The following is a 144,179-nucleotide window of genomic DNA, read 5'->3' as shown; positions in this document are numbered from 1 at the left end:
TGCTGTGGAAAGTTTGTTTTCTGATTTGAAATATTATGCTGCTTTTGATGCTGAGGATTTATATTTAGAATCTGCTAATTATGGTGAATTGTTCTGTTACCAACATTATGGCAATCACTTCTTACACAAGACATCTTCCCGAAGGGATGCGGTTAATTTTACTCAGTGGGAACATTGCCCAGCACCAACACAAGGGAGTTCAGAAACGTTTCTTAAAAAGTATACTTATTTCACTGACTTTAATCAGTCCAATCCGGAGTCCTTTTATTTTAAATTTCACAAACAGCCACTGTCCAAGGTTCGACTTACAAATACAAAATTGTTATATTCAAAGGCCTTCCTGGATCAATTAGTTACTGGAGGGTATGAGTTATGGAAGGATACCATAGACCTTAAATCAGTTTGGGGCTCAAGGGCCTGGCAGGTACAAGGCACTGAGGCTTTGCACCGTGCATGTCTCATCCCAAATCATATGTGGTTTTTAAATGAAACCATTTCCCAGACCACGTGCTTTGGATTGGCTACATCTAAAAGGTTGAACACCCCGTCTTTCCCGGAGTTGGAGGAATATGAGAATTGGAGTAATTTTACTAAATTGTCCATTAGAGATATACAGGCTCTGCTTCTGAATTCCTCCTTTAACATTTCCAGTATGACTCCCAAGGGTTGGCTGCTTTGGCACCGTAGTGCTGATTCTTGCCAAAAAAGATTTTTAAATATAACTGAAGGGTTTAAGACTGTTAGATCTGATCCCCGTTTTGATTTGAGTCATACTGTCACCTCTTACTCTGTTGGCAAGTTGTGTCAAGCTTGGCTGAAACATTCAACTTTACCTGCGGTTAAGTATCACCTTTCCAAACTGAATGCAGACGTGGATTTGAATGATTTCATTAAGGGCCCAGCTAGTGGCAGGTCGAAAAGGTGGTTATATGGTGTTTACAATGAAATTTGGAAACTCTCACAGATTGAGGCTGCTTCACGCCTTAGGGCTATTGATCAGGCAAATCTTGAGAAAGTGCTTGCAGTGGTTGACAATAGCATTAACGTGCTTTCCTCTAGAATTTACACATTAGATAATATTGTGTCGTCTGTTGTTGATATTGTGCATGATGAAGTGTCTGTATTATACCATGGTCAAAATCAATTACGTTCAATCATGCAGTTTGCATGGACACTACAGACTCTAAAAATGGGTAAAGTTCCCTGGGGATACATGAACGTTTCCTCTTTATTTGCACCATTTAATTTGACAGACAAACAACGCTTGCTTTCAATGCGTGATGCTTCCTTTTCAATGCTCCATATTGAAAGGTTGGAATCTTTACCTTTCTCTGTGGCAGAGACCACTGCTGCTACGTGGCTTATCCACGGTTTGATAACACTGCCTTTTGCTTTATATAAGTTTTCAAATTGTATGAAATATGTGCCAATAGGTCGTTTTGAACCCTTAGGTAGCGGTTTTCTTCATGAGGTCTGGTCACTCCCATACACATACAGATGTTTCAAGGATGATCAAGAGGTTTATCTGACAGGGGATGAGTGTACTGAGACTCCAGATCATTCTTTAATGTGCAGACACATACAGTTGCACGGTTCATGTAACAAGGACCGCCCGAATATGGCTTGCGTTTTACAGGGCACGCCAGTTCCTGCTATCATCCCCACGTTTAAATTGTTAGAGAATGGTAGTTATTTAATGCTCAATAATGAAAACTGTTGTGGTTTAATTAAAGGTATAGCTTTCATAGTAACAGTTAGTGAGCGAGTTATTTGCTGCAGAAATGTTCTTTATCCTCCCACACGTGAACATAGGGAGTCTTCCATTTGGCCACAGATACCGACCTTGGGAGCAGAATTCAGCGGCATGGCTAGAATAAGAGCTCTATTGTCCCAGAAAGAGGTGGCCTTGAGCTCGGCCCGTGAAACTTTCGTGCTTCACATTGCTAACACCCGCACGGAGGTTCAGGCTCTTTTAAACACTGATTTGCCCTTGCATTTCGGAGCCATGGTCCGTTCTATCTTTAACGCGTCCTCCACGACGGGCCTAGCACATTTTTTTAAAGTTATTAGCGGTGGTCTCGTGACTTCCTTTGAGAAGATTTTTGGAGTCATCCCTGCTTTCTTCCATTCTATTTTTTCATCCTTGTTTGGAGGGTTTCCGTTTTTGCTTGCTTTAGCGGCTGGCGCATTGGTGGTTTTCTGCCTTTTTAAATATGGATGCCCTTCCTGTGCAAGACCACGCTCAGCTGCTACTGACGCGGTTTCGCAACCGCATGCTTGATTATTATGGCACACTGCCGTTGGCGACTCTAAGCACGGCGTTTGGATTATCTTTTCGGTTCTCCTATTTCACCTGTGTCCAGCCTGTATTTCACTGCCTGACCTGTGATTTCCTTTGGGCCATTGATTTGTGTCTCTGCGGACCAATATCTTCTGACGTCGATTTTGATCAACTGATGAGTCCTATCATTGCTCACGAGTTGGTTTGTTCTGACGAAAGGATTATGGCCTTGGCGGTGGCACATGGACTAATGGGTCCCTGGGATGTGTTGTCGGCAGCGCAAAATTTCTTGGAACGAAGTTTTCTTGAAAACCCACCGAGCTGTCCTCTGATGGTTATAGAGGATGCGGTGCTGGAAGATCACGTATGTTCCTTTCATCTTTTAAATTGGATGGCTGAACTGTTTTCGGATGAGGACAGTGACTTCCTCCTGGAGGCTGTTGCAGCTTACTTTTCATATACAGTCTTATCATAGACACTGCCTCAAATTGACATGCTGATTGATAGCATTTCCTTGATTTTATTGACTTTTGGTCAAGACATTTTATTTTTTGCTTGCCTATTGGCTTGAGCCACATTATACTTGTGGGCTATTTTTTAGCATTAGTTTTTATAATTGAATTTTTATTCATGCTCTTTTATAAATGGATTCTGCTCTCATGTGATGGCACTTCTGTTATCTTATTTAGTCCGTTCTCGGATCATGGGGGGGTGTTGTATAGCTCCTATATATCCTTATATCGTGTTAAGTTAGCATAGGTACATTTGAGATTTAAACGCCATTTTTCCTTTCTTGCAACTTCTGCACACGACCCTTAATTGTTGACTTAGCTTTCAACCTAGTGGTTTGCCGTGGTGTATGTGAGAATAATATGTTATTGCTCTGATATCAGTTTTGTTTAATAAACCATGTCTGCACGGAGAGTGCTGAAGTTTCAGGAGCAACACGATATGGAATTGTTATGAGGTCTGATCTCCACGCCTTCATAGTCATAACACAAGTGCAGCCTTTGCCAACTTGGGCTTGAGGCGGGATTGATATTGCTTTGCACGAGAATTGTTAACACACTTGATGCGGTGCACATGCAGAGAGAGCTGGTGTATGCTGATGTGATTCCTTCATGCTAGGACACTAAGGTATGGGCCCGCCCTAAAACAACCCAAAGAGACCTTCTTAGCTAATAATATAATATATGTGTCAGGGAGGGTGAGATATAAGTGTTGTTAACTCTTATTCATTACAGCATGTTAACATGCTGTCACCATTCGCTTTTTATGTCTTAGTAACTATGCTGATAATTTTGCTACTGATAATAAGTGTACTTGTATTATCTAAGATACTGCGCCTGAGAAGACGGCATTAGTAAATAAACATTTCAAATGCACATGTGTCTTCTTTACTCCATGTTCTGGTTTGTAATGATAATATAACGAAAGAGTGTTCATGAGTCCCACGTACCCTGAGGTACTGTAAGTTCATGTTCTGGTTTGTCTAAACATTGGGTGTTTGATATGTCCGATGAGACACTGTAGCTAGCTCGGTAAGGGGTGAGTTGGTTGCTAAGGTAAGTTTTGGTACATCCTAATTTGCCGAGGTTCCACTCCTCTGTGCACAGTTCTGTGTGAGTACAGAAACCCTGCAACACTACTGCACAAAGGCAATATCCAGTTAAGCAACAGGTCAGGGAGATATTAGATCAACTTGAATACCAAGGGGTGATTGAAACATGCACCTCATCAATGAACAATCCTTTGTTTGCTGTCTCCAAACCACACAATACATATTTTCTAGTACTGGATTTCTGACATCTAAACTCTTGTTGCAAAATATTTGCAGTGCAAAATGCACTCTGTACAGCATTAATGAATAACATTGTGCGTAAAAAATACAAAACCGCATTAGATATTTCTAACAGTTTCTTTTGTCAAAACATTGCACCTGAAAGCAGGTATTTGACCGCTTTCTCAATTATGGGGATACAGTGTCACTTCTGGTGTCTCCCTCAGGGATTCTAGAATAGTCCTGGGTTATTCTCAGCAAGGGTAACAGAGTTACTACAAACTTATGATGACGAGGCATTGTCATATGTTGATGACATCTATCTGACAGACAATGACTTAGATAGGCACTTGGGTGAACAACATTATACTTGGGTTAATTCTCTTCCTGTAACAGACGTTGAATACGTTTTTTAGATCCTTATTTAAAAACACAAGCATTTCTACAATACGAACAAGAATGTCCTCTGCCTACTGAAATTCTGCCTCTTAACCAGTATGGATGTATAATTTATACTGACGGATCAGCTCAACCCGCTACGGGGATAAACAAGCATATAGTGGGCATGCGCGATCGTTAAAGGTCGGTGGTGCGATGGCAAATTTAGACCAATGGCCACTAACACTCAATCCTTAGGAGATTGTACAGCTCAGCGAGCTGAACTACAAGCATTCAAGATGGTACTTGAGAATATGGATCGCGAATTCCCCACAATCATAGTGTGCATTCGTTTTATTGTGTTCAATCTTACAAATAATACTTGCAAAACTGGCTTCAAAACTCTTTGGGAACAAGTAGTTCAGTTACGAGAAGAACTACAAAACACTCATGTGATACATACACTGAGTCATCAACTTGGTGGCATTCACGTTGAAGGGGATTCATTGTCTGATGAAGCTGCGAAGGGGACTGTGCCAACTGCTTCCGTAGCTGCAAACACTCATTCAAAAACGAAAATAGACAGTGAAATAATACTGGCTGTCAATGCTTCAAGCAAAGACAGTGGTAAAACATTACCTAAAGAGTTTGCACTCATATTCTCATATATAACTGATGCGAACAATGTTCCGTTTGCTCGAATCCCTGGAGTGGGGGATAGGGTAATTCCAAACATGGAACATAGATAAGGATTAATCCCAGCAGCACATGAAGGGCTCACCTCTGCACATGCAGGTGTTTCCGCCATGGTATCATTGTTAAAACAGAGATATTGGTAGCCACGCATGAGGAAACAAACCAGAAACTACGTTTTGGATTGTGAAATATGCCAAAAGATTAAAGTGTTGACTGTGAAACATCCTGCGCACACGCCCCTGTTAATTTCAGATAAACCATTAGCTTGCGTTTACCTGGACCACTGCGGTCCCTTACAAATGGACGGCAACTATAAATATATCATGGTCACAGTGTATTAGTGTTCAAGGTTCATTTGGATGTGGCCTCAGCGCTCGGCTAACGCTCTAACTGTTATAAAAGATTTGAGAGTCTTTATCGTCACTTATGCAATCGACACCCTACATTCTAACCAGGAGCCTGCGTTTAGCTCTCGAGCTTACAAGGAAGCCATGGCCAGTTTGGGCGTTACATTGCGGTATTCTAGTCCATTCCATCCTGAGGGAAATTTGTTTGTGGAGAGAAAAAGCTGGGACATAAAGCAATCTATAACAGCTAGGGTATTAGGTTCGGGTGACGGGTGGGTCAAACATCTAATAAGTGTCCAACGTAGTCTTAACATCTTGCCAAGAAGTTCTCTAGTGGGTATCACTCCATATGATGTCCTTTTTGGGACAAGAATGTTGGTCGCAGACCTTGATTGTCAGACATCAGTGGTGGAACAAAAAACATTTGATATCAAAGATCGTTTGGCTGTTTTACAAGATTTAAATGAACTAAGAACGAAACAAAGTAATGTGTTCCTGAAGCCAACCACGACTGGGGAAAAACCGACTGTCCCAGCAAGGCCTGCCTGGATCACAAAGCTTGGTGATCTAGTCAGAGAAAAGATTGCAGACAAAAAGGAATTTGGGCCTTCTTACAGACAACCAGTACCTGTCTTAGCAATCCACAGATCAAGAACAATCTTACTGCCGCCCCTTGCTGGTAAAAAGGAGAACAGGTTCATGTCCATCGACCTGATTAAACCCCACTATGTGGTCGATACTAAGCAGTAGGCCAAGTGGACTTTGACCAAGTAGCAGACACACTCCTTTAGCTACTATTTAAGAAGTTCAAACTAAGAGACTCATCACCTTTGAGGAATCTGCAGTGAGATAAGAAGGACTAAGCAACAAAGCTATGGAACTTGTAGCTCTTGAGACCCAAATAACAGTTTGTTGTGAAACACCTGTCTACAACGAAGTAGCACCTGTCTACAATGAAGTAACCAAGTGATCAAGTGGTTCCAGCGATTTCAACAAATCCGGATGCAATTCCAACCATTGACAGAACTGCCTCTGGCTATTTCATTAACTTTGATACGTTTTCTGAGGATCCCAGCGAACCTGAAACAACGCCAGCGAAAAGAACTTTCAAGGAACAAGTAACTAACCTTTTTCATCACCTGGAAAAGACTTTTCTGGTTTCACCATGGATTGAATTTTGGATTGTGTTGGGATTATTTTTTCTTCCACTTTGGTTGACTCTGGTAATAACTCTGGGAATGCTGATAAATGGAAGATATGTCAAAATAGACACAGCAAGTAAGAACATCAACTTACTCCTCAAGCCACACAAATCATCCCATCGTGAACAAAGAGTCTTGTCATCAGTTTAGAAGATTCATCAGACTATGAACAAATGTATTATTATTATCATTATGGTATCATTTCTTGCACAAATCTGCAACTCCTAGAAATGTATTAATGTATAACCAATGGGAACATTGTCCTATGCAACCAAAGGGTAGCTGAAGAACATTTGCTATAACATTCCCGTACTTTTCAGGGTTCAATGTATCCAATGCTGAATCGTTATACTTTAAAAATGGAAACAAAACAGGAGTGAAAAGTATGTTGGGAAAACAAAGGAGAGAGTAAGGGATCGTGCCCACTGCAGGTGGACGAGGAATACTCCTGTTCCCCTGGACAAGGATATGGAAAAACAAAAGAAGGAGTATTTTCCGACATATAGACTGGAGGTCTTTCAAAATTGGAAAATTAATCCTTTTCTAAAAAAAACCCTCACTCACCACCTAGTGGTGACATGCTTCATCATCGGGGTCCACCCTGGTGGCCTAGCGTCACCAGGGTGTGCTTCGACACCTGTAGTACAGTGGAGCGGGTTGTGAGATGTAAGTGCAAAAAAAGTGATGTTAAAAATTGTCCTGGTTTAACTTTGAAAAAGTGAATTTTATTAAAAAGTAACTGGACAATGTTAAAATAAAGTGCGAGATACTGGAAGGGAAAGTTAGGACCTACGTATCTCTGTATGTGTTTATAGTGCATTAGGTCAACATGTTTCAACCATTAGGGAAAAATTCCCGGTATTCATCAGGACCAAAGGAGATGGACGGTATGAGTCCCCTAAAAGACTCACCCTATCCTAAATCCTTATTTGACCTATGGTAAAATTGTACCAAAGGTGGGATGCTCTAAAAAATAAGGAGCAAGAACAAAAACAAAAAACCTGTGGGGAGAGAAAATAAATGGGCGTCAGGCGCAAAACATTCTTACTGGCCTGTTACGTCGTGCAGATTCTCAGTGCATACATTCTGCATGCCACAGTGGTGAATGGAGACCTCTGGTAGACGATGAGCATGGTGATATATAGTGGGTGAGCGCTTATAATTAAAGCCAAAAGGTAATATATCAATATACATTGAGTGCGTGCTAAATTGCATGCAGTAGTATTATGGTTATCGCCAACAGTAGGAGGGATTGCATAGTTACAGCGCAAGTCTATTATGATGCGTAATGTGATTTCTCACTAGCCACTCAGTGGTAGCCATTGGTAACTATGAAGTGAAAAAGACAGACTGGACTGACAAAAACGAGTAACACAGAAGAGTTCACATATACTTCATGGCAGAGGGCAGGCTTACTAATTGTAGTTTTGTTTTGTGCTTCGTCGGGCAGGGGGTAGGCACATCACGCGGTACAACGTATTCTAGATCAAGAAATGTTGTGCCCGTGATTAGTAACATACATGTGGAGCAGGTCATTGCCGTTTTTTAGGTACGCGGTAAATGATCTGCGCGTATCTGCATCCACAAGAAGCCAAGGACGTTTACTTACAGTTTACTGGCGTGGCGAGTGGCCCATAACCTACTTCTACCTTCCGCTGCTCGGCTGCAAATGCCGTGCGGTCCGGTGTAGGTAATATTGGGCAGAAGGTTCCGGGTGCGGTCACGTGGGGCCGCGTCACCGGTAGGGCGGGGTTGCGCTATGGCAAGTCTCTTGGGCCGCTCGTTGTCATGGAGAAGCGACGCTTAGGCCAAAGCGTTCAAGAAAAAACTGCACTATTAGTCGGTGCCTCGATTAACGATGTTGTTAAAGGTGCATAAATACGGGGTTTGCCGAGTTGTTCAGTTTGTTACATGTTAAATGTAGAACAATTACTCAAAACTTCAGAGGGACATAGGTAGCGTTAAACTGTATTAAATAACACCGGGCAAAGGCTCAGTGGTCATAATGGAGTAAGGTGACTCGAGCTCCTTTTTAAATATTGCCAAATAAGTTAGTACAAAAGGGAAGACAATGCTCGTTATTAGATAGCGTGGGACTATATGTTATATTATAAACAACGGGCTGAGACTCAAATGGAGAGTCTGTGGTCATGTAGGAGTCTGGTTGGATTCAGTGCCACAAGGCAAGGAAGCCCAAAGGGGTTGTTTGGACAAATATCCAAGGAGTGTGGGTGAACCAAGGGGTTCTTCAAGGAAAAAGGAAAAAACTGCTCATTTTAACACAGAAGCCCATGGAATATTATCGTTCAATCCCCATTTGTGGGTCGAAAGTCTGTAAATCCAACGTTGCTCTTTTTCAAAGAGGCGGGATTGTATATTGGGGCCTGGTTGCAATTGTTCAATCACGGTCCACCTCATGTCATTTGGAGTGTGGTGGGCTGTGAGAAAATGGTCAGTCAATTTTGTAATATTTTTCTTGCAGCGTATTGTGCTTCTGTGTTCACAGATACGTTGTTTTATTTTGCGGGTAGTCATTCCCACATAGGGCTTTCCGCAAGTGCATGTGATTAGATAGACAACATTGCTGCTGTTGCAGTTGGTATGGCTTCTTTGTTCCCAGACCCTGTCCTTTTCTAGATTGAGTGTTTTGGTGTTCTCAGTGAGGTGGCAGACACTGCAGTCACCACATCGTGAGTGTCCCGTTACTGGCGGGAGCCCCATATCTGTGTGAGAGTGGGGTTGCTGTTCTCGATGGTCTTTTTGGGTCTGGTGTTCACCAGGCTATCTTTTAGGCTCTGTGCCCGTCTGTATGAGAACAGTGGTTTGTCCCATTTGAGGTTACCGGAATTTACCATGGACCAATGTTTATTTATACTTCTGCTGACTTGGTTTGAAATGGCGTTATAAGTAGTCACGCATGTCAATGGAGTTGTTTGTTGGTTCTTTACGGTTTCTTCCAGGAGGGTTTCTCTCGGTTGGTTCCTCGCTCTCTTTTGGCATTTGTTGATAATCTTGGGGGGGTAACCACGGTTTTTCAATTTTGTGGTCAGTTCTTTTGCCTGGCTTTTATAGTCTGTCAGTTTGCTGCAGTTTCTGCGTAAGCGCAAATATTGGCCGTAAGGCAGATTTTCCCTCAGCGGTCGTGGGTGGAAGCTCTCGTATCTTAACAGGTTATTTTTCGCTGTCGGTTTGAAGTAAGTCTTGGTTGTTAGAGTATCATTTTCCTTTTGGATTTGTATGTCTAAAAAGACCATTTTCTCTTTGTCAATACTGTGAGTGAAGTGTAAGTGGGGGTCGCAGTTATTGAGCCAGGTTATGAACGCCAAGAGTGTTTCTTGTGGGCCTTGCCAGATTGCTAGAACATCGTCAATATACCTACGCCAGAATTTGATGTTTTCATAGTAGGGGTTGTCTGGCGATAGGATATATTTCTGTTCAAAGTCAAACACGTAGATCCCCGCCACGCTCGGGGCAAAAACGCTGCCCATGGATGTACCCCCTATTTGGAGGTATAATGATCCTTCGTATTCAAAAAAGTTCCTTTTCAGGGCTAGGGTAGCACATTTGATGATGAATTCCTTGGGCGTGCGGTGGTCCCAGGTGGTTTCTTCCAGTGTTTTCTTAAGTACCTCTATGGTTGCATCCTGGGGTATGTTTGTATAGAGGCTTTCGATGTCAAAGCTCACTATGATGGTATTTTTCTCCATTTTGATGTTCTCTAGAAGTGTTAGTAGGTTCTTTGTGTCCTTTAGGTATGTAGGTGTCTTTTGTACAATGGTTTTGAGGAAAAAGTCACAGAACCTAGATAGGGGTTCCAATAGTGAACCTATGCCGGATACGATTGGTCATCCTGGGGGGGGCATTTTGTTTTTGTGCATCTTGGGTACCACGTAGAAATATGGTATTCTGGCTTCAGTTTTACTCAGGTAGTCCGCCTCTTGTTTCGAGATGTGACCCGCTGCTTCAGCTGTTTCCACAAGATCTATGATTTCTGCACGTAGGTCTTCTGTGGGATCTGTTGGGAGTGGCAGATAGTTCTTTGTGTCACCCAGTAGGCGTCTACATTCCGTGTTATAGTCCGTTGTGTTCATTATTACCAATCTACCACCTTTATCCGCTGGTTTGATCACAATTTTGTCATCATTTTTTAGGTCAATTATGGCTTTTTTCTCTGACCTGCTGTTGTTGTGGTAAAGTGTGGTAACTGACATATTTTCAATGTCGTTGAACACTGCCTGTTCGAAAGTATTGATTTCGACTGGGATGGTGTGTGGGGGCGGTACAAATGTGGATTTTGTTCTTAATCCAGTTTCATTCGTGTTCTCCTCTGAGTTCTCGGTGTGGGTTTTCTCAAAAAATGCTTTGAGCTTCAATTTTCTGAAGAACGCCGCCAGTTCACATTGTAGTTTAAATTTGTCCAGTGCGGCTGTGGGTACAAATCCAAGTCCTTTATTTAGAACTTGTGTTTCCGTCTCTGACAGTACTCGTGATGATAAGTTGGTTACTAGCTCCTCACGTTGCTGGGGCCTGCCTTGTTGGTCCCGGTTTTGCTTCTGGTGTTGTTCCCCACTGTGTCCTCCTCCTCCCAGTGGACGTTGTTCCCTCGTCTGTTGCGCCCTCTCCCGCGCCTGCCTCTGTTGGAAAAAGGAGGCCGGAATTGATTAGGTGGGAAGGGGAATTGTTGGAATGGCGGTTGCCATCCATACATCGGGAAATGTTGCGGTGGTTGATAGGGGTTCTGAAACGGAGGGTGGCTATATTGTGGCCATTGGTAGTGCCCTCTGTATGCTCCTCCTTGTCTTTGTTTCGATGTACTACTATTAGATCCTCCGCTGTTGTTTGAGCCAAGGGAGGTGTTGCTTGAGGCATCCGAATCTTGATCGGGTGTTGTCGTGGCTTTATAGTCTGGGTCAGAGTACGGGTAGGCTTTGACGAATTTAAATTTCTTGAGATCCTTTTGGAATTTAAGCACCTTCTGTTGGGTGAGGTTGTCTCTATATTCGTTTATTTCTTTGTTGAGGTTGTCTAACTTTTTCTTGTACCCTGTGATAGTGGCTTTGATTTGGCTCTCAGTCACTTGTATCTCTATTTGGATTTTCTCGGAAAGGCGTACTGCAGTTTTGAGGATCAGTATAATCCAATCGTGAGTGCAGTGCCATGCTATGAGGGCCCAATCCTTCCTGAATTCTGGGTCGTCTAAGAAAATTCTCGGGGCATTAGTAACCAGCAGGCCATTTGGGGCTATGTTATTGGTGACATACTCTTTCAATATAGTTCCATGCAATATGGTTCTAATGCGATTGCGTTTCATCTCCGTCAGTTTGTCCCACTCCGAAGTCTGTGAGATGGTATTGCTGATATTGGCATCTGCAAAATCATTGAGGTTGCTCATGATTGAGTCTATTTCTTCTGTTGAAAAGGATAAGCCTGGGTTTTCCGCCATGTTTGTATCGTGTCCTCTCACCAGTGATACCGGTGTAGGCAGTGTCTATGCTCTCGCAGCTGTGCGCTGCCACGATATCGGGAAAACAAAGGAGAGAGTAAGGGATCGTGCCCACTGCAGGTGGACGAGGAATACTCCTGTTCCCCTGGACAAGGATATGGAAAAACAAAAGAAGGAGTATTTTCCGACGTATAGACTGGAGGTCTTTCAAAATTGGAAAATTAATCCTTTTCTAAAAAAACCCTCACTCACCACCTAGTGGTGACATGCTTCATCATCGGGGTCCACCCTGGTGGCCTAGCGTCACCAGGGTGTGCTTCGACACCTGTAGTACAGTGGAGCGGGTTGTGAGATGTAAGTGCAAAAAAAGTAATGTTAAAAATTGTCCTGGTTTAACTTTGAAAAAGTGAATTTTATTAAAAAGTAACTGGACAATGTTAAAATAAAGTGCGAGATACTGGAAGGGAAAGTTACGACCTACGTATCTCTGTATGTGTTTATAGTGCATTAGGTCAACATGTTTCAACCATTAGGGAAAAATTCCCGGTATTCATCAGGACCAAAGGAGATGGACGGTATGAGTCCCCTAAAAGACTCACCCTATCCTAAATCCTTATTTGACCTATGGTAAAATTGTACCAAAGGTGGGATGCTCTCAAAAATAAGGAGCACTGGACAAATTTAAATTACAATGTGAACTGGCGGCGTTCTTCAGAAAATTGAAGCTCAAAGCATTTTTTGAGAAAACCCACACCGAGAACTCAGAGGAGAACACGAATGAAACTGGATTAAGAACAAAATCCACATTTGTACCGCCCCCACACACCATCCCAGTCGAAATCAATACTTTCGAACAGGCAGTGTTCAACGACATTGAAAATATGTCAGTTACCACACTTTACCACAACAACAGCAGGTCAGAGAAAAAAGCCATAATTGACCTAATAAATGATGACAAAATTGTGATCAAACCAGCGGATAAAGGTGGTGGATTGGTAATAATGAACACAACGGACTACAACACGGAATGTAGACGCCTACTGGGTGACACAAAGAACTATCTGCCACTCCCAACAGATCCCACAGAAGACCTACGTGCAGAAATCATAGATCTTGTGGAAACAGCTGAAGCAGCGGGTCACATCTCGAAACAAGAGGCGGACTACCTGAGTAAAACTGAAGCCAGAATACCATATTTCTACGTGGTACCCAAGATGCACAAAAACAAAATGCCCCCCCCAGGAAGACCAATCGTATCCGGCATAGGTTCACTATTGGAACCCCTATCTAGGTTCTGTGACTTTTTCCTCAAAACCATTGTACAAAAGACACCTACATACCTAAAGGACACAAAGAACCTACTAACACTTCTAGAGAACATCAAAATGGAGGAAAATACCATCATAGTGAGCTTTGACATCGAAAGCCTCTATACAAACATACCCCAGGATGCAACCATAGAGGTACTTAAGAAAACACTGGAAGAAACCACCTGGGACCACCGCACACCCAAGGAATTCATCATCAAATGTGCTACCCTAGCCCTGAAAAGGAACTTTTTTGAATACGAAGGATCATTATACCTCCAAATAGGGGGTACATCCATGGGCAGCGTTTTTGCCCCGAGCGTGGCGGGGATCTACGTGTTTGACTTTGAACAGAAATGTATCCTATCGCCAGACAACCCCTACTATGAAAACATCAAATTCTGGCGTAGGTATATTGACGATGTTCTAGCAATCTGGCAAGGCCCACAAGAAACACTCTTGGCGTTCATAACCTGGCTCAATAACTGCGACCCCCACTTACACTTCACTCACAGTATTGACAAAGAGAAAATGGTCTTTTTAGACATACAAATCCAAAAGGAAAATGATACTCTAACAACCAAGACTTACTTCAAACCGACAGCGAAAAATAACCTGTTAAGATACGAGAGCTTCCACCCACGACCGCTGAGGGAAAATCTGCCTTACGGCCAATATTTGCGCTTACGCAGAAACTGCAGCAAACTGACAGACTATAAAAGCCAGGCAAAAGAACTGACCACAAAATTGAAAAACCGTGGTTACCCCCCCAAGATTATCAACAAATGCCAAAAGAGAGCGAGGAACCAACCGAGAGAAACCCTCCTGGAAGAAACCGTAAAGAACCAACAAACAACTCCATTGACATGCGTGACTACTTATAACGCCATTTCAAACCAAATCAGCAGAAGTATAAATAAACATTGGTCCATGGTAAATTCCGGTAACCTCAAATGGGACAAACCACTGTTCTCATACAGACGGGCACAGAGCCTAAAAGATAGCCTGGTGAACACCAGACCCAAAAAGACCATCGAGAACAGCAACCCCACTCTCACACAGATATGGGGGCTCCCGCCAGTAACGGGACACTCACGATGTGGTGACTGCAGTGTCTGCCACCTCACTGACAACACCAAAACGCTCAATCTAGAAAAGGACAGGGTCTGGGAACAAAGAAGCCATACCAACTGCAACAGCAGCAATGTTGTCTATCTAATCACATGCACTTGCGGAAAGCCCTATGTGGGAATGACTACCCGCAAAATAAAACAACGTATCTGTGAACACAGAAGCACAATACGCTGCAAGAAAAATATTACAAAATTGACTGACCATTTTCTCACAGCCCACCACACTCCAAATGACATGAGGTGGACCGTGATTGAACAATTGCAACCAGGCCCCAATATACAATCCCGCCTCTTTGAAAAAGAGCAACGTTGGATTTACAGACTTTCGACCCACAAATGGGGATTGAACGATAATATTCCATGGGCTTCTGTGTTAAAATGAGCAGTTTTTTCCTTTTTCCTTGAACAACCCCTTGGTTCACCCACACTCCTTGGATATTTGTCCAAACAACCCCTTTGGGCTTCCTTGCCTTGTGGCACTGAACACAACCAGACTCCTACATGACCACAGACTCTCCATTTGAGTCTCAGCCCGTTGTTTATAATATAACATATAGTCCCACGCTATCTAATAACGAGCATTGTCTTCCCTTTTGTACTAACTTATTTGGCAATATTTAAAAAGGAGCTCGAGTCACCTTACTCCATTATGACCACTGAGCCTTTGCCCGGTGTTATTTAATACAGTTTAACGCTACCTATGTCCCTCCGAAGTTTTGAGTAATTGTTCTACATTTAACATGTAACAAACTGAACAACTCGGCAAACCCCGTATTTATGCACCTTTAACAACATCGTTAATCGAGGCACCGACTAATAGTGCAGTTTTTTCTTGAACGCATTGGCCTAAGCGTCGCTTCTCCATGACAACGAGCGGCCCAAGAGACTTGCCATAGCGCAACCCCGCCCTACCGGTGACGCGGCCCCACGTGACCGCACCCGGAAGCTTCTGCCCAATATTACCTACACCGGACCGCACGGCATTTGCAGCCGAGCAGCGGAAGGTAGAAGTAGGGTATGGGCCACTCGCCACGCCAGTAAACTGTAAGTAAACGTCCTTGGCTTCTTGTGGATGCAGATACGCGCAGATCATTTACCGCGTACCTAAAAAACGGCAATGACCCGCTCCACATGTATGTTACTAATCACGGGCACAACATTTCTTGATCTAGAATACGTTGTACCGCGTGATGTGCCTACCCCCTGCCCGACGAAGCACAAAACAAAACTACAATTAGTAAGCCTGCCCTCTGCCATGAAGTATATGTGAACTCTTCTGTGTTACTCGTTTTTGTCAGTCCAGTCTGTCTTTTTCACTTCATAGTTAACAATGGCTACCACTGAGTGGCTAGTGAGAAATCACATTACGCATCATAATAGACTTGCGCTGTAACTATGCAATCCCCCCTACTGTTGGCGATAACGATAATACTACTGCATGCAATTTAGCACGCACTCAATGTATATTGATATATTACCTTTTGGCTTTAATTATAAGCGCTCACCCACTATATATCACCATGCTCATCGTCTACCAGAGGTCTCCATTCACCACTGTGGCATGCAGAATGTATGCACTGAGAATCTGCACGACGTAACAGGCCAGTAAGAATGTTTTGCGCCTGACGCCCATTTATTTTCTCTCCCCACAGGTTTTTTGTTTTTGTTCTTGCTCCTTATTTTTGAGAGCATCCCACCTTTGGTACAATTTTACCATAGGTCAAATAAGGATTTAGGATAGGGTGAGTCTTTTAGGGGACTCATACCGTCCATCTCCTTTGGTCCTGATGAATACTGGGAATTTTTCCCTAATGGTTGAAACATGTTGACCTAATGCACTATAAACACATACAGAGATACGTAGGTCGTAACTTTCCCTTCCAGTATCTCGCACTTTATTTTAACATTGTCCAGTTACTTTTTTAATAAAATTCACTTTTTCAAAGTTAAACCAGGACAATTTTAACATCACTTTTTTTGCACTTACATCTCACAACCCGCTCCACTGTACTACAGGTGTCGAAGCACACCCTGGTGACGCTAGGCCACCAGGGTGGACCCCGATGATGAAGCATGTCACCACTAGGTGGTGAGTGAGGGTTTTTTTAGAAAAGGATTAATTTTCCAATTTTGAAAGACCTCCAGTCTATACGTCGGAAAATACTCCTTCTTTTGTTTTTCCATATCCTTGTCCAGGGGAACAGGAGTATTCCTCGTCCACCTGCAGTGGGCACGATCCCTTACTCTCTCCTTTGTTTTCCCGATATCGTGGCAGCGCACAGCTGCGAGAGCATAGACACTGCCTACACCGGTATCACTGGTGAGAGGACACGATACAAACATGGCGGAAAACCCAGGCTTATCCTTTTCAACAGAAGAAATAGACTCAATCATGAGCAACCTCAATGATTTTGCAGATGCCAATATCAGCAATACCATCTCACAGACTTCGGAGTGGGACAAACTGACGGAGATGAAACGCAATCGCATTAGAACCATATTGCATGGAACTATATTGAAAGAGTATGTCACCAATAACATATCCCCAAATGGCCTGCTCGTTACTAATGCCCCGAGAATTTTCTTAGACGACCCAGAATTCAGGAAGGATTGGGCCCTCATAGCATGGCACTGCACTCACGATTGGATTATACTGATCCTCAAAACTGCAGTACGCCTTTCCGAGAAAATCCAAATAGAGATACAAGTGACTGAGAGCCAAATCAAAGCCACTATCACAGGATACAAGAAAAAGTTAGACGACCTCAACAAAGAAATAAACGAATATAGAGACAACCTCACCCAACAAAAGGTGCTTAAATTCCAAAAGGATCTCAAGAAATTTAAATTCGTCAAAGCCTACCCGTACTCTGACCCAGACTATAAAGCCACGACAACACCCGATCAAGATTCGGATGCCTCAAGCAACACCTCCCTTGGCTCAAAAAACAGCGGAGGATCTAATAGTAGTACATCGAAACAAAGACAAGGAGGAGCATACAGAGGGCACTACCAATGGCCACAATATAGCCACCCTCCGTTTCAGAACCCCTATCAACCACCGCAACATTTCCCGATGTATGGATGGCAACCGCCATTCCAACAATTCCCCTTCCCACCTAATCAATTCCGGCCTCCTTTTTCCAACAGAGGCAGGCGCGGGAGAGGGCGCAACAGACGAGGGAACAACGTCCACTGGGAGGAGGAGGACACAGTGGGGAACAACACCAGAAGCAAAACCGGGACCAACAAGGCAGGCCCCAGCAACGTGAGGAGCTAGTAACCAACTTATCATCACGAGTACTGTCAGAGACGGAAACACAAGTTCTAAATAAAGGACTTGGATTTGTACCCACAGCCGCACTGGACAAATTTAAATTACAATGTGAACTGGCGGCGTTCTTCAGAAAATTGAAGCTCAAAGCATTTTTTGAGAAAACCCACACCGAGAACTCAGAGGAGAACACGAATGAAACTGGATTAAGAACAAAATCCACATTTGTACCGCCCCCACACACCATCCCAGTCGAAATCAATACTTTCGAACAGGCAGTGTTCAACGACATTGAAAATATGTCAGTTACCACACTTTACCACAACAACAGCAGGTCAGAGAAAAAAGCCATAATTGACCTAAAAAATGATGACAAAATTGTGATCAAACCAGCGGATAAAGGTGGTGGATTGGTAATAATGAACACAACGGACTATAACACGGAATGTAGACGCCTACTGGGTGACACAAAGAACTATCTGCCACTCCCAACAGATCCCACAGAAGACCTACGTGCAGAAATCATAGATCTTGTGGAAACAGCTGAAGCAGCGGGTCACATCTCGAAACAAGAGGCGGACTACCTGAGTAAAACTGAAGCCAGAATACCATATTTCTACGTGGTACCCAAGATGCACAAAAACAAAATGCCCCCCCCAGGAAGACCAATCGTATCCGGCATAGGTTCACTATTGGAACCCCTATCTAGGTTCTGTGACTTTTTCCTCAAAACCCTTGTACAAAAGACACCTACATACCTAAAGGACACAAAGAACCTACTAACACTTCTAGAGAACATCAAAATGGAGGAAAATACCATCATAGTGAGCTTTGACATCGAAAGCCTCTATACAAACATACCCCAGGATGCAACCATAGAGGTACTTAAGAAAACACTGGAAGAAACCACCTGGGACCACCGCACGCCCAAGGAATTCATCATCAAATGTGCTACCCTAGCCCTGAAAAGGAACTTTTTTGAATACGAAGGATCATTATACCTCCAAATAGGGGGTACATCCATGGGCAGCGTTTTTGCCCCGAGCGTGGCGGGGATCTACGTGTTTGACTTTGAACAGAAATATATCCTATCGCCAGACAACCCCTACTATGAAAACATCAAATTCTGGCGTAGGTATATTGACGATGTTCTAGCAATCTGGCAAGGCCCACAAGAAACACTCTTGGCGTTCATAACCTGGCTCAATAACTGCGACCCCCACTTACACTTCACTCACAGTATTGACAAAGAGAAAATGGTCTTTTTAGACATACAAATCCAAAAGGAAAATGATACTCTAACAACCAAGACTTACTTCAAACCGACAGCGAAAAATAACCTGTTAAGATACGAGAGCTTCCACCCACGACCGCTGAGGGAAAATCTGCCTTACGGCCAATATTTGCGCTTACGCAGAAACTGCAGCAAACTGACAGACTATAAAAGCCAGGCAAAAGAACTGACCACAAAATTGAAAAACCGTGGTTACCCCCCCAAGATTATCAACAAATGCCAAAAGAGAGCGAGGAACCAACCGAGAGAAACCCTCCTGGAAGAAACCGTAAAGAACCAACAAACAACTCCATTGACATGCGTGACTACTTATAACGCCATTTCAAACCAAGTCAGCAGAAGTATAAATAAACATTGGTCCATGGTAAATTCCGGTAACCTCAAATGGGACAAACCACTGTTCTCATACAGACGGGCACAGAGCCTAAAAGATAGCCTGGTAAACACCAGACCCAAAAAGACCATCGAGAACAGCAACCCCACTCTCACACAGATATGGGGGCTCCCGCCAGTAACGGGACACTCACGATGTGGTGACTGCAGTGTCTGCCACCTCACTGACAACACCAAAACGCTCAATCTAGAAAAGGACAGGGTCTGGGAACAAAGAAGCCTTAACAACTGCAACAGCAGCAATGTTGTCTATCTAATCACATGCACTTGCGGAAAGCCCTATGTGGGAATGACTACCCGCAAAATAAAACAACGTATCTGTGAACACAGAAGCACAATACGCTGCAAGAAAAATATTACAAAATTGACTGACCATTTTCTCACAGCCCACCACACTCCAAATGACATGAGGTGGACCGTGATTGAACAATTGCAACCAGGCCCCAATATACAATCCCGCCTCTTTGAAAAAGAGCAACGTTGGATTTACAGACTTTCGACCCACACGATAATATTCCATGGGCTTCTGTGTTAAAATGAGCAGTTTTTTCCTTTTTCCTTGAAGAACCCATTGGTTCACCCACACTCCTTGGATATTTGTCCAAACAACCCCTTTGGGCTTCCTTGCCTTGTGGCACTGAACCCAACCAGACTCCTACATGACCACAGACTCTCCATTTGAGTCTCAGCCCGTTGTTTATAATATAACATATAGTCCCACGCTATCTAATAACGAGCATTGTCTTCCCTTTTGTACTAACTTATTTGGCAATATTTAAAAAGGAGCTCGAGTCACCTTACTCCATTATGACCACTGAGCCTTTGCCCGGTGTTATTTAATACAGTTTAACGCTACCTATGTCCCTCCGAAGTTTTGAGTAATTGTTCTACATTTAACATGTAACAAACTGAACAACTCGGCAAACCCCGTATTTATGCACCTTTAACAACATTGTTAATCGAGGCACCGACTAATAGTGCAGGTTTTTCTTGAACGCATTGGCCTAAGCGTCGCTTCTCCATGACAACGAGCGGCCCGAGACTTGCCATAGCGCAACCCCGCCCTACCGGTGACGCGGCCCCACGTGACCGCACCCGGAAGCTTCTGCCCAATATTACCTACACCGGACCGCACGGCATTTGCAGCCGAGCAGCGGAAGGTAGAAGTAGGTTATGGGCCACTCGCCACGCCAGTAAACTGTAAGTAAACGTCCTTGGCTTCTTGTGGATGCAGATACGCCCAGATCATTTACCGCGTACCTAAAAAACAGCAATGACCCGCTCCACATGTATGTTACTAATCACGGGCACAACATTTCTTGATCTAGAATACGTTGTACCGCGTGATGTGCCTACCCCCTGCCCGACGAAGCACAAAACAAAACTACAATTAGTAAGCCTGCCCTCTGCCATGAAGTATATGTGAACTCTTCTGTGTTACTCGTTTTTGTCAGTCCAGTCTGTCTTTTTCGCTTCATAGTTACCAATGGCTACCACTGAGTGGCTAGTGAGAAATCACATTACGCATCATAATAGACTTGCGCTGTAACTATGCAATCCCTCCTACTGTTGGCGATAACCATAATACTACTGCATGCAATTTAGCACGCACTCAATGTATATTGATATATTACCTTTTGGCTTTAATTATAAGCGCTCACCCACTATATATCACCATGCTCATCGTCTACCAGAGGTCTCCATTCACCACTGTGGCATGCAGAATGTATGCACTGAGAATCTGCACGATGTAACAGGCCAGTAAGAATGTTTTGCGCCTGACGCCCATTTATTTTCTCTCCCCACAGGTTTTTTGTTTTTGTTCTTGCTCCTTATTTTTGAGAGCATCCCACCTTTGGTACAATTTTACCATAGGTCAAATAAGGATTTAGGACAGGGTGAGTTTTTTAGGGGACTCATACCGTCCATCTCCTTTGGTCCTGATGAATACCGGGAATTTTTCCCTAATGGTTGAAACATGTTGACCTAATGCACTATAAACACATACAGAGATACGTAGGTCGTAACTTTCCCTTCCAGTATCTCGCACTTTATTTTAACATTGTCCAGTTACTTTTTAATAAAATTCACTTTTTCAAAGTTAAACCAGGACAATTTTTAACATCACTTTTTTTGCACTTACATCTCACAACCCGCTCCACTGTACTACAGGTGTCGAAGCACACCCTGGTGACGCTAGGCCACCAGGGTGGACCCCGATGATGAAGCATGTCACCACTAGGTGGTGAGTGAGGGTTTTTTTAGAAAAGGATTAATTTTCCAATTTTGAAAGACCTCCAGTCTATACGTCGGAAAATACTCCTTCTTTTGTTTTTCCGTGAAAAGTATGTTGACAAATACAAAGAAGATTTATTCTGCAGCCTTTTATGCCTAACTGTCTAAACTAGGTTTCGACTTTTGTAAAGACAACATTGAGACAAAAACTATCTGGGATACAAAAGATTGGCAGGTACAGGGTGTAGAAGCTATGTGTAGAGTCTGTATCATCTCTGAGCAAATTATGTTTTTGAATGACACTGTCCAACAGATCAAAAGATCAAAGACATGAACAATCCGTCCATACCTACACCTACACCTGATAGCGAAAACACTTCAGAGGGGGAGGTCGATGTACATACTATTTTGCATCACAACAGAACAGATCCAGACTGGAAAAAATGGTTAATCTGGCCCACAGACACAAACAACTGTCAAAATAGATTCCTGAACAAAACACAGGGTTTCACATTCAATAGGCCAGATCCAAGATATGTTCAAAGACAGCATCCTGGAATAGTAACAACGTACAGTGTAGGTAAGCTCTGCTTTGATTGGCTACAGAAATCTACACTTATGATGTAAAGCAACACTTATCTTTACTTAAAGATTGCGCTGACCTTAGGGAATTCTTACTAGGACCAAGAAAACCGCGTCAAAAACGTTTTATATATGCCGGTATATAAGCTGCTTATAATGAAGCATGGAAGATTACACAAGCAGAGACTGCAGAAAGAATACGAGAAATTGATCGTATTACTTTAGAGAAAACTCTCTCTGTAGTTGACAATGGGTTAACGACTCTGTCGTCCAGGATATATTCATTGGAAAGCCTAGTGTCTTCTGCCATAGACATCATGGAACAGAACGTGGTCATGTTGCAACATGGTCAGTCGCAATTAAGTTCTAACATGCCATTAGGCTGGACATTACAAAACCTTTGTTCAGGCTATGTGCCTTGGCGTTTAATCAATACTACGTCACTGTTTTCAGAATTTAATCTCACTGATAAACAGATCAAATTGGCACAAAGGGGAGCAGACTTTACGGTGCTGAGTATTGAAAAACTGGAAAGATTGCCATTTACGGTAGCAGAGAAACCAGCTACTGAATGGATTATACATGGGACAATCACTCTGCCTGTTACAATTCTCCATTTTCAAAATTGCCTAAAACACTTACCAGCAGGCACATATGAAAGGTTGGGTAAAGAATACATCAAGACATCCTGGGATTTACCATACACACACAGATGTTAGAGTGGGGGGCGTAAAGTGTTTGTTAGCGGTGAAAACTGTGAAAACGTACTAAGCGGTTCTCTCCTTTGTCGGGGTATTAATTTACACGGGGCCTGCGATGATTGCTCTAACAATTTATCCTGTCACCTGCAAGGTTCATCAGCTGCAGTGATTGATCCTATTTTTGGACAACTTTCAAATGGAATGTAACTGTGTCAGCCAGGGTCACTTGCTGTATGCAAGTATTGTATTAAAAAACCAAGACAGACAGGGAGTCGCCTTTATGGCCTTCACTGAACATCTCTTCTATACGAATTGATACTTTAAGCAGAATGAAAGTCATTCTATTGCAAAAAACTGTGCCACTGACCTCGACCAAAGAGACCTATGATCTACAAGTCGCAAGGACTTCTGCCGAGATACATGCCCTCTTAACTACAAACTGCCATATACATTTCTCGGAAATGTTAAGTCGTATCTCAAATATGTCTGATACGAGCGGTATTGTACATCTATTTAAGAACGTATGTTCCGGACTGTTAGCACCTTTTCAAGCAGTCCTAGGAATATTTCCAAACTTTGTGCACTCTGGGTTTGGCGGACTGCCCCTCCTTTTGGGACTCGTTGCAGGGATACTATTTTTGCTCCTTCTGCTACGATATGGCAAGCCAAGTCACCAGCGCCACTCCAAGAACCACAGAGAGAGCTCTATTGGAGATGAAGTGTCTTGAGCGCATCATCCAAATTTTGGGATTAACTCGTCTACGAGAATTAAATACCACATGTTTCCTGTCATTCAGACCAATCTGGCAAGATTGCATCTTACCTGTTCTACGCTGCCTGTTATGCGGAGAAGAATGCATGCTAGACATCTGTCTGACACTACCATCAATTATGAAAAAGGATGTTGATACTTAGCTGGAACCGGTAATGGCCCATGCTCTGTGTTGTCCCAGGCGGCTACCAATTCTGATGACGGCATTCATTGAGATCTCACAGACCCAAATTGCAACTGCAGAGGTATGAGAGGAAACAGGCGTGCAGGTAGCATCCATTGCGAACATTGCTAATGCGACCAATGCTGACGGCAATGCTTCACATCTATGTGCGGTTAATTTTCTAAACGAGGTAATCCAACTTTCACCTACAATGGTAGACGACTTTTTGTTGACAGACATAGAAGATTTCATGTTTTCTCCAAGCCCTAACACTGACTTTTTGGGTTCGGCACACAGTGTTCTGAGAGACTTTGAATTTGACCTTCATTTTTCAAAACAAGAGACGTACTTTAGAACTTTTTCCTATGATTAATTTTTTTCTTCCAAATTTGTATTTTTCAATTCATGGCGCAAGTAAACTGCTTAAAGTAGAACTATTCATAGAGAACAATAATTCTTTGAATACTTCCAGTGACAATATATGACTCTTGCCCACAAAACAAACAGTTTTATGTAAACCTGACATGAAATGGTATCAGCCTTTTTCTTCTGTATTTAATAGCCATTTCATAAATGTCTATTTCATGATTGATTCAGTTGGCATTCAAATGTCGAATAAATGCTTAGAATGAAACATTGTTTTGATGTGTACAGTACCTATGAATCCATTATGTGTACAACCATTTCTTAATGCATTTTTATGTATTTCGGTGGGTTTTCACACTTTGGGGTCGATTCCGATTCGGGAAAAACCACTCCGAATAGCCGTACGGAGCATTTTTCCCGTACGAATCGTACCCTGCAGCCTCCCCCGTACGTACGATGATGTACGATTCATACCATGAGCAGGACTCCGTACGGATCGAACAAAGACCGTACGACTCCAATCTCCGTACGATTCTCCCTCGGAACCCGCTGTACGCGACATCCGTACGGTTTGAAGCAGGTTTTCCCAACCCAGCAAGTGCGATTTGTGTCGGGTACGCACCGTACGATGCTTAATTTACGGGAGCCCAAAACATCCGAGAAGCAGAGTATGCCTCGAAACAGGTACAGAACGCCCCCCCCGTATGGTGCGTACACCGCATGATCGCAGGGGTACGGTGCGTACCGCTGAGATCATGGGTTGTACGCACTGTACCCCACGATCATGGGGTGTATGCACCATACCCCATGATTGGGGTGCAGTGCGTACACCCCATGATCGCAGGGGTACGGTGTGCACCCCTGCGATCATGGGGTGTACGCACCGTACGGTGTGTATGTGATTGTGTGGTTGTCCGTACGAATCGCCCTTACCTGACCTGGACCGTACGAATCGCGTCCTCATAGCCCGGTCCGGATCGTACTCATCGGATCGTACGGCGTGTTTACGAATCGTACGGTTCACTGTGAGGGTCCATGTCATACGGTTTCAGCCTTGCAATTCGTACGGTCCGCGATGATTCGGACGGATTGACGGGATACGGATCGTACTACGCGATTCGGACGGACGTGAACGATTCGTACGGAGAGGGCTCCGGATCCGATTCGGACGGAAGCTTTTTTTTAGATATGTGTGTAGATATGTTTTAGATATGTTAAACATGATTTATGTTTTAGATATGTTAAACAGATTCATGCCCTTATATAGGTACAATTCAAGAAATCCAGTCCTTATTTAGGCATAGCCTATGCTACCCAAATACAGGCATGGCTACTTCCATCCATTCATCTATGTCACAACGATTTCTTGGAAAACCAGACTCTTAAGCCGTTAGGGACTTTCTCTTGCTTGGATATTGATTTCTCTAAGAACTCATTATTATGCATGAACATCTATTCCTTAAGGGTTCATTCATGACGTTCATATGCCCAACTTTTACGTCAATACTGGCATTCCTAAACACCTTCAAGGTATAAATATACCTTCACTTGCTATGGCAAAGCACGGTGTGGTTCGGTGCAGTTCGACTACCTACTTGCGTGACGCAGCTCGCTACAGCAAGTGCCGAAGGAAGCCAACTCTCCAGCTGACGCACTGATCAGAAGCTGTCATCCTCCTGCCAAGAATCCAGCTCCAGTGTTTCTGACTCCCCTTGCAGGGTGTTGGGAAATTGAGTCCCGAGAAAGAGATACCAACCTCTCTCATTTTAAGGTATGGAGCTGATCAGAACCTAGAGAAACGTTTGGCAATTCTTGGCAAAACTAAACCTATGCTAAAGACAGAACCTACTTCTTCCCTCGTACTAGACCTAGGTTAGGTACACTGGGGGAGGCATATTTTAGAAGCACCAGTTGAGTATTTTAGCCTGTGTTATTTATGTATGTATTTTTATATATGTCATAGCAACAGACAATGCTATTACAGTATTATTTTATATTACTGTTTACGCTGTACGCATTATACTTCACATTCTGTCTAATGATTGTAGCAGTTTACCTCTCTTGCATGAGAAAGAAGACTGTTCAATAAACCCTTTTTATTGAAATGCCAGTCTCTCTATTTCTGTGCAAACTCTGTAGAAACGATGCATGCACGATTGACTGAGTGAAATAGTTATCTATTGTTTCCATGACTCTGAAGATATTGTTTCGATTCTAGGCATACTCTGCTTCTCCGGATGTTTTGGGCTCCCGTAAATTAAGCATCCTATGGTGCGTACCCGACACGAATCGTACTTGTAGGGTCGGGAAAACCTGCTTCGGACCATACGGATGTCGCGTACAATGGGTTCCAAGGGAGAATCGTACGGAGATTGGAGTCGTACGGTCTTTGTACGATTCGTACGGAGTCCTGCTCCTGGTACGAATCGTACTTCATCGTACGTACGGGGGAGGCTGCAGTGTACGATTCGTACGGGAAAAACGCTCCGTACGGCTATTCGGAGTGTTTTTTCCCGAATCGGAATCGACCCCTTTGTGTGTAGATATGTTATAGATATGTTAAACATGTTTAGAATTTAGTAACGTTGTACATAATAAAGTGGTGTTGGTGTTGTGTTCGATGTTAGATTCCAAATTAATTTCCCGATTCATGCCCTTATATAGGTACAATTCACATTGCCCTTATATAGGCATAGAAATCCAGTCCTTCTTTAGGCATAGCCCATGCTACCCAAATACAGGCATGGCTACTTCGATCCATTCATCTATGTCACAACGCTTTTTTTGGAAAACCAGACTCTTAAGCCGTTAGGGACTTCCTCTTGCTTGGATATTGATTTCTCCAAGAACTCATTATTATGCATAAACATCTATTCCTTAGGGGTTCATTCATGACGTTCATATGCACGACTTTTACATCAATACTGGCATTCCTAAACACCTTCAAGGTATAAATATACCTTCACTTGCTATGGCAAAGCACGGTGTGGTTCGGTGCAGTTCGACTACCTACTTGCATGATGCAGCTCGCTACAGCAAGTGCCGAAGGAAGCCAACTCTCCAGCTGACGCACTGTTCAGAAGCTGTCATCCTCCTGCCAAGAATCCAGCTCCAGTGTTTCTGACTCCCTTTGTAGGGTGTTGGGAAATCGAGTCCCGAGAAAGAGATACCAACCTCTCTCATTCTAAGGTGTGAACCTTGTGAACCTAGAGAAACATTTGGCAATTCTTGGCAAAACTAAACCTATGCTAAAGACAGATCCTACTTCTTCCCTCGTACTAGACCTAGGTTAGGTACACTGGGGTAGGCATATTTTAGAAGCACCAGTTGAGTATTTTAGCCTGTGTTATTTATGTATGTTTTTTTATATATGTCATAGCAACAGACAATGCTATTACAGTATTATTTTATATTACTGTTTACGCTGTACGCATTATACTTCACATTCTGTCTAATGATTGTAGCAGTTTACCTCTCTTGCATGAGAAAGAAGACTGTTCAATAAACCCTTTTTATTGAAATGCCAGTCTCTCTATTTCTGTGCAAACTCTGTAGAAATGATGCATGCACGATTGACTGAGTGAAATAGTTATCTGTTGTTTCCACGACTCTGAAGATATTTTTTTGATTCTAGGGGAAACAAAGTTGTCATGTTTATGCAGTTGTCAGAGACTATTTTGCCCAAGTCAGATGGAACCAACAGGGTGGTGTTACCGATAAGTTTCGGATTGCTAGAGATGTTCGCCAAGGGTGCGTACTTGCCCCGACCCTCTTCTCATTATACATCAACAGGGTGATCTCCTACTATGAGCATCAACCCACCGATGCTCCCAAACTGGATAGAAGGCTGATCTCCCTGCTGATGTTTGCAGACGATACCCTGCTGATCTCGAAAACACAGAGTGGGATACAAAAAGGAATAGATGTGTTTGAGGTCTTCTGAAATGATCATGGACTTGTTATAAATGTAAATAAGACCAAGTTTATGGTCCTTCACAAGTCCAAACATGTAAGAGGGAAAGTGGTCATGAATGGGGCGCAACTCGAACAGACCCAGGTTTTTTCATATTTGGGCATCACCCTAGCCGCAAACTTGAATTGGAAACCCCACACATCCCAGCTGGTTACAAAGCATGCACAGCTAGCTGGAGTTTTGACTAAAGAGCTACTCCTCTCCCACACCAGACCAATTACCCCTGCATTGAAAATTTACGATGCCAAGATTGGAGCCGCAGTTTTATACGGGGCAGAACTATGGGGATTCAGTAACCTTGTACCCCTATCTAGGGCCCAGAATACATTTTTACGAGGTATCCCCGTTTCTATGCCCCTCACCCCTCTTTTATATGACTTAGGTTCTCAACGTTTGGAGGACATGGCCCGTTACAGATCAGTGGCGTACTGGAGGAGATTGTGGGTTACGCCTGATCTCTACCAGTATGCACGGGCATTCCTCGAGGTTAGAAATGCCGATAAAGCACATTGAATTCCCTGGATGAGGGAGGCAAAGGCAATTTATACAACAATGGGTCTATCCACTTTGTGGGAAGATCCAACAGCCCATACCTTCCCACCCAGGAATACATTCAGAGCACTCTATTGGAGTATGGTATACCTAAAAAGATTTGGCAGTTGTGTTGGTCCGTCCTTGACCGCGGACTTTTTGGAACTTAAAAATTCTGCAGCACTAGACAAATACTGGGATTGTATCACTGTTCCTGAGGACAGAAAGAGATACCATCAATTCAGGGTGGGTACTTTACCCATTAATTCCTTCACAGCCAAATGGAAAAGTGGCAATGATACTAGTTGCCCCTTTTGCCAGACCCAACGAGAAAGTATCGGGCATATTCTATTCATTTGTCCTGAATACAAAGCTCCCAGGCACAAGTGGTTAAAACCCATCTGCTTACAGCTGGGACTTAACACAGGGGCTGAGGCCTTAAGCATCCTAAAAACTAATAGTACTCGACCAGTGGTTATTGCTGTAGCTAAATTTATACACTGGATGTGGATCATTAGAGCTCGTAAATTACGTTTTAAATGAGTAATTTTTACAATCTGCCACCTTAAACCTGCATTAGGATATATATATGCAATGTACATAGAATTTAGCGTATTAACCCTTTGTAAAACTTGTTTTAAAATCTGATTTTAATTAATCCATTTAATGTGTAAAGGGATGGTGTTGATTGGGTTGTGCCACACTGCTTGAAGATTATATTGGTTCGGCGCCAGATTTTAAACTGTATATTATGTTACTTTGAGGGTTTCTTTTTGTGTAGGAAGAAAACCCCGGTATTGCCTTTTTTTTAACTATTGTCTTTTATGATTTTATTATCGAAATAAAGAATTTAAAAGTGAAAAAAAGTAAAGTGACTAATCCCTTCTTGTTTATTTGAGAAAGTTTCTAGTGACCTCTGAGTTAGCTGGCACACACACAATTAAGTTTAATATACTCGATAGAGACATACTGACCTCAGTCCTATGTCAAATCTATAGTGTATATTATTCCAATACGCAGAGCCTATTGGGAATATAGGAACTACACTACACAACCATTTTTTAAATAGGAGAAATTTAAAGTACAGATACATTTTCTGAAAAATTTTCATAATATGGAACATTTTTCTGCTCTTTAATTTTCTCCCACTTAAAATAATAGCTGCCTTTTGCAGCAATAAATATGGCACCATGTTCTACTAACCTCAGGGAGCAAGATGTACTGTGTGTAAAGGAGACACATTGAAATGAGGGAAAATTAAACTGAAGATTTAATTTTATGTTTATATGTCTGAGTGTCATATTTACAAACAGCTGGTATCTTGTTCCCAGTGGCCTAAAAAGTGCCATATTTATAACAGAAAAATACATCTATTTGTTTTAATGGGAGTAATTTAAAGTGAAGAAACATGCTTCATAAAGCATTACGACGTAATTGGCTTAATTGAAAGTGGAGGAAAACATTAATACTTGATGTTTCAGAGAAATACTTTTCTTCACGTTAAATTTCTGCCATTTAAAAGAATAACAGTACTTTTCTGTTATAAACATGGCAAAGCGTCTACTGACCACTGGGAGCAAGAGACCTGCTGTTTGTAAATTCAACATTTTGAAATTGGAGAACATTTCAATTAAGGGTTATCTTAATCATTAAGGTAACTTTCTTTTTCATTTTCTCCAATTTAAAAGCATTCAGTTAAATACCTCTGTGTGCCAGTTCGTCACCTCTCTGCCCTGCCTGGGTCATAAATGGGACAGAGCACTGCTCATTATTAGGCACTGCTTCTGCAGCATGATGATAATAATGTAACATAAACACAGTCTTTCCCTTTAAAAAGGAAAATGTGACCCTGTGCTTATTTAAAAATGCAGTCAAGGCTGGGAGCTAATCTGAATGTGTGAGCTCAACTGTTTGGGGAAACCTGTTTTACAGTGAGACAGAGAGCTAGAGAAATGGAGAAAGAAATGTAGACAGAGACAGAGAGGATTAGGGGCCAGATGTAGGTAACACATTTTTACCGACTCCAAAATACCGATTTTTACCGAATCGGTATTTCAGAAAAGTGAAACGAGATGTAGGTCAAAATCCGGTAAAAAATACCGATTCGGTAAAAATCGGTAACCCCTTCACGGTATTCACCGAATCGGTATTTTCCGATACGGCAAATACCGAATCGGTAACTCACATGCAATCCTATGGGCCCGGAGGCCCATAGGAATGCATTGAAACTACCGACTCGGTATTTATCGAATCGGTAAATACCGAGTCGGTAAATACCGAGTCGGTAAATACCGAGTCGGGGATACAAAATATCAGGCAGTTGAAGTATCAACCAATCACGTGTCTCCATCCCGCCCCTCAGCCAACCAACAGAGCAATAGACCAATCCTGTGCATCGACCCCACCCCACAACCAGGAAGTGGCCACACCCATGCAGGTGCAGTGTAACTGATCACACAGGAGAGCAGACACACAGAGACAGGCAGTTGTGAAGCAGATCCCTGCAGGAGAAACAAATGGAGCCCCAAGACTCTCAGAGGGAAGGAGCAGAGAGGAAGAGGAAGATGAAGTTTAGCACTGGAGAACTGCAGGTGCTGGTGGAGGAGGTAGTCAAGCACTACCCAAGAATCTTTGGAAAGCAGTCCCTGCAGGTACCAGAGGCTGTCAAGAGGAGCACCTGGCTGGGGATCCAGACTAAAATCAACACCATAGAAGTGACCAATAGGGAAGTGGACGACCTAAAAAAGCGATGGTACGATCTAAGGATCATCACTAAGAAGAAACTGGCTGCAAGAAGCAAGGAGTCCAATTTAACAGGTGGAAATTGGAAATTGGAAATATGGCATGGCCTTGGAGATCATTTATGGTGATATGAGGACTATATATAGAGGCACCTCCACTCACAGACCTGGAAGAGCTAGTGGAGTCCACACTGGAGCCAGACTGCGTCCTGGGGATTGGTGATGCAGACAGCTCTGCCCGAGCTGCAGCTAAGAAAGGTAAGGGACATGTCCATCATCCCACACCCCCTGCCTGTGTACCTCCCCCAATGTGGCTATGTATTTAGGAAATCCAGTTCTGACTTTAGTACTCACCTGCAATGCATTATGGGAGTGGTAGTCATAAGAATACCCATATGAGCAGTCAACATGAAATGTCGTCAGGCATGCCACACAATACAATCAGACACATGGGAGGAGCAGATAATAGTGATGTGAAAATGTAATTTAATATTGATGTACACGGTGAAAGCACCACTAAGATACTGTCCATGTCTATCACAGGAGAGACATCACGCAAGTCACAGCAGGTGAGGGAAAAGACACATCCCCAAAGGGATAGCAGTGAGCAAGAAGGCAGGGATGCTGGGCCCAGCAGTGCAAGACCTACAGCACCATGCACACAAGCAGCAGACATACCAGAGGCAGACGACACCATGCAACTGGAAGCATCTCCTGTGCTCATTGGCTCACCACTACCTGCGTCAGAACAATCACACACACCAGCAGACTCCGAGGTGTCTGAAATCCTCAGGCCTGTGAGGCATGAGGGTCCCCCGCATAGGATCCTACAAACATCCTCGGATGAGGAAGGGGAATGTGAGGAGTCAATGCAGTCTATGGCAGGGAATGCACCAGGTCACACATCCACTCCTGTCAGGCCATCTGAAGGAACAGGACGTCGTAGGGTCCGGGAGTCAGGCGGCAGTGGCCGTGATGAGAGTGTGTTCCAAGGCCTCGAGACCACAATGGTGAAGGTTCAGCGCCTGCAGGCAAAAGGGATAAGTGCAGTACACAGGCAGATTCGAATTCTGAACACCAACTTCACAGATATGAACAAGGGAATAGCATCAATGGCAGACAGCATGAAGGACATGGCAGAGGTAGTCAGGGACATGTCTCAGTGTGTGATGACACTCTGTGAGGAACTGCGTGAGGACCGTGCACAAAGGAACAGGGAGACCCATCGTACGCGGCAGCAGACAGGCGGCATGCGGCAACTTGCAAATGCAACTTCACTGATGTGTCGCCGGTCAGTTGCAATGCAGGAGGGGCTGATGCACTGCTGTACTGACCTCACACGGGGGATGGGGAGAATCACTACAGCGATGGAAGTGTTGCTGACAAACCAGTCAGCCACCACAGGAGCAGAAGGTCTTGGGGACACAGATACCACTAGTAGCAGGGGCAGCACCCCTGTCCCTGAAGTAAGGAGGAGTAGCAGACGCCAGAGTGCCGGCGCTGGCACAGCAGACATTGAACCCAGCCAAGCTCATGCATCACGCGGGGCTGTTCATGGGCGCAAGCAGTGAGTCTAGCATGATCAGTTGGACATGTGAGGGTGAAGTAACCCCTGTACACACAGTAGTGCCAGGCACAGTAGTATGTGACATTTGTGGCTCATGTCTTTTCTACGTAGTGCTAAATAAACTACGTGCATTGACGTACAACACGTGCTTTGTCTCGATACTTACTCAGAAGTAGTTGTGTGTGATTTCTGTCCGTCTCTGTCTTCCATCTGTGGGTGTTGGTACTCCGACTGTGTTGGCTGCTGGTAGTGCCTGCTCATCATCATGGTCTACATACTCCTCCAATTCCACCTCTGTGCCCTCTTAGTTGCGAGGTTGTGCAACATTGCACAGGTTGCAATTATCTTACAGCACGTTTCAGGTGTGTACTGCCGTGCCCCCCCACTTTTGTGGAGGCAGCGGAACCGGCTCTTCAGGAGGCCAAAGGTGCGCTCAATGATGTTCCGGGTGGATTTATGTGCCACATTGTAACGTCTCTGGCTGGGGGTTGTGGGGTTGAGGTAGGGTGTCAGGACGAAGGAACGGAGTGCATATGCACTATCCCCTAAAGTGGAAGACAAAATATACATTACTCAGATGCACACATTGACATACGTCTGCTTCATCTATCAAGGGAGTGTCACCCATTTCTTTACCTAGCAGGTATCCTTCCCCGAATTCACCCGCTGTCAGGCGGGTATAGATCCCACTGTTTTGGAAGATATATGAATCGTGGGTACTTCCTGGGTATCTGGCCACTATATCGGTGATGATGAACTTGGCATCACAGATTGCTTGTACATTAATTGTGTGTGTTGACTTCCTGTTCCTGTATATGTGCTCTTTGGCAGCTGGGGGGCAAATGGGGATGTGGGTCCCATCAATGCAGCCAATCACGTGTGGGAAGTTTGCCATGAGGTAAAAGTCAGTCTTGGTCCTGAGCAAGTCCGCATCAGTGTCTGGGAAGTGGATGTAGTGATCCATTCTTTGCATCATGGCATCCAGGAAATTTCGGAAAAAACGCGACAGGCAGCTCTGGGACACCCCACCTACCGCTGCCACTATACTCTGGTAGCTCCCAGATGCTAGGAGGTGTATGCTACAGAGCACCTGGACATGGGGTGGGATGGCATGGGCCCTTGGTCTTGGGTGGTCCAGGAGTGGATGCAGGTCCCTGATCAGGTCCATGATAGTTTCAGGGTGCAGTCTGTATCTCTGCAGTATCTCTGGCTCTGTCAATTGGAGGAGTGTAATCCTTTGCCTATATACCTGTTCCTCCCTTCTCCATTCCCTCTCACCTGCTGCCTGTAGCCTTAGCCGTCTTGCTATGACGTAAAAAGCCGCCATTCTGCTTCCAGTGTTGCATTTTGGGGCCCTTTTTTATAGGCTGCACCTGATTACCACCTGCTTGCAATCCATGTTAAATACCGACTCGTAATTACCGAATTTCGGAGCTAATCGGTAATTTAAGGCTCACCTACATCTCGATGGCGTGGTATTTTCCATTTCGTAATTTCCGATTCGGTAATTTTACAGAGTCGGAACTTTTACCGACTCGGTATTTGTTCCGAATCGGTAATTTTACAGAATCGGAAATATTGACGTTTCGGTATCTTTACTGAGACGGTAATCTACCGATTCGGTATTTTTTCCGGTTTTAGGCAACCTACATCTCATTTTCCAAATACCGGTCGGTAACGGCCGAAAACACCGATTTTCGGCCGTTACCGACCGGTATTGGGCTCGCTACATCTGGCCCTAGGTGCACAGAGTGGTGCAGTAGAGAAAACGAGGTATGATTGAGAGGTGAATTAGAGAGAGATGGAGACAGCAAGGGATAGAGGTATACAGCTAAAGAGGCAAGATAGTGAGAACACTATACTGAGATGCAAGGGATGAAGAGTAGAAATAGATAAAACATAGAAAGAAAAGAGGTGAAGTAGAGAGACACGGTTGAAGTACAGAATGAGGTGATGTAGAGAAAAGAGAGTGAAGTACAAACCGTGTAACGTAGAGACAGATGGGTGAGGAAAAGAGATGTATAATGAGAAAGTGGTAGAGAGAGGAATGAGGTAGAGAGAGTGAATTGAAACAGAGAATGCTGTCCAGAGATGATAAAAAGAGAGGAGGTAATGGGAGTAATATATATATATTCTTTAAACCATTTTATTGGGTTTTCAGAAAAAGAGAGAAACATTACATAATCGTACAAGCCGGAAGTGTATACATGACATAAAAGGGTACATGACTGGTCCTGAGGCAACATTACATGCAATAAGCACAAGGACCGAGTTTGAGGAATGTCCAAGAAGCGCCCTGGGGGGGGGGGAGGAGTCGCTCCCAAGGAAGGTGTATCTACTTGTGTATGTAACCAAAAGAAGGATGATATGGGGAGAACTAATCACTAACATGGGATACTTGAAGGGTTAGTGGTGAGCGGAGAAAGGGGGGAGTTAGGTGGGTGTGTGGTGATATTTATTGAGTAGCCGTGGCTATAGGCCTAGGCGAAGGGAAGCGCAAGATGATTCCGCAGGGGTGTGCCGGCGGTTGTGTACTTGTTTGCAGGGTGGGGGGTCTCAAGAAGGCAGGCAAACCTCAACCCCTAGGGGGGTCGCTAGGTGAGGCACATCAGGTGGACCTTGTGACTGCAGGGGTGTAGTGTCATGTTCAATAGTCTGACGGAAGGGCAAAAGTAACATTGCCCATTCTGGGGAAATAGGGCGGCAACGCACTCTACGCACCTCGTATCGAAGCGCATCTTCCTCTGCAGTGCCCCACATATATACCACCCCTATACAAGCCGCCAAGAGGGTCCTGCAGGTGCATGGCAGTGCAGTGTGATGCCTCATTTGTCTAGAAGGAGGGCCAGGGCTGCGAACCGCGATTGGCTTTGCAGTGCTTCCGTCAGCTGCATATTCCTGCAGAGCATGCTTCCCAATGAAGAGATGTTGGGGAGCTCTGTGACCTCATGCAGTGTGGCTTGGGTGGAGCTTCAATAGTGCTGCAGGGCTGGGCAGGTCCAAAATATATGTAGAAAGGTTGTGCAAGGGGTCTGGCAGTGGGGGCAAGCAAACTGTGACTCTGTGTAAAGGCGCTGAAGCTGCGCTAGCGTCAGGTATGCCCTGTGCAATATAAAGAATTGTATATTTTTGAAGCTGGTGTACCAGGAAACTTTCTTTGGGAATTCCAGGGCACACTTCCACTCTTTGTGGTGTGTGGCCTCTCAAACTCCTCCTCCCATTTGTGACGCAACTGGAAAAGCAGAGCTGGGGTCAGTTCCCCGATTGCCTTGTATATCCAAATAATAAGGTGTTGACTAGGGCCCATGGTCAGTACTGCGTGGAGCACTGGATGGGACGCCGGCTCACCCCAGATAGATTCCAGAGATGCCGGCAATCATGTATGAGTTGCCTATGGAGAAGGAATTGTCCTTCGGGGAGTTCATTCTCTTCCGCCAGCCTGTCAAAAGGGAGAAGCTGGCACTCAAAGAAAAGGGACTCCACCTCAAGAAGCAAGTGATCATTCCAGGTCTATAGTTCCCGGGCAGTGTAGTAGTCCCCACCTCGGGGTAGGCCGACGCCCTGCGACAGGTGATGAATTTGGAGCACACATGCCTTCGCTATAGTTACCTGCATTGAATGGGTTGAGGCAGGCCGTGCTCCCGGCTAGAGCAAGTGGCGAATTGCCGGTAACTGTAAAGGTCAGAATAGGCCTCCGCCAGGTAGCACCCCACTGTCCAGCAAGAGAACCACTGGAGCTGCGCCGCTAGGAAGTAAGCAACAAATGAGGGGGCCCCACCCTCCATGTCCATCTGCAGTGGCAGCTTAACCAAAGTGACTTGCCAATGGCCACTTCCCCAGATACGAGAGCAAAGCAGAGTTTCCAGCTCCCTGAAAAAGGAGCGGGGAGGGACGACTAGAAAATTGGCAAAGTAGTAAAGGAGACGAGGTAGGAGGACCATTTTCACCAATGCAATTTTCCCTATAGGAGTCAGGGGAAGAGTCCTCCAAAATCTCACCAATGAGCGTATGCCCATCAGTGCCCTGCGGAGATTGCCTCATAGAAGTCACGTGGGGGGATGATACAGGTGGACACCCAGGTAGCGAGGCGCCTGCGCATGCCAAGTGAGGCTAGAGTCGCCAATGCACACCTCCCGTGAAAGGAGGTCGGGGCTAAGAAGATAGACCGAAGATTTTGCGCAATTAACCCTCTGCCCTGCCAATGCTGCAAAGGTCGATAGCGCGGCCCAGAGAGGTTCGAGGTCGGTCGAGATATCTCGTCTATAAAGAAGCAGGTCTTCTGCATAAAAGGACACACTGTGGGTCTTTCGCATTATGGGGATGCCCAATTCCCTTACCTCCCCCGTGGCGCACAGCCAAGGGCTCCATAGCCAAAGCAAAGAGCAGGGGGGAGAGTGGACAACCTGACGAGTACCCTGGGTCACAGGGATGGGAGCCAAGATGTAGCGGCCCAGGCAGACCCGGGATGTGGGGTTTCAATATATTAACTTAGTGTAGGCTAAAAGCTTAGGTCCCACTCCCATGTGGCGAAGCACGGCAAATAGATAAGGCCAGGACAGGGTGTGGAACGCCATCCCCAGATCCAGGACCAGGCAAGCAGCATACAGGAAAAGGCTCCTCTGATCTGGGTGTACGAGTGCAGGGAGAATTTGGGCGTAGCAATCTGCTAAGGGGATTTTGTAATCTGCTGTCAAGAGGGCAATCAGACTATAGGAGGCCAGCAGGGTGGGATCTATGCCTGGCTTCGGGATTGAGACCAGAAGGGACTCACGAATAGTATAGGGGTGCTCAGCGCCTTGTAGCTCTGCCCAGTACATTTCCACTAACCGGAGTGCCAGCAAATTGAAAAAGGTATTGTAGTATTCTAAAGGCAGGCCATCCGAACCTGGGGTTTTAATTTAAGGGTCAGCTGGTGTAATCTCTACGTCTAGGGACGTCTTCACTTGGGGAGGGATCTGGGGCAGTGTGAAAGCGGCGAGGAACTGATCAATGGATTGAGAGGGATCATGCAGCGGAGCCCTGCACGCCTCAGCATACTAGTCATAGAAGGTCTGCAGGATATCAGTTTGGGCATGGAACATAATGCCAGTGGGGTTGACCATTTCAGCTATGAGGCGAGCGTCGGAATCTCGGTAAATAAGCCATGCCAGGAAGGCTCCCGGCCTATCTCCCTCCCGATGCACGTATGCTTTGGAGTTATAGCGCCTAAGATCTGTTAGCAGCGCCAAGAAGGTGGTTTGTGCCTCCGCCAGCTGGGCCGCAAACACCGGGCTGGGGTCAGCAGCCTTTCTAAGAACGGCAAGCTTGCACTTCCCGCCCTGCAAGCCCTTTTCAAGCATCCTATGGACCCCTACTATCTGCCAAATGCATGCCCCTCTAGTGACTACCTTGAAAGCGTCCCATTCCATAATTCTGGTGGATGCTATGCGCAAGTTTTCAGAAAAGTAGCGGCGAATGCTTGCTTCCTGTTCATGCTGAAACACCAGGTCTTCAAGAAAGTCACACTACAGTCGCCAATTGGAGACAGGGGGTGGAGGGGGCCACCACTTAAGGGTTATGAGGTGCATGTTGTGGTCTGACAGGACCCGCCCCAGGGATTCTGCATGCTGAACCAATGGCACAATAGTAGGCGAAGAAAGAAGCAATCAAGGGGCACATAGAGGTGGGGTGGGATAGAGAGAAATGAGTATAACTTAGTCATGGGGTGCCAAGTTCTCCAGACATCCGGGAGCAACCAGTACTGTACCCAGGTACAGAAGCACTCCGTCTGCACGTGGGGCGGGGAGCCAGGGCGGGGAGACAGGGATGGGTGGGTGGGACCTATCCAGGGAGTTGTCAAGCACACGGTTGTAATCCCCCACCAATATCCATAGTGACATTGTGAACTTGGTCAAGACGCACGAAAGGGAGTCCCTAATTTCCCCTGTTCAGTGTTGGGTGCATAAATGCTACCTAAGAGTACAGGTTGGCCGCCGAGAAGACCTTCAAGTAGTGCATGGCGCCCCTCAGTGTCAACCGCCGTGTGGGTCTCCTGGAAGGGAATGCTAGGCCGTAGCCATATAATGGCCCCCTTGCGAATGCTGAGTAGGTAGTGGCACAGAAGGTTTCCCACCATCGCTTGCGCTGCTGGTCTAGCTCACCCGCAGTAAGGTGGTTCTCTTGTAAGAGAGCTATCTGTGCCTGTTGACACTTGATATAGGAGTATACTATGTAGCGCTAATGGGCAGTGTGCATGCCTCATACATTCAAGGAGAGAAAAATTATATCAGCATTAGGGGTCATGGCGAAATACAAGCGATGCAATGAGGAAAGGTAGGGAGGGAAGAACGCGAACTTCCCCGCCCTTGCCCAGAAGACGAGCACAGTTGAAAATGAGAAGAGGGTTGAGAGACAGAGGGACACAAATGTTAATCACAGATTATGCATAATAGCAAGATAAGGGAAACAGAACAATACCTGTCTAACCCAAATAACATGAGGGGACTGATGGGGAGAATGCAAAAAAAGGTACAAAGTACAGAATGCGCTGCAGAACTATACAAATGAGACACCATACAAATAGCCTGAAAAGTTGGCAGGCATGTAATGTATGCCACAGAAGACAGTAAGTACTCCCTATACAAAGGATGCTCTGGAAGTGGTGAAAGCAAACAAGAAAGGGGCTAAACGCACACTGGTTATCTAGCTCTCATTCCTAGTTTCCATAAACCTGTTCTCCACTGCTTACAACTCACCACAAGGCCTCGCTTTCTGATGATCCATGGTACTTGTCTTAAATGTAAAATAAAATCAAAGCGAGAACATCCTGGCACTAAAAAAGAACCCTGTCATTAAAATGCATATACTATTTTAAAATGGGCGTTTTAGTTTCCTCCGTGGGCCGTTGCTTTTAGGACACTGTACAACATTACAAAAAATTAAATTATGCAGCACAGTGGGAAGCAACAAACAACAAGCAATCTAATTAAATTAGCGGCTCTCGGCATATGCTGCTGACTCAAAAGCTGCTCCAGGCAGGCTTTTGAAGTAATAATGAAATAATTTAATAAAAAGCTTTCCAATTTGTTTTTGTACCTATCTTTGTTCGTGACAAGCACTTTCAGAAAAATATCAATGCTCCTCAAGGCCACTTATTGGACCAGTCGACTGAAGCCTCAACCTTTTTACCAGGGAAAAGCATTAAATCTGTATGTCCCTTGATCAGAGGTTAACGCCAGAGCCACTTTACTCTACCCACCGTGCAGCTGACCTCCGCTGTGCACAAACTTCAGCCTCCGCCAGGAGGCCTCAGAGACCCGGTGGTGCAGTTTTAGGTACATGGACCCTGCTTAAGTGCTCACAAATCCAGCCGCTGTGAAGTGGTAAACCGAACAATGACACTTGGCAAGAAATGAATGTTATAATATTGGCAATTACCTCACAAAACAATATTGGAGACAATTTATTTGGAAAGTAAAGTTTATGTATTTCATTTTTTATGAGATCCTTGAAAACATTTTCCTGTTATGGCCAGTATGATTATTTTGTTAAATGTTGATAGCCATCGTACATAACATTCCAGTGATGTAATCAATGGTGTCATCAGAGATGTCATGAGGGAGGTAATTTACCTTGTCATAAATTATGTCATAATGTCATGTATGAGAACATAATCAGTGCATGATGCGGTGCAAGTTGTGACTAGCTTACCTAAGTACCTCAGTGGATTTTAGGTTTCGAACCACAACTACACTTTAACTGTTTTGTTTCAATGACTTCCTAAGCCTTGTACAAATATATATCACATGTCCCTCTGTACCCATTCCATGCCAACACCCCACATGAGACAGAACCCAAGCCTTTTTTGCCCTTCTAGGCAAGATTTAACTACTCATCTGAAATGCTTAGTGCCCTAGCACCCAACTGGGCATGATCCTTCACACACAGCTCGGTATTTAAACACCCTGTTCCTCCTGTGAAGAATGTGTTTTTAAACGTACAACCTTATCAGAGATCCTTACCTAGGCATTGCATGGATATATTTAACTTTTTCCATGCTAATGTGCCAGATGTGTTATTTTAAGCGAAAAATAGATGGCAACACATCTGGTCCCACTACTGTAGGCACAGTGCTCAACAGTTATCTTATGAAATATACAAATTGTGTAGGGAAAGTAAGTGGCGGTATAGCTATTATATAGAGGGACCATATCGCCAGCTCATTTTTAGAAGCTCAAATATATCCTGCTGAAGGCATGTTCTTTTCTCTTCAGTTGAATGCTGAGACTACTCTATCAAAAGCATTGATTTATTGTCGTCCTGGCACAAGGCCTGCCTTCACTAATCAGTTGGTGAATTTTCATTATTCTTAGTGCTGCCAATATTGCTATATTAGATGACAGTAACTAGCATTTTGGTGACCTACAGAATATAGACTCTGTTGAATTCATTGACATTCTTTCAAAACTTGGCTTCACTCAACTGATCAGCAGGATACATTCAGGGATTCCAATTAATCTAATTTGGTCAGATCATTAGGCTATTCCGATCAAACTCATTATACCTTCATCTAACATCATGCCTGTCAAAAGCAATGCTATTCTATCATCCACAGTTGATTGTCTAAGACTGGGACAGGCTTTACTGGACAAATCTCCAGAAATTGATTAGAACATCTATATTGCTTCCATAATCTTTAATGGACGGCTAGAACAGGTCTTAGACTATGTGGATCCTAAACTCTGGAATGGAAAGAATAGAAACAAGCCAATGGCCCCATGGCATTTTGATGAACTGCGGCAGATGAAAAAAGCGTGTACAAAACTAGTAGCTACCTGGAAAAAGCAATCCGATCTAACGCCTAAAAAGGTGTATTGACACCCTTTACAAGAACATAAATCTGCTAGTAAACTTGATAATGCCTCTCATTATTAATATTTTAGTAGCTGTTCCACATATTCATCCTGTGATGTTTTAAATTAGTTTCTCAACTCTTAATGCCTTAAATCTAACAATAGGACAATCCTTTGCAATCTTTGTGTGACAATCTTGTAAGGTTCTTCAAAGATAAAACTGAAAATAGCTTTTTAGGTTTTGGTAACAGTTCAGCCATAATTTAACCTGATCATCTAGAAGCAACACACTGCTCAACGGAAGGAACTTCTTTTGATAATTGCAAATTTATCGGCGATGATCGGACTAGTGAACTACTTTAGTTTATGAAATTGGGATCTCCATTAGATCCTTGTACCCCTTTCTTTCTCCAAATGTTTGAGCATTACATCTGCCCTACATTGTCCTTAATTTGTAACCTTTCTTTAACATCAGGAATTATACTGTCTTCCTGGAAACAGGCATTGATCAACTCCTTCCTAAAAAAAATGCCTACAGCCAATCCTGAACAGTTTTCAAATTATAGCCTATCTCTGTACGTCCACTATCAGCAAAGATTGCAGAAAAGGTAGTCAACACCCAGCTGTCCGCTTACCTCAGATGTAATGAGCTGCTGGATCCCTAGCAGACGTGTTTTAGAAAATCCATACCACTGCTTTGCTATCCATGGCAGATGACATTATATGAATCATTGATAAAGGCAATTCTGTCATACTTATATTATTGGATTTCTCTGCAGCTTTCGATGTGGTGTCACAACTCGGTACTCCTTCGTAGCCCAGCTGAAGATTTGTAAGAGCACTTTAGGGTGGTTCAGGTCTTCCTAATGGATAGGCCTCAATCTGTTAAAATGTCCCCTCATTGCTTATCTCCTTTCACTCTTAATTGTGGAGTCCTCAAGGATCTTCACTAAGGTTGGCATTATTTAATGCCTCCATGGCTTCCTTGGCTAATCATGACAACAATTTTGGATTCCAATTTGTTTCATATGCTGATGATACGCAGATTCTAATACCTATTTCTGAGAACTATGCTTCTAAACACAACTTTCAGCATTGTGTGTACGCCATTGCATCTTGAATGAAAATCAGCTGACAAATTAAATGAAAACTGAGATCATATTGTCCAGTGCGGAAGCCACTATCTGGTCAACACAGTGGTGGCCAAAAGCGTTAGGCATCCCTCCTGCTCCAGGGAATTCAACCAGGAATCTTGGTATCATCTTTAAAAATACTATCGTGTTTGTTACTCAGGTCAATCAGTTAGCAACTTGTTTTTGTACCCTGGGCATACTTTACAAAATTGTTCTGCTTCTCCCTACCAACTAACTGCAATGCAGTTCAGGCCCTCATTGCATCTAGAATCGACTACTGCAATTCTCTCTATCTTGCGGCACCACATTATATCTCACACTGGGTGCAAGTGGTGCAAAATGCGGCTGCCGGTCTTGTTCCCAAAAACGAATTCAACAAAAACTCATCATCCTTTCTAACACTCGCTCCCCATACGTAAAGTGGTTATTTTCAAGTTACTTTGCCTGACTCACAAGTCTTTTATGAAGACTGGCACACGCTATCTTATATTAATTTGCCTCATCATTTGCATCATTGGCTTAGCTTGGCCTCTCAGCATTTGCTATAAAATCATGAGAATTAAACAAGGTGAATTATCTTTCTCTTATCTATCTGCTAAATGTTGGAATGAACTTCCCCTTAATATTTGAAACACTACTGAACACTTTGCTTCATGGTAAAAAATTAAGACATTTCTATTTTTATGCCCTTAAATTCACGCTCTGTCTGTAGTAATTATCCTTTATTGCCAGAGCGCCTTTAGTATTTGTTAAAGCTTTATAAATATGATTAATTCAAAGTCTCATAACTGAAGCTAGCTTTATCTTCACTGTAAGCTGTTTTTTTCCTTGGATTTCTGTTGTTTTTTTAATTATTTACCACATACAACTGTTCCTTGTATTTTTTCCGTTTGATAGGAACCCCTGAGCAAAAAAGTATATAAGCCTTCTTGTGTTTTTTTACAATTCTTCAGAAAACAGTTCAACCAATAATAAATGTCCAGAAGCAAAGTATCCTTGATCTTTAATATTTCTTCTTTTCTTTCTCTTCACAAGGACTCATGAAAAAGTATTCTTCGCACAAATGTATCTTTTAGATCTCCACAAAACAGCCAACATGCATGTTTCGTCTCTGGTGTATCACCACCATAAAGACTTCCTCAGGGCTAAAGCAACAATCTGTAGGACAATTATTTCCTTTATACGTATTTAAAGCAAGAAGGCACAGCTTAGATGTGACTCTAAACGGAGCATATTTAAAGTATTCTCCAATGATTATCTTCACACATATTAGTGTTATTCCCCTGTAATATGATCGTGCCTCTCGCCCCCGAAAAACAAACCAGTGTTCCTTGTATTTAACATGCTGTTTACTAAGATGGACAACCCATTTTTGCTGTTACATCTTTGTTTCTCGGGATATTGAGCAAGAAATGCCCTCACTCATTGGGGAGACCCGACAAAGGAGGCCTGTTCCCAAGAGCAGTCTGATGCATGCACCACTTCAAGTAATCAAATACTACAGCTATCCATGATGTAGTCTGGAGTCTTGGATGGATGGAACTTCATATTCTGGGCACTCATCAACTAATGTAGGTGGAGGCAGACTTATGTGTATTGATCCAGCGGATTTTACCCTTGAAACGTGTCCTGAGTGGATCATCAGTTTTTTAGGCAACCGTAAATTTACTGCTGCAGCTCCTACCAAATCCATAATGTAAAATGAACCTACAAATTCAGCAGTGAACTTCAGAAAGGACCCTGAAATACACAAACCCTACTGTCCCACTTGTATACGGTGCTGTTTGCCTATGAGCATCTTCTGTCTTTTTATAGTCTGCTTTGATTTTCTGCAAACATTGAAAAACAGATAGCTTGGTGGTTCTAATCTGCCATAACAGTGTACGGATTGAATTGAAAGTAATTTGGAAGACACTGTGTGGAAAGGTTGAGGCTCGGGGAAGGAGGGTACTGGATAGACTACAAGTCCCAGAGATTATCAGGAAGAGAGGCTTTAAGGTGAGCTGGAAGTGATGGAGAACAGGTTTATGGAAATGAGTAATGAGTGCTCGAGCAATAACCAGTGTGTGTGTAGCCACTTCTGTGTTAAGCTTACCCTTTCCACGGCTTTCTAGGTACAGGGGGTACTTACGGTCTGCAGCAGCCTGCATAAGGCACCTGGCAAGATTTCTGAGTAGTTGTATGGCTTCCCATTGTGTAGTTCGGCACAGTATTCCGTACATTGCACTTTCCTAATTCTCTCCCCTATCGGTTCCTTCGTGTTAAGGGGATCAGGTAGGCATTGCTCTATCTCCTTTTTTTATCATTTGACAGAATCTGGGATTATATTGCATGCTGGAGTTCAACATCTGTTTCAAGGTCGAGGTGGGGATCATAACAGCACCGTTCGCCATGGATTTCTGTAAGCTAAACCTCCGTGCTGCTTGTATCAATCCTTACTCTTTGCATCGCTGTCCTGTGTCTCGCATTTTGTTTTTTTACTTTATTATTGCAGCTACATCATATCATCTGTGACTGTCATCTATGTGCCAGTCCTGAGAAGTAAATGATTACCAGCCGTGTCTCCATCTCACTCCCATCCTACTCCTCCCCTATGACTGTCTGCTTGTATTGTGTAGTGTTCTAATGATCAACAGAGGGAACGGGATTGTCTTAGATTCCACAGCCCTACTCTTTGAGTTTGACAGTAAGCAGGCCATAGATGTGGAAATAAAATGTAACTGTCATTTAGAAACATTTGGAATACCTAGGGATCCCCTGCATATTCCTCAGGTTAGCAGTACAGTCTTTTCCTTCCTACCTTCCTATTGTCCACTAAGCAGCCCAAAAAGGCTACTAATGATGAAGTCCTTTGCTGGGATGAAATGTGGTAGGTGTTAGTAGTTGTGCCACATTTTATTGTCTTTAGGAATAAAGTAAAATTGAAGTAATAACTTTTATGTTGGGTGTGTATGTATACATATATAACTTGTCATGAGTGAAGTAATATGTGAGGTCATAAGCAGTGCATGATGGGGGCGCAAGTTATATTTAGCTCTGCTAACTATAACTGGTAGTTCAAAATGTTAATGTTGTCACAGACATATTCACCTAACCATAATGTTTCTTTACTTTTTATTTTTTCAGTGACTATATATATGTATTTATATATATATTCACTGAAAAAAACCATAGGTTTTACACCAGTTATAGTTAGCTGGAAGTTTTACTCGCATAAAACCATTGAAATTCCCACGTTATAGTTAGTTGGACTCACTATAACTTGCGCGTGCAATGCACTGCCGATGACGTCACATATTACATCACTCATGACATGGTCAGTGACATCACTCATGACATCACTCATGACACCATCCAGTGAATGTGTCTTTCTGAAAAATAAATATATGTTATATATGTATATGTTATTGAATATATTAGTGAATACATATATTAGTGAGTAATATTTAAATATTTAAATATATGTATTAGTGTTTCAGTTTGTTTAAAAGTGGCTGCATGCGTTGGTGAGTAGCTAAATTTGTATGTATATGGGTTATTAGATTTTTTTTTAATATCAGTATGAGTGTCTGTATGGTTTGGTGGGGGTATTACTTAGCACATAGATGCATGAATGACTGACTCTCTCTTTGCATGTGTTTTGAAGACAGCATATGTGCAGGACTGTATGGGTGGATGAGTGTGTATGTGTGTGTTAGTGAGTGAATGGCTGTCTCACTAGTGTCTTTATCAATAACTACATATGTTTTAATCTACTATATGTGAATATTAATATATATATAAGTGAGTATATGTGAGACTGAGGCATTGTAAGAGTTCCTGTTTAAATAAGTATGATTTTCTTTAAGTGATTGTTTAACAGAGTAAATATATATATGTTTTCTTAGAAGTAAGGTGGTAGTGTGTGTATAGCTGTATATGGAAATAAATGGATGTTCAATAGTTTATTTGCATGTGTGAGTATGTGTGTGAGTAACTTTTGGATGACTGTCGGTGTGTAACAGGATATATAGGTGTATCACTACATATGATGAGTGAGTATATGTATGAGTGACTACATAGAACTGTTGGTGAATGAGTGGATGTGTATGTAGATAGTGGAATTACTTAATTGGTTGTTGTAACTGATATGGGTATCTCCATTTTTTTGAAAAATTTAGTTTCTATTTTATAATATATGTTCAAGGGTTACATTACAGTGAAAGGAGATGGGTCACTCTGTCACTAGGATGGTGTCATCAGTGATGTCATGAGTGATGTCACTGACCATGTCATGAGTGATGTAATATGTGACGTCATCAGCAGTGCATTGCACGCGCAAGTTATAGTGAGTCCAACTAACTATAACGTGGGAATTTCAATGGTTTTATGCGAGTAAAACTTCCAGCTAACTATAACTGGTGTAAAACCTATGGTTTTTTCAGTGAATTTCATAGGTTTTTTAAATGCTAATTCCTAACTATAACTGGTGTGAAACCTATGGTTTTTTCAGTGAATTTCATAGGTTTTTTAGTAGCAAATATCTATAGGTATGAAAGTAATAATTTTTATAACAAATTTTAAATTGTGTGAATATATATATATTTTTTTATTGTTTGCCTTGGTACGTGCCCCGGGGCGCTCCCGGGGCGCGTACCGGTGAACGTACGGGTGAGCGCAATGCTACGGAGCGTGCCGGGGCGCGTACCGGGGAGCGTCCCGAGAGCGCTATTCCAGCGAACGAAAACAACATCATGACGTTTCGCGTAGTCGCGTGATGCGTCATATGACGCACTGCATAAGCGCACCCGGAAGCACGCGATCGCATACGATCGAGCAACGTCTCGATTCGCTTACGCGACGTGCCCCGAGGCGCGCCCCGGGGCGCGTAGCGTAAGCGCGTCGGGTCTTGTGATCTGAAAATAACACTTTTCATTGGTGCAGATCAGTTTTGGTTTCCAAATGATGAAAGCTTGGATCATGTGACTTGAAAATAACACTTTTCATTGGTCCAGAACACTTTTGTTTTCCAAATGATGAAAGCCCCCTCCTTTTTTCCTTATTCTGACTTTGTCCTTTGACTGAGGAAGACCTGTGTGGAGATCTGTCTCTAATCTTTTCTACTTTAAAATGGCTACAGTAGCAGCAGCAGCTGGAGCATCTGCCCCACCACCACCACCATCAAAAAGACCACCAGAAGATTATATTGGTGGTGAACAGGAAGAGGAGGAGGATGAGGAAGAGGAGGCACAAACAAGGGAGTTCCTGCCAGAAGATAAACAGCCCTACAAACTCAAGGAGCACTTTGTATGGCAGTTCTACAAACTCCCAAGGGGTTTTAAAAAAGTCAACGCAGCAAAGGTGACTTGCTTAATTTGTGGTGCTGAGCTATCCAGGGGGAACCCTAACAAAAAGTATTCCTTCGGGAATCATACGATGATTCGCCACATGATGCGTTGGCATCCAAACAACTACTCTAATGCAGAGTTAAGGGACCTCTGCAGTAAACTACCCCCCATCAACGTCTCGACGCTCAACATCAAAAGAACCCACTCCATCGGGTTCGGGGGCAAGAGACACATTGGCTACTATCCAACCAAAGTTTAATGATTACAAAATTTTATGCAAATATTGTAACAAGTTACTTGCTTATGGTGAGCAAAGCATTGAACTTATCATGGTTTCTGGTGATAACCATAAGTGTCCAAAAAAACCCTAATTTTTCCTGATTTTTTTCATGCTCCAGTTGAGCCATTTACAATTCCCTGTTTTTTGTTTCTCCCCATAAAAAATACAAAAAAAATATAAAAGTGTTCAGAAAAGCCACAAAAGTACAAAATATTCAAAAAAACATAAAACAAAATATAAAACAACAAAAAGAAGAAAAAAAACAGTTCTTTTTAGAACTACCTTTACTTTATAAAAATAAACCTATATTTTTAAAGAATCTGTGTCAATCTTTTTTCTGCAGGGTACGCGTACCGGTACGTGCACCGGGGCGCGCACCGGGGAGCGCACCAAAAAAAAAAAGAAAAAAAAATTAATGAAGGAGTTAGCATGAGGGAAGAACACAAAGAGAGTAATGTTAAGATAAAGAGAGCCAGAGGGAGAAACACAGAGGGATTGTTTACTACATAGTTAAAAACAGACAAAGTGTAATAGGGTGAAAATGAGAAAAGTAAAATCACTAAAGGAGCAAAAGAAGGGAAGAGAGAGGAAGAACACTAAACTAGAGATAGTGGGAGAATGTGAGTGGGTGTTGAAAGAAAAAGATAGGACAGAAAAAAATTGAGAATGAACGGTAGTGGCGTAACTGGGATAAATGAAGAACGGTGAGGGAGGGTAAGAAAAGACCAGTTAGTATAAGTAAAGAGGGGTGAAAGAGAGTGAAAAATTGAATTAGGATAAGAGATGGGGAGTGACAAACACAAAGGACAGAGAAAATAAAGGTAACAGTACCTGAATGGGTTTGAGTGAAATAGCAAACAAAGATAAATAATGCAGTTTGTGTGAGTTATAGGGAGTCAGTGGGTGTAGTTCGGGGTTTCGGTGTGTAAGGTGTTTCTGTGGTTGTGGCTGTATGGGGTGTTTCGGTGTGGGTAGAGATGAGGGTGTGTGAGATATGTGTCAGGGGTTTGTGGGTGTGGGGGTATATGTGTGGGATGTATGTGTGTGTGTATGGAATGTGTGTGTGTTTTGAGGAGTGTGTGTGGGAGGTTTTTTTGTGTGTATGAGGTGTGTGTGTGGTGTGTGTGTGGGATGCATGTTAGAGGTGTGTGTATGTGTTGGGAGGGGGATGAGGTGTATGTGTAGGAGTAAGGTAAATAATTAAGAAAAAGAGAATGAGTGAAGAAGCAAAGGAAGGGAACAGAGGGTAAGTGAAGTAAAGAATAGGGATCGAATGAAGTTGAATATGAGATGGGAAATCGGAAAAGGGGAGTAAACATGTAGAATAAGAATAAGTGAGTGAAGCAGAGTAAAGACACAGGAGTGTGGTAGATTAAGAAAATGTTAGTGAGCTTAAAGCAAAGGGTGATCACAAACTACATTTTTTTAGTCATACTTACCATATAATAAATACATTTTTTAACTACACTTTGTATCTGTGAAAGAGAGAAGAAAAAATAAGTTATAATTAGTAAAATATGTATTTTAAATTAAAAGATCCAAATGAAGAGGTTAAAAATCATAACGCTCTATTTAGAAATAAAGTTAGAGTGAAGAACACAGAAAGGGAAATAAACTAAGGTAGAAGGACAAAAAGAGGGAAAAAGAAATAGAAGGAGAGCAAATTACAAAGAGTAAGGCATATAGATTCACTGAGAAAAAGAGAGAGAAGAACAGAGAAATGAAATGAAGGTAAGAAAGATACTAAAAAAATGTCAGTTACCAAAACTAAATCAGGAAACAGTAGTAAGTAAAAAGATAATGACTGAGACAGAAAACAGTCTAATTAAGGATGCATTTAGAAGAATGAGGAATAGAAGATAACTGAGAGTAAGTGAAGAACACTCATACAATGAAAGGATGAAGGGAGAGATGATAATATACAACAATTGAGGGAAATGGAGTGAGGAAGTTAGTAGAGAGACACACTAAGAGAAAAACTGAGTGAGGTGGAGTACAATGAGTGAGAAAAGGAAATGAGTAAGGGATCAAAAAAAGGAAAGAGAGGAGAAGACGACTAAAACAGTAGTACTAAGAGAAAATAATTTGGTGATGAAAGTAAAGAGAAGGACATTGAAAGAAAGGAAATGAGGGATAGTAATGGAACTAGAGTAAAAGAAATGGGATGAAGAACGATGAGAGAGGAGCAGTGAAGTTGTCGTAAAAGAAATGATAGAAGGTAGATAAACACAAGTGAACATAACACAAGGAGAGTGAGGCTCTGAGGACATAGAAGTAGTGAACGAAAAATAGATAGAAAAGGTCAAAAGTAAGGAGCAAACAAAGATAAGCGAGGGAGAGTGGGTGATTTATAGTGATAGAGTGCGATAATACTGCTGAGTGAGTAAACAGGAATTACTAAAAGAGCAAAGGAGGAAAATACGGAAAAGGGAAGTAAAGCAGAGAGACTGAAAGCTGAAAAGTTATGCAAGGGAGAGAGGGGATGCAGACAGTTGAAATGAGAATGAGGGCTTGTCAAAGAAGTGGAGTAAAAGAACAGGGGTTACAGAGAGTGAGAGAAATACATTATAAGTGAGTTAAAAGAGCTCAAAGAGGATGGAAAATGGAAAGTGAGTGTCAGAGAATGGGAATACAACTTAATTTACACAATCCAAAGTATAGAATAACTTGTACAACATGTTACATAGTTTATTTTTGCTGTTCTCAGAATATATTGAATTTCACTTAAAACAGTGAGTTCAAATTACTCATCATATGACTTTCTAGAAAAAAACTCCAAGAACATCTGAAATATTTTCATATACTTTTCAGTCATGACTCTTTACTCATTCCTGCACCTTTCCATTTGGCCAAATAGTGTCAGATGTATGAGTATATATCAGTACTCCTCCCGTTTTCATAGGCCAATTACCTTTACCTAAATTTTGGCTGTAAAAACACTAGGTATGAATTTATAAAGCCAAAAGGCAAACGTTGTTTGAAAGTCAAATGAGTGTCGTTACATTGGGTCCAACCTTTAGAAGTTTTTAAATAGCATGTGTAATGCCCTGATGTTGTACAAGGACCGTCATGAAAAATAATAGCTACAGTTGCAAAGGTTCTTCCTGATATCGATAACTGAGAAGCCACAAAATTTTTAATAGAAGTTGTCAATTTAGTTCCATCAGGTCTACATCGTTGGAACATTAAAATAACATACTGACCATAATTTTGTTGAAGTAATGTGGACAGCATTGCAGACTTACATTGGGTACACACCATATTGTGATCCGCTGCTTTAACTAGATTATTAAAAGGCACTGATTTGCAGTCTGGTAAAGTCAAATATATAAATCTTTCAGAGTCTATTCTAGTAGTACTTGATGAAGCACAGTTATCACAGTCATGTTGCCATTGATAAGAAAGGTTAAAAAGATTTTTTATATCTACTCCTTCATCTTGCAATACATCAAACATATACATTAAAAATTCCTGACAATCCTGCTGAATATTCTGTTAAAATTGATTTTGACCTGAACATATGTCTAGAAGATTTCTAATTTCTGAAACACTTTCTATTTTTGCTCTATCACTACTACATTTCTCTAACACAGAATTCAATAAACAGCACAATGTTTGTTCCCGATTTTCAAAAATCTGTTTTTGTAAATTTTGAAAAAAAACAACATTAACTACTACATTAGCATAGCAGTTGACACCAGAACTGTTTTCAAACTGAAATTCAACAACATCCTCAACAGAATCCTTTTTCCTTCTCCTTACAATTACAGTTTCATCTTTTTGCTACTACCTCACTGCAATTACTCTCATTTCTTCTTTTTCGGCCTACCACACGTTTTTCAATCAGAGGATATTGAGGCAAATGTGGAGCATACTCTCTTCTTAACCTATTGTATTCTTTAACACAATCTAGATCAGCACAAATCTTTGTTTCATCACACTCAATCAAGTACAATCCTGATAAAGTTCTGACTCGTGATAAAGCCACATATGCCATACCCTTTTTAAACACAGAACTTCCAATGTTCACCAAAGCACCAAAGCACTATCTACACTTAAACCTTGAGATTTATGAATTGTCACCGCATATGCCAAACAAATAGGAAACTGTTTTCGGCGAACATATAAGTCTTTCACGAGCAAAAATCTAGCTGAACAACGACAAATCTGTTCTATTTCATCAATGCCATCAAATTTAATTTTTAAAATTTCAATTCCATCTCTATTTTTGTAATTCACAAAACCAACAACATGACCCATTGCTCCATTTACCAGACCTCTTTCAACATTTAAATTCCTTCTCAAAATGACACGACAATTCAAACACACATTCAGAGTCTTTTCAAAACCAGCAGTTTTAGATATACTCTTCTCTAATGAATCCAATTTTGATTTCAAATTTTCAGACAAAACAATTGTTGCTCCCATATGCTCTATTTTATCTGTAGCTTCCAGTTTCACTATCTCTTCATTTTCTAAATTTAACAATTTGTTGTTGAACATGGAACATTCTTTCAGAGTTGGCATCAAACATATGGCAGATTTCCTCTCGTTAATTTTCTTAAAAATATTCTCTGGAAGAATGTTTTCATTTGGGTACAAATTTGAAATTAACCGTCCATGTAAAGCTTCTTTCCCTTGCTGACTTACTTTTCCAATCCTTACATCTTGTAAAATATTTTTATAATCTTCATCTTTTGCCTGCCGCATATTTTGAAGCAGTTCTGCATATTTGAAGTTTAACCATATATTAACGTTTCCAATGCTTCCTAAGCACTTCCTGGTATCTTCATGTGTGAGCATTTTGAACACAGGTTGTCCTTTCACTGGAGTCAACTGCAGAAGATCTCCAAAAACAATAATATGTTTTCCTCCAAATAAGACATCATAGTCTGTTCTAAGAATTTCTTGCATTCTCAAATGCACAAAAGCAAGCATTATATTTGACACCATGCTTACTTCATCAATGATTTGAAGTTTCATTTTCTTCAGGACTCTCGAAACTTCGGAACACGCATCTCCAGATAGCTTGTGATACTCCAATTTGTTATCATGCTCCACTGGCAGCATCAGTAAACGATGTAAAGTAATCCCTTTAATGTTATGTGCTGCCAGCCCAGTTGGAGCGGTAACAACACAAGACAGGGGTGATTCAGTCCTTTTCTGCAAATAAGTTGCAATTGCTTTAATCAGAAAACTTTTTCCAGTTCCCGCTTCTCCACTCACGTACAGTTGGACAGGCTTAAATGATGTACATGAGCACTCTTTTTTCTCATGACTGAATCCATTTTCAATCTGTTCTGTGACTTCGTCATATATCTGTTTCTGCTCAAAGTTTAGTTGTTTTACCAAATCTTCTAAGTTAACTTCATCATCTTGAGCTTGTTCCATAGCTCTTTCCACCTCATCCATGGCAGTGGCAGCTTCATTTTGGATAATTGGTCCTCCAAGTGGATCCTGACTCAATGAAGCAGAACTCTGACTGTCTTGGGAACTGTCTCTAGCAATCTCTGCAGCAATTGTGGCTTCTTGCTCTATTTCTTCGTTCAACATTTGCAGATAATTTGGAAAAACGGGACATTCTATGGTATCCTTGGTTGCATTAAAAGAATCTTCGTAACAGAGAAAATCTCCAAGTAGTTCCTCTTCTGTACGCCATGGCTTAAAGAGTTGCAAAAGAGCCAAATAGTAAAATTCCCTTTTCTCTGGATTTTCGCAACTCAATTTTCGATGATTAATCAAATGGCCTTTTTTCTGTTTCACTAGACATCCTTCACACCCAATGATAGCATATATTCCATTATTAATATCTTCTCTGATGGTTCTCTTATAAATATAGTTTTGCAGAACTTCATACAAACAAACGTTCTCAAGATGACTACTTCTATTTGGATAGTATGTATCCAACATGTTGGTCTTCAAAATATCTGTACTTTCTGGTTCTTTCTCCGCCAAATACTCTATTTCTTGTACAGATTTCAAAACTCGATTTCGTGTTGCAGCAAGACCTAGACTCACCCAAATGATGGTTCTAGATTTGGCATAGAGACTTGCTGATGACAATCGATCAGAACATTCATATGCTCCAATTTCTCGATGCGACAACATCTTCAGACTGTAACTGTATAATTTCTTGCTTAGACTCTTTTCATGTGAAATGTCCTCCCACATTTCCTTCAGTTCTGTCTTTTCTTTTTTTGTGATGTAAGACGTCACATATCGAGCCACAGCAATAGAGTTGTCAGCAATAAATTGAATATCCATGTTAGCATTCCACATGGACAAAATCACTGGGTTGTAGTCGTCGATGTACTTGGACTCTTCGTTTCTTTTTAAATTGTATGTATTTTTTGGTGATTTCCTCATAACACTATGTCGCAGAGAAGACATCAAATTATTTACTCTTCCTTTAGAAATCACTGGTCGTGGAAAGGCGAAACAACATTTTGTGTAGAACTTGTCTTTGTTTCTGAATTTTCGACGACAGTACTTTCCACAACGATGGGATTGAAAGCGTAAAACTTGTTGCCTTAAACTATTTTCTTCGGTAGTTTTCGGAACAGCACATGTTGAATACTCTTCAATGAAGCTCATCACTGTTTCATCCGAATCTGTTCCAAATTTGGGTGCATCTTTAATCCACAACAACATATGTATATGAGGAGCACCTCTCGCTTGATACTCCTTTCTCCAAAAGAAATCCAAAACCTCTCCAAGGGGAGGATTTTTTTTGTTGGTAATAAAAGACATCATAGCTTCAAATCTATGATTGAAATATCTGCATACATTCACTGGATCCAAAGAACACAGTTCTCCAGGTGTTTTGAATTCTATATTTTGTATATTTGCATTTGCCTCTCGTAGAAATTGGAGTAAGTCATCCCATGCATACTCGGCACAGCTAAGAGTGAGGAACCATGTAGGAGTTCCTAAGTTTCTTAGCATACATTTCAATTCCCCATGACGACGGTACCAATACTCGTTTGTACCACGCTGACATGCCATGAGATTGATTAGATGAGATTCCAAAATATTATCTTGCAGATTCACTTTCTCCATAAAGTCCCTCGCCGAAACATTTTGCAGATGTGCTCCACTTTTCAGTATATGGTTTACTGCATAAGAAAGCCCAGACAAGTCACTTTCATACAGTAGATGAAACAAATAGGGAATGCATTGACGAAACCTTGGATCTTCAGCATATAATCTTACAGTTCGATATTCAGATGCAGGAATTTGAAGTGGTCGATCGTCATATCATCCACCTCGACCTGTTGGAAATAGCTGTGGAAAACAACAAGCTTCCAAACTTTCTTCCCATACACTAACGGGACTTCCTTTTGCTGCTTTCATTTGAAACAATTCAATTGCATTCCCCATTACTTCTTTGGAATGCAAAGGATGAACAGTATAATGTTCATATATTTCTTCACTTCTAGAGACATCAACTTTTTCAATTTGGCCACCTGAACAATCACTGTCTTCATCTGCAGCTGTTTCCTCTGCTGCAACATAAACATGTTTGTAATACTCATTGTTTTTGACTAAATACAACGTTGCCTTTTTGACTTTCCTAACATCCACTAAATCTTGCCAGATTTTTTTACTCTTTGTCGGAACCCCATTAACTAGAATAACTAAAGGTTCCTCTTCTACTTTTTCTATACCAATTGTATCAATATGTTTTTTGAAATCTAGAGGCAAATAAACAACTCTTCCCTTTAATTCTCTCTGCAAATCTGTAGGAGGCAATTTCCCTATATTAGGCTCCATGCGAACAATTGCCTGAAAAGGGTGGACACATTGAATCAAAATAGACTCATATGTATTTAAATCCATCAATTCAGGGGGAATGTCTACCAACTCCAGATTATTATGAACAGCTCTAGCAGGCATTCTGTTTTGATTTAATTTATCATAACAATATTTACAAATACGCTGATCAGAACTCAAATCAAAACAATTCTCCACCCACAAATAAGTTGCAAAATCTTTCCACTCATAATTATTCACCTTTTCACTTTTTACGTATAAATCAACTAATCTAGTTTGATGCTTATAATGACTTCGTCGACAACACACACAAGTAAAATTCGGCCTTTTCTGTACTTGAAATCTGTACATTGTCTTCCACATTACCTTTTATTGCTGTGTCCATTTCTACACTATCCTCTTTTTTATCAAAATAACAAATCTCAATTTCTTCACAAATCTTCTTCACATCTAATTCAGTTCCATGCAAAATAGCACTGTTTAATTGTTTAAGCTTAAGTGCTGGACTTTTTGCATAATACAACATTCTCACTAATTTCCTCATTTTGGTATGATGCACTGCTAACATCCTAAAATGATGAAAAACACTCTGACAGACTTTTCTAGAAAGACAAGTCAGTGAATGGCCTTGCAAACCTTTTCTCTCACTCTGCAAGGATCTAAGTCTTGCAACAACTTCATTTTCTGCTTTAGACTTTTCTTACTATATGTACGTAAGAAATTACAAAACAAATCAATTGATTCCTGTCGCACACTACAAATACGACTACACTTCCAAGTGTACACTGGACCCTTAGTACGTCTCCCTAAAACTCCATCAGATAACACCTCTTCTGGTTCTCTAGGCACAAGTTTCTCTTTTTCAATCGGAAACCGTCTTTCACTTCATACGCTCGACCACTGGTGTCAACTGCATGCACTAAATCATTCTCCTGGAAGTAACTCTCCTTATTAAAAAATGGCTCACAACTTGAACTGTGCATCCATTCTCCAGAAAAAACTTTACAAAAATTAGTCCGATTAATTACTCTTTTCCATCTACTGTTTGATTTGAAAACATCAATTGTCTTGTTAAGTGTCCTAATTCTATTGATTATTAAAATAAATAATTTTTTCTTAACTTCAAAAGCCTGATCAACAATCTTCTCTACACTTTTCTTTTTCTTATAAAAAGCAGCTCTCTGTTTACCTTTCCTAATGTTTTTTAACAAATTTAAAACAACTCTATTGCGAAACATTCGTCTACGAATGTCTCTAAACTGATTATGCCTTCTATTCCTATACATATTATTCTCTCCTGCTCCAGTTTTAGGATTCTTTGAAGTTCTCTCCTTCCTTTTCAATTTTACTCTCTCATTTTCTTTTTCTACATGCTGTTCATCATTTTTTTGGGATGTACATATGTTACGTAAAAAAGACTTAGTTGTCTTACCAGGAGCTTGGTTCCTGTTTTTTGAAGTATTTGTTGTGGAAGAGTGCTGTAATTCCGTTGCTGTTTTTGATTTTTCCCGGTTACGTTGTTTTCTTGTCCTTTCCCTTGTGGGCATGTTTGCTTAGTCTTCAAATAACGATTTCAATCTGTGTTAAAGAAAAAAGTAGCACATTATAGACCACTATTACCAAACAACAAAGCAATGACAAAAAGCAAACGATCTATTCAGGGTTACAGATCAGGTGAGGATTCTCCAGGGGTGCACAAAACATGAGGCCTGTATTGAAGATTATAGTGGAAGACAGCTCTGTCCACAAGTACAAAGAAGATGAGACCTGTGTATAAGTCCACTGCACTCTTATACACACGCTTCACCACCTATGCTTCCTGAGAAAGGCCTCTCTCCCAATACAGTCTTGATCATAAACCTCACCTCCTCTGTCCCTCTGGACATGACTCACCTCATCTGCACAATCTACTTCCTAATCTCAGGTAACACAGATGACATAATTGATCCTCATTTATAAAGCCATGCGTCAGTTTTGCGCTACTGAAGCGTCACTTTTTGTGACGCATTGGCGTCATAAAACATGTGCCTTGTTGCACCATATTTAAAAAGTGACGCATGTAGGTAGATGCGTCATTTTTAAAACCTTTTGCACCACATTATACCTCTGTCAAGTGTAATGTACAGAGAGGGGTCATTTCTCCACAAAAAGCCTCGTAATAATGACGCAGTAAAATCTATGAGATTTCACTGCGTCATTTTTAGGACACTGTTACATCAAAATCTTTCACCTGCCTCACAACAGGGATAAGACTGAGGCAAAAGCTTTCACATGGAGCTTCACAATTTTACAAAATGCAATTCCTCTATGCAAACAAACTCAATATGCTTCCTACACTGAGTTAACACAGGTAACATCATTGTAAAGAGTCAAATTGACACCTGTGTCTATGAGTGCAGATAGGGATAGGCTTCATGGAGCCTAGTCCACTGCACTCTTAGATACAAGCCTCACATCCTACGCTCCCCAGGAAAGCCCAAACATGTACTTTTTTGCACCATATTTTAAAAGTGACGCATGTAGTTAGATGCGTCACTTTTTAAACCTCTGCGCCACAATATACTCAAGGATGTAAAAACCATTCATTTTCCCCAAAATAGCACAGATCCTATGTACAAACATCTGCCTCACAGCAGGGATAAGACTAAGGCAAAAGCATTCACATGGAGCTTCACAATTTTACAAAATACAATTCCTCTATGCAAACAAACTCAATATGCTTCCTACACTGTGTTAACACAGGTAACATCATTGTAAAGAGTCAAATTGACACCTGTGTCTAAGAGTGCAGTCGGGGATAGGCTTCATGAAGCCTAGTCCACTGCACTCTTAGACACAAGCCTCACCACCTACGCTCCCCAGGAAAGCCCAAACATGTACCTTTTTGCACCATATTTAAAAAGTGACACATCTAGTTAGATGCGTCACTTTTTAAACCTCTGCGCCACATTATACTCAAATATGTAAAAACCAGGGATAAGACTGAGGCAAAAACTTTCACATAGAGCTTCACAATTTTACAAAATACAATTCCTCTATGCCAACAAACTCAATATGCTTCCTACACTAAGTTAACACAGGTAACATCATTGTAAAGAGTCAAATTGACACCTGTGTCTATGAGTGCAGACAGGGATAGGCTTCATGGAGCCTAGTCCACTGCACTCTTAGATACAAGCCTCACATCCTACGCTCCCCAGGAAAGCCCAAACATGTACCTTTTTGCACCATATTTAAAAAGTGACGCATGTAGTTAGATGCGTCACTTTTTAAACCTCTGCGCCACAATATACTCAAAGATGTAAAAACCATTTATTTTCCCCAAAATAGCACAGATCCTATGTACACGCATCTGCCTCACAGCAGGGATAAGACTGAGGCAAACGCTTTCACATGGAGCTTCACAATTTTACAAAATACAATTCCTCTATGCAAACAAACTCAATATGCTTCCTACACTCAGTTAACACAGGTAACATCATTGTAAAGAGTCAAATTGACACCTATGTCTAAGAGTGCAGTCGGGGATAGGATTCATGAAGCCTAGTCCACTGCACTCTTAGACACAAGCCTCACCACCTACGCTCCCCAGGAAAGCCCAAACATGTACCTTTTTGCACCATATTTAAAAAGTGACACATGTAGTAAGATGCGTCACTTTTTAAACCTCTGCGCCACATTATACTAAAAAATGTAAAAACCATTCATTTTCCCCAAAATAGCACAGATCCTATGTACAAACATCTGCCTCACAGCAGGGATACGACTAAGGCAAAAGCTTTCACATAGAGCTTCACAATTTTACAAAATGCAATTCCTCTATGCAAACAAACTCAATATGCTTCTTACACTGAGTTAACACAGGTAACATCATTGTAAAGAGTCAAATTGACACCTGTGTCTAAGAATGCAGACGGGGATAGGCTTCATGTAGTCTAGTCCACTGCACTCTTAGATACAAGCCTCACCACCTACGCTCCCCAGGAAAGCCCAAACATGTACCTTTTTGCACCATATTTAAAAATTGACGCATGTAGTTAGATGCGTCACTTTATAAACCTCTGCGCCACATTATACTCAAAAATGTAAAAACCATTCATTTTCCCCAAAATAGCACAGATCCTATGTACAAACATCTGCCTCACAGCAGGGATAAGACTAAGGGAAAATGCTTTCACATGGAGCTTCACAATTTTCGAAAATACAATTCCTCTATGCAAACAAACTCAATATGCTTCCTACACTGAGTTAACACAGGTAACATCATTGTAAAGAGTCAAATTGACACCTGTGTCTAAGAGTGCAGTCGGGGATAGGCTTCATGAAGCCTAGTCCACTGCACTCTTAGACACAAGCCTCACCACCTACGCTCCCCAGGAAAGCCCAAACATGTACCTTTTTGCACCATATTTAAAAAGTGACAGATGTAGTTAGATGCGTCACTTTTTAAACCTCTGCGCCACATTATACTCAAAAATGTAAAAACCAGGGATAAGACTGAGGCAAAAGCTTTCACATAGAGCTTCACAATTTTACAAAATACAATTCCTCTATGCAAACAAACTCAATATGCTTCCTACACTGAGTTAACACAGGTAACATCATTGTAAAGAGTCAAATGTATTTCTTTAAACATGCACACATTCTTTATTCCTTTAAAAAAATGTAAAAGCCATTCATTTTTCCCAAAATCGTTTTTGACATCCCATTTAAAAAACACAGCACAGGTCCTATGTAGAAGCATTCCATGTCACTACTAAAACTTCACAATTTTACAAAATACAATTACTCTATGCAGTAAAAACTTTTTACCAAGCATTATCAAAAAGCATGACACAAAGCAACATTAAAAAACCACAATTTGCTTCCAAATATTCTCCATAGACTATACAAGTCTCTATGTATATTAAATAAATCATAACTCACCTTTACAAATATTTTAGGAGATTCAGAACAGTGTCAGATACACACACCAATATTTCTGTAGCAAAGCAAAAGGTATGTTCTCCAGGCCCTGCAAACTATAAAGGCACAGAAACCCTCTAATTCTACACACATATTGCTCATGGTAACCAATCAAAGCTCTTCCCTCTGTATTTTCAAACCAACACCCTTCCCCCCTCAGCCCTTTCTACCTGTTACCATAGCAACTCCCTCCTCACTGAGCTCCCAGGGTTAAAAGTTTATTCTACAATGTTGCAAATCACCTCAGCAAGGATGTTTGACCTGCGAATACACCAGCTTTTCTGGTGCAAGGTTTCTTTAAATGACTTTTTTTTAACCATTCAAATTACTTCTTACACAGAACACAACCATGCAGCCTAACTTTCAGTTTTCAACTATCTCATTCTACCAATCATTGCTTGTGATTCAAGAGCACTGAAACTCCACAGGTTTTTTTTTTGCAAACTCCTATTGTTCCAACTGCCATTACTTTTCCACACTTCATCTGACTGCATCAGAATCTCTTCTCACCATGTATTCTGTCTGGATTATTGGACATAGCTATATCCACTGGGCTCAAAGGTATGCAGCTACCAGAAATTTTCACAACCTTGACTTACCAAATGTGAAGATTAAATGGATTGGCCAGAGAGGATTGAAATGTCACCAATTGATACCATTGGTGAAAACCTGTTTGCATTTGCCACACCCTGACCTTTTAATTGTGCACTGTGGAGGAAATGACTTGGGCACTTTGACTGGGTTAGGTCTGGAAATGCTTTTAAAGGACACCTTTGATCAATTGATGGCATTTTTTCCTCAAACTGCCTTGGTATATTCCAATATATGCCAAAGGCAGAAATGGAAGTGGTCCAATCAATTTTGTCCACAATTTGAGAAAGCACGGAAACATGTGAATAAATCTGTTTCTGCTTACATGAGAGACTATGGAATGGGTTCAATATACAATATTAACTTGCGTTACATCATGCAAGATATCTACAGAGGAGATGGTGTGCACTTTTCAGATGAGGGGAATAGAATATTCCTCCTGAATTTAAGACTGTGCATTGGTACCTACTTGTAGGTACCTAAATCAGCCACAGAACCCAAAAGCCCCTTTCAGGGCTACCCTATCTCTGATCACTCCAAATGATTATCTTTTTCTAACTTTTTTTCACTATTTTTCACCAAAGTACGCTCCCCGGTACGCTTCCCGGTGCACGTACCGGGCGCTCCCCCCGCGAAAATTTGAAAATAATGTTGTTTTTTTTGGGTCTATATGGGCCTCCTAACACCCCCTCAGAAAACCTAGGGAGTCAGGGAGTGCCTACCGTGCCCCCTTATACCCATTCCCAACGTTGTTTGTCCTCCATTTTCTGTCTCAAATCTACCGAAACACAAAATGGAGGACTCCCGTAGCGCACCGGGAAGCGCTCCCAAAAATGTTAAAAGTTAATTTACATAAAAACCACTGAAGACACTTTCACCAAATATAGAATAGGTCATACTACATACCAGCCCCTACCATTTCCCCAAATTTGGTGGAATTCCATTGAGCCATTTGAGCTGTAGCACTGTTTAAATATCCTGAGGTAAATTACATGACTAAAACACATATGAAAGTGTTAGAATTTGCAACCAATGAAAATGTTACTTTCATTTTGTATTTTTATGTGCTGACATTTCATTGGTTATGAACATGAATATATATGAAAAATGAGAGGGAAACACGCCCATTTTGAGTACTACTACCTGAGGTACATTTATAAAGGATTTCCTCTGAAAACATCAACTCCTTTCTGAAAGGTAATTTGTTAATTGTTAAGGGGAACTATGTTCTGCACTTTAAGTTAAATTGGAAAAACGTTTTATGATAGTTTTTTACTGTCCCTCTGTTATAGTTATAGATTAAGATAGGCTTCTCTGTTATAGTTATGGATTGATTTAGGCTTCTCTAGTATATTTATGAATTTACTTAAGCTTCTTCACAAGCACTTTTTTATATTTCTACTTCCTGCCTGATACCATACACTGCCCAAAGATAACTTGACTGTTAAAAACTCAAAAGTACCTCTCTGAACTTAAACCCAACAGTGCCCTATCTCTACTGATATATTTATTTTTTATGCAATTTACAGCAACATAATGGAAGATCAAAATAAATGTAATATTTCATTCGAACTTGATCTTCAGGACAACCCAGAGGAAGAGAATAACGATTCAGATTTTTTGGATCAGTCTCTTGATGAAGAGTTTCTCAAATATGTGGAAGAAATGGAATCATGTAATCCAAATGAGGACATTCCCGACGACATAATGTTGTAAGTCTTATTAAACTTTGAAAAATCAGAGCAATAAATTTATATTTAATAATTAAAAATTGTTCAAGACATTATTCTTTTTTATATGTAATCAATGAAATAGTACCAAAATGAATATAATATAATGTGAGACTTATAGTATACTGTGCAATTTTTTTTTGTGATACATAGTAAGTTTGCTCATAGTTACTTCCTTTCTCCCACTATATTATCTCCAAAGTGATTTTGACATCTGTTTTTCATCTCCTGCCGCCTTTCTCTCACAGTCTGTCTCTAATGCACGATATCACCGCCAATTTTCTATACATTTAGAAGAGATTAAATGTAATACTGGAAAACATCATAAGGGAGCAGGATAGACTACCTCTGATCCCCTAGACCTTCTCAGGGTGTGCTTAAAGGATCTGTTTCTACTTTCCTGACAGACTATGCTATGGATTCCATATACCACAATAACTTCTGTAACAACATACAAATTATCTACAAAGGAGACGGTCTACATTGAATTTAAAACTCTGCATTGGTACCTACATGTTGGTACTTAAATACGCCACACAACACAACAACTCTATTCAGAGCTACCCTACCTCTAAGCACTTTAAAATATTATTTTACTGTTTCACTGAGTTTTCCCCATTTGTGGAGGGGGGAGGTGTGTGTGGGGGATGTGTGGGGTGTGTCTGTGAGGTGTGTGTGTGTGTCTGGGGGGTGAGGTGTATAGGTGTGTGTAAGTGTGTGGGGTATGTGGGTGTGGGTGGGGGTGTGGCTGTGTAAGCTGTGTGTGTGGGTGTGTGGGGTGTTTGGGTGTAGGTGGAGGTGTGAGTGTGTGCGGTGTGTGTGGGTGTGTGTGTGTGTGGGGGATATGTGTGTAGGATGTGTGTGTATGTGTGGAATGTGTGGGTGTGTCTGTGAGGTGTGTGTGTGTCTGTGGGGGGAGGGAGGTGTGTGTGTGGGATGTGTGGTGTGTGTCTGTGAGGTATATGTGTGTGCGTGTGTGTGTGTTGGGGGGTGAGGTGTGTGTGTGGGTGTGGGGTGTGTGGGTGTGGGTGTGGATGTGTAAGGTGTCAGTGTGGGGGTGTGGGGTGTTTGGGTGTGGGTGGAGGTGTGCGTGTGTGAGGTATGTGTGGGGAGTGTGTGACTGTGGGGTTGTGGGGTTGTGTGCATGTGGGTGTGTGTGGGACGTACTTGTAGGTACCTAAAACAGCCACAGAACCCAAAAGCTCTTTTCAGAGCTACCCTACCTCTAATCACTCAAAATGAATTTTTTTCACTACTATTTTCACTATTTTTCACCAAAGTACGCTCCCTGGTACGCTCCCCGGTACGCGTACCGTGCGCTCCCCCCCGAAATTCGAAAAAAAAAATATATATATGTTGTCCCGCGGGACCCTTTTATGGCCCCCACATCAAACCTAGAGGGTCAGGGGGGGTCTACCCTGCCCCCTTTTGGTTATTTCCCCCTTTGTTTTTGCCACCTCTTGTGTCTCGATCCTACCGAGACACAAGATGGCGGCCGCTCCAAACAGTTTGGAATGTTTACAGACACCCGAGAGCCAATCAGCTTTTCCGTGCCCAAGTCGCGTGGCGCGCACGGAGCGCCGCCCCGGTGCGCGTACTGGGGCGCGCTTACAGATATATAAATTTTTATGAACCTAAATTACTCAAAATCCTCAGCCGTTCGAGCTAAAAGTGCGACAGACCGCCCTATGGAAATTAACATGGGGAAAACATGTTTTGGGACCCCCCTTTTATCTCGGCCCCTGCTTGACGGATCCCCCCCAAACTTTCAGAGAAGGAGCGGAGAGCCGGAAGGCAAAGTTGCTGAAAGATTCAGGCAGATTCCTCAACCGGCGCCAAAGTTATTCCCAATAGAATGTTGCGATTTCCCTATGGAAATCAAACCTAACTATAACTACCTACTGGCGACCGCCAGTAAGTAATATATATATATGACCAAGGCCTCTGGAAGGCCGAAACGTTATGCTGTCCGTTGCAGATATTAAAAACTAATTACTCACGGAATTACTGGGTCTCTCGTTTCTCTCGGCGGTGCTGCGGTGACATCAAAATCGGCGGCATCAAGTGGTTGAAACTTTGGTGGATATATATATATATATATATATATATATATACATCACAACAACGATTCCTCCGGGTGGAGGAAAGCTTGGAGTCGCTTAATTAATCACAATCCACACAGGAAAGTGTTCTTGTTAATTTATTCTTCAATCCATTGGGGTACAAAACAAAGCAATAACCAACGCGTTTCGACAGCCTCCGCTGTCTTGATCACGGTCAGTTTGTAAAGTGCATTTCCACAACTTATAACTAATCAATAAAGTTACGTACAAAGTCACTCCCCCAAAGGGGCATTGTCAACACCACCATGTTTTTTTACTTGTATTAGTCCACACCCCGAGGGGGGGATTGTGGGTCTTGTAGTCACTCCCAATTTTTACAACGTTTTTACTTTGTCATGTATTATGAAATACCATATTTTGCATCACACAGTCATTTCAAAACGAGCATATAAGTCCTGTGTCTTTACAGACTATTGTAAGGAAAGTAATATGTGTTTTTAAATTTCGTATTTAAACTGCAAATTATGTGATGTTTCCGTATATATGTCACCGCCCTCCAGTGGGCAAAGTTATAATAGTCATGACAACCGTTTCCTCTGATGGGTTACAGTGAAATATTGTTGTATATAGCGAGGGTGATTGGTGGTGTAGGTGGTGATCCCCCGAACTATGGGCGAGTTGATGTAGCAATATCAGGGGATTGTGAGTTGTGAGGGATAGTTTAACAATTGTAAAAAGTTGTGTATGTAAACGGGATTGTATATAGGAACTCAGTGAAGTTTATAATGTCCTTATAACATTTACAGGTGTATATACAGTTCTTCGGATTGGTTAAGACCAAAAGGAGTCATTGTCCTAAAATTGAAGATATGTCTGGATTCTTTTTGCCACAGAAGTTTTTCCTTGTGGCCTCCTCTGTCAGACAAAGTCATAGTTTCTATGCCCCAAAATCGCAGCATTTTCCAGTCCCCATTATGATGGGCCTCCATATGTTTTGCAACTGCGTTGCTTCTGTCCTTGTGTACTGTTGCGCGAATGTGTTCTAAGATACGTTTGTTAAGTTCGCAGATGGTGCTCCCAATGTATCTTAGCTTGCAGGGGCGTTCAATCATGTAGATTGTATATTGACTGTTGCATGTTATGCATTCCCTGATTTGCCACATTTTCTTATTGGGCATTGTTATTTCCGTTGTTGGCTTGGCAATTTCACACGCTTTACAGTTGTAACATTTGACGAAGCCCTTGGTTTTTAACCACAGTTTTTTCCTTGTTGATTTTTTGAAGTGGCTATGGATCAGTTGATATTGTAAGTTCTTTGCCCTTCTGTAGGTGATGACTGGGTGGTTGCCCATTCTTTTGCCAATTATTGGATCTAGCTGCAAGATTTTCCAGTTCTTTTTTAGGATTTGGTTTATCCTACTCGATTCCTGGTTGTAATTCAGAATCAATCTGATTGGTTCTTCTTCTGTTTTTGCCTGATCTGTCTTCTGTTTCATGCAATCCGCTCTTGATTTTTGGTTTGCTCTTTCCCAGCATTTTTGAACCACTTTCTTGTTATATTTTCTTTTTTCAAAGCGTTTGATGGTATTAGTACTTTGTTTGTTCCACTCCTTTTCCTCACTACAGATTTTTCTAAGGCGGAGAAATTCTCCGTACGGTATGCTGGATATTAATGATTGTTGGTGGAAGCTTGTGGCTTCGAGGGTCGCATTGGTTGCAGTGCTTTTTCGGTGAAGCGTTGTTTGTATATGGTTGTTGCTTATGTATACTTCCGTATCCAGGAAAATAGCTTTTGATTTATTCATTGTATATGTGAATTTTAAACACTGGGTGCTGGTGTTCAATATTGCAAAATATTCCTGAAATTTTGCTTCACTCCCATTCCACACTATGAATAGGTCATCATTAAACCTTTTCCATGTCACAATGTGTTGGGTATATTCTTGATTTTTCTGGTTCCATGCTATCGTCTCTTCCCACCAGCCCATAGCTATGCAAGCATAGCTTGGGCTAAAGGAAAAGCCCATTGCGGCTCCATTCTTTTGTCGATACATCAATTCTCCAAACATAAAAATATTGTTGGTGAGTAACTTGTGGATCATTTCCATCAACATGTCATTGTGGTCCCTGTAATGGATGTTGCGTTCCTTGAGATAGTATTTACATGCATTTATACCCAGGTCATTGTCAATGTTGGTATATAATGCTGTTACATCCATAGTGATCATTAGGAAGTTTGGTTGCCAGGTCAGTTCTTTCAGGACACATAAGAAGTCAGTAGTGTCTTTTATATAGGATTTTAGATGTTTTACGTAGAGGTTAAGGTAATAGTCAATGAAGTTGGCTAAAGGTTCAGACAGTGATCCCGTGGCTGACACGATGGGTCTCCCTGGTGGTTTAATGGGATTTTTATGTATTTTGGGCAAGAAGTATATTGTTGCCGTTTTTGGGAAGTAGACTGTCAAGTATTTTTTCTCATCAAAATCCATTAAGCCTTTTGTTTCCCATTGACTTAATTTTTGATCAAGTTCTCTCTTGATTTTATCGAGCGGGTTTGTGTTCAATTTTTCATAGTATCGAGGGTTGTTTAGTTGTTCCATGGCTTCCGTGGTGTAAAGTTCCCTGTCCCACAACACCACGTTTCCCCCTTTGTCCGCTATTTTTATCTCAAAACTCTGATCGTTACCTAGAGATGTTAATGCTTCTCTTTCTTTTGAGGATAAGTTATCACTGCATTTTGTTTTTGGGATTTTGTACAGGTCATGGGTTAATGCCTCCTGGAACATATCTATCTTGTTTCCTGGTGTTAATTGTGGATAGAATTTTGATTTGGCTTTCAAATTGCTGGTTCCAGCTCCCAATTGTGGTATTACTGTGTTTAGAGGGATTTCATTTCCCTCTTCCGCATTTATGTTAATGAGAGTCAAGTATGCATCTGCCTTCTTGGCCGTTAATGTGGATGTTAGTTCTGGTCGAGTTTTCATGATTTTGGGTTTGTTTTCTCTTTCCATAAAAAACTTTGCTAGCTTTATTTTTCTAATGTATAAATACATATTGATTCTGGTTTGAGCCATATCAATTCGTTGAGTTGGGCAATAATTGATTCCTTTTTTCAGGAGAGAGGTTTCTGCTTGTGTGATTGCCCTTTGTGAGAGGTTTATGATTTGTAATTCCTCATTTATTTGCCTTTCTTCTGTTTCATTCCCCGGGTCTCCGTACCTATTTTTTCGTTTGTAGCGGTTTCTCCTCCTACTTCTCTTTGTTGAGGTTTTGCAGATCTGGATTGCCATGATCTCCCCCTTCCCCTTCCTCTGCCTTGTGTGTATCTCTGCGCCCCCTGATGTTGTTCCCATTGTCGTTGTTTGAGAACGAGGCGCATATCCCCTAAAAAAGCCCTTTGTGCTGTGTCTAAATTTGAATCATCATCGCTTTGTTCCATTGATGTGAGGGAGGATAGGCTGGAGGATGATACGGTTGTACTTCCAGTTTGTTGTTTATAAGGGTCATATTTGCGGGCGAATGTAAAGATTCGCCCTTGTGTATAGTCATTGGCATCTCTCACAAATTTGGTCTGTTTTCTTAATCCCACCACTTCCTCATGTTTTTCTATTTGTTTATTTAGATCTTCCTTGAATTTTGTCATTTCTGGATTCAATTTCAAACTTTTGATTTCTTTTTCTAATGTTCTTAGTTGTTCCTTTATCTTGTCCAGAGCGATTTCTATATGCTTGACCAGTATTTTAATTAATCCTAATGAGGAGTTTAAAGTATGTTCCCCCCATTCTTGTAATAGGTCGTTTGTTGCATCTTGTTGGCTAGGCATCAGTAATATGCGTAGTCCCCTAGGGACTCTTTCCACTTCAAGATATTTTTGTAGAGTAATCAATTCCCATGACTTGTTTATTTCTTTTTTGTTAAGTTTCTCCCATGATCGGAGTTTTTCCTTAGTGTCATTTTTCCCTTGTTCTTTAGTTACTTCTACGGTCTTTTCCATATTTCCTTTTTCAAACATTGCATTTATGTGTTCTTTCCTTTTTGCATCCCGTATATCCATCTTGTGCTGTGTTTTGAAATTACCCCCTCTTTGGACGTTATTTTGAAATCGATTATCCTTCTTAAGTTTTTAAGGTGTGGTTACATGCGATTGATTTTTGACGTTTTCTAATGGAGACAAGCAGTTTGTTATGCGTTTTTATTTTCAGCTTGCTATATCCACATTGGGATATTTCATATTGCAAGCTCCTAAGTTTGAAGCGCTATGCCGCTGTGTTTCCGAAAAACAAGTCTGCCACTTAACCGGGTTCTCACTCTATTGTGGTGTAGACGTTTTTTAAATCAACAGTCTTTAGAACGTATTGACAAAGCAGACGTACTCGGCGGCCACACACTCTTACCTCGGGGTAGACCTACCGTGGTAGGTGTAGGTCCGCTCCCTTCCGTCCGCTGTTGTCACACAAATCCGTTCAAGAATTATCGAAGAAGTTCACCGGTGAGCACCTCGGGAAGTAAATAATTCCAACCGTATGGCTCCCTTCCTCTCCCGATAGGCGCTGCAAAACGTGGCCGCGTTACTCCTGCGGTTGAGCCCAACCGCTACACATCACAACAACGATTCCTCTGGGTGGAGGAAAGCTTAGAGTCGCTTAATTAATTGCAATCCACACAGGAAAGTGTTCTTGTTAATTTATTCTTCAATCCATTGGGGTACAAAACAAAGCAATAACCAACGCGTTTCGACAGCCTCCGCTGTCTTGAATATATATTCACTCTTGTTTCGACTCAGGCGGACGTCAGCGCTCCCAATGTGGCGCGGTGCAAGTACTTCGGTGGAGTCAAACCGAAAAACATGAGAACTGGTCTAATCAGAAATTAGCAAATTGTAGATGCACTCACTCGAGGCTGGATTAAGTTTCAAGCGTCTTTATTGCAACCAAAAAACGCCCGACGCGTTTCACCTCTACCTGAGGCTTGCTCACGAGAGCCCGTGAGCAAGCCTCAGGTACATATATATGTATATATGTGTGTTTGTGTGTTTGTGTGTATATATATATATATATACACACAAACACACACATATATATATATATATATATATATATATGTATATATATGTATACAAAAATGCATGCACACACACATATATATATTTCTGTGAGTGTATGTATATTGACTTGCGTATGACTTTAGTCAAATTTGCTGAATTGGTACAAAATGCGTCCCTTATCAAAAATGTTCACTTACTAGAAACTGTAATGTTGCACAGTTATAGGGGACTAAAAAAGATCTAATTTGCTCATAACATTTGCGCAGGTTTTTGAATCTGCATGGAATTTGAAGGACTGTTAGTAAGTTAAGCCCAGTGCAGGGATCTAGGGTTTCAACAAACTCTGACAGGGAGGACAAAGATAAAGAAGAGGGCAAAGGTAAAGTTGTTGTTCACAGCAGAGGTTGGCTAGGCCCTGTGACAGGCCACTAAGGCAGAAGGCTGTGTGCAGATGATGTTGGCCAGACCTGTTGGGAGTGCCTGTGGGGTTGAAGGCCTTGTGCAGCATTAGTTGGCCACAGGACCTGACGTGTTAGACTGCCAACCCTGCTGCCCATGGCCTTTGTCTGCACTCAGAGGTGAATGCATGCAGGCCCTGACCAAAGATGCACATGAACGATACACCAACAAGCACGCATACACGTAGGCATGTATACATGCCCACAGGCATTCATGTAGATGTATACACAAGTAAGCATACACACCAAAACACATCACAAAGGTTTCCTGTATGCTTGTGTTCATCCAGATATTTTTATTTCGTTGATGAATGGACGAGTGAACATATTTCAGCTCCGGAAAAAGCTAATTCAGGATGGCCAAAAAATTAAATCCAATAATTAAGAAAAATGTGAGTCTGTGTTGTTCATGGCTTTCTTTAGTCCTGTAATGAAGATAATGAAGAAGAGAAACAGCTAAGTCTAAGTAATGCACATCTTCCTCTCTGGAGACGCAGACTGTACCATGCCAATAAAATTGATTAACAGAATGAATAGATACAAATAGAATTCTTTTTTTGCTAGTAGCTCTGAATGAGAAGAGCTCGGGCAAGGAGCGAGTCTAGAGCAGACCACCAGGGGCACGCAGTACCCATGTAACATTCTAAAGACCAACTAGAGGAAGAACCAAAAATAGACAGCACTGAATGCAAAGAAATTGATGGTTTTGTCATTGACATTCGAAAAACAAGCATTGGCTTGCTCTTGCTCAGTTTGAGGTTCTACTGGAACCTCAAACCCAAAGCCAGATGCACCTATAACATGGGGAACCAGGTTCAAATCCTGGCCTTGGCTCAGCATCCCATAAATCATGGCAGGTCTCTTTGTGTAGAAAACAATTTGTAATATAGTCCGTGATTGTTGTGAAGTGCTGTTATGTCCTTGGGCAAGGTCCGCGCTATGTAAAACTGCCAAAAACGAAAAGTGAATACTGCTCTCCTCCTCCAAGCATTAAGGACATTGCATTAATCTTCGATGGCAGGAACAGGTACTCATCCATTTGCTGAACTGCTCAGTGTGAAACTGGCAAATCTGTGATCAATCCCTACTTGACCAAATTATGTGTTCCCAGGCAATACACGATTTCACTGAGCCTCCTTTTGTTTAGCTTTTTCAATTGTGAGAGGTCAGGCTTTGTGTTCTACATAAACCTCTTGCATTTAATTTCATAGCCTATAATCTTGCTTTTTTAGGTGTCGCCCCTGTCGATGCAGCATGAAGTGCTGTCGCCAGCGAGACTTATTGTCAGCGACTTGCCTCTCAAGTGGTACAGACCGGGGCACGCTCGGTGATTGGGGTCTGTGGCCGCACGCGTACAGGCACGCGCACATCTCCTGTCCCGCAGGCAAAACAGCATGCAGTTTCACTTTCGCCCCATCGTTGGAGCAGCCCGCAATAGCGGGTCCGTTAAAGAAATAAACATTGATACTGTGCCTTCATCTGCACAAATTGAGAATCCCCCACTCACTCGGTCTGCGGGGGGAGGATCCTCCTCAACGGCAGCGGATGGCGTCAGGGAAGGCGCTGCGGGGCGGAGCTTGGACTGTGTGCCCATTGGCCGCACGGCTAAATGTGCGCTCCGGCTGCCTGTAGCGCAAGGGCCGGTCTACCGAGGCTTGCAGGCCCGGGCATGCGCCTTTCAAAGAGCGAGCATCGGTAACCGCCCACTGCTGCGAGGAGATACAGTAATAGACCCCGTGCTAGTGCGCGGGACCCTTGAGCCAATGAACAACCTGCAGAGATGCATCTAGCCAATCCCAAGCCAGGCTCTAAAGGCTCGAAGCTAATGAACATCGGAGAAAATCTCTGCAGCCCGCCCTCTCACGAGTACCTAAACCTATCCCAGGCAGCGACATAAGCGACTAAAATGGACACTAGAATATGTATCCGGCTGTCTGATTAGTGGTGAGGCTGTAGCGCTTGGTGTAATTAAGGACCCAAACAGCCTGTTTTACGCTGTAAAAATTCTGTAGTAAATAAATGACGCATTCTCCAGGAAAAATCCCGACCACTGAAGCTGCAGATCTAAATGTGTTATATCTAATCAGCAGTTAGTGCCGTAATTATGGGAGTCCTTTGAGCACTGTTGTGCTAGATTAATAATAAACCCTGTCTTCATTGCAAAATATAACTGCACGCTTTTCTTCCGAATTCTGCTGCTGAGCGATGTTCCTTAGTTGTATGCACTAGACGCTCTACATGCATTCCTTCCCTCGTTGCCTTTCGATGCCAATCACTTCGATTGATAAATTGCCTGCACGGTGCTAATGATAATACTGCAGCAGGCTCACAAGCATTGGCAACTCACCATTATCAGCCTGCCGCCATGTAGCAGAGGATTCCAACTAGCTGCTGCCCCTGGACCAGCTGAAGCGCCTCGGCACCCCCAAGAACCTGGTGAGTACTGCAGCGCTACTTCCCTTCTCGACTGCTTGCTTCTTATGCTGTGAACATACCACCAGAGGCTGCCATTTGCTACCCCATACCCTAATTCCCCATGTCAATGTGTCCCTAACTCACTGGCCATCCTTCTCCTCGTGTCTATAATCCCACCCACTCTTATCCTCGTGTCTGTGTCCCTGGCCGCTAGTATCCTCGTGTTTCAGCTCATGTCTGTGCCCCTACCCGCTCCTCTCTGCGCCCCTATACGCTCCTGTCCCCCTGCCTTTCTCTGTAGCCCTGCCCATAAACCTATACCCAGCTGTGCCCTATGTATGTGTCCCTAACCCCATGCCCGCTCCTGTCCTCGTGTCTGTGTCCCTTTAACACTACCAATATCTGTACCCATCCACCCCCTAACTACTACTGTCCTCCGTATTTGTGTCCCTGCCCACTCCTTCCCCGGGTGCCTGTAGCCCTGTCAAAAACACTGTACCCACCCCTACCTGCTATAGCTGCGCCCTGCCACAACCTACTTCTACCGCGGGCTCTGTATGCCTGAACCCACCCCATGCACACTCATGCCTCGGGTTCTATTACCCATAATCACCACCCCTACTGCTCCCTCATCCCTCTACTAACTCTGCCCTTACCGCATCAGTGCTTCTACCCCCTACCTCCGATAACCACATCTAGTAACTACGCCCTCATAACTCCAGGGATACTGCCCTTTTTGCCCCAGTGGTTCTATCCTATTACCCCCAAACACCACCCTAGTAACAGCTCCCTCCTACCTCCAGTCGCTCTGCTTTTCCTGCCTCTGTGATTCTGCCCCATACTCTCAATAACTGCCCCTACTAACCGCGTCTTCCTAACTTCATTCATACTACCAGCGTGTAGTTGTGCAATATGCAATGTACTATTTCTCTGGTATGTGTTCCGGAAGCTGCAGTATTAATGTAGGTGGTGTGTGCAGGACTGTTTTTCACTGTCAAGTATTTATTTACTAGTCTATATAAGTAATGTTTAATTGCCTATGACCAGGGGTATTGGGGATGTTTGTCGAATTAACTGTGAACTGCTGTAACTGTTTGTGAAGGAAGCTCCTATTAGTAACATGGTGATGCCTTTGGCATATTGGCATTTCAAATCTCTTTAATAATTAAGAACACTCCGACCCTCTATTATGTTGTATTTTTTTTATGTGTTGTCTCTATAGCTTACATCGTAATCACATATCTTTTGTTTACCAAATACGAACTCCCATTGTTCTGTCATCTGTGTGTGCATTTTGTGCCATAGTGGCATACTTAGGTCTCACATTACTGAATATTACAGCTATTGGTGTTGCATTATTATTTGCAATGCCAAAAGCTCAAACTTTTACTAATGCGAGACCTATTGCATTGCAAATGCTTGTCTATAATATGAATCTAGGTCACACATAGGGTACACGTTATCCTGACGTGCTATCAGGGCAGGATGTTAAAAAAAACTCTCACTTTTAATAAATATTCCTCAAACAATCTGATGTACAAAGGTGAAACGCTTCAGCTTGTTAAAGAAATCACTTTGTTGAGCCTTATCATATTCTGCAGTGATCTTTGTGAACGATATGATTATCATGCCAAATAGTTTCATGACTCAGAATGAGGCATGGGCACTTAGAGCCACAGCTTGGTCCGGCTCTGGCTGGGCTATTCCTGTAAATGTGTTGGTTTACCCACCTCTAAGGATGCATGACTTAGTCTGTAGAGGACGGCCTACCTCGGTTTAATGCTCAAGGGAGTTTATGCTGCTATATGAAACACAATCAGTCAAGGGTTGCTGGCAGTCCCTCACCTGGCAGTAAGGGACAGACTGTTCCCACGAGGAGCAGGGTCAGGGGCGTAGGAAGCACTAAAATTCTGGGGGGGACAGGGACAACCTTATGGACTTTCCAGTGACCCCATACAAATCACCTGTTGCGTGAGACCGCGCACCCGTTAAACAAATACAATCGCATAGTTTTGAAGTGACATATTGAGAAAGCCAGGCAGTAGTCGCAGTTTAAAAAACATGTATATGAATCTTGCATCTTCATGTACAAAGCAAACAAAGGTCGCCGACTTCGGGTGGGGGTGTCGTGTTTGCAAGGGCATTATGGTTTGAAAAATACCTGCTGCTGCATTCCTGGTCTCCAGCAATTTTCAGTCAACAATAACAATGTGAAGATAACTCTGGTGATAAATGTTCTTTGTTCAGAGAGATCAGAGAGTCGAGTGGATGTTTTGACTCAAGGTAAGGTAGGCACAGTGGGTTAATATGCCTGCTGCAAAAAACGTGTACCACGCAGATCACAAAGTGCATATAATGTAAATAGGTCAGTGGGTTACTGCTTTTGTCTCAGAGATTCTTTTGTTACTTGAAGTTTATAAGGTAAAATCCTAACATAGAACAGTGAGCTATTAACCATCATTAAAGAGCTACATGAAAACTGCAAGGCATAGATTAGACCGTTATGATTTCCCCCCGGTCTTTCATTAGCCTAATGTTGGAAGATGGGTTCATTTGGATAGAAATCCATTCTGATTATTATAGAGCACCCCCAACTGTGGTGTTATGTTTAAATTCTGACTTTGTGCTTTTCCAGTGTTGGAAAGTCATCCTCTGCCCTGGGCACCCCCCTCAACTGTTTGCTGACTGCTACTGATGGTAACTGACTCTGGGCTCTGCCTAACCAGGCCCAAGGCTGGTGCTATGCTGAAAGAGACACTCAAAAATACAGTGAAAAGTGAAAACACCTACATACACTATGGGTTAGGGTACCACTAGGTTTGGCATTCCCCTCTCTATAAGGCCCTAGTACACGATAGAGCAGGGGGATTAAAACTACCTCTAAGTCCCTAGTATATAATATGGCATGGCAGTTTAGAGGCCAGCAGCCTTTCTGCACTTGCACGTGTGAACTTCTGAAGCCTGAGGATAGTTTAAACGCAGCCTTGTTTTGCAGGACTGCTATTAAAATGCAAATTGTGCCCAAATCGACTTCTGTGTTTGGGGCACTTAAAAATGGATAAACTACAATGTTGGAGCATATTAGGTATCCCCAGAGTTTCCCAAGGTATCCCAGGGGTGGGGGTGGGGGTGTTCGATATCTATAAAGAGGACCCTTATAAAATGAGATTTATATGCCCTGGGTTTAGTGAAATTGAACATTGCACTCCCCATATTGTAGTAAAGTGCTTCCCAACCTGACTTTTGTGCTAGGAGCACTGTGGAGTGAGGATCTGCAATATTTTGATATAATCAGAACCCCTAAAGTCTTTTCTAGGTGTTCCAGGGGAGGGGGGGCTGTGGGGATAAGCAGGGTCCTTATAAAACATGTTCTATATGCCCTGGTATTGGAGAAATTGCCCAGTTCATTTTTTCCATTGCAGATCCCCAGCCCATAGGTTCACATTGCAAGAGATTATTAATTAATAACTGGAGAAAGGAAAGCCATAAAACTAGGATTAAAGGACTCAGTGGAATGGTAACGACAAATGCAACAATTTGGTACTGTTGAGTGTATTCTAAAATTTATAGAGAAGAAGTTATAAGACTTTCTTGTCTGTAAGCCAAAATGTAGCCCTCTAGTGCTCTGCCTTGATTGTTCAAAGATAAGTGGGTGAGCATGGCTGTTTGAAGAGGTATTAATAGCCGCTGGGGTTAGGAGGCCTTTCAGGGAGGAGAGGTTGCTGGGCATAGGAATGCCAGAGCCAGGGCGAGGGGTAGGAACAATGCTCTTCAAGGGAAGGAGGAGACAAGCTGGAGAAAGCAATTTCATTTACACCTCTCCCCCTGTTCCACAGCTAGATGGGGGATTAAGGAGGAAATTCCAGATGTAAGGGGAGTGGACCTATGCAGATGAAGCCATCCTGTAGGCTGGTTTTGTTAGTTCTGCTCCCTCTGCTGGAAAATCAACCATGATGAATTATGGAGAAACTGTCCTCTCTGTGAAAAATAGTGCCACACTTTAGAAGGCCTGGTCATACCCTGGGGTATTGCCCTGCACCTCATTGGACAGGAGTGACCTCCTGCTTGACCCAGAGCACTTGGAATACATATCTGAGTGGGACAGACCCTCTCAGATTATACTGCTTGCAACTTGAGAAAAGAAGGGTCCCTGCTGAGGAGTTTGATTTGCACCAACCAGGCCCTGCACTCAGAAGATTCCGCTTGTTGCACAATCTGGAACTACAGCCCTGTGGACTACCTTGCTTCAAAAGGACAAAAGAGTGGACTCTCTGCAAGCTACAGGTTAGCAGAGCTCACCTGTACCTCCACCACCAAGAATACCCAGCCTGTAGAACTACCAGTGAATTTGTAAGGGTTTTGTCCAAGTGGATTGTGGGAACTGAAGTCTCAAAATTTCAAGGACCATCATGGAGATACCAGACCCTTGGAGTAAGGTTTGGACACTTTGGGAACCTTTTGGCAACTTCAGGAAAATGTCCCAAAGGTTTGGACAAGTTTGAAGCAACTTTGGAAAAAAGCTCCATTAGTGGACCGACTTGACCTGACCATCCAAGTTGGCGACCCTAAACCGGGTGCTGGCCTGCCGTCCAGGTTCCTCCCCCTGAAAACCTCCAGAGGTCCAACTTCCAGAGTTTGACTAGGCATAGGCAGAAACCCAAGCCGGCGAACTGTCATCTAAACCAGCCTGGTGAAGAGCATCGAGGGACCCCCGCAAGTAAAAGGTCAGTAAAAGTTTTTAATTCTGAACGTAGAAAAGGTAACCGGGACCAACCGGGAGCCAAGCAGCCCACCTTCAACTGCGAGCCGGCCTGGATCCCTAGCCCGTCCCGCAGGAAAGCTCTGGAAATCTGACTTACATAAGTTTGAGAGGGAGCTTGTCGCAAGGCAAGCTGGCGAACCCTCGCCGAATCTGGACTGGCTGAGAGCTTCGAGGGACCCTGAGAAGAAAAGTTCCAGAAATTCGATGGCACGGGGTTCAAGCAACAACTCCTGCCTGTAGAGGCTCTATATTCTTGCATACCATGGGAGGGTACGTGGGGGGGAGCCATGAATGAGAAACTGCAGAAGCTATACAGAATTCAGTTGGCAAGCATTCCTGAGTGTGTTGATGGGGTAGGCCTGTTTCCTCAGTGTTTTATTGGTTCTTGCACATCTTTGTTCCCCTGAAAGAGGGTGTCTGAAAATGTCCCTGAGTGGCTCATTGATCATTTTGCATGGTTTGTTAGAAGTGACCTGCATGACTGGGCCTAAGACTGCAGATGAGGCCTCACCAGTGGTGTTCACAGAACTTACACCTGTCTGCTAAGTTGCACCCTGATATCCAATCCAGAAGTCTTCATACTGGCCCCACGTTCTTGACAAGTGAATTCCACAGCTTGCATTCTTTTAGAGCCATCATCCCTCTGTCATCCTGGGCACAGACACATGCCTAGAGCTGTTCTGCTCCTAGCTGCCAATTGGCCACATGTCATATGTAGGCTCTTTAGGCCCACTTCACTTTGCAGACTGGATTTCAAAGGCCATGCCTATAGTAGGAAATGTAAAACTACAAGTACCAGAATGCAAAGGGCTGATGGCTAAAGAGCTGATGACCTCATCTGTGATTCTTGTCCACTTGTCGCTTTGTAATGTAAAGTTACTCGGCTAAAAATCCAATTTGTAGTCTCAAAAGCATAGTTTTTTCCTTGAAAGCCCACTTGAGGGTCCCTTATTTAAGAAGACCCACAGCTGTCACAGACAAAGACAAAGAGACAGCACAGAGGGCATGTGGTACTAAAGCACTTGCCACATATTTTTTCAAGAAGATGCCCTAGCAGGCCTGTGATCTGTGACACAATAAGCAGGAAGCAGTGGCCGAAGTGGGAAAAAAAAGTAGGAAAACTGTGGACGCAGAATCAGAGGGCGAGAATAACCTGAGATTTCGGTCTGTGGGCAGAGTCAGAGGTGTGGCCAGAAAGAGCAAAACCTCTCTATTTTTAGTATTTCTTTGGCATTTTACTGACCAGTTAATTCAAGCAATAGATACACATGTTTATTTAAGGTTCAATATGAGTTATTGACATTAAAATACATTCACAAAGTGGGATATGTTTTCAATCACAGATAGTGCCAAATACGCTTAAAAGTGGAATCAAAAGCCATTTGTCTTCCAGCCATGGAGTTTGTCATCAGCACGTCTCCCTTGTTCCACAACAGCAGTTCAAACATGAATGGCAAAATATCCTAATTTGCAAATGTTTTTCACTTTATTATGGCTGTACCATATTTGCCACATAATACATCATCCATTGCATAATCTAACGATATCACCCAAAAAATTGTTTGTAGCTCAAACAGATCAAAAATTACAAAACAAATGTAGGTTATGTTGCTGCGAAGTGGAGGGCCCTTTGCAAAGGTTGACTAATCACCTTTCTCACTGCTGCATTTGAATGTTACACAGGTACTAATGGTGCAAAAGCTTTGTAGAGGCTGTTAGTATGTATACAAATGTTAAAATAAAGTATCATAAAATGTACCGCATTACTCTGTAGCCTTTTTTTACTACATAATTTAGTCAACATTGCGCCATAATTTTGCCCTCCATTGCTGCATAACTTCAGTGGCCCATAAGCAGGCAGCACATGTTAAAAGTGCTTGTGCATAAAGCAGACACCATGAAGTTTGCGAAATTAGTTTGATGTGCATGCAAATCTTACATTGACAATCCTTGGTAAGTTGCACTACTACTGCTGAAAAAGGCCAATGGAGGTACTAATGGGTGCAGTGGACTGGCCTCAAGGATCTTGTGACTTCGATGACAGTCATTGTCGCTCTATGGTGTGCTTCTTTGTATGCCTGCCACAAAGACTGGAGGTAAACTTCAGTATGGATTGTGGTGAACAGTCCTTCAAGTTTAAGCATACTTGCCACCGCAAGGGTCTACCTGCTGGTGCTAAGACACCGAGGGTTTCTAAGGTTTGTGGGGGACTTCTAAGGTGTATCATGGGTATATGCTCTGTCAAGAGAGTGGGCTGTTGGACTGGTCATAAAGGTTGAACCTGGTTCTGCAGTTCAAAATTCTGCAGCTCTGGTCAGAGTGCCACATCCTCTCCCCTACTGAACACCATGCTGCCCCACTGAGAGAAACTCGCACTGCCTTCAGCTACAATCCAATTGTGCTGCGACTCAATTCAAATGATGCACTAGACAAGGGTAATATGCTGCCTGAAAAAAAGTAATAGCATCCTGGAAAAAGCAAACACTCGTAGGGAATGCAAGCAAAGCATATGAAATGTAAGCAGGAACAACATGGTTACCTTAACGCTTGTACACTCATTATTCAGTCATCAGTGAGTGTTTGTGCCTGACTACAAGACCCGGAAGGGACCCGTTTCAATGTCCATTGCTTTTATTCTTACAAACCTTAAGCAGTTTGCTTTAAAAAGACCACATTCCTGAACAACCAGCAGTGGTACACATTTTATAATCTAAAATAATTAAAACTGTTCAAAAAGATCACATTAAACGTTTCCCACTCCACCCATCAACCAGGTATTGCAGTCCCTCTAGGAATGGTGCACTTCCACACCCTGGGAAAACAATGTTGTTCAAAGAAAGAAGGTAAATAGAAAGTAGCGCTTTCACTGGCAAACTCTGTAAAGTGGCGCTAATGTGCGTGGGTGTAAATAACACCAATCCGGCCTGTTTGTGACCAGTCTTTATTGCTTTAATTAGTTATTTAATTAGTTTCTGTATTTTTTTACTTGTTTCTCTTCGTTTCGAGATTGTCTTTTGGAAAAGAAAAGGGTCAGAAAATGATGACATTTCCATCCTAAGTGGTTCGTTCTTTTTTGGAATCAATTGACAGGGGAACAAATAAAGGAAAGGAGGGGCAAGAGGGGGTAAGTGCTGTCTCTTAAAAAAAAGCAAGCGAGGAGGAGCGAGACAGAAAGAGAGGGAGGAATAAAGAGAGAGAACGTTTGGTTTATTGTTTGGTTTTGCATATTGTTTATCTTGACCTTACAAGTAACTATGTTGCCATGCTCTAAGAACTGTGTAACCTTGATAACGATGTAACCTGTAACTATGATCTAATGCTCATGTAAAGCGCTCTGATACCTCCGGGTCTAGCCAGCGCTATATAAAACTTTTTAAAATAAAGAACTCGGAGGAGGGCAGCTGCCAGAGGCAGCGCAGGAGAAATTGACACTTCTCTGTGCAGGAAAGAAAAGAGACAGGGTTTTTTTCCTTCTCTGCCCGTGAGCCTCACTGCAGCATAATAAAGGGCAGAGGGCGAGCCTTACTACAGCATAACAAAGGGCAGAGGGCGGGTGGCCTCTGCGACTGGAGGTAGATCACAGGTAAAGTTCAGGGCCATTAACGTTAACGGTAGCGCTTTCGTGTGCTAATGGCACTGAGAATCACAGAGGGGAGAGGGGAAATTCTTTTGTTCCCCTCGTCCCCCCACCCTTGTCCCCCGTGTCCCCCCACTTCAAATTCTGGGGGGGATATATCCCCCGCGTCCCCCACACTTCTTACGCCCATGAGCTGGGTCAATACTGATTTGCAAAAGGTGGGTCTTTGTCTAGAATGGCATGATGGGTGAAAAATGGTAGACTGGACTTCAGCCCGAGCGGTTGCCAGTGGCTGAGAATAATGAAAGCACTCCATCCATCACCTTGCAATACAAAACACAGCAGTGTCGTAGCTAGCCCGTTGGCCGCTCATGACAGCCCCGGCATTTGCCGCCCGCGGCGGCATGTAAGAACGGTGGGGGTGTTCTGACAGATTCCCACAACGGCTGCATGTTAGAGTGGGGGGGCTGGTATTTCCTGTGCATCTACCACGCCGCGACGGCCGCAGGTACGAGCGGGAGGTTTGGGGGGAAGTTACCGACCCCAAAACTCATGTCGCCTGGAGCGGTCCACCCCTCTGCCCCCTTGCTACACCACTGAAACACAGCCACAAGTAGTTGGAGGATTTACAATGCAGTCAGCAAATTAAAGCGGAATCAGTGCTTCCTACTCAAGAGTAATATAATTACATTTTTGAAATATCATTTGCAGCAGCAATCTTACCATTTTGTGGTATCAGGAGTTAAGGTTGCTTAATGTCAAGACAATAAATGCAACCATCTCTGATGGATGCCCGATTGAGTTAGCCATGTTAAGATTTTACCTGCTCACCCGCAGATTACAATATTCAATACACTGAGCTACCTAACAGAAACAGAGAAATACTGAAGACTATAGGAAGAGGCGACTTGTCTAAACAGAGGAAGCCACTTCCTAGGCCACAAGGGTCCATGCTTATGTATGGCCTGCACTGCTTCATGGGACCACTTACAAACTGTATTATCTCTAAAATAAAATAGATCTCTACAAGCCATTTGAGGGTATGAGTATGAGACCACAAGTTTTCCAAACCTGGTAGGTCTTCTAGTCCAATATATTTACTTAAAATTTTGGTCCTTGGAATACTGATTGCATACTGGGATATAGAAAACGACATGCCCCAAAAGGAAAGCGAAAGTAAAATCCTGTGCTGGGTGAGTTACATTTGCATGAGTTTCATTGTCGCAAAGTTGTCTTGCTGTGTCACATTGCTTGAAATATTGATAAATCCTGCCCTTGGTCACTTGGCTGAGTGGGTGAGTGGCTTGACTGTGTCAGCACCAATTAGAAGAGTGGTGCACTCAGGCAACTGCAAAGTGCAGAAGTATGCAAGTGATGTAATGTTGCCCCACCCATGCTGCTGGAATGATGGGGACAGCCGAGGAAACGTGGTGGGCGCATTTATATGCAACAGGAAAGGAGGAGGGGTGTGGCCAAGCGAGATGGCAAACTGGACGCTACTTGTGGAGTTTCCGCTGGCAAAACCATAATCCTGCAATAATCTGACGACATCCTGGGCTGGTTTGTTCCTGGACTGCTGGGGGCTGTGTGTCCGACCATCGGAGCCTTTGGAGCCACCAGGATGGGTGGAGTCTGAAGATGGGGACTGGGCCGAGCCAGTCATCGTAATCCGGAACTGGAGGCTGCTGGGGCCCTTGGACCAGACGATGGGGCTGTGCAGCTCGAACTGACACAACACAGCATGTTCCCGGAGACTGTCCCTGGGCTGGTGAGTGCTGGTGTAGGAAGAGGCTAGCTGGGGGTACCGAGAAGGCGACACCAGCCCGCAAGCAGTAGACATATGGGACCAGCGGAGGGCAGCAGCAAACTATTGAGCGCTGGTCCGGTCCAGGCAAAAAACTCTGATGCTCAGGGTCCTGAAGGTGCTCACTTCTTGAGATTCAGCAGCAGCAAAATGGTGTGATGTGACCAGAGCCCCTGTGCAGCTAAGACACTGTCCCATGAGCACAATCAAATGGCAGCAAAGGCTGCTTGACAACCATGAGACTGATGCATACTTGCCTGAAGAGTATCCGCTTTGCCCTGGCGCTGAGAGTGTGTGTATCTCTGAAAGCATTCTTCCACAAGAGGCTCTTGTTGCTGGATGCTGGACCGGGCAGTGGTGCTCCCACGTGATTGTGCTGCTGCATAAAGGGGATTGCCACACCCTGCTCAGCAAATAAATGAGGTGGAAGGTCCCGAAAAGTGGGACCCATGTGCTGTGCTTGGGTGATTCCAGAGAGCTCCTGACTGTTATAGCGGGGGTGAGTGGGGTCCTCCCCACTGATGTCCAGTGGATGATACGGCCATACCGACGCTAATAGAATAGTATGCCTGAAATACAATGACTGGTCACAGTGCTTTTCCCTGGGGGTGCGTGCCACCATGCTGATGCTGTTCGGTGGGAGGGAGTCCAATCCGGCCCCCAGTGGTCAAGTTAAAGTGGAAGAGGACGAAAGCGCCTGGCCAATCTGCAGGCTGGGGAGCATTTCAGAGTAGGCCACAAAAGGGACTAAGGTGCCTTTCCACTGAGAGACATAGTCTCAAACAACACATATTAAGTGCAAGTCACTGCCACTGATTATGGAGGTGGCAGTGCAGCTATCCCAGTGGACTATACCCAAATTATGTGTTGTAGAGGGCTACCATTGAGACCTGGTGAGTGCCTTGCCCTTGGACATACGGGGAGATCCCCTGGAGTGATTGCTGGTGAGGCTGGTTTCCTGGCCCCTAGCCTATGCTGGGCTGCCGCCAACATGGTGAAAGATAGGACGCCCAAGCCCGCACAATTGAACAAAATCATAAACTATACTCACACCATACACACACCATACATACAGAAGTCCAGTCAGAGATGAAACAGAAAGGGGCTCGGATGAAGGGACTGGAGGGGCAGCGGGCTCTTCCCTGTCTCTTGTCGATCTCCTGTTGGCGATACAGAGCACACGCAATGAGATGGTCAATAAAATTGACTCGGTCACAATTTATGTCAATTCATTTCAAACAGACCTACAGAAGCTGGCGGACCGTGTGACCACCATAGAACAACATGTGGATGCCCTACAACTGGAAGTCTGTACCCTACACAACACAAATTCTAACCTCCAGAAGCTGACAGCTCATCTGGACGAATGAATAGAAGACTCTGAAGGGCGCTCCCAGAGAAACAACCTAAATTTGTGGGATTCATGGCTAGGATGGAGGTTCAATCAACAGAACTGTTCTTGAAGGAATGGATTACTATGGCCCTTGTCCCTAAGAGATTGTCCAAGTTTTTCACGACTGAAAGAGCCCACACAGTACTACAACATAGCACTAGCCCCCCTGCCAAAAACTGGAGCCCCACTGAGAGCAATAATTGCTCATTTGTTCAACTTTCATGATCAGGACGCCATTCTTCATTGTGTTTGGATACAGGGCCCACCGTTGTTTGAGGGAAACCCATCTCAATATTCCCCACCTACACGCAAGAGTGCAGGAATAACAGAAGCCATTTATATCTGTCAAGAAAGGTATGAGAGACTTAAACATGAAATGCAGTCTGATTTCCCCAGTGAACATGCGTGTCCTTCATGAAAGAAAGGTCTTGTTCTCTTTTAGTTGGTGAGAGGCCAGCGACTGGTTTGACACTTTGACAAGGAGCATTAGCTAAGAAACTAGATGGCAGGGCTCGACTCTCCTGAGCACACAGAGAAAATCCACCCATATTCAGAGACAAAAGGGACGACAATGGAACCTGGACGATCAATGATGAGTGGAGAAAATTGTGGTCTGACCAGGTGCTACACTTCCGGCTACTGATGTAGTGCCGGACTTGAGGGACTCGTTCCAGAAACTACTAAGTGACACCGGCACAGCCAGTGATAGCACAGACCTGGAGCGATTCCTACATTTTGTCTGTTTGACTGTGAGTATTGATATACCCTTTGGGGAGACTACTATGCCTTCCTGGCTGGGCTAGAGATGGTGGCGCCAATGCCCAAGCTAGTGGTCAGTGAAGGGTGCTCTGGCCTGACTTATAGTTGGGTGTGGGGGGTTGGCATGCTGAGACATATCATGGTTGACGCTACTGTATTGAAAACATGTCAGTGGGAGAGAAATTGGAGAGAGGAAACTTGACACAGAGAGGGTGATTGAGCGATTCTGCCTCACACCCTCTTCTGAGACTTCGCCTCTGGCGAAGCACAACATTTCTATTAGAACTGAACTGTTTTTATTCTGATATAAGGTTCTGGGAATGGGGTGGGGAATGCTAGCTCCCTACTGGCCGGTTGTTGGATGGGAGGTTTTGGTAAGCTGTCCATGGGGAGTTTTTAAAGGTTCAAAAGGTTGGGGAATTATATGCTGCTCTTATACACTGTGGTCCTGGCTGTTACTCCGGGGTTGCCTTGACCTTGGATGTGCTGATGGGGAGGCCTGTCGGCTGGAATGATGGCTGTTGTTACTGATGACTGCGAATGGCATCCCATGTAAGTAAGCTTATGACCTGGAATATCCATGGGTAATGCCCAATTTGAGAAAGGTAGAAGAGTGTATGCCTATCTGAAATGTTATAATGTGTCTATTGCATTTTTACAAGAAATACATGCTTGGCGGGGTTGCATTCCTAGCCTCCAGAAGCAATGAAGGGTACAACCGTAAGCAACCTCATATTATGCCCTGGGTGCACTGATGTTGGTGGCTCTGGGGGTTACATTTCATCACAGAGGCCATGTTCTTGACCCAGAGGTTAAATAAATGATATTGTATGGAGTTCTAGATGGACGAGAGGTGTGTCTGGTGAACATTTACGCACCAAATACAGACTGTCCAGATTTTTATGCCAGAGTTAGAGCAGCTACGCCGTTGTACCTTATTGCAAACATCATTATGGCAAAGGACTGTAACTGAATCCTAGATGGTGCAATAGACTGGAAACTCCCCCAACACCATACTCAGCCCCACCTGGCCAGAGCATTACATGACATGATGAAATGGTTACATCTTCTTGACATATAGAGGAACAGACATCCAACGGAGAAAGTATTGTCCTGTTACACTCCAACAGAGGGAATTCATAGCTGATTGGCATTTTGTCCGGTTTCCAGTGGTATAGCGCAGGGGGTGTCAGATTTCTTACTTATCCCACTATTTATTGGGCCATTCCCTGGTCCTTATGAGTTTTGAGAAGGAGCGCAGAAGCCCACCAATACCACTATGGCAACTGCAGGCGGGGCACTGACATACCCTCCATTCGAGGTGATGGTCAGCAAGACATTAACACACTACTTTATAGACAATTGGGGCACTGTGGGCAGTAGGGAAATGGACTGGGAGGCGATGAAGATGGTCTCATGGGGGTAATGCCTCAAAACAACCTATGGGGCTAGGTGACAACTGGAACGGGATATTCAAGCGCACAATAAGGACATTGGGGCTAAAGAGGCAGTGCTTCATTCACACTTGGAGAAATTAGCGGACTGGTGTGAGAGCTGTACAGTTTTAGTGGATGACTGGCATAGACTGGAGAAATATACATACACTGAGTATCACCAGTGGCTGCATGCAGAGGGTGACAAGACTGGGGCAAGGCTAACCCGATGGGTTAGACATAAGAACCTTCTGACACTAGTCTGACGATGTGTGCTGACACAGGGGCCTGGTCTGTACACAATGGGTCATTAATGAGGTATTCTGGTCCCATTTGAGTTGGACCTATGCTCAGCAGGGAACATGTCTGATGGGATGTGTAGAGGAGTTATTGTCAGGAATACCACTTCTGCGCCTTGACTTGGAGGACCGCAAAGTGTTAGATAGACCTATCACTCACAAGGAGATTCTCTCGGCGATTGGACGGCTAAAAACTGCAAAAACTCAGCTGGACGAGCATTTAGATGGCTGCCGGCTGACTGAACTCTCATACCTTGGTCTGCACTTTTGCCTCTCTATTCGTCTGGAGGAATAATTCATCCTGCTCCATAGCAGGGCGGACATCTAAGAGTCGGAAGATACAGGCGGTGAGCTGTTTATGGATTCTTTGAGCTCCTGCCCACCTCCATTCCATTCCTTTTTCACTTTAAGGGGCTCATAACAGGTGGCGTCTTCCCGCCTTCATGCACTGACAGGAATGTGAGCCCTTGAGTGCTCTCAGTGACGTCACATGAATATTGGACTGCCGGCAATTGTTGTGCATTTCTTTTTACTGCTCAGTATTTCTTCAATATGGCAGAGGTGTCTCTAAAAAAAATGGCTCTACCAACAATATTTCTTTAGTGACTCGCAAGGATGGTGCATGCAGTGGGAGCGGGAGACTAAACAGTAACCCTGCTTCCCCCAGAAAATCACCTCTCCCGGTTACCATGGAGGATATAATGGATGAACTAAAAATTTTGAAACCATTTATGGTGGAAACCACTAACACTCTTCAGCATTTTGACGATAAATGCACTTCTCTTGAGTCCAGAGTTTCAGATCTCGAAGTTTTCACAACAGAATCTCACAACACCACCCCTAAAGTAAGCATTATGGCCAAGGAAATTACGTCCCTCAAAAGACAAACCGAAGATTTGTAGAATCAGAACCGGCGTTATAATCTTCGTGTTTATGGTATTTCAGAGGGCGCAGGAGACATGATCTCATTTCTACATTCACATCTCCCAAACATAGTGGTTCTTTCCACCAGCTCCTCCCTCAACATTCAAAGAGCTCACCGGCCTGGACAAAAAATGTTGAATACCAATTCCACTTCTAGCCTAGATGAATTATCATCCTTTTTCTCCAACACATGGGTCTAATGCAAGTTCTTTCAGCTTCTAAGCAATCTGAACAAATGATTTGGTCTGGCCACACTATTTTCCTTTCTCAAGAGATTTCATCAGTCACAGCTGTTCGTCGCAAAGAATGTCCCTCCCTTCGTGCCATGGGCACTAGATACGGTCTTCTCCATTCTTGTATATTTAAGGTGACCTAGAAAGACAAGACCACCTCCTTCGATTCTCCAGCTCAACTTAAGGACCTCATATTCAACTTCACTGAAGAGAAGATATGTTCACTAGTGGCACCTGAAGTCTCACCCACCTCTTAATTTTATTGTCTTTTATTCTCATTTCTCTGTGGTCGGTCATGTTTGTATTATTGTCCTTGCTCAATCCTCATTTTTCTACCCATTTCGTCTCTTCTTCCTAAGGTCTCATGTTTGTCAATGATGGCATTGTCTCATGTTCCTTGTTTAGTGGTTGTTCTTCTTCTTTTCCTCTTCATCTCCATTATCCCTCCTCGACGGGTAACCTCACCTTTATATTAGTTTCTTGTTGTCTTCCTCACTCAGTCTTCTTCCTTTTTTTTCTCTACTCTTATCTGGACTTTTCCTTTTCCTATTTTATTAAAGTGCTCTCAGACCGGGTGCTCCGGCTAGATCATCTTTTATGCCGCTTTTCGGAGCTCCTTTTCAAATTTTATTATTTTATTCTTTTTCTCTCTTATGGTTCTGGTCCTTCAAACCTAGTGCCATACTTCTTATCCTTCCCACTTTGTGGGTCTTTTATGTACTCCCTTGATGTTTCTTTTGTGCCTGTCCCTTTTATCTTTTTCTTCATCAATGAGTTTCCTGATAATGATCTAGTCTATTTTTTTTCTTTTTCCTCTGGATCAGCTCCTATTGCTTTCCTGACTCCATTCTCTCTTTTTCCTCCCCACTTCATCTCCTCTTTGTTTATATTTTATTATTTTCAATTTTCTATTGGGAAATTATTATGCATTCATATAATTTCATGCTTTGTTAACACTGTTAAAAAGGTTGCTGTTTTGTATCAGATTCTTTTATTGTTTTACATGAATAATCTCCAAATTATTTCCTGGAATGTCAAGGGACTTTGGAGCCCTGTTAAATGACAAAGAGTTTGCACACATCTTTCTAAATCTTCACGCCATGTTGCTCTGTTACAAGAAACTCATTTACTAGAGCAAGATATTTATATGCTTAAGAAAGGATGGGCTGGTTCTGTTTATTGTTCTCCTTCTGTTCATCATAAAAATTGTGTTATCATACTGTTTCATAAACCTTTATCTGTTAATGTTCTAAAACAAGAAAGTTATGTAGATGGCTCCATTTAGACATAACGATTAATGGATGTCCTTATACTTTTGTTAATATTTACAGGCCTAATGGTATGGACCCACATTTCTGGGACTCTCTCGCAATCAAACTCTTATCTGTTAAAAACACTAATCTCATTTCAGGTGGTGATTGTAATCAGTTGTTGGATCCATTTTTAGATAGGAAATCAACTATTAAGTATGTCCCTAAAAGTATGTAAAAGGCTTTTTCAAGAGCCATTTCAGATAGAGGTCTGGTTGATGCCTGGAGTATTTGTAACCCTAACCTTTTTGAATTTTCCTTTTTTCCCCACTCATCACTCTTCTTCCGGAATAGACTATATTTTTCTCAATAAAGAAATCACACAGCATCTAACCTATGCGGAAATAGGGCCCATCTTGGTTTCTGATCACACTCCTGTCATAATAGACCTTGAACACTCCTATTCCCCCTCACACTCCAGTACATGGCGTTTTATTAATCGGTTGCTACAAGGTGAGCAGTTTGTCACTGTTTTTGAAACAATTATTACTGATTTTTTTTCTATTAATACAACACATGATATCGGTTTCCACCACATTTAGGATTCTTTCAGAGATTCAGCACAAAGATTTATTATTAATTACGTGTCTCAGAAGAAAAAGACAGCGGCTAAAGATCCTCTAATTTTATCCAACATATTAAAAAACTAGAATATGATTATTGTTCCACATATGGTAAAAATGTTATTGGTCAACTTATTCAGGCCAAACTTAGAATGAATAGAATCTCAATAAATAATGCCTGTAATGCACTTTTAAAAGGTAATGCAAAATATTATGCTGGTTCTAATAAGGCAGGCAAATTGTTGGCTAAAGATAAGAAATAGAAATCTAAAATAGAAATAATTCATTGTGCATTTGGTAACCAATTATTCAAAGTGCAGGATATCATGTCACATTTTGTTGAGTTTTATTCTAACTTATAAAGTGAAGATAATTTTTTCACTCAAGATCCATTGGACTCCTATTTCAGTCCTATCCCAAAGTTATAGAATGCTCATGTAAATTTCTCCCCTCTTGAGGAAAACATCTCATGTGCAGAGTTATGATATGCCATTTCCCAACTCCCAAAGGACAAAGCTCCAGAACCAGATGGTTTTACAGTTGAGGTATATTCTAAGTTGCCTAACCTTCTGTCCTTAAACTTCTTTTGTTTTCAGTATCTTCTTGCTTCCAATTCTTCTGTCAGCTTTTTTTCAGAGGCCATGATCTGTCTTATCCCAAAAAAAGTCAAGGACTTGGCCGATTGTAAAAATGACAGGCCCATTTCCTTGATTAATACAAACTGCAAACTTTTTTCCATGGTCTTAACCCTTCAAATCAATGACATTAGTCCATTCCTTTGCAGCATTAGGCAGTCCAGCTTCGTCACAGGTCTAACATATCAGATCATTCTCGTACCTTACTTAGGGGCTGATTACGATGGCAGTGAAGCCGCAAGCGACAGGCTGCCGGTGGCAGGTTCACTGCCTTCGTGAGGCCGTTTTCCGCCCACCATATTATTATGGTGGGCAGTACCATAGCGGTCGGAAACTTCGACCGCCACACATCCAACGGGCTCCTTGAGCCTGCTGGTGCGGCGGAGGGCCTCCCTAACCCTGAAATCGTGACGGTGCCTACCAGGCACAGCCATAGGGATACGATGGTCCATCCCAGCCAGCCTTTCCACAGTGGTTCACCAGCCGTGGAATGGCTGATCAGAATTGAGTTTGGTGGCCCGTAGCTGGCCCTCCTTTTCACAAGGCACTGTGGTTTTGGGGGGCACCTGTGGTGCCCCCCTACATTTCCCTGCACCATGTGGCAGTCACCGCATGGCGCCTGCCACGTAGTCAGGGGAAAAGCAAAACCTGCCTTATTTCCATTGCGGGGCCAGCAGCACCCTCCACAATGGAAACAATGTCTTTTGCGGCTGCTGCGGTGGCGGCCGCATTGCAATTTGATATGTGGGACTGACGCCTTATAGGCGGGCGGTCCCCATCCCCATCATGATGGCGGACAGACAGAAGTGCGTCCGGCATCATAATCAGGCCCTTAATATCATCCACAGGGCTTCTCGTCATACTATTCTACTGGCAGCAGTTACTCTGAATGCCAAGGTTTTTGATTGTGTTAATTGGGAATTAATGTTTAGAGCCCTTCAATAGCATGGTTTCAGTCCCAGATTTCTTCAGTTATTTAAAATCCTTTACACCTCTTATTCCACCTTGATTTTCACCAAAGTTCTTCAGTCAAAATACTTCCCATTAACTAGAGGAACCAGACAGCGTTGCCCCCCTATCACCTATACTTTTTATCCTTGCCTTGGAGTCTTTTCTAGAAACCATATGTAGATCTCAAATCTTTACTGATTTCACTTGCGGTCAACTCAATATTAAATTTACTGCTTTCGCCGATGACACTGCTCCTGAGTTTCTTCAGCTCTTATCTCGCTATTCTGGTGTTTCTTAATACCAACTTAACATAGATAGATTTGAAGTAATGTCACTTAATAAATTCTGCCTGAAAGATATATTTAAGGACGCCGTTTTTTGGGGGGGGAACTCCTCCAAAATCAAATGTCTAGAATCCTATATTCCTCCTCTATCAAAGTGTCAAAGACACTATTAAAATCAATATAGAGACCCTAAAACAAAAGATTTCTACCCTTTCTGCTCAATGGTCCCCTCTATATCTGTTTTGGTGGGGAAGATTAGATACTTTTAAAATCATGCTTATGCCTATCATAAATTTCTATTTTCCTTTTTAAGGTCTATTGATGGTATTTTTTCAAGATTTTTTATGGAACAAGCAACCATCTCGGATTTCTTTATCCAAACTTAACAACTCAAAATCATCTGGTGTAGTCAACCTTCCTAACTTTATTGTTTATTCAATACCATTCTGCTTTTACCTTCAAACAGATTTGTACTTTGCTCGGTATACCTTCTTCCTGTTCTCTCCCGCTCTGACCTTCACTTGAATTTTCTTTAATTTCTCCTTTCTCTCTTCTTTAGTTCTCTCTCATTGCTCAGAAACCTAGGTCTATGTCTTCTCCTTCATAACTTTTTTCCAGGTATATGGTCCAAAAGTTCCTCTGCAGTGTTCACAATTGTTTTCAGTTATTGTTATTGACTCCAATTTGGTACAATCCTAGTATTATCAAAGCACACAAGACTCTTAAATGGCTTCCTTGGATATCTAAAAGCCTCATTTCGATATCCCAGATCATTCAAGACGACCCTTTCATTTCTTTTTATGACTTAAGTACCCATTTTCATTTTCCATTTTCATATTATACAAACTATTCAATTCTCTTAGACATTCTGACTTAGATATAATGTCATGGATCCTTCCTCTATTCCTTCTTATTCACTTAATAACATTAATACTCCTCCTGATTTTTCTATTGAAACCAAGGTCTATCTTCTATACTACTATTATAAAGAGAGAACTTGCACCTTTTGGCAAGGTAAACTCGGGAACCACAGCGCCAATCCACACACCCAATACATTGATGTAATCCTCAGGGTGTGTAGATGGACATAGGCTGCATAAAATAAAAAATAAACGTAAATTAAAAAATTAAAGTTTAAAAACAAAGTAGTCCCCTAAAACAAGCGCCGGCCGCGACGTCGCGCTGACCGCGACCTACACCTGCGTGATGACGACAGGCGGGGAGGAGCGGTCACGAGCGGCGACGTGCTGCGAGGAGTGACGTGCGGCGAGGAGTGGCGCGGCGGCTCAGGTAAGGGGAGGCGGGAGGCGGTCCGGGCAATGTCGGGGCGGGCGGGGGCCCGGGAGTGGGGGCTAAGTCCGAGGACGGCTGAGGTAGAGCGCGGCTGAGGTAAGGCAGAGGCAGGAGGCGGTAGGCGGGCGGGAGGCAGGCGGGTGGGAGGCAGGCGGGCGGGCAATGTCTGCTCGGGTCGGGTCGGGCGGGGGGGGCCAAACAAATGCTCAAAATGCAGCCCCCAGCCCCCTTCTGCCCCCGGGCAACGCCGGGGCGGGCTGCTAGTAGATGATATAAACGTGTTTCTGCCTCGAGTTCAGATGGGGTTAAAACAAAAATTGAAGAATCTTGGGAATAGGATCTACAAGCCTCTTTCCCTGTTAATCTATGGAACAGAGGGGTCCATTACAATGGCAGTCGGAAAACCATTCCGACCGCCATGGTAGCAGAAAATAACCATCCACATGTACCGCGGCAAAAGCGGCAGTCAGATTAGGATGCACCGCTGGAAAAATTCCACTGCGGCCGACGGATTCCACGAAACTCCGCTGTGAACGTCAGGAAATGCTGAAAATAGTTCTGCAGTGTTCGGTTTTGCTGCGGAAACACCCAAAACCTCAGTTCGACCTGCGGATTGACCGCACGTGAAATTATGATACGATTGCTGTGATAGCGAATGATCAGTTGTTTCTGACCGCCGCGATCACAACAAATGATGAATGGGAGAGCCGGCAGACGGGCTGTTGCATTCCAACCGCCGCGGTTGCGCCGGAAGAGTAATGGCGGTTGAAAACAACCACACAACAAGGCTACCAAGTGTGGCTATAAATCTGGTTCAGCCTCAAAAAACACCTAACACACCCCAATGACACATCCCCATGGCAAGTAAAAAATACAAATCCCAGGTCGACACACACAACACAGCTGACATGAATACTCCATTTTGACCCACCTACATAGCGGAGTATAAATCCAACCCTTCCCTGCCCAGAATCCTTTGCACGACCCCACAACTGAAGGGCCCAACCCCACAGCAAAAGGAGAGGCAAATCAGCACACATCACAACCACACACACACACCACACACATCACCACCACCTTCACACCTGCACTTTTCCCACATTTGCACATCACACACCATGTCACAGAAGAAGATGCCCAAATTCACTGACAATGAGTTGTCCGTGATGGTAGATGAGGTAATCAGAGTAGAACCACATTTGTTTGGAAGCATGGTCCAACAGACACCAGTAGTCAGAAAAAAATTAAATGTGGGCAAGGATAGTCAACAAAGTCAATGCAGTAGGGACCATCCCGCGCACCCTGAAGGACTTCAGGAAGAGGTGGCATGACCTCAAGACCAGGGTGAAACAGTGTGCCAACAAGAGCCATGAGCTGGCTCAGAGGACTTGCGGTGGCCCTCCCATTCCACCACTAACATTCACCAAATGGGAGGAGAAGGTGCTTGCCACACTGCATCCAGAGAGTCTCAGAGGAATACCAGGGGGAGTAGTGGCTGGTCAGTACCAACAAATGTCTCCCATCACACTGCTATGCACTGTCTTGCACACCTACAAAGCTCCACTTCCTAGACCTAAATGCACTTACGTGCAACACACTGTTCCCAATACATGTCTCACAGATCTAACATTTACTCCCTCTGAATCACCCCAAAGGTAGCTAGCAACATTTCCAGGGGGATATGTGTACAGGCAGCAAGCATTCCAACTCCCACTAGGCCCCCTTGTCCCACAGCTGAGCAGGATGGAGCACTCCCCCCACCCACAATCATGTGGCAGCCATTGCATTGCTCACCTTCACCTAACAGGTAGGTAGCCATCTTAACAGGGAGGTGTGTTTGTGGGTGGGAAGCCAGCACTACAACTACCACCAGGCCCTCTTGTCCAACAGCTCAGCAGGATGGAACCCCCCCCCCCCACCCACAACCCTGTGGCAGCCAATTGCATTGCTCTCTTCAAATTTACAGGTAGGTAGCCTTCTCATGCTCTCTTGTCTCACCCCTGAGCAGGATGAAACATTCCCCCTCCCAAGAGCCATGTGAAACCTCTTCCCTCCCTCTGCTCCACTTTACAGGTAGGTAGCTATCTTAATAGGGAGGGGTGTTTGTGGGTGGGAAGCCATCACTACAACTCCGACCAGGCACCCTTGTCACAAAGCTGAGCAGGATGGTACACTCCTCACACTCATAACCATGTGGCAGCGATTTCTCTCCACTGTGTCACCGAACAGGTAGGTAGACAGTGCATGCACCCAGCCATCCTTCTCAAAATGCATGTAGCCATATGACCACACCAGCAGTCACATGTCATCCAACTTGGCATAGATCCAAAAACCACATCCAGCATGCAGACAGCTAAGCGTACATAACTGTCACAGAAATTAAACTTTGACTCACCAAGTCACATGTGGAGGAAATTCAGGGCACAATCATGCACAGCACTGAATGCAATGTGTAAGTGCCATGGTGTCAGAGTATAAAGGCCCATAGGAACACAAAACATGCATGGCCAATCGGACAAACAAATTCAAGTACATGATAAGAAAACGGTGTGTATAACATTACAATGGCAAGTTCTTGCTTCGCTGAAAGTGATTCCATGCAGAGCAAACCAAAAAAAAACATCACATAAAGTTGATGTGCAGCAAGTTGTTAGATGATGATATGTCCTTGTAATCACAGAATCTGTACGTGGCCACATGGTTTATTTTTACATGTCACACTATGGACAAGTAATGTATGTACCTCAACATCATGTCATGATGCTCGGTATCTTTCAGCCATACCAATGTAAAGTGTGTGGTGTATCAAATATAACGTCCAAAGTAACACCAAGCTTGTGAAGTGCACTTCAATGACCATTTAACCTCTGTTCAACAGGAGATCCACCAACAACTACAGCAGAAAACACCACCAACCTGCAGAGCCATCCCCCCCCCCCCTAGAACATGAACTCTCGGATGCAGACTCTATACGTTTCTCGGATGAGGAGCAACAACCTGGCCCATCCGGACTGCCAGGGCGTACCACATCTCAGGCCCTCATTGACCCCTGCTACAACAACCTGTGTGGCCTCAGCCACCACCATCACCACTGCTGCCTGCAACACTCTCCCTGCCTCAGTGGTTAGCAACACCACAACACAATCAGAGGAGGCCAGGAAGAGTTTGCAGGTGCATCGAGTGCCAACCCCACAGGTCCGGGTCAGAAGGGCAGGTGTGAGGGCAACTGGGGGACAAATACAGGAGGACACTGGGACTGAAGCCCTGGCCACCCTCGCCAAAGTCCTTGGGGCATATGAGCAGACCCAGGGACAGATGGGCCAGGTTGTGGAAAAAGTGCGTGAGCTCAGCTTGCTGCTCAGGTCCATAGACACGCGTATAGGCCAACTTGTGGACCTCATGGGACAGCTTGTGGGTGTTCTGAGGGACAGGCATGTGGCCCAAATGACAGCTCAACCCCCCTCCAGTGGCCCGCATGCTGATACTCCCACTTCCTCAGCTGCAGCCATAGAGAGGGGTGAGCTGCAACAAAATTACTCTGCAGACATCGCTGAGCCTACAGCAGAGGCCCCCCTGCCAAACGCACGAGGGGCCGTCCGAGAAACATCAGGGGAGGATCACGTGACAACGCACCATCCAAACGCTAATCGCTGAGCCAGCCATGATGGCACCTGTGTTCCCCTGGACATTGACTTTGTTGACTATCCTGGCCCACATTGCCATGCTGATGGCAGGAGTCTGTTGGACTGTGTGGCTACATCAATGTGGTGACTACTCTATTTGTCTCATTTACCATCACTGACAACTCAGAAATTCACTGGGCACAATTATGTAAATAATCACTTCTCATGTCACAAATAATTATTGTAAATAAACACGCTTAACACAACTATGTCTTTGTGTCAGCTACATGTTTATCACAGTATGTACAATGACAACTCAAATTCGGATGTACCGCAAGCTCTGATTGTGACAAGGCATTGAGAGGGTGAAGGGACCTAGAAAGACACAAGAGAATGCGATTTACTTGTCAGGTGATGCCATTACAGCTAGAACACACCATCAACGTACACAAACCAGAACACATGACAATGAGCAACAACTTCAACATAGACATGAGGTACCTGGAGAAATATACCAATGTGCCACACACATCAGCCATTTGCACAGAGCCAACAACAGGCAGCAATAATAAAAAATCTATGCCTTGCCACTACCATCTAAGACAACAATGTCACTGTTGTACAATGTCACTTACACTCAAGGGAAGTAGTTGTCGATGAACTGTGGACGCAGGTCAACACCTTCCTCTTCTCCATATCGTTGTCACTGTGCATGTGTGGGTTTGCAGGGGGAGGGGCGTCTGCTGTTCATCATCGTCCAGGAGCAGGGGGATCTTTTTCTTCAAGGCCAGATTGTGGAGCATGCAGCTACGATCTGACACCCCTTTTGGGGAGAGTACAGTAGTGCACCTCCGCTCTTGTCCAGACAACGGAATCTGGACTTCAGAAGCCCAAAAGTACACTCCACCACACGACGTGTCTTCCCATGTGCCTCATTGTAGCGGACTTCACTTGGGGTCCTTGGATTCCTCAGTGGGCTCAGCAACCAAGGCCGGTTGAGATACGCAGAGTTACCTAGATGTGAGATACAGAGAGCAATTTTGTAATATAAACAGTAGCTGAGAACATCATGTCACACATACAGCACACTACTTGACTGCGTACCCGCCAAAAAGCCCCACACGCTCTGGATGTAGATTTGCCATCAGTTGTGGTATGATGCTGTTACGCAGTATGTAGGAGTCATGTGCTGATCCGGGAAATCTGGCACAGACATGGGAGATTATCATATCCGCTTGGCATACCCCTTGAACATTAATGAAATGGTAATGCTTCCTGTTCTTGTATATGTGCTCACATGCCTGTGGTGGAACCAGGCCAACATGTGTGCAGTCAATAGAACCAACAACATTCGATATGTTGCCAAGGTCATGAAAATCACCCTTCACAGCTGCAAATTCATGTCTCCTAAGAAAATTGATGTAGCGATCCTTGTATGTCATCATTGCGGACAGGACATCACGTAGCACCATGCTGAACATCAGTTGAGACATCCCACCGGCGTTGGCCAGCCACCGTGTACTGGAACGAACCAGTTGCAAAGAAATGCAGGGCTGCCATCACCTTAACTGTTGGTGTCAAAGCAGTCGGATAGGTTCTGAGAGGCCTCAGATGGAGCTCCAACTGATCAGATAGCTCTTGAAGGGTAAGACGATCCAAACGGAATTGCCTTATGATGTCCCCATCCTCCATGTTCGCCAGCACTGTGAACGGACGATGCATATTTGGCCGTCTCCTACATAAATGAAAGGGGACACATGTCAATTTAATTTCCCTATGAGATGTGTCAAACATCTTACATCTTGACTGACACAGCGCCAACAATGACTGGACTGAAACATCTTTATGCACAAGTCACATGCAGAGACACCTTGATCTCATGTAGTTGTACATGTGGACAGTATGTACATACTGACTACCTCCAAAACAGAATCTGACTATGTGAATGGAAAATAGTCAATTCCTACATCTTGTGTTACCAACCCTGGGAGTAGTTGACACAGCACATGTTTGAAACAGCAACACTGCTGACTTCTACGTAGCTGCTGTACCTGCCACACCTTCTTGCTTAAGTTGCACAGAGCACACATATTCTACACAATGAGCAGTGTGTGTAAGCAGATCAACTATCAAAATGAATTCAGCAATCTGCACAGTGAAATAGGCACATTATGTAGTCAGTCCATCATTACTGTGAGTTGATTAGCCATCTCACACATTGACATGTTCACAAATATGTGAGTCCATTACACAACAAATCTGTGTACATGTATAGAAATATCATATGCGACATGTGAGGAAGTACATGCCAATGCATGTAATCATGTGCACTGACATGGCATGTGTAGTCATCAGTGAGTTCAATGTCACACTGGCATTGAATTTAGCAATCCGGTTGCATAATACATTGTAAGTGTTCCATGATGAGAATTGGCCATTGCTAGAGCATAATGTGCCCATGGGTGCGGTATGCATGCTCCGCCAAAGCAATCACGGTCATTGGCCACAATTGAAAAATGTAAATTCGCGGTAGCGACCGCCTGGCCACCGCCAATGCCAATGCCATTGCAGCCAATGGGACCCGCGATTGCGGTAGTGAATTAAACGTAGGAAACCTGTGGTAGGCGTGCTCCGCTACTGCGGGCCCAGTCAATGGGTACAATTGAAAGATGGATGATTGCAGTAGTGACCACCTGGACCCTGCGGTGTCACGCTGCCAATGCCATTGCAGCCAATGGGAACCGTGATCGCGGTAGTGAATTATACATTTGAAACCCACTGTAGGCGTCGTCCGGTAGCCCTCGCCTGTTCATTGGGTACAATTGAAAGATGCACGATTGCCGTAGCAACCGCCTGGCCCCCGCGGTGTGACACCGCCAATGCCCATGCCATTTCAGCCAATAGGAACCGCGATCGAGGTAGTGAATTACACGTTTGAAACTCGCGGTAGGGGTGCTCCCCTACCGCGGTCGGCGTGCTCCACTACCGTGGTGCCGCTCATTAGGTACAATTGAAAGATGCACAAGTGAGGTAGCGACTGCTTGGCCCCCGAAGTGTGACACCGCCAATGCCCATGCCATTTCAGCCAATGGGAACCACGATCGTGGTAGTGAATTTCACATTTGAAACTCGCGGTAGGCGTGCACCGCCACTGAGGTCCTGGTTATTGGTTACATTTGAAACATGCTGACCAGGAACACCAATTGCAGCAGCTGAGTACCACTGAAACAACTGCTGCCTGCCATTCTTCACCAACAACTGCTTCTGTTCCTGTCTCCTGGACCCAGTGATGGCGAGAACTGAGAACATCAGGGCCCGTCCCTTCACCACAGAAGAGCTGGAGGTCCTGGCAGACAAGGTCCTTTCACAGTATGGGAGGCTATATGTTGCGCCAGATGTAGTGGTAAGTGTTTCAGAGTGAAAGTTTGACTGTTCTTTTTAATCAAATGGGGGTGGGAGAAGTGGAGTCAAGATCCATTCAGCTTCCAGACTTAGTACAAAGATCAAGAGGGGGGAGAATGGACCACTTGTAACTACGTTGCCAGGGTTCTTAATTCTTGGTGCCTTTTCATAAAAACCCTCATACACGCACGTAGATGGTAAAGCAGTATATCTTGATTCTCCGCTATTACGTAGCGTTAATGCATCATCATAGGATTTTGTTTTCTGATATGCTAACCTCCACCTGGAGGTAACCACTGGGTTTGCAGTAGTGTCCAGAGTAAAAATTGAGTTAAGTGCTCAGAGTAAAGTGGTTTAAAATTCTTTGAACGTCCTCATTATTGTGCAATTACATGTTTCAGCCCCGTTATGCCCAGCCAGGTCTATGGGGCTTTCTTCAGGACCAATGAAAAGTGATCTTGCTGACACTATTTGTGCAGCAATTGAAAGTGGTGTTATTGCGCCACTCTGATTAGGAAAGGTCAGTAGTACCTTTGTTGGCCAAAACGTTGGCCTCCTCGGGGGACCGACAACAGTATTCCGGTTTCTCAGCTACAGCAGGTATTTCCTGCTTGTGCTCAGAAGAGTGAGCAGAAGCAGGAAATACCCGCTGTAGCTGAGAAACCGGATGCTCACATGATGTTGCTCTGCCGTAGTATGTGCCTGTGAGTGCAAGTTAATGTGCATGCATCCCCATTTTTCATATACTATGCTCCATACATGACCTAGTAAATATTGCACTTGAGTATTTGGGGAGGATGGCAACATGGACATTTCTACAGCCCTTCTTTAGCAAGAAAAATACAAACGTTGGTCTGAGACTGGGTAACGTTAATGAGTAATACACTGCCTAGCATGCTGACTTCATGTCAATGTGGTGTGTAGCCTTATTTACACAGATCCCTGGCTGCATTGAAGGATGGGAGGGACATGCAGTGTTTTTGTAGCCATACAGTAACACTGCTGGTTTGGACAGTCGAAGTCGGAAAAAACATTACCTGAACCATGTGATGTCATAGTCCACGAGGTTTTCACATGCTCATTTGTGACAGTACAAAGGAATTTCGTCCACAGGGTTATGAGAATGGGTTTACAGTTTTCATATTGCCCCCTTGGATATGTGTGCATTATGCACAAGAGTAAAATGCCTGAGTGTAACACTCTTTTTTTTAATAAATCTTTTTATTGAAATATAAACATATAAACAAGCAAGGCAAAGAGATATGTTACACAAAGTACCAATTCAAGTGGGGATGGAAAGACAATACAAAAAAATTAGCAATCAGTGTATGGAAGGGGAGGGGGAAAGACAGGCCCAAATCAATATACATACAAGAAAAGAATCAGAATGCAGGGTCAGGGGGAAGGTGGGACATCAGTGTTTTCTATTACGGGTGGTGCGCAGATCTCGCCACAATAACTATTCCAAGGGCCCCACACTCTGCACCACTTTCTGGGACGACCCAGGGCCAAGTATACTGTTTTTTCCCTAAACATGCACCAATCCATGTTCTCCTTCCATGTTTCAACCGAAGGTGGCCTATGGGAACCCCACAGTTGAGCAATATCTCGTTTGGCAATCATGGCTCCCAGGGTCGCCCATTGTGTCTGAGCTACATTATAATCCGTGGGTTCCCAGACATTTAATAAACACCGTCTGGTTTCCGGCAAGAGGGCAATGCCCGTTACTGTGCTCATTACGTCATATACTCCTCTCCAAAAGGCCGCAACCTCCCGGCACTCCCAGATAATATAGAGAAACGTACCTATCTGCCCACATCCTCTCTTACACAACCCCTCCTCAGATAAGCCCATGTAAACCAAACGGGGGCCCCTGACGTACACTCTATGAAGGATCTTAAGCTGAACCAGTCGGAGTCGAGCTGGAATCGCAACCTCCTTTGGAGAGGAGATCGCCGACTGCCAGTCCTCGTCGTCCAATTCAAGGCGGTCACGGGTCCACAAGTCCCGAAGACGCAAAAGGAGGTCTGAGCTATCATTAATCAATTTTTTATAGACTAAGGAGATAATGCTGTCGGGCACATATCCATCCAACAATCTATCCTCAAGCGGGGAGGACTCCGGAATGACCTCCCCCATCGGAAAACCGATCTCAAAGCGTGGCGCACTTGAACGTAGCGGAAGTACTCTGTATCGCTTAAAGCAAACTCCTTCTTCAGTACCTCAAACGATTTCACCTGGCCCTTGCCCCAGAGGTCTCCCACCTTACTAATACCAATGAGGTCCCATTTGTCCAACCCCTTGGTGTTCCACAATTTACCAAGTCTATCGGAGGCAAAAAGAGGGGTCGCTAGAGTCAGGCGATCTTTCCATCCCATGGAACAAGTTGTATACCGCCACAAGCGCACCGCAATCTTGGTGTGTCCCGACAATACCTGAAGTACAGATTTTGAGTACAGCGCTCTATAATAGTTACCCCCAGGTAATAGCCATTTATCCATGGCAAAGGCGGGATTCAAGTCTGGACCATAGGTGCAATGATTAATGGCACCCAATTGAGATGCCCAATAGTAACGTTTTATATCAGGGAGCGCAATACCCCCATCGTACCACGGGAGCGTTAGTTTGGCGAGCGCAATACGGGGTCTGTTGTCCCATATGAGCTTGCTTTGAAGGTCCTCCACCACGTCGAAATAGCCAGCCGGGACGATATCGAGAGTGTTTTGGAGAGCGTACAGAAAACGAAGCAGAGACATCATCTTAAAGAGGGCCGCACGACATAGCGGCGAAAGCGGAAGTCTACGCCAACCCGCGACGTCCTGCTTCAATCTAGCCAAGGGTGGGAGAAAACTACGGTTGTACCTAATTGCGGGGTCCAATGAAACGTAGATACCAAGCTATCTGAACCCCGTTAGTGCAATTTGAATAGGACAGTTACTTGGAAGAAGAGGGACCTCACCAGAAAGGACGTATAAATAGGATTTTGTCCAGTTAAAAATGAGACCTGAGTTCTTACCAAATGAATTCAAAACATCACATAAAACTATCAATGACTTCCGGGGCGAGGTTAAATACAGTAAGATATCATCTGCATAAAGCGAGATGCGATCTTCAAACTCAGATGACCACCGAATACCCTTCATAGAAGGCTCCCATCTGATCCAAGCAGTGAGGGGTTCGAGTGCCAGGGCGAAGAAAAGCGGCGACAAAGGACAACCTTGATGAGTTCCCCTCTCAAGACCAAAAGAAGCGGAAACTCGACCATTAACAACAATTTGCGCGAGGGGGTCTTCATAAAGCAGCCTCACCCAGCTAATAAAACCAGGTCCAAATCCGAATTTAGCTAAAACCGCCCATAGGTACGGCCATTCAACGGTGTCGAAAGCCATTGTAGCATCCAAGGACGCCAAGATGGCCGGCTCACGCAACGTCGCGGCTCTCGCGAGAACACCATGCAGACGCCTAAGATTCAAAGCAGTGTTCCTATGCAGGATGAATCTGGATTGATCCGGATGTATCAACTCACTGATAACCGTGATCAATCGGTTGGCTAGTAATTTTGCAAGAATCTTAGGCTCGGCATTCAAAAGAGAAATAGGTTGATACGACGCACATCTATCTCTCGGATTCCCATCCTTGTGTATCACCACAATGGTCGCTAGACGTTGGTCACGGGGGAGAATACCGCACTCTAAAGACTCCAAGAACATATCATGTAGATAGGGGGCCATCTTATCTGGGCGCAACTTGTAAAGTTCAATAGGCAAACCGTTGGGACCCATGGCTTTTCCCGAACGTAGGGAGCGAATCGCCAGAGCCACCTCATCCGCAGTTATTACGGCATCTATTTGCTCTCTATCAACCTCAGAGAGACGTGGCAAAGCAATATCTCGCAACAGTAGATGCGAGTCCTCTTCCGGTCTGTCTGAAACAGAGGAGTACACAGCTCAGAAGTGCTCCGCAAAACACTTGACAATCTCTTTAGGGTCCGAAACCCGAGCACCATCTGCTGTTTTAATGACAGGCACTATCCGACTGGCTATATCTTTCTTATCAAGCCATGCGATCAATTTACCAGCTTTATCTCCCACATCATACAAACGACCCTGTTGTTCCCTACTCATAGTCTTAGCCGCGTCGGTATCCAATGCCCTGTAATCAAGTTGTTTCAATCGCAAAGTATGCGTCTTAGCACGGGTGACCCCCCCGCTCCAAATCAAGCTCCAAGTCCGCGATCTCTGTCTCGATCCTAACCACCTCCTCATCCCTCCGTTTCTTAACACCCGCTATCAACGACAGGGCCTGACCCCTGAGAACCGTCTTACAAGCCCCCCAAAGCGACACAGCGGACGATACGGTTCCCTCATTTTCCAAGAAATACAGGTCAAGCGACTTCACCAGGGCAGAACGAGTTTTAGGATCCCGAAGATACCAAGGGTTAATCGGAGCGATCCGTCCCTCAGTACCGGACTCCAACTCCACCCGAAGCCACAATGGAGAGTGATCAGAAATTCCCCGAGCCAAGTGCCCGACCTCAACAATGGAAAGAGCCCGAGCAGCCGGCACCAGAAGATAATCAATCCTGGAGAGGCTACCATGAGCGCCAGAGTGAAACGTATATTGCTGCTGAGTAGGATGCAACAGTCTCCAGCAATCTACCAGTCCCAAGGTGTCAAGGAAATCCGGGAGCCAGTTCTGTGCTCCCCTTAAATCTCTAGGCGGGTGTCGATCAATCCTACCGGAGACAACTGCGTTAAAATCACCCCCTAAAAACAATGACCTCTCAGGAAGAGCCAGGATAACCTGCCCCAAATCAGCGAAAGTAGTCGACTGCAGGCCAGGGGGAACATATACAGAAATCAGGGAAAGGTTCCAGCCCACCCACCTACCCGTAAGAGCAACATAGCGTCCCCTATCATCCAAGACAATGTTATCAATCTCTAGCGGAAGAGAATTCCTAATGAGTATACCAACCCCCCTGGAGCCAGAGGAAAAACCAGCATGTGCGGCCAACCGGTACCCTTTCCTGTTCATAGCACGACAAGCATTGCCAATCAAATGTGTCTCCTGAAGTAGAACCACATCAGGAGTAAGTCGTTTCAAAAGCTGCAACACCACCCCACGTTTTATCCTATCCCCCAGCCCATTTACATTCCAACTCATTAGTTTCAGCCCTCTACCCCATCCCGAAAGAGAAAAAGAATCCAACCCCAAGAAGAACTCAGCACCTCGACCAAATAGATTAAGAACACATTGCCTTGCAAAGAAACAAACACACACCCGAACAAACCCCCCCAAACCCCCCACGAACAACCCGTTACAAAACCCCCCTCCCTGCACCCCTGCATAAAACTGGAAAACCACCCAAAAGTGCAGTGTGCCTGTCGCCCCCACATCTAACTAAGCTACAGAAAGAAACTTAGAGGAGGAATATGACCCTCTAATAGCCCCGCAACCCCCCGAGTGTACGTCAAATCAAATGTCAAGATTGTCGAACCACAGTTCGAGGCCTACAAGAGACCCCAGTAGCCAAGTAGCAGGCGCCTATTCCTGTTCCATCGGTCCACCTTCCGCTCCGCCAGATTGCTCCTCCGATGAGCGCTGATTCGGTAAATTGTCCAGCCAGTCGGACACCACGTCTGGTCGATCGAAAAAATAAGTCCGCTCCGCATGTTCAATCCTCAACTTGGCGGGGAAAAGCATGGCATATTTAAGTCCTATATCACGCAAACGTTTCTTCACACCAAGAAAACCAAGTCTTTGCTTACGGACCGATTGGGTGAAATCTGGGTAAAAGCTGATAGTCGTGGTTTGATACTTTGTAGGTCCACCCATCCGTGAGGCCTGCAGGATAGCGTCTCTATCACTAAAATTGAAAATTCTCGCGATTATAGGCCGTGGTGGGGCGCCCAGTTTCGGCGGACCCCCCGGTACTCTGTGAGCGCGTTCCACCGTAAAGAACTTACTGAGTCCCTTAGGTGCAAGGTGGCTGACAATAAGATTCTCGACAAAGAGGTCAGCAGCCGGCTCCTCCGCCTTCTCCGGGATCCCAATAATACGGACGTTGTTCCGTCTGGCCCGTCCTTCATAATCCTCCAGACATCGTGTAAGAAGATCACTGGTAGTCTTCAAGCGACGGACCTCCGTCTGTAGGTCAGTGACATCTCCCGTTAGACTGGAAGTCTTAATGTCCAAAGATTTGACCTTTTCGTTAGTTTTGGCCAGGTCCGTACGGATCAGGTTGACGTCAATCGCCACAGTGTCCAGCTTATGGGCGAGAGTATCCATTTGCTGCCCCAATGAGGATTTAATCCCGTCGATTGCAGCCATGACAGCTTGCAGGGTCAACTCAGTTATCGATGATGGCGGGTCTTTCGTGTCATCTTGCGACCTGCCCGATCCACCGGGAGACCCCCTGACCTGGGCATATCTATCCATGACGTTAGTTTGGGTATAGCTGCCCCGCCGGGTGGGTTTACTTTTCTGCTTTTCACTCTCCGGTTTCCCCGCCATTGCGAGGGACAGGGCAACTCGGTCCGATGAATCGAGTCCGGAAGATGGCGGAGCCAAATCCCCACCGGCAGAAGCAGACACGGTCAAAAACAGGCCAAACGCCGTCCAGATACGACCAATCAAGGAGAAAGTAGAATCGAGAGTGACACAGTGCAGTAGTATATGTAAATGTGGGATACTTGTAAAGCGCACTGTTACTCTACCCGAGTGTCCTGGCGCTGTAGACCGCTGGGGAACCTGTCCTGGTTTTCCCTGTGAGATGGTCCCTTTCTGGGTATCTCCAGGGTGAAACCAGGCATCCCCGGCGTCTGTGGGGGGCCGTCGTAGAGATGAGGCAAGCTTAATGCCTAGAGTTACCGCGTGTGTTCCCTGGTTAGAGTAGGCACTGAGGCGAGAATTATCAAGTCCGTTGACCCTGGTCCAAGACCCTGCCGCATCGGGAATTGAACCCTGGTCCGGGGCCGTTCTCTGCTTACAGGTCTGCCGCCTCTAACCAGTGAGCCACACCTCTCTACAGAGTATATAGGCACAGGGGTGGACACAGACACAGTCACAGATCACAGGTCTCTCTGGCAAAAGCGAAAGCGAAAGTAACAAGACCGGTCGACTCAACCCCAACAGGCCGTTGTTGTTCAACTACAGCTCGGGCACCATGCCAACTCCACAGCCAGGCGTCACGGAGATGAAGGCCCCAATCTTCAAAGCGTCATAACACCGGTTCCCGGAGTCCGTTTCGAAATCGGAGTGCAGGTTTCGCCTCAGTCGTGGTTCACCTTCACGATAACGTCGATAAGGGACAGGATAAACGACAGGATAGATGCGGGAGGTTACGAGGGTCTCGGGAGCCCTAAGCTCACGCGGCCATCTTGGTTGCGCGCGAAGCTCCTCCCCGTAGAGTGTAACACTCTTGGTGGTAATTCATCTATGACACATCAGATAAATGTTATTTGGAGATATCATCCTTCCATTGTTTTCATTATGTGTTCTGTCTCGCATGTGTAGGCACTGTTTGCCCTCTCAAATTGTACATGCATGTGAATTTTCAGATGGCCCACGTTTAAACACAGTGTGAGTCCCCCTGGCATGCACAGAAACTGACCAATTTTAAAAGGACCCATCAGTAAATGGACTGAGTGAAACACATGTGTTATCTTAGGCCTGGGGATTGCACAAGACAGGCCTACACCTTATGAGAAGAGTGTGAGAATGTAAGATCATGGCCCTAAATGTGACCTCCATGACACAGGTAGCCATTCACTGGCCAAGGACATTGAGGGGTTTGTAGTGTTGGACACAGTGAGTCTGCCCCGACATATCATTTCAAATGTATTGTATGTATTGCTCACTCACATACTGCATCACAGATGAGGGTCTTCTTCACATTGGTTTCTGTGCTGGCACTCTGCATGTGTATGAGATGGCCAGGTACTGTGTCCATCATCATACATGTATACATTTAAATCAGAGTATTTGATGCAAGTATACTACGTGTCAAGCTGTATGGCCTCTGCTCAACATTTATGTATTGGCGTGCTATGTTTTTAATGCTCCTGTACTGGCACACAGTGGTACATAACACAGTGTCACTGAAACTTCCTCTTCTTGTCTCCCATGCCTACAGCTTAAGGTCCACCAGCGTAAGGCGATATGGAGGGCCATTGCACGCAAGGTGCAGGCTCTGGGTGTCACACACACTGTCACATGAGGTGGGACGACATCTGCAGGCTGAGCAAAAACGTGGCAGAGATGACGCTGGGGGTGCTCCTTTGGAGTGGCAGGTTGGCGTGCAGGAGCATGACACCACTAATGGCCCGCATCGTGGTAGTGACACAGCCAACGCTGGATGGACGCTTGAGGGCCCATCAACAGCAAGTTGGGGGTGAATTTTCTGCGAAATGTGACTTTGGGTGTGGGTGACTGCATGAATCCCAACCCTAAGTCAGTGCAAAGCTCTGTGATGTCTCTAGTGTGATGCAATTGCTTCTAAGTGGCCTCTTTGTTGAGTGCAGCTGTTATGCATTTTTACAACATGTGGTGTATCATGTGTTTAATACAATGACCCTTGACATTGCAAGATGAGATGAGGCCTTGTGACATATGCTGCAGTATGAATGTCATAGACATCAACTGGCAGTGAACAGCAGTGAGCATCATGTTAGTGCGCATTTATAGATGTGTGCTGTGCACAACTTAATATTTGTGACAACTACACAGCTGACACAAAAGTGCAACTGTAGTTGTGCTTCAAAGCACAACATGGTGGATAGCAGGAGCTTATGGCCATTGCAAAAGGACATTTGGGAGTCTGTATCTGCGGTGTTCCCTTAAAATGACTCCATATGTGACAGAGACAACATGTTGAGATGTATATCTATCTCACCTACAGGCATGTAGGTATGCTTACAGAGAATAGTATGTTAGCTTACAAGGAGGCATGGGGCAGCAATTTGGCTGTGTGAACGTCACATGGGGCATTAATGGCAACTATGCATGTTTCCATGCACCTTCTGATTGCATAAAGGTTGCACATGCTGACTACACAAGGTGAAGGGAAACATGGGAGTATCATTTTCTAGTTTTGTGCTTTGCTTGCATATGATGTTTGTGAGTATAGCACTATACTGAACCTATGTCTCTGTCTCTTGCAGCATCTACCGAGGGCACGGAAGGACAGAGGACCGACACCAGTGGGGAAGCTTCTGGCACAACTGCTACACATGAGCTCACTGATGTGACCAGTGCCTCGGAGGGGGACAGGAGTGCCCTGGATGAATCCCTCCTTAAAACACCAACCTCCACATCATCAGACTCCAGGAGTGACTCCTCGATGTTGGCGGGCACAGAAAGTTCGAAATCTGCCTCTTCTTCCACCACACATCGTCCAGTACCCACACTCTCAGTTGCAACCACAAGTGCTGTCTGTGCCCGCAGCACTAGGAAGGGTAGAGTCTCCTTTCCCCCTGGCACCACTGCCCGTGCCCCTGTCTCCTCTGCTGCCCTCAGTGTGGAGGCGGTGGACTTTTTCTCCTCCTGTGTGTGGGTCAGACTGCTCTCCCGAATGCCTTCCAGGATCATGACAAGGTCATTGCCGGTAGTTGCCTTCATGGAGGGCATTCATTCTGACGTGGGTGGGTTACACCGAACTGTCCAGTCTTTGTTCTCCACAGTGACGGCAGCCATTCAGCAGTCACAGGCTCCCGGTCCAGTTCCTGCCCCTTCGGCAACCACCCTGCCAGTGGCACCACCTGACGAGAGTGCCACACGCCACAGCCTTCAGGTACCATGTCCTCCACATGCAGCACACAACAGCAGCACTCCAAGCGGCCCAGACCACAGACACCATCACCACAACACAAAACAGGCACACAGGAGCTCAAAAGCAAAAGCACATCACATGACACTCATGGGCATCAGTCCAAGAAGCAGGTCTCAACTTCACATTCAGCAAAGTCACCCCCGTCCAAGGGCACTCCCATCCCTACACCTGCTTCCAAAGACAAACAAACAGTTGCCCTGTCTGCTGTGAACCTTATGCCTGCAATGACTAAGCACAGACACTTCTCTAAGGCAGATTCACCCACAACGTCAACTCCCACCCACACCCCAGTGAAGCTGGTACAGGAGAGCAAAGTTTTTTTTTTACCTGGACAACAGGGACTGGAGGGAAAAAGGCAAGCCCACCCCAAGCGTACCACCAGATCCAGAAAATACCCACAGGGAGGGCCACCTGCACCTGATACACCTTTGGAGAGTGAGGCTGTTGTGCCCACCTCACTTTCCACTCTGCCTAAGACATTTGTGGGCTATTGAATCCCCAAGAAGTTAAGACCTAGCCCTCAACATTCACCTTCACACACTGTGTCTCCCGGCAGCATGTCTCCATCTCCCCGTGCCACCACACCACGCAGTCCAAGCAGCCCTCAGGCACCCACAGCCACTGATGCCTCTACCTCAGCCAGTCCTTTCTCTCCCAGGTCCAGTCCTCCAACTGGCACCGACAATCAGCCACCTCCCAGTTCAACTGAAAGCCAAATTTGAGGCAAAGTCCCCCTCCCACACCATGTCTCCCACAGCGGTGCCCGGACCGCCCATTTGTATCCCCTGAGCTGGGGTGATACCCATGGCAGTGGCCGGCGTTACCCATTCCCTGTGCAGTTTCTCATGCACACATGTGCATATTTTGAATTTGCACTGGCCAATGGCCTTGCTGTTTGTCACTTTTGATGCCCATTCCCTGTCCTGTTTCTCATGCACATATGTGCATACTTTGAATTTGTACTGGCCAATGGCCTTGCTGTTTGTCACTTTGGATGTCCAGTCCCTGTGCAGTTTCTCATGCACACATGTGCACACTGGAACTATGGACTGGCAAGTGGCCTTGCTGTTTGTCACTTTGGATGTCCATTCCCTGTGCAGTTTCTCATGCACACATATGCACACTGGTACTATGGACTGGCCAATGGTCCTGCTATTTGTCACTTTGGGTGCCCATTCCCTGTGCAGTTTATCAGGCACACATGTGCATACTTTCAATTTGTACTGGCCAATGGCCTTGCTGTTTGTCACTTTGGATGCCCATTCTCTGTGCTGTTTCTCATGCACACATGTGTATACTTTGAATTTGTACTGGCCAATGACCTTGCTGTTTTTCACTTTGGATGCCCATTCCCTGTGCAGTTTCTCATGCACACATGTGCACACTGGAACTATGGACTGGCCAATGGCATTGCTGTGTGTTACTTTGGATGGCCATTCCCTGTGCAGTTTCTCATGCACACATGTCATACTTTGAATTTGTACTGGCCAATGTCCTTGCTGTTTGTCACTTTGGATGCCCATTCCCTATGCAGTTTCTCATGCACACATGTGCATACTTTGAATTTGTACTGGCCAATATCCTTGCTGTTTTGTACTTTTGATGCATATCTGGGTATTATGTAATAAAGGCTGTTACTCCTGTTGTCTGCTTTGTCAATGTCCTTGCTAAATAAAAGATTATATGTGTGGGTATTGGTTCATGTGACACATGGTCTGTATGCCACTTTAACATTGCCAATTACTTGTTTTACTTCTTCAGAACTTTCCAGAGGTGGGGGGGTGTGGCTTGCGTGCCGAGGTGTCATGGAAGACCCTCTGTGAGCTTCGCCGTATCACGGGACTCGAAGACTGATTTCGAGCCTTCTACCCTGGCTAACCCCTCTTGAGGTGACAGGCAAATACTGCTGAGGGTGCGATGAGTCTGAAAACCGCGTTCCGGATGGATTTTCGCCTCCTGTGCTTCACTACGGACCAGCGGTAATTTCTCCACAGTGCAGGCGCCCGGCACTTTAGGTCGCTGCGCTCGCGTCTGCCGAAATTACCTGCGCTCGTTATGCCTTTTGTTTTTTTTTCTTCACAAGCTGATTTTTCTTCAATAATACGCATAATTACCAGTGACTTTCCTACTTATAGACACTGGTGGTTTTTTCATGGAACATTTCATGTGGCATATATTCTTAACACTACATAAGCTCTTTTCAACGAGATGTGCCTTCTCCAATTCTGAAGTGCCGGTTGATAAATTATATGCTACCAGAAGATTTCATTTTCACATATGATCTGCTCAACTCAGATATCTGGCCATATTTTGATGCTGAGTGTAGTCTGCTGGTTTGTTAACACCTTGCTGCATCATTTTCACAAATTCTGGATTCCTCATTCTTGCGGATTGTGGATTTTAGATCAGCGTAAGACCAGTCAGTCATTCGGTTATACCCATTTTCTTTACTGTGTTCCGTGGGTTGCTTTAACTGCACAAATGAATAGCATACCTTGTTGTACATTACTGTTTCTTTTCATTTTTTCATGATAAGTTCATAGGTCAACTCTCCCTTCAGTTAACACCAGGTTTTCTTCTACAGGAGCTTCTTCACCCAGCTGCACTGCTATTTTTTGTAATCTGAAGGTCGCTTTTTGATCTTTTTATAGTATTTGTTGCTACCAACTTGGATTAAATTGACTTCTCCTTAAAATGGCTAACGATCCTCATTCTGCCAGATCCTCCATGACCGGTACAAAATCTAAACGTCATAAAAATGATCCACCCTCACCCATTCATTCATCTCCGAACCCAGTGTTGGACTCTATACTAGATGAAGTCAGTGGTCTCCAACCATTCACGACTACAACAAACGAAAAACTGCAACAAATAGAAGAGAGATGGATTGTTATGGAAAGCAAGGTTCTGGACTTGGAACAACGTGTCAGTGATATACAAGATGCATCTACTAAAATACCTCCCTTAGAACAGGAAATCCACAAATTAAAACTACATACTGAGGACCTTGAAAATTGGAATCGAAGGAATAATCTATGCCTTTATGGTCTTCCGGAAAATATTGAAGGTCCGGATATTGTATCCTATCTACAGAAGTTCCTCCCAGATCTTTTGGATCTCCAATCTTCAACTAGTCCTCTTAATATTCAAGGAGCCCACCGTTTGGGTCGTCTGCATCCTAAGGCTAATAAACCACGTGGTATTATAATGCTTTTTCCTGAATCCACTGAGCTGATGCAGGTATTGAAGGCTGTGAGACTGAAGCATCGTCTTATTTGGTCTGGTCACAATCTCTTCATTTCCCAGGATCTCTCCTGTGCAACAAATGCTCGTCGCAAAGAATTCTTGGCAATGCGTCCTCAGATGAGACTTCTCGATATCCAGTATGGCATCCTACACCCATGCTTGTGCAAAATCACGCATAATGGTCGATCACGCTCATTTGATGATCCCGAAAAACTTAAGCTTTATCTGCGTGACTTCTCTCCCTCTGGAATGGATACAAATAGTTGATTTCTCTTTATGCTATATTGGATGTCTTTGGAATTTACCATGCATCTTTTAAATACATTATTCATATTGTATTCATTGTTCTCAGAATATTTGTTTTGTCCCTCTTTGAGGCTCTTGTAGTTTTCATCTTGTTATATACTTCTTTATGTCCTGTGCCCTTTGGCATCACTATGCTTCTCATTTCTCGAATTCTTTTTCAGATCTGGATGTTATTCCTTGATCTGTCTTCTTCCTTCCTCCCTCTATTCCGTCTCTCTCTTCCCTTTCCTCCTTTCCATCCTCGATCTTCTTCTTCTTCTTTACTTTCCATCTTGTGTTCTGATTATTGTTTCTCTGATGAATGGTCGGTATTTTCCTATGTTCATCATTATTCTCCTAATTCTCTCTTACTCTTCCCTATTATTTTTTATTATTCATGTACTATTCCTGTATCCTGGTATTGTGGGTCTATTGGTAGTTTGTTTCTTATGTAATTTTCTTCTGTGGTGTGCTTTCCCTTACAGTTGTATCCAACTGTGTCATATCCTCCCTTACCTCCGTTATGTGTAATTTTGTTACGTGGAACTTCCCTTGCGTTGGGAATCCAGTAAAAAGACAAAAGGTACTATCTCATTTATCAAAACTTAATTCTCAAATTTCTTTTCTTCAGGAAACTCATTGTAATGATGTCGAATCTCTTAAACTGAAAAGGCAATGGGTGGGCCAAGTTGTTTTTTCTCCTGCTATTATTAAAAAGGGGGGTGTTGCCATACTGTTTCATAAAGCTTTAGCTGTACAAATTTTGTCCTCACAGTGTGATTCTGATGGACAATGGCAAAAATTATGTTACAAAATACAACATTAGTCCTATTAAATATCTATGGTCCTATCAAACCTGATCCTAAATTTTGGAATGATATTAAAGTCCTCCTTTCTTCAATTGATTGCCCTAATATTGTTGCTGCCGGTGATTTCAATCAATGGTTAGATCCTTTTCCGACAGATTATCCAAATGTAAATTTCAACCTGACAAATCTCCATTATATGATGTTTGGAGGACCTGTAATCCTGATTTAGTTGAATTTACTTTCTTCTCCAATGTACATCATACCCGTTCCAGAATTGATTATATATTGTCCAGTGAATCTTTGCTCCCCTCTATCCAAAAATCTGACATTGGCTCTATTTTTATATCGGATCATGCCCCTGTCCATGCTGTTTTGGATCTTTCCCATATTTTCTCTCCATTTAGCCAATGGAAGCTTACAGCTAGATTCATCATTGTTAAATCGGCTCGCAGAGGGCCAGATTCTGAGAATCTGGCCCTTTGCGAGTGCAATTTTTGCATTTGGGATTCATCATCCCAAATGCAAAAATCGCTAATTGCGAAATCGCATATTTGCGAGGAATATCATTTAAGGAATCTCTATTTGAGATTCCTTAAATGCAATTCATTAACCATTTTCTATTTGCGAATTCGCTATTTCTGGCCGCTATTTACCACGAAGTCAGACTTCGTGGTAAATAGCGAAAACTTAGAAAAATGCACTTTAGTGCATTTTTCTAAGTGGTATGTTACACACACACATGTCCTTTGGACATGTGTGTGCGCCAACATCTGGCTACATTTACACTTCAGGGGTGCTACAGGGTGTCCTTTGGACACCCCTGGCACCCTTGAAATCGCATCCTTATTTGCGATTAGCAAATTGCTAATCGCAAATAAGGAATGACTCCCCATTCATTCCTATGGGCCTTTAGGCCTTTAGGCCCATAGGAATGAATGGGGAGTCATTCCTTATTTGCGATTAGCAATTTGCTAATCGCAAATAAGGAAGCTGTAGAAATTGCAATTTAAATTGCGATTTCTACATGAATCCCGTTTTGCAAGTCCTTAATAGCGATTCCTTAATAATCGCTATTAAGGACTCGCAAAACTGGACAATGATGAATCTAGGGGTATATACTTTTTTGTTAACTGACCCGACTTTTATCAAAGAAGCTTCCTCCTTTATTAATGAATTTTTTAGCATTAATGATCCACTGGATACCTCTGTTCCTAATAACTGCGATGCTTTTAAGGCTGCTTTTCGTGCCTTTACCATTTCTTTTGTATCGGAAAAGAAGAAATCCACAAGAAAGAAATATGAAGACCAACTACAAAAACTTAAAGACTTAGAACATATGTATTTTACTTCCCGCTCCTCTGACAATCTGCATGATTTAATCAAAGCAAAAACTGAGCTTAACAAATTGGCAACAATGGGAGCTTGTAATGTTTTACTTAGGGTTAAATCTAAATATCATGGGGGACAAAATAAAGCGGGGAAAATGTTGGTGAACTATTTAAAAATCAAATCTGAACGCAAGGCAATTGGCCCTATTCTTAATGAGTCCACTAATAAGCTAGTCTCATCAGATGAAGACATAGCCGAGTTTTCCATACATACTATAAGTCTCTTTATTCGGATGACATATTTCCCACTAATTCGAACTTAAATACCTTTTTTACAGGCTTACCCTCACCTCCATCTTTACCTGATGAATTCAACTCATTGGAAAAATATATTACTCCCCAAGAGATAACCACTGCTATTAAACTCCTCAAAAAATCAAAAGCCCGGGACCTGATGGTTTACCTATTGAATTTTACAATGCCTTTAACTCCACTTGTGTCCCTAACCTCCTCCAACTTTTTAACTCATTTATTGCCGACGCAAAAGCCTCTAACTATTTCATGGATGCTTTACTTGTTATTATCCCCAAACCTGATAAGGATCATTCCTATTGTAAAAATGTCCGTCCCATATCGTTAATCAATTATGATTGTAACATTTTTGCCAAAAATTCTCGCATCCCGACTTGACACCATTATCCCTCTCTTGATTAAAACGGATCAAGTCGGATTTGTGAAGGGCAGATTAGCATCTGATAATGCTCGGATGTTTGCTAATATAATTTCTTATGGCAAAAAATATAAATCTCTTGCAGCTTTGTCTTTGGATGCCGAAAAGGCTTTTGACCGTATTAATTGGCAATTTATGTTTCAAAATCTCCAATGGTTTGGTTTTGGGCACTCATGTCCCGAGCTAGTATTTTTGTTAATAACTACTTTTCCAGATCATTTCCGTTATCTAGAGGCACAAGACAGGGATACTCCCTTTCCCCTTTACTTTTTATTCTTTGCCTTGAACCATTCCTATAGCGCATTTGTGTTAATTCTCAAATTGCCGGCTTTAAGCATAACTCTGTAGAAACTAAATTATCTGCATATGCAGACGATATACTTGTCTATATGTCCAATCCTGTAGATTCTCTCCCTTATTTTTTAAATGAAGTTTGATTATATTCCAGTGTTTCTGGGTATAAATGTAACCTTTCCAAGACAGAAGTTTTACCCCTAAATTCTATATGTTATCAATTCATGTTACGTGATACTACTTTTGCTCGGTGTCCTTCTAAAATTAAATACCTTGGCATTTGGGTTTCGCCTTGCCTACCTGACACACTTAAATACACTCTCGACGCATTATTAAATAAAATTCATTCACTCCTCCTCATTTGGTCACCCCTCTATCTCTCCTGGTGGGGCAGGCTAGATACTATTAAAATGATGATTGTGCCTCATGTTTTATATACATTATCTATGCTTCCTGTCAAAATTCCAAATACCTATTTTTCTAAAATCAATTCTACCTACATAAAATTTCTATAGAATAATAAACACCCACGAATTGCTCTACACAAACTTGTACGTCCTAAAGATGAAGGTGGTGTCCGTATTCCAAATTTTACTGCCTATCACTCTGCTTTTTTGATTAAACAATCTTTTACACTATCCTATGATTTCGTGGACAGTCCAGTTCCCACATGGGTTCATTTTGAACGCTCCCTCTTGAAAGATTTCTCCTTTCAACAGGTCATTTTTTATGTCAATTTGTACCTTTTTGTCTACTAATCCCATTTTAAAATATTCTCAAACTTTGCTTCATAACCCTTTTTTTAAGGATTTTACTCCTCTTCAATGCTTTCTTTCTTCTACTGTATGGTATAATACATTTCTCAAATATAAAGGTAAATCATTTTACTACAAATATTGGAAGGAAAAGGGTATTATCTTTGTTTATCAACTATTACACAATTATTCTATTGTCCCCTTTTCTACCTTACAAGCAACCTATCAATTACCTGACTCTTACCTTACTGAGTATAATATCATTGTTAATGCCATACAATCTCATCTAACTACTTTTTCCCTTCCACTTCAAGTGCCATCTATTTCCCCTTCCACGCCTATATACTCCTTATTATTAACTCACAGACCTAAAGCCGCTATTGTATATAGGTATTGGTATCTACTGTTAATGAACGTCCTAAGTCTCCATTTGAAAATGCATGGGAAACTGATTTGTCAGTTTCTTTTTCGGTTAATACATGGGATAAACTACGGTCCAAATTATTTACCGTTTCTGCTGCTGCTCGTACAACTCAATCTCTATATTTTCTTTATCAAAGAGCACTTATTACTCACATTACTATTTGCAAATTTTCACCTACGTCATCTCCATTATGTTGGTCATGTTCCACTGAAACGGGCACATTAACTCATTTACTTTATGAATGCTCTAATGTTTTATCCTTTTCGAACTCTGTTTGGAATATTTGCATGTTAGTGTTTAACTTTAATATTATTTTAACTTTACAGAATGTTTTTCTAGGATCATTATCACCTGATATAGATGTTGCATCTTCCTCTCCTAGACTATTTGATCTTTTTATTGCATTAGCTTTAAAGTTATTTTATCCTCCTGGAAGGATAATTCAAAGATTTCTTTACTAACTTGGTGGAACTTTATTTGTGATGAACATAGAAGTGCTTCTGTTTCCTCTTCTTCTCGTTCTCAAAAAATCAAATCTGACCTTTTTTGGCTTCCTTTCCCTACATATCTTTCGACACCCCCCCCCCCCCCATACGTTAATTCTCTCTCTCTCCCTCTTTCGACTATTGTCAGCACGATTTCTATGTTCTCTCTCCCCTGACTTTTCTCTATCTCTCTTTTCTTTCTCCCTCTTTCCCACTTTCCTTTTCTTTCCCCTTCTCTTTTTTAATCTAATATCCTATTTGATTACTTGCTATTTGCCTAATTGTTTTATCTTACTTATGTTATATATGATATTTGATGGCTTTTTCTCCATGTACCACTTTATTGTTTCTCTTTTTCTTTTTCTTCTGTATTTGAAAAACTCAATACAAATTTCTTAAACAAAAAAATAGCTTTTCAGAGGTAACTGGCACTTTTGTTTTTATTGAGTCTGAGGCTTGAGGGTGCAATGATGGTTGTTTGTGATGATCTACTCTTCTCCTAACCATTCTGTGCTCAGGTTTGCTAAACTGAACACATCTCATGTCAGGATGCAATACCAGAGGAGAGGTGAATGCAATCCACAGGATTACGGCATTTCTATGGGCTCTTTCTTGATCTGTGCACAGCAGAGTTGGTGTGTAGTCATCTTGTGTGGGCCTGTGTTCATAGTCACATGGGTATATTAGAATGTGTGCACTTGAGTAGTCATGTATGTGCCCCTACACATGCCAACTGCACACATGTATGATCCAGGTAATGAGTGCCTGTTTGTTTAAATTGTTAGACATGAGCTTCAGATTGTGGGCACATGTAGGAGTTGGAGGTTCAGCACTGTGCAGTGTGTTGGTGTGTCCTTGCACTCATGGGGGACACCTACTTGTTGTCGCTGTCAGTTGTAAGTATGCAGAGTGTGTCACTGCAAAGTCTGTGTTGTGTTTTGTTGATCGGCCATGTGTCTTGTTTCAGTTTGTAATCACTGTGCTGACCTGCTCAGCCACACTGACATTATTTGTGAGTTTTTTCATGCATTGCTGTCACTTGACACACTTTTGGCTCCAGTATGGTATATGATATGAAGAATCATACTATCCCCTAAAGGTGCTTCTGATGCCTACACATTGTGAATTACTCTGCTATGTGTTTGTGGACTGTACACTCCTCACCTGTCCACTACTGATGTACACGCCACTTCAGTCTAATGTCTTCCACTCCCTGGCTTGCCAGTGTGGGAGCCTCCCCACCACTTCATAGTGTGACACTATACTGTGTGAGAATGATCTGTGCACAGGACCAATGTGCCACTCAGGACAGATTCACAATTAGTTATATGTTATTTTCTTCTACTAGTTTGCAGTCATGGTTGTTCATGTGCAGTGCACATGGTTGAGCAGCACACTCCACTAGTCATGTTGTTTGAATCTGGGTTTCCCTGAGTTGTGCATCTGTAGGTGAGAGCTTAGCTGTATGTGTGTTTGCTGAGGTACTACTACCCTTCCTGAGTGTGATGTTATCTGTGTGCTTGGACGATTTGTGTTGTGGGAGTTCATGGCGGGGCACTCAGATATGTGTGCTACTGGTTGTTTTGGTGTACACACACAGCTTGGTGTGCATGCAGTGCTGTCAGTGTATGTTGCCTTGTACCTGCCTGGTGTGCATCCTCCTGATATCCAGCTGAGTTTGCTATGTGATGGATTGGTAGGTGCGTCTGTTGTATTTTTGTTGTGGATGGATGCAGTGTTTGGCCTCTGTTGGTTCTTTCTACTGACAGGTGCAATGTGTGTGTGATGTTCTATTTGCATGACATTGTGTGGGAGTAGTTTATGCATTGTGATACATTCAGATGTGTGTTGCATGTGTAGTGTGCATTTCTTCTGTGTATGCCACATGCAGCAAGGTTGATTCTTGTTCATGAGCTTGTTTTGAGTGCACAATAGTGGTTTGGCCTTCTATTTTTGACCTGTCATGTGTCAGGTTTGTGCATGTGCATGCTTGTGGTACACTATGACACCATGTTAACTTGATGACTGGTGTGGTGTCTATGTCTGTGTTAGCTGATGTGTCCCCTTGATCCAAGTTAGTGTTCATGATTGTCTTTTGATGATGCAATTCCTGTTTGTGTTGGGGTATGGTGTCTGCATTGGTCCAGAGTGACAATGTTGTGTATTCCTGTTCTGTCTAGGGTCACATTGACTTTCCACTGTTTGGCTGCACATGGCTGGGCTTGTTGGACTTCTGTGGATATTGTGGATATTCCGGAGTGTGAGTCTGACATTTGTAGATGCACCACAGGGTGTGTGATTGGTTGTCAGTAAACTCACAGGACATTATTTGCACCATTATGTGTGTTTCTCACAGGTGTTGAGTGTTACAGGTGTGAGATGGGTAGATGAGGGGCATGTGTGAAGGTCCTACTTGGGTTTGACAGTCAGTGAGTGTGACAATGAGCCATGTGTGTTGTGCTGGTGGCATACACAAGTCAAGTAAGTTGAGACAGATGTGTGGCTGGTCACTGTATGACTTCTGACACTTCCAATCATTCGTGTGCCTATGCATGGCTTGAACTGATGTATCCCTCAGTTGTTGCAGAGAGGTCATTGTGGTTTAATTTCACTCATTGTGCCACCCATGTCTGATTTGAGGGCCTAAGGGTAGTGTGATATGTTCCAGCACTGTCCACTTCACTTTGGGCTAGTCCATTTATTGTCCTACATTGCTGCTGACCTATGGCATGTGTATGTGGCAGAGTATCAGTGTGGGATCTTTCTGAGGGACTTGACAAGCAGTGTGAACTGTTCAGTGGTTGTTCATATGCAGTGTAAGCCTTCATTTCTTAATTATACTCTGTTTGATTCACATGAGTGGAATGTAGGTGTGAGGAGCAGGGTTGTCCAGCCCCTGACCTTCTGTGCAGGGTGTTCATCTTCACCCCCACCTTCCCAGTCAATCTATCTTGCCCTTTGATGTGGGAGGTGCCAGGTCTTGCCACACCTGGCACAGGAGGGGCACACAGCTTGTCCCCGAATGGGTGTGGGAAGCGTACTGTGGGTAGGGTGAAGGTGGAGCCCTGTGAATCTGGCCAGAATGCCCATGCCTGACGCCGGCTCTGCCTAATATATTGTTTGTAGGTTTTCCTGCATTTTCACTGCTGCGGTGACTTGCCCGGGACATTGCAGTGATTTCACGGTTGATAGGTGACCCGGATGCGGAGGTGTGGATTTCTAGCAGGCAAAATCATTGTGTGAGTACACTGGGGGATATGTTCCTGTCTCCAATAGAGTGTCTGTTGTGGACAGGAGCCGTATTTCAGCGGAGGAGTTGTGTGTTGTGGTTGTATGTGGAGTTGTGTTCTTACATACCTGCGGTGTTGACCGCGCAACGTCTTATTTGCTGGTAGTAGATGAGGTACAGTAGCGGAAGGGCTTGAAGAACTGGATCTATAGTGGTCAGGACTGCGTGGAGGTGACGGTGATTATAGTTTTGCTTGCTGCAGAAGTGCTTCCGCAGTCTCCGGGTGGCTGAATTCTCCGCTGCATTGTGATGGGCTGTTTGAGGCACTGTGATTTGTCCAGCGGTCGAGACGTCATTCCATACGGCGGTGTTTCTCTATTGGCTCCCTCTGCCTTCGTTGCGGAAGGAAATTTCTGGTGGATCACGTAACCCTGCAGCAGACGGGAGATGGGCTATGTTTGCCCAATGTAATATGGCGGCGCAAGGACCGCCGTTAGAGTGCGGAAAAGGACATTTTCTGCTACAACCAGCACTGTGGATGTGCATACGACCGCCATCCTAATGAGCCCCAAAGTTTGGTACAAAATACATCATACTTCTGGCTCCCCTAGCATGACTCAAACTATGTTTTTCTTTTAGAATAGTAATAGAACCAATTGGGATGTGGCTCCTCACTCTGTAAATTTCAACCAATAATGTTGTCAGTTTGTAATGTTGTTCACAATGTGGTTGGTGCCTTATGTGAATCTCCCACTGAGCATTGGGGGTAGTATTAAATACAGATGCGTGTTTCTTGACACCAAGATTCACTGTCACATAAGCACTCGAAATGTTGATTCATACTCTTTTCAAGTAAATGTCTTCACATATTTTTTATGCTTTCTTTTTCTTTAATTTCCATAGGTATATTGTTTTTCAAAATCATAACTTTCGAAATTCATTACATTTTTTCATTCCTTAAATGCCCGATGCATTTCAAGCATAACTGCTCTTCCTCAGGGGACTTTTTTTCTGAAACAATACAGTAAATCATATGTCGGTACATGACCACTTGAGTGCATAAACACGTAATGGCTGATAAACATAACTTCAATGTATTTATCTCACGTTACCACTGTGCATTCATGAGAGTGTTCCACATGAATGTCATGTTAAACCTTATATCCCTCCATGTACGATCACAAATGTAATCACCATCACACTCTGCTGCATGCAATATATTCAACACGTGATAATTGTGTATGCGGTGTAATGTTCCATTAACCACAGATCTATAAACGTACACTGACACGTTTATAGATCTGTGGTTAATGGAACATTAGACCGCATACACAATTATCACGTGTTGAATATATTGCATGCAGCAGAGTGTGATGGTGATTACATTTGTGATCGTACATGGAGGGATATAAGGTTTAACATGACATTCATGTGGAACACTCTCATGAATGCACAGTGGTAACGTGAGATAAATACATTGAAGTTATGTTTATCAGCCATTACGTGTTTATGCACTCAAGTGGTTATGTACCGACATATGATTTACTGTATTGTTTCAGAAAAAAAGTCCCCTGAGGAAGAGCAGTTATGCTTGAAATGCATCGGGCATTTACGGAATGAAAAAATGTAATGAATTTCGAAAGTTATGATTTTGAAAAACGATATACCTATGGAAATTAAAGAAAAAGAAAGCATAAAAAATATGTGAAGACATTTACTTGAAAAGAGTATGAATCAACATTTCGAGTGCTTATGTGACAGTGAATCTTGGTGTTAAGAAACACGCATCTGTATTTCTTTTAGAATAGGTCATTCTTTATTCAAAAATAAATTCTGGGCTAATAGTAACTGTAATCATTCCTGTGGTGACTTTTTTCATATGTTTTCCTCTTTCTGGAACCAGGTATTGTAAGGAAGGCAGGGCCTTGCGTGCACACATTGCTATGTTAGCTTAAGCTTAGTAGACGTTTAAACGCCATTTTGCAGCTTTTGCACACGATACTTCATGTATCTGTTATTGTAAGTTAGGCTTCTTGAATTCTTCACATGAGAAAGGCTTGTTTTCAACATCCCTAGACGTACATCGTGACCTCAGTCTGTACAGTGTGTGCAGAAGCCTCCAAGGTTACCATAAGAATGTAAACTGTTATTCGGGCTGATCGGTCCACGCTCTAGACACAACATGCACACAGCTGAAGCGAACTGAAATTCTAGCGCATTTAATATTGCACTGTATGCATGATTAGGACACTTGGAGAAAATCCTTTTCCAGAGAGAGAGAGAGCTTTTGCGGATCCCGATGTGATTCACTTCTGCTGATCTTAGAGGTATGGGGTTCCCCATTCAAGCCTAAGAGACCTTCTATTATTATAAAACCTAGTTCCTAGCTGGGGAGGGTGGTACACAAGGCACTATAGGTCCTGTTTCCACTAGCATTATAATATGCTTTCTCCCTTTGTGTTTTATGGAATTGTAACAATGCTGATCGTATTATTTTTAATCATATGCCTGCTTATGTTAGCAAAAATACTGCATCTTAGAGCACGTCATGAAAATAAACATTTTAAACTTTTCCGTGTCTCTGTTTACTCACGGTGTGGACTGGTATAAGAATGACAAACCAAAGAGTGTTCTTGATTCCCACCATTCCTGAGAGTAACCTAAGCCGCATGTTCTAGGTTGTCTAATCATTAGTAACTTTGCTATAGGACGAAGAGCTAATGAGACACTGATGCTAGTCAGTTAGGGGTTCTGGGTACTTAGGTGAGTTTTTTGGTACACCACAATTCATTGAGGTCCTGGGTCTCTGTGCACAGTTCTGTGTATGAGCAGAAACACCCCAACAGTATGGCTCACAGTTTCTCTATCACTACCCCTTACAGCCTTCTTCATCTTTTTCTTGTTAGTGGCTCTGATATATGGTATGGCCGCAAGACTGATGGAATGTTGGTAGATCTTCTTCTGGCGGTAGCCTTTCAGGTTATCACTTCCAACTGAAAGGATGCTAACAATATTTCTTCCATTACCTGGTGGAACCTGATTTGTCATATTCACAGATTAGACACTGCTCACTCTTCCTCTCTGCGAATAGCTATTAAGGAAGACATGTTATGGTTTGCCATGACATCTTACCTCTCAAATTGGAATATCAATAACATTAGAGATGTAGAAGTTCTTAAACCTCCTTTAATCTATGTTTTTTCATTCTCCAAAATCTCTTTCACCTGTTTTTGTCCCTTATTTTACCATCTTTATGCCATTTGTCCTATTATGTTCCAGGTTGCTTTCTTCTCCTTTTAACCCCCTTTTCCTTTCTTACTTTTTGTTTCAATTTAGAGTCTCAAAATACAAAAAGTTTGCTTTATAAAGCAAAATATTAGTTTCTCAGTATATTCTTAATGATATTTAACATCATGTACATTATATATTTTTGTCATCTTTTCTTACTACTCATGTATTATTCTTTTTCTGCACAATTTCCCTGTTTGCAATCTTCCAATATGTTTTGCCCTCAATAAAGTTTATTAAACATAAAAAAAACTGCAAAAACACTGGGAAGTGATTGTTTACCTGTGTAGTTTTATCACAGGTATGCACAGTAGCCGATAGACTGCTTGAGGTCTACTAAGAGTCTCTCCAAAAGGGTAGTCTTCTGTCCACAATGCAGGAGTCACTAATTGTGATGGCACAAACGCCAGGCATGGATCAGACAGTGGCCTCCACGTATAGACCGATTCCCCTATTAAAAGCTGACGTTAATTTCCTTAGCAGTATACTAGCGGCTCACCTCATCCCCCGTCTTCCTGCCTTAATACACACTGATCAGTCAGGATTTATCCCAAAAAGAAGTACCCATCATAATTTGAGATGGCTTTCCCACGTATATAATGCCCCATATCTGCATAACGATGCCTATGCCCTGGCACTATTAGATATTGAACAAGCGTTTGGAAACCTTAGATTGGAACTATCTCTGGCAAGTGCTGAAGAAAGAGGGTATGAATCCTAAGTACATACAGTGGGTTTGGCTACTTTACACTGACCCTTGCACCAGGGTGCAATGGGGGGGGTGAGGTTTTTGGAAATCTTTAGTTTATATTGAGGGACCAGGCAGGCACTTGCAATGGAGCCGATGGTGGAAAGAATGCACAGGACGATGGGTCCCCGGGGATCACGGTAGGGCAGGTTACACAAGTGGTCTCCCTCTACGCTGACGATGCCCTAGTATATCTGAGACAGCCAATATAGCCTGTGCCAATACTTTTGAAAGTGATGCAAGTGTTCAAGGAAATATCTGGGCTCCTCATTAACCCGACAATGTCCAAACTGTTTCCGCTGGAGGGACTGGCTGGAGTGCCGATCAAGACACTCCCACATGTTGGGTTCCCCTGGAAGTTGGATGGTGTCCGCTACTTGGGGATCAGATTGACACACACCGAACAGATGTTCTTGGATCTTAATATCAGGAGGGTGATGAATGGGCTAAGTGCATTAGTCAGGATCTGGAGGGATTTTCCTCTGTCTCTAATAGGCAAAATAGCCATTGTAAAGATGATCATGCTTCTAAGATGCCTCTATGTGCTTCACTGCACTTTATACGCTATTCCTAGACTCTACTTTAAATCTTTTGATAGCCGCACAGTTGGCTTGCTATGGGCAAACAAGCGGAAACGAGTCGGGTTGTCCACGCAGAAAAGAACTTGGAGCCAGGGGTGTCTGGAGGTCCCAAACATAGAGCTGAATTACATGGCAGCACATAGTCCTCTGGCTTGACCCTGAAGATACCTGGAAAGAACATTCCTGTGGGGCTCTCCTGCTGAGAGATCATTGCCTGTCTTGTTGATGAGTAGATCACGGGTTCCCCTGGATTCACACTATATTAAACGCCAAGGGGGTCATTAGGATAGCGGGCGGATCGCCACCGCCCATATGGCGGTGGCAATCCACCCACTAAAATCCTCCGCCCGCTTAGGATTTCCCCCCGCCACGGAAAGACCATCCGCCGGTTTTCCACACAGTCAAAGAGTTGACCGGGCGGAAAAGCTGCTAACATTGTGGCGGTGTCTGGGAGACACCGCCATCCATGTTAGCATACATGCGGGGTTTTGCCGCCACGGAAAGGCAGGCGATTTTCACTATTGGGGGTCCATTGTGGGCCCCCAGGGATCCTGGAGGGTGGTGGGTGCAAATGGGGGTTACCTATGGTACCCACCCTGCATTTCAATGTACAACGTGGCAGGCACCGTGCGGTGCCTGTCACGTTGTGCATTGAAAGGCGCAACTTGCTTTTGTGGCATTACGGTGGGCGGTGCTTTCAGCACTGCCTGCCGCAATGTTACAAATGCGGCATACACCCTCTAGTGTGGCGGGCGCATCCCAATTGTGGGTACGGTCCTGTTTTCCAGGGGTACGGCGGGCGGACAAAGTCCGCCTGCCATACTAATGACTCCCCAAGTGTCCAAGTTGTGGGAGGGGGTGGTTAAGAGACTGATTCAGTGTGCAACTATGGGCTGTACAACCATTCCTTAAAGTAGCAGAGACCAGATTGGTGCAGAGGTGGAAGGATAGGGCTGCAACACATTTGGTGCCCTGAACCCTGGCGGGCGGTTTATCACATGGGAAGATGCTACGGAATACTTTGCTCTGGGAATAGGACAATATTTACAATATGCAAAGGTCTTTGCCACACCACAGGATTTGTGGGTGACCTTCCTGGAGGCACTGTCATGCTCCAGCACCCTTGTAACATTGCTGGAGATGGCAGGGGTATAGACTGATATCTCATATATACACTGCACTGTGCAACGACCTCCCGGGGATGTCACTTCACATCCAGGCCAAATGGGAGGGAACACTGGAGGGGCCAGTATCTGAAAAAGACTGGATATGGATGTACGAGGGGGTACATACTGTTAGTTTCAATGCCAGATTTAAATTGATGCAATACAATTACGTGATCAAACGTATCTTTCCCCAAAAACATTGCATGCCATATATACTGCTTGGTCAAGTAGTTGGGCATACTGCGGAGGCCTGACGGCAGACATCTTGCATATGGTGTGGTTTTCTTCCTATAGCAGACAGTGCTGGAAAACCTGAATAGGGCCACTAGTTGGACTATACAGCTAAAGGGGCGACAGGTGTTGCTGGGACTGACCCGCTCCCCTCCAATAAAAACGTAGTAGAACACCTGTCCTACTCGGCTTGCTGTTCGCAAAGCTATAAAACCGTTTGGAGCGGAGCCCCCAAGGTATGTGGAGTGGCTCAGAGATGTTTCTGAATGGGCGAGTGCTGAGAAGGTTCAGATGAAACATGTCCGTAGAGATGAAAAACTGAAGGATGAATTATGAGCTTGGGCAGCCATGTTGTCTGACTTAAACAAACTCCCAGAGGATTTGTCACTTGGGTTATCAGTAGTGTGGTGTACCTGAATTCCACAAAGTTACTGGGGAGTAAAGATGGATACTGGGTCCTATGTGGGAAACTAGTCTGCCAACAAAGACTGATTACTATGACGCTGCTGTTATCTGGACTGTATATGGGGACATGTTCCAGAGCGGGGGGTAGTTGGGGATTGTTTAATTGGTTTTACTGAGGATCATCTGCTGATGTCGCAATGCAAATTTGATGATTATTGCCGTTATCCAATTGATTCCTATTAAACTTTAATAAATATCATTTGAGAAAAAAAGCAGGAAAGGCGGACAAGCAATAATTATAGTGAAGCGGAAGAGAATGATCTGCAGAAAGGGAAAATGAGACAATACATGAAGGGAAAGATCATTGTGGAAATAGCTGCAGATAACCTTAGGAAGATACACACTAGCAATAATGGTGATATTCAGTCTGTTGGTAGGGCTTTAGAGGTAGGAGTACAGTCATTGTTTTAGGGAGGCAAAGTAAAGGGAACGCTTGTACTGAGAAAGTGTGGGAGAATATTGAAGTGAAGGACATAGAAAAAATGCAGCTTTTCAATTGGGAGGGAGAAATTTTTAAGAGGTCAAAGGGCAAGTCTGAATTAGGGAGGATGATGAAATATGGGTTAGGAGCATAGGCCTGTCTGGAGCGGTTTGGGGGCCAAAGAAGCCGCAGTGGAGTACAGAGATTGATTGAATTTATCATTGCCAGAGGGGCAGTTGATTAATGACTCTATACCAACTTTGGATGATTCTGTGCATTATGCCACAATAGAGGATGCATTAGGTTGACGCAGAGATGTGAGGTGTGAGCTAAATTGGCAACATATGATATTAAATCTGCTTTTAGGATGTTGCCAGTACACCAAAGTGATTTGTCTTTGTTCAGTATCCAGTTTGAGGGAGAAATTTTTGCTGACAAAGTTTTGCCCATTGTTTGTGCTACTCCATTTTGAGTACTTTTAACAATGGGCATTTTTAGTGTCAACTGGGTCAGACCAGGTCATGCGTGAAGTGGTTGATTTTCTATCTGCAGGAGTAGCGGTCAGACAGGCACAGGAAGTACAGCCAGCACCTCTGACCAATCACAACTCTGCAATGCAGGGTTGTGATTGGTGAACACTTAGGCTCCTCATACCAATCATAACGCTGCAATGCAGCGTTGTGATTTGTTTTGAGCATCCCGGTTCGAAGCTCAATCAGGGAATAGGGGCCTGGGGTTGTTCTCCATGCAGGCTGTTATGCAGCCTGCATGGAGAACGGGGAAAGTGTGCATGACTGGTTTGGGCAGCCCGAGAGGGCTGACCAAACAGTAATTGTGCATTTAAGAATGGACAAACCACTTCTCCCCTGCCCTGCCCTGAGAACAGAGCAGCCCCGCCCACCTGCCCGCCCGCAAAGAGGCAGGAAACATAAAATGATAATAACTTTAAGTAATTATCATTTTATGTTTTTTCTTCCTCTCACTGCTTAAAAGCAGTGGGGTGACGCTCCTCTGCCTTATTTCAAAAGTTGATGGGAGAGTTAGGGTTCTTCCTGCCCCGGTTTGTGTAGAAGGTGGGAAAAGTGTGTGAATGCCACAAAAAGCAGTAAGCACAAAGCATACGGAGCTGAGGAAAGTGCACGTTTTATTAGTAAATTAAAATTTTAAGAACAGAGTGATTAGGGCTGGAAAGACATTTTATATGCGGTATAGCTTTGCCATTTCTGGTGTAGTTTTGCCCCATCATAGGGTCAGATTCAGAGCGGGGTTATGAAGGAGATTTGAGAATTCAAATCTATTTTATAAACATTTTAATTGGAGTCTCAATGTGGTGGCAAGTGCACATTTTTTTCAGATACAACTGCGGCTGGCAGCTTTGTATTAGTTTGGGGTTTTTGTTTGCAGTTTTACATAGCCCAAACTCGACCGAAGGTATTGGAGTGCAAACATTGTGGGAAAATAGCAGACTTGCTGTTTCTTTTGCAGTGGCAGAGATTCTGTCCGCTTGCACGAGGAGTGGATATTTTAAAGACCAGGATACCACTCAAACTGTGGGACCTATGATACTGGCAGTAATTCAGCTAAAAGAACACTCATTAGCAGCATGACCCAAGAGGAGCAGAGATGGCGTTTCTAGCGAGAGCGATATAGAAGGAAGGATGGTCAATGCAAAGATTGCGTGAGAGGACCGAGGATGTGGTGAATTTTGTAATGTAATTGATAGAGAATACCTTTTCTACTATAGAAATTGCAGGAACATTGACAGTTGTAATATTTTATGACAAGTACTTCTGGGGTAATGAGCCAGGGACTGGTGTGTAGCATAGGAGATTCTTTATTACCAGAGTGAGCAAGAGAGTGATGTGGTTAGATTGGCCAGGAGACCCATAACAAGTCAAATTATGAGAGAATTTTTGGAGGGTTTTAGTTCTCTTGCTGCAAAATAAATCAGTGGTACATGCAGAGTCTGTGTGCCAGTTGGTGTTAGACTTTGCAGATGCAATGGTTGCACTAGGCGAAACAGACACATGTAGTCAAAACAATCTGATTCTCAGAGCTCCATGGGCCTTTCACGAGGCTTGCAATGGTGGCAGGCATCGTAGATAAATTGAGTATAAGTTCCTTGTGTTTCAAAGCATTCCTTTGTAGCAAATCATGATACTTCGTCCCTGCGGTAAGAACCTCATTACTAGGAGATTGGAACTAAGGGTGCATGTGTGCATGAGTGACCGCTCGAGCCTGCCCAGGCGAGGTCGCCCCACCTACGCCGCTCCTGCCTGCTGCTGCCAGCACGCTGCCCTGCTGCCCTGCTGACGACTGCGCTCTTCCTGTTACCTCCGTTTTTGCCGCTGCCTGCCATCCACTGCGTGCCTGGTTCCCCTGTCGCCTGTTGTTACCCCGTTTTTTTCTGTACCCCTGCTGTGTGCCTGTTGCCTCCCCTGCCCGCCGCCTGTTCACCCTTCCTTCTGTAACCCTCTCCCCCGCTTCGGCTGCCCTCCCCCTCCGGGGTGCTCTTGCCGCCTTCTTCCCGCCACTGCCCTCTGGCGCCTCCGCCCCCCCTCCTGCCCATTGGCCGCCCCGCTCCCGTCACCCAGCTGACCCGCCCTCCCGGCTCCTCACTTAAGGGGTCCCAACGCAAGAGCTTGGAGTGACCGCTCGAGCCTGCCCAGGCGAGGTCGCCCCACCTACGGCGCTCCTGCCTGCTGCTGCCAGCACGCTGCCCTGCTGCCCTGCTGACGGCTGCGCTCTTCCTGTCACCTCCGTTTTCGCCGCTGCCTGCCATCCACTGCGTGCCTGGTTCCCCTGTCGCCTGTTGTTACCCCGTTTTTTTCTGTACCCCTGCTGTGTGCCTGTTGCCTCCCCTGCCCGCCGCCTGTTCACCCTTCCTTCTGTAACCCTCTCCCCCGCTTCGGCTGCCCTCCCCCTCCGGGGTGCTCTTGCTGCCTTCTTCCCGCCACTGCCCTCTGGCGCCTCCGCCCCCCCTCCTGCCCATTGGCCGCCCCGCTCCCGCCACCCAGCTGACCCGCCCTCCCGGCTCCTCACTTATGACGCCCCCAGAGCGACCGCGCAGCGGACGCGCGCAGCGGGAGCACCGAATGAGCGCCGAAGGTGCGCCAAAGGTAAGCCCGTCTGCGCCGGTCCGCGCCTGGCCCACGCCCAGCGCCAGGACCCCTGGCCCCCACCGACGGAAGCCGACCCGACGGACCTACAACGCCACCGAACTCAACGCACTCAACACCGGCCGAACCCCGGCCTGCTACCGAGCCACACCGAGACGCACGCACGGACCCTTCAGCTGCCACTCCTGCAAGTTCACCTGCAACCGGACCCACGCCACACCAGCACCCACCAAGCCGAACTCCAGCAGCACCCACCTGAAGTGCATCCTGCTCAACACCCGCTCCGTCCACAGACACGCCGTCGAGCTCTGGAACCTGCTCGACACCACAGCCCCCGACGTCGCCTTCCTCACGGAAACCTGGATGAACGCCTCCTCAGCGCCCGACATCGCCATCGCCATCCCGGACGGCTACAAGATCATCCGGAGGGACCGCGTCAACCAGACAGGAGGAGGCATCGCCATCATCCACAGGAACACCATCCGCATCACGACCGACACCAACGATACCCTCGCACCCGCCGAACACCTGCACTTCCAGATCCACGTCAACCCCAGGACCACCCTCAGAGGCACCCTCATCTACAGACCCCCGGGACCACGCACACAATTCAGCGAAGACATCGCCGACTTCATCAGCCCGCACGCCCTCCCCTCCGCCGACTACATCCTCCTCGGGGACCTCAACTTCCACCTGGAAAACAACAGCGACCGCAACACCACCACCCTGCTGGACAACCTCGCCAACCTCGGACTCAAGCAACTGGTGACCACCCCCACCCACTACGCCAGACACACACTCGACCCGGTCTTCTCTTCCAGCAAGGACATCGCCTTCAGCCACGCCACGGGACTCCACTGGACGGACCACAGCTGCGTCCACTTCAGCTTCAGAAGGACCACGCTCCACCATCACCAGCAACAGGCTCCCCGCAGAAGCTGGAACAAGATCACTACATACCAGCTCGCTACTTCCCTGAGCAAGTTCCCTCCCACCAGCACAACGAACCCCAGCCAAGCGGCCACGAACCTCACGAAATGGATCAGTGACTGCGCAGACGACCTCGCCCCGCTGAAGACCCCGCCGAGCAGACCCGGCAGCAAGAAAGCACCATGGTTTAACAACGAACTCAAGAGCTCCAAGAAGAACTGCAGAGCACTCAAGAAAACCTGGCGCAGAGACCCAACACCGGACAACATGACTGCCCTCAAGCTCGCCACCCGAAAACACCACCAACTGATCCACGCCACCAAGAAAACCCCATTCAAGGAACGACTGGACAACAACGCACACAACAGCAAAGAACTCTTCAACATCGTGAAAGAGCTCTCCAACCCCAACGCCGGAAACAACGACATCACCCCTTCGCAAGACCTCTGCAACTCCCTCGCCTCCTACTTCCACAACAAGATCGCGGACATTCACAACAGCTTCAGCACTCAACCGACGCACGCCACGACCGAGCCACCGCCCCCCACAACCACCCTCCGCGCCTGGACCCCGATCAGCACCGAAGACACCGTCAACACGATGAACTCCATCCACTCCGGATCTCCGACAGACCCCTGCCCTCACCACGTCTTCAACAAGGCCGACGCTGTCATCGCACCCCACCTGCGGGACATCATCAACACCTCCTTCGACACCGCTACCTTCCCGGAGAGCTGGAAGCACGCCGAACTCAGCGCCCTACTTAAGAAGCCATCAGCCGACCCCACCGACCTCAAGAACTACCGCCCCATCTCGCTGCTCCCGTTTCCGGCAAAAGTCATCGAGAAGACCGTCAACAAGCAACTGGCCGCCTTCCTCGAGACGAACGGCTCCCTCGACCTCTCGCAGTCTGGCTTCCGGGCCAACCACAGCACCGAGACCGCCCTGATCGCAGCTACCGATGACATCCGAGCCCTGCTCGACAACGGAGAAACGGCGGCCCTCATCCTCCTGGACCTCTCCGCGGCCTTCGACACTGTCTGCCACCGTACCCTAGTACAGCGCCTCAGCAACGTCGGAATCCAGGAGAAGGCACTGAAGTGGATCATCTCGTTCCTCGCCGGAAGGACACAGAGAGTCCGCCTTCCCCCGTTCAGATCGGAGGCCACCGAAGTCATCTGCGCATTTCCTCAAGGCTCCTCGCTCAGCCCAACACTCTTCAACGTCTACATGAGCCCCCTCGCAGCCATCGCACGCCAGCACAACCTCAACATCATCTCCTACGCCGACGACACCCAGCTGATCCTCTCCCTCACCAACGACCCCGCCACCGCCAGAGCCAACCTACACGAAGGGATGACAGACGTTGCCAAGTGGATGATGAACAGTCGCCTGAAACTAAACTCGGACAAGACGGAAGTCCTCATCCTGGGATCTTCACCCTCCGCCTGGGACGACTCCTGGTGGCCCCCCGCCCTGGGCAGCGCACCCAAACCCACAGACCACGCACGCAACCTGGGCTTCATCCTGGACTCCTCCCTCTCCATGACCAGACAAGTCAACGCCGTCTCCTCGTCGTGCTTCAACATCCTGCGCATGCTACGTCAGATCTTCCGATGGATCCCCACCGAGACCAGGAAGACGGTCACCCAGGCCCTCATCACCAGCCGTCTGGACTACGGCAACTCCCTCTACGCCGGAACCACCGCCAAACTCCAGTAGAGACTCCAGCGGATCCAGAACACCTCAGCACGACTCATCCTGGACATCCCCCGCCGCAGCCACATCTCCGGACACCTGAGAGACCTGCACTGGCTCCCGGTCAACAAGAGAATCACCTTCCGGCTCCTCACCCACGCACACAAAGCCCTACACAACCAAGGCCCAGGATACCTCAACAGCCGCCTCACCTTCTAGGCTCCCAAACGCCAACTTCGATCGACCAGCCACGCCCTCGCCGCCGTCCCCAGCATCTGAAGAGCCACCACAGGAGGAAGGTCCTTCTCCTATCTGGCCGCCAAGACTTGGAACTCCCTTCCGACCCACCTCCGCCTGACCCAAGACCACCTCGCCTTCAGGAAGCAGCTCAAGACCTGGCTGTTCGAGCAGTAGCGGACCCTCTCCCCCCAGCGCCTTGAGACCCTCCGGGTGAGTAGTGCGCTATATAAATGCTTTGATTGATTGATTGATTGATTGATTGTGTGACTACTTCAAACACGTCAAACACTAAACTACCAAAACAACACCATACTACACAAAAACAGACATTTAACACTCTAACAAGTCTAACTACACTACCAGTAGCTTCCCCCGCCCTAAAATTACCTCAAAAGTAAATTAGAACAAACTTACCATAGCCGACTAAATACCTTAGCCGACTAAATGCAGCTCCCAAACGCAATTTTCAGTTTTCCAAAATGACCTAAAAACAAAATAGATAAACAGAAAAGTGAGCAAATAGAAAGAAGAAAATGGCTGCATAATGAAAATAAAAAAAGCCTACCTCCCCATAGACAAGAATGGAGAATCCTAAAAAAAATCCAAAAAATTAAATATATATTTTTAGAATCAGAAAATATAATATAAAAATATAGAAAAAAATTACAAAAATGTAAAATATATATTAAATACTATGGGGCCCATTAGGAAGACCGGCGGACTTTTTACGCCCGCCATCCCATCGTAGAAAGTGACCGCCCGCCATAAGGGCGGGGGTCCCGTGCCTGCAATTAGGAGGCGCCCGCCACAGTGTCGGGTGCATCCAGCATTCCTGATATTGTGGCAGGCGGTGCACTCAGCACCGCCCACCACAATGCCAGGAAGGCATGCTGTGCAATACCATGCACAACATGGCAGGCACCACACGGTCCCTGGGGGCCCAGAGTCCCTGGGTGCCCGCAATGGGCCCCCAAAGCAGACTCTGCATGCCTTTCCGAGGCGGCAATGCCGCCACGGAAAGGCATTGTAAAATGCCCATTCTAATATGGCTGGCGGTGTCTGATAGACACCGCCACCATATAGAACCCTTTTCCGCCCGGTCGACATGTCGACTGGGTGGAAAAGCGGCGGACGGTCTTTCCGTCCGCCACGGACCCTCCAGCCATAATAATATGGCGGGGGTCATTCCGGCATGGATGGTGGGCGGATGGCCCCCGCCAGGCCGGCAGTGGCTAACGCCGGCCTGGCGGGGGCGATCCGCTCGCCATCCTAATGGGGCTCTATATTATCACAAAACATGAAATATAATATTTAATATATATTAAGATTGTATAATTGTATGATGTATTTATTTTCAACATACAAAATTACCAAAAGACTATTGTGAATGTACAAACAAAATGACAATGTTTAATCCCCCCAAAAATATGTGATACAAAAATATATTTAAGAGAAATATTTGTAAATTATTTAATATATTAAATATTATTTATAAAAAATATTGTTTAATAAACTAAATAAAAAACACAATTTTTACAAACTATAACATTGCAAAATACATAAATACATTTATTACAAAAATAAAATTATCTAAAATGTATTAAAAACATATAAAAACAAATGTACTCAAATGTTTGTTTTTCGTTAAAATAAAGGAAAATCACAAAATTTAAAAAGTCTATAATGATAATATCAAAAATATACTTATTTTACTATGACTTAATTGAGTTTGGATAAAAATGTAAACATTTTTGAAATTGTAAATTAAAATTATAAATGTATTTAACAATATAGGTGTAATGTTGTAAATGTACATTCAAAATATATGTTAAAATGTTTTATGCTTTATAATGTATTCTGAATAACATGAAAATGTATTAAATTAATTTTTAATTATTAAAAATTTAGTATAAAACTGAATGAAAACAATTTAATTTTGAACTTCGAAAATAAGGACACTCAATTGTAAATAAAAATAGTAACAATATAAACTGACATACGTCTCCTTTTTATTTTTTTTAATAACATATTTTATTCCATTTTGTAGTGGTATAGCATAGGCCCGTGGCCGACACATCAATAAGATACATCTCTTTGTCATATTGTACCATAGTAATAAAACAGGGAAAGAGAAAAGAAAACATATAATAACCTTGGCTAATATAAGCACCGGAACGGCTCACCCCCCCTCATGTTTTGATCTTTAATGCAGTATGTACTGTGGATAGCTGTACCTAATGCCCGAGGGCTACACCATTACACTACTTTCCAGCTGAATGATAGTGTCTGGGGAGACCACAGCCAGCAATTCAATACCCCTGTACTCCCATACGTCTCCTTTTTTATATATCATTTCTGTATAAACTCAAAGAAAATTCTGGGTAATAAAACTGAAAAAAATACTATTCCAACTACAAACTAACTAAAGTCAGGAAAAGTGCTGGACATTATGGGGGTCATTATGATGTTGGGCGGATTGCCTCCGCCAGGGTGGCGGTGGCCACCGCCACCCTGGCGGAGGCAATCCGCCCGACATCCATGCCTGCATTCTCCCCCGCCAGATTAGGATGGCGGTGGGGAAAACGGACGACGGAAAGACCGTCCGCCGCTTTACCGCCGTGGTCGCCTTGCAACCGCGGCGGTAATGGAATAATATGGTGGTGGTGTCCTATGGACACCGCCAGCCATATTACAATGTCCACATTAAGGGACCTTTCCACGGCGGCAATGCCGCCACGGAAAGGCATGCAGTGTTTGATGTGGGGGCCCTCAGCGGGGCCCCCAGGAGATGCCAGCTTAGGGGGAGGACAGGGGGGGTACCTATGGTACCCTCCCACATTTGCATATGCAAAGCGGCAGGCACCGCGTGGTGCCTTCCGCTTTGCATATGCAAATGTGTTCTCTTATGTTTTGCATTGTGGCGGGCGGTGCAGAGAGCACCGCCCGCCACAATGCAAAACATGTAGGATGTGCCCACCACTGTGGCGGGCACATCCTAATTCCCCCTACGGGACCCCCGCCCTTATGGCGGGCGGTCCCAATCTCCGTTGGGGTGTCCGCCCGCCATCCTAATGACTCAAAAAATTACTATTCCAACTCCAAACTAACTAAAATCAGGGAAAGTGCTGGATAATAAACCATAACAAAATACTATTCCCACTCCCAACTAACTAAACTCAAGGAAAGTGCTGGATAATAAACCATAAAAAAATTACTATTCCAACTCCAAAACAACTAAAATCAGGGAAAGTGCTGGATAATAAACCAATTAAATGTACTATTCCAACTCCAAACTAACTAAACTCAGGGAAAGTGCTGGATAGTAAACATAAAAAAATACTATTCCAACTCCACCAAAACAACTAAACTCAGGGAAAGTGCTGGATAATAAACCATGAAAAATTACTATGCCAACGCCAAACCAATTAAAATTAGAGAACGTGCTGGATAATAAACCAATTAAAAATACTATTCCAATTCCAAAACAATTAAAATCAGGGAAAGTGCTGGATAATTAACCACAAAAAGTTATTATTTCATCTCCAAACCAAATAAAATGAGAGAAAGTGCTAGAGAATAAACCAATTAAATATACTATTCCAACTCCAAACTAACTGAAATCAGGGAAAGTGCTGGATAATAAACCATTTAAATTTCCTATTCCAACTCCAAACTAACGAAACTCAGTAAAAGTGCTAAATAATTTAATAAGTATATATATATTCCAAATAACAATTAACTACGTTCTGAAAAAATACCCCAAAAATGTTTTAATTTAAATTTGCAAAAATATACAAATATGTTTTACATATTGAAATTTAACACAAAAAATGTACAATATATTATTACAAACATCAAAAAAGTTCAATCCATTTGCTAAAAAACGATGTATTATAAATAACATTATTTCAAAAAATGTAACTTTTGAAATCGTTCATATTTTTTATTTAAAAAAAATCTAATTTAAAATGTATACTAAATTTACCAAAATGTAAAATATGTAGGAATTTATTAACATAAAATATTAACTTTTTTATTTTTTTATTACATTTTAATTTTTATAATTTTTAAAACTAATACCACAAGAATTAATATTATATACATACCAATAAATGTAAAACAAATGTAATAAATTACATGTAACATTTGTTTTAATGTTTTTTAAATTTATAAAGTTTTTACATAAAAATATCTACACCTCAAATAAAAATAAAATAGTTCACATTTTGCAAATGTTTTTTACATTCTCAATAATAAATTTCAAAAAAATAATTGAAGTATTAGTTTAATCAAAAATATATTATAAATTACTCCCCACCCTTATCCCCTAAAAACCCAACATCCCATTCCTAAAACTATAAGTAAAAAATATATATTACTTTAAACAAATATATTTTAAATTACTCCCCACCCTTATCCCCTATAAACCCAACATCCTGCTCCTAATTTAACTAACAGTAAAGTAAAAAATATATATTACTTTAAAATAATATATTTTAAATTACTTCCCACCCTTATTCCCTATAAACCCAACATCTCGCTCCTAAAAATAAGAGTAAAAACATTAAAAACATACATTTTAACATTAAAAATTATAGTTATACATATAAAATAACTACTACTAAAATAAAAAAAAGAATATTTTAAACATTAAGCAAAAACAATGGTCGATATTATTTACAACTATATTTTTAACATCGATATTTTCAAAATCGATATTTCTGACTTACATAAAAATCGATATTTTTTACAATGATGAAACTTACCTCGATATTTTGTATACTCGATATTCATGACACTATATTTCTTCATCGATATTCTGTCTGTTCACTGGGGGCCACACATGCCCCACTGCCCCTAAAGATAGACAATTCTTCCCTCTGGGACATGGACCACCCTGGGGGGGGGCTTAAATTAAAGAAGCTGGTAAGACCGTTCTTTTTTTAATTTTATTTTGCTGCGGATTTACATTTTTGCTGTAATAAATATATTTTTTTAATGTTGGGCCTCAGGCAGGGTCCCTCTGAGACCCCACCAGCAGGCCTACAGGGTCAGGGCAGTCCTACCTGTCCCTTGTGTCTTTTTTTTCCTTTTTCTTTACAACTTGGAACAGAGTCCTGAGTCCTAAAATGGCTGCCACCACTTCCTGGTTGAGGTTATGGCAGCCAATCATATTTCAGTTTGAGCTCTGTCGGGATCCATGAAGCCTTTAGATACACAAAGTTTGTGAGCATTAATTACTCAAAAACTATTGAACGGATTTAAACAAAAATCACTCTTTCTGGTCCTAGATCTAGCTTTTTTCACCAAATTTAGCGTAAACCCATTCAGAGGTTTAGGCTGTAGCTATAGCTATGTCTAAGCAAGAAGTGCAGAACCTCAGTGGGGACCTATATTTCTTTTAACATTGAGTAAATCTAAACGATTTGTAAGAAAGATGCCAAAGAGAGAAGCTTTACATTATTTTTCAAACATATGAGTTTATTTAAATATTTTTGTCGTTTTTTATAAGAGTTTTTTAAGAGACATTTGTGCAATTGTACATAACATTGTCCATGTGGAATTCATCATTAATCAAAGTGCCCTCTAATAGCAATTAATAACAATTGGTCCTGCTAGTCAAACATACATACTCTCATACCAGTCATACTATTTTTTAAAAAGAGGGGGGAGGCATACTTAACAACATAAACACAGAAGCAAAATTTTACAAAACACAAATCTAATACAAAATGGCAACTCTAAGGTGTACTTATTGGAATACGTATGGGGATCTAGGTGGTATAATTCAACTAGTTATGATGGAATTAACCAGTTCGTATCCAAGACAGTAGATGTTGGGCTATAGCTATGTCTAACATTCCTATTGCAAAATGAATGGGGAAAACGTGTTTTGGGACACTCCCTTTTTTTCTCTGCCCCCACTTGAGAGATCACCCCGAATTTTTACATGTGCAAACTAGGCACAAAAATTGCATATTGTTGGAAAGATTCATGGAGATTCGTGAAATGGCACCATTGTTAACAACAACACAAAAAATTATTTTCCTACGGAAACACAATCCTAACTATAAGTACCCTGTGGCAACCGCCATTATCGGTGTGTAGTTGGCTGTATCAGTGACAGTATTGAGTGTGTCTAGGTGTGGCAGTGGCTGCCTCAGTGTGAGCCTGTGTGTGAGTAGCTCTATCTGTGTGTAGCATGGTGTGAGAGTTGCTTTAATGATGTGGCCTAGGTGTGTTAGTAACTGTAGCAAATGGTGCTTGGATGTGCATCCTCAAAATATCAACATCTTTGCAAGAACTAATTAGTAAAGCACATTACTCCAATAGACGGTGGCATTGATCTGTCTAAAAAGAAAAAACCCAAAAATCTTTATTAGTTTTACAACCAATAGAATTACAAACGTAACTTACAACTTCAACAATGCATAAAAACATCATTCAAAGAAATAACTAAACATTTCTCATACTGTAAAGGTATGTATTAATATCAATAAGCATTTAATTTTCCCTTTCTTACTGTTCTCAGCTTCATTACTCATACACCATAAATGATGTATTTTTTAAGCACCCATCATTGAACAGTGGGGAAAAACAATCATAAAGTTTGTAGAATAAAACCCAAGAATATAGCTGCCTGTGACCGCCGCGCCACCTCCAGGGAACGGCGGTTCCCTGGCAGCATTGGTGGACTGAGGGCGGTCTGACTGCCCTATTCTTAATGAGGTGGTCGAACTGCCAGTCTCATAATCAGGACCTATGTGTATGTAAGTAGATGTTTGCATGTATAAATAGGTCCATTACTGACTGTATGGGTTTTTGAGTGGGTGTGTGAGTATGTGGGTGTGTGAATGACTGTATAGGTGTGTGAGTACATGTATGAGTACCTGTATGGGTGCATCTGTGACCCATAAGTTAAATTAATAATAAATATATTTATCACTTTACAAGTACATTTTAGTAACATATTATAATACAATTTAAAACAAACAATTGAAAGACAAAAATAACATAACTTACTTAACTATTTACAAAAATACAGATACACATTGAAACTTGAACTTTTAATTAACTACTGTAGGACCCCACCAATGTATTTACAGTTTTCTTTTTTTAATTGTCTTACGTGTTTTCAACCTGGTATTTGTACAGCGTGAACTAATCACCCCTCGGGGTCTCAAGGCGCTGGGGCGGTCAGGAAGATTAAGAGAACTATTGCTCAGAGTCACTTGGTGCTGGGCTGAGTTGCCACTGGGGCCGGGAATCGAACCGTGATCTCCGTGCTCTGGAGTCAGCTGCCCTGGCCACTGAGCCACACCTCTTCCAGTGCTACTGTCTATTCGCTTTACCACACCAAATTTGTAAAGGAGAAGGAGTAAGTCAGATTAAAAGTTAAAATAATTATTAAAAAAACACCTAATTTGACAAGGAGGAGGAAACAGTTTGAAGGAACACGAATAAGAAAGTTTAGAAGTAGAATAATACAGAATTTGGTATGAAAAATTAAGGACACTAAGACGAGAAGAGAAGCACTCAAACAAAAATATATATTTATTTATTTATTTATTTTCCGGTTTTTATAAAGCGCATCAATCATCCCGAAGGATATCACGGCGCTAAGAGCCAGAAAAGCTACTGGAGTGACAGCTGGGATTTATGGTTTAGTGTAGAGATACGTTTTAAGATCCCTTCTGAACTGAAGATAATTGGAGGTGTGTCTTAGCTTGGAGGGAAGCTCGTTCCATCTCTTAGCTGCTAGATAGGAGAAGGAACGTCCACCTGTTCTGACCTTATGGATGCGTTTAGGTTTTGCCAATGCAGATTGGCAGGATCGCAGAGTTCTGTTAGGTTTGTAAAATTCGATCCTTCCTTGCAGTATCGAAGGGCCAGTTCCATGTAGGGTCTTGTGGGCATGACTAAGTAACTTGAAGGCAGCCCTCTGACGCATTGGGAGCCAGTGGAGTTTGTTTAGGCACTCTGATGCTGAGTCGCGCTTACTTTTGTTAAGAACGAGTTTAGCCGCCTGGTTTTGCACAATCTGCAGGCGTGAGAATAGATGTTCGTTCATCCCATTAAAAAGTGCATTACCATAATCCAGGCGACTGACCAGTAGTGCCTGCGTGACGGACCGTCTGCAGTCCAAAGGTAACCAGGGGAATATTTTGGCAAGGAGTTTGAGTATGGCAAAACTTTTCCCGCAGAGTGATCTGACATGATCTTTCATGGAAAGAGTATCGTCCATGATAATTCCCAGGTTCCTGGCGTGTTGACTGGGAGAGGGGGCCGTTCCCAATGAAGGGGGCCACCATGTGGCATCCCATACATGTTTTGCTCCCCCAAATAGTAGGATCTCTGTATTGATAGTGTTGTTGATAAAGTATTGGTTCTGAAGTGCCAGCTGTTTATTTTGATACTGAACGGAACAAGAACAAAGGATAAAACTGTGTTGTCTATGAAGAAAAAAGGCCAAAGAAAGGCTTAATAATAAAAGTAACTTTTGCTAAATTTTCAGAGGAGAATGGAAGCGTACATCAAGTACTCAGCCTTTCTTTAATGAAGAAAGCTACTTACAAGAAAATGAATTAGTGTATGCAGTTGAAACAACTGGCTGATGTTATGAAGTAAAAGACAGTAGTCCAATTGTAAAAGAGATGGTTTCTAGAAATGTAGAGGAAGAGATAGGTGAAGAAGCACAAGGAAGGCATAGACATGCTCGTGTTTAAATGGGAGTGCAGTAGTATTTGCAGTATTAGCCAGGAATCCGTTGATACAGTAGAACCCCACCCATGTACGTGCAGCACTGCTGTCTATTTACTTTGGCTCTATACATTTGGGGCGAATGAGTACTAGTATCATCGCCA

This window comes from Lissotriton helveticus, chromosome 7, assembly GCF_964261635.1.
Source record: "Lissotriton helveticus chromosome 7, aLisHel1.1, whole genome shotgun sequence".
Classification (NCBI taxonomy): domain Eukaryota; kingdom Metazoa; phylum Chordata; class Amphibia; order Caudata; family Salamandridae; genus Lissotriton; species Lissotriton helveticus.
The sequence above is the reverse complement of the archived record's forward strand: the minus strand, read 5'-3'. Positions refer to the sequence as shown.